This window comes from Eulemur rufifrons, chromosome 29, assembly GCF_041146395.1.
Source record: "Eulemur rufifrons isolate Redbay chromosome 29, OSU_ERuf_1, whole genome shotgun sequence".
Lineage (NCBI taxonomy): Eukaryota > Metazoa > Chordata > Mammalia > Primates > Lemuridae > Eulemur > Eulemur rufifrons.
This window is the reverse complement of record NC_091011.1, coordinates 28226605-28370783: the sequence shown is the minus strand read 5'-3', so window position 1 is coordinate 28370783 and position 144179 is coordinate 28226605. Positions and strand designations below refer to the sequence as shown.

Here is a 144179-nt window from a genome sequence, read left to right as displayed (position 1 = left end):
CCCCCTTCCCGAGTCAGCACCTTCAAGCGTTACCATTCCCCAAACGGTGCGCAATGCACTCACTGTGTAGGCATACCCCCATCCCCTCCCCCACCCCCCACCTCAGTCTGATATCCGATTGGTGTCGTTCCCAGATGTGTATTTAGGTGATAATCAGGGAAACCAATTTTCTGGTGAGTACATGTGATGCTTGTTTTTCCATTCTTGGGATACTTCACTTAGTATAATGGGTTCCAACTCTCTCCAGGAGAAGGAACAGACACGCCTGGAGCTCTGACTTGGGGGGAAAGGCGGTACATGGGCAACGTATGTAACCTGCAATTCTGTATCCCCCATAACAACAAGATGAAATAAAAAAAAATATGATAAATAAAAAGAAAAAAAGAAACCATTCAGAAAGGGACAGGCCACTGAAAAAGATCTTCAGAGCCTGCCTCTCTCAAAAAGGGAAGAAAAGCATAAAGAATCAGCCTACCTGGGCTCTGCAGGGAGGACATTGCACCTTCCTCAATGTCTTATATGATTACTTTTATTATATAGAGCATAAATTTACTACCCCCATAAGAAAACATGTTTGAAACCCATATTCATTAAAAAGGAATTATCATACTTTGCAAAGTCAATCTGTCCGATATTGTCAAATATTGCCCTTAGTATCTCTGAGGAAAATCACCAATGTAGATGTGTGCATGTAAACCACATTTTTCTCCCCTAAGCCTAGTCTGTAGACATCGCTCTGTGTGGCAAACAATAAGTAATCTATTTTATATATTTGTGCTGAAGAAAAGCTGCTGGATTCAATTATATTTCGAGTGGCAGAGCAATAACCCATAAACACAGAAAGTGGCAAGATGCTCACACTACATACTTAAACACTTTCTGGGCATATATTTGTAGTGGATGTCAAGGTGCTTTTGCCTAATACAAATGTTCTTTAGGTGCATCATGCTGATGACTTGGCACCAGTTTGCAAGTTTAAGCAAAGACTCATTCCTCACCCATTTCAGGCCCAACAAATGGGCTAATTTTTAAATGACGGGAAGCAGAGATAGGATGTGATAGCCTTGCTTATATAAATATAGCCCTGAAAGACTCAAGAATTTAGAGTTTGTCCAGAAACCACCAGAACTATACTTATCATTGCCTAAATCATTTAAAATACACTCTAGATTGATTCTAAACTGGCAGAACTGCTCTGATTGTTTCTATTTTCAAGTTATCTAGGCTGATCTAAAGTTTAAATACATTTTAAAGCTTAATTAAACGAAACACTTAAATTATACAAGCATTTAATACTTAGTTGGAAATTGAAAAACAGATACCATGAAATCCCTAGCTAAAAAGAAAAATCAGGCAACATCTGCTAGTCTCATTTCTCAATCACATGGGATGGATATGTTTCTGAAGACCAAATCTTTAAATAACCAAATGCTTCTGAAACAATTTTAAAAAAAAACAAAAACAACTTTTTGCACAGTATTGCTGGTTGATGGAAAGGCCTGGAGATCCTTACGAGCTGTTGCCAGGGAACTTTTCATCTCACGAAGACATCATGATGAGACAGCTACCCAGCACAGGTGTTCCGATCATCATTTCTTGGATCTTGGAAATTCCCAGGAAGGTAGGAGAAAATCTTACTGCTGGCTGGGGCTGTGCAGGAACCAGAGTGCTTACTATTTTGGTATGAGTTACATAGCGATCTGTTTATGGAGATTTTTCTACCTGACATTCAGCCGTTCTCTTTTACAGTGATGAAAAAGGGAAATGATTTTAGTAAGTTATGGGAAAATTGTAGCACAGTACCTTATACAGACTCAACAGATATTGCTGAATGAATTAATAAATGACAGCACTCTACCTCACAAAATAAAGCAGAAGAAACAGAATTTGAAAACTGTAGGAAGCCTTAAAGATCATCTATCTTGGTCTCTGGTGGCACCACACACACACAGTTTTAGAGATGAGTAAACCAAGACCCAGGGAGGTTAAATAATTTGCCCAAGGTTCTGTGGTTAATTTAGAAGTGAGAACTATAGAGGCAACACAAATGAGAAGCTTTTATTTATTTGCTGGCTTACTAGACAGTCTGTTGCCTTATTTATCTCTATATTGATATGTACTAGAGCCTCCCATTGGCATGTCATAGGTACTCAGTAAATATGGGTGAAATTAATTTATTCATTATATTATTTATTCGCCCATTCATTCACTCATCTATATCTAAATGCCTTCCCTGTGCCAGGCATCAAGTATAACATCATTTAGATAATTTTCCTCTTCCAAATAAAATATACTAGAATCAAATACAATGTGTTCATTTCTTGAGAAAAAAATAATAGTCCCATATCAAATCATATCATTAGCCTGTCTAGCACTACACTCTGCCTCCAATTCAATTCTCTAGCTGGGGTTTCTGTGGGAAAATCGAATCTCCCATCCCAAAGCCCATGTATCCCATTATGCAATGCTGCACATCACTACAGAGTCCTCAACTGACTGACTAGCTCAGACTGTCAGTTTCCTGAGCTTTGACTACCCTTGTTACAGCAGTTTACATAACCACAAATGTTCCCTGGTAACTGCCAAAGAATTCAGCTTATTCAAAATAGCTATAACTGTCAACTCCATTAGCAGCTCACTGAATTCCATGGTGAGCATAATGTAGAATGCTTCTGTTTACCTTTATGGTATTTATGGCATATTCCCTTTGACTTCATTATTTTTCTTTTATCCACCTTATCTTTTTAACTTGATCAATTCTCAGCCCAGTCCAGTTTCTGCCTCTCAAAAATCAGATTAGCCTAGTTTGGCATTTTACTTATTTTAAACAATACTAAATACTTTTTATTTGGCATTGCAGTGTTCCATACTGCATCCTTGTGAGGTTACCACAAGCAAAGAGATATTATACTTCGCCCTGGGTGATATGCATCACACAGATTAACTTGCTGTATCAAATATAGTTGAAAATATTCTAAAAAGAATTCTAGCTCTGTGAGAATGACATTCAGTACACTTTTATTTCCTATTAGCCAGGAGTTCTCACACTTAACTATGCAGGAGAATTTCCTGGAGGACTTGTTAAAACACAGATTGTCAAGTGGAAGCAACCCAATATTCCTTGATAGATGAATAGATAAACAAAATGTGGTGTATACATACAATGGAATATTATTCAGCCTTAGAAATGAAAGAAATTCTGATACATGCTACATGGGTAAACCTTGAGTACATTATGTTAAATGAAATAAGCCAGTCACAAAAAGGCAAATGTGTGATTCCACTTCTATGAGGGTGCCTAGAGTAGTCAAATTCATAGAAACAGAAAAGAGGGTGGAAGTTGCCAGGGGCTGGGAGGAGTAGAAAATGGGGATTTGTTGTTTAATGGATATAGAGTTTCAGTTTTGCAAGATGAGAAGAGTTCTGGAGATCGATTGTACAATAATGTGAATGTACTTAACACTACTGAACCATACACTTAGAAATGGTTAAGATTCTCACCAAAAAAAAAAAAAAAAAAAAAATGAGAAGTATGTGAGGCAATATGTATGTTAATTAGCTTGATTTAGCCATTTCACAATGCATACATATTTCAAAACAACATGTATACAATAAATATTCACTGTTTTATTTGCCAATATAAAATGAATCTTAAAAATGGTTAAGATGGTAAATGTTCTGATGTTCTGTGTATTTTACCCCAATTAAACACACACACACATACAGACACACACACAAACATTACCAGGTCCTACACCCAGAGTTACTGATATAGTAGGTCTGAGATGGGGCCTGAGAATTTGCATTTCCACCCGGTTCCCAGGTTGTTCTGATGCTGCGTATGCTGGGCCCGTAGTCTGAGAACCACTGCGATGAACAAATTTAGCGACAACTCCACAAATTCTATGTAAAAGGGGTTTATGGGTAACAAGGTAGTTTGAAGAAGGATGAGGGGATGCCATGCAGTTAGCATAGCAAGCACCCTGTCTTTGGATTGTAGATTTGTTTGGAGAAGCTTTAATGGGAGAGCTGAAGGAACACTGACCAGCTGCACACACCTCCAAACTGCCTCTTTGTGACACAGCTGTACCTAGCTCATTGCTCAGGGCATCTTATAAATCCTAAGCATAAAGGGGAAAATATAAGAACTTGACATTTCCCACGTAGGTACATTCTCCTTTCTTTTATTTCACAATTTTTCTTTTAAATTGGAAGAAGAGTGAATAGGCATTTGAAAAAATATAGGAAAATATGAAACATTAATCAAGTGAAGAGCTATGTATTGAATACCTACTATAAACAGAACAGATATTTATTATCTTGTGCAAATTAAGCATGAAGCAGTGTGATAACCCCTATCAAATTAAAATTCCTAATGCTCTCTGGGGTGTGGTAGAACAGCAATCTCATCAATTGCTTTTGAGAGTATACATTACTACATGCACCCTGGAAGGATGTGGCAATATATGTGAAATATCCATATCTTCTCACCCAGTAATCCCACTTAGAGAGATATATCCTAAAGGAATAAAAGTCTGGACTATAAGAATATTTATGATGATATGATATATACTAGCAAAACCTGGAAACAACCTAAACGTGAAGGTGAACACCAGTGAGAAGCAAGATTAATTACAGTGTATTTGGACTACAGAATTTACAGCTATAAAAGACATCTGTTATTTTCGAGCTGTCCCACAACTTTTTCTTTGGAAATCTCAGCTTCTTTTATTCTGTTTGTTTCTGACAGTACTGTCAATCAAGGGACCTCCATCTTCTCTGATATAGATGAGATATTCATGACTCATTTGAAGCCAGAGTCCTTTTGTGAGGTCAGATGTGGATGCTTGACAAGTGAGGGCCTCTTGCCTTGTGAAACTGCAAGCTATAAGGACGGTGAGAAACACTGAGGAAAGCAGAGGTGATGGAATGAGAGAGAGGATTCTCATCAATATTGGATCCTCCCATACTGAAGCTAGCCAGACTACCTTTGACCTCCCAGTCATATGAATCAATGAATGTCCCACTTTTTTCCCTTAAACTTACAACTAAAACATTCTTGACTAATATGCTATCGTTAAAAACCATATTTTACATGAAATGTAAGAATACAAGAAACATGTGCTCCTGGCTTGAGGCCAGAGTAGTGTCTCCCAGCCTGTCAGAATGACATTTAAAAATATGAATTAAAAAATACATATTATATTATTAACTCAATTTCAATATGTACACATCTAAGGAACATTAAAATGCTTTATGAGGTTGTAGTGTTATAGTTAATCAAATATTTTACTTTTGAAGATTCTTTACTTTTAAAAAATTTACCAGTATCTTAATTCCCTGGCTATTGAATATTCTAAGAGAAAAGATTTATTGCACAAAATATAGGTACATGTTTCACAGGTCACTTGTGGGAATATAAAATGGTATAATCTCTATGGAGAGAAATATGGCAATATCTAACAAAATTACATATGTATTTGTCTTTGAACCAGCAATACCAGTTCTAAGAATCTATCCCAAAGATAGCAAAAATATGAACAGATATATGTATAAGCCTATTAATTGCAGCATATTTTTAATAGGAAAGTTTAGAAACAACCTAAATGTCCATTAAGAGAGGACTGATGGAATAAACTAAGGTGTAACCATATAATTGAATACTATTTAATATATGCCTATAAAAAGAAATGAGTAAGATCTTGATACTGTGTAATACACAGAGATCTCCAGGATATATTAAGTGAAAAAAGCAATAGGCAAAACAGAAAACAGTACATATAGAGAGTGTTATCTTTGTGAAATAAAAGGGCATGTGTATTTTTTTCAAAAATAATTAATGGAAGAATAAATCAAAAACTAGTACAAATAGTCATCAGGGAAAAGCAAAAATAAAAGCACATTGAGATACCTACCAGAATGGATAAAATTAACAAGACATTATAAAGTATTGGCAAACATAAGGAACAAATGGAACTCTTATACATTGCTGGAAGTGTAAATTGGAACATCCACTTTTAGAAACTCTTTGGCAATATCTACTAAAGCCTGAACATACACAATACCACATGACCCAGCAATTCTACTCCTGGGAATATACCCACCAGAAATGTATATGTTTGTCAAAAGACATGGACAAGAATGTATTAAGAAGCACTCTTGGTTAAAGCCAAAAGTGAGAAACTCATATCCCCATCAACAGCAAAATGGGTAAATAAATTATGGTATACTGTATATGCTATATGATAGAATATATTAACAGTAACAAAAAAGAGTGAACACTTCTACTATACATAACTGGGATACATCTCATAAATATATTGGTGAGTGAAAGAAACCTAGCACTAAAGAACATACACTGAATTATTCCACTTATAGTTCAACATCTGTTTGATGTTGAGGGCAATTGTCTCAGGGGAGAAGTGAAGGGTAGTGACCAGGAAAGGCACAAGGCAGTTTCTGGGGTGCTGGTAATATTCTATTTCTGCACCTGAATGGTAGATACATGGGCATATTCAGTTTATGAGCATTCATCCAGCTGTTCATTCATGATGTGAATACTTCACTCTATGTATATTATACTTTTAAATGTTAAAGAACATGTAAATAATTAGATCTGAAGGAAGGGCGGGAGCAGGTAGGAGGGAGTGAGCTGGGGAGTAAGACTTCTCTGATTCTATCTTGTTATATAGTTTTGGCTTTGGAATCATGTACGTGTTTTACATATTCAAAGAAATATTAATAAATTCAGTAAAAAGAAGAAAAATATATAGATGCATGTATTAAATGGAGACGGTTAAAACTATGTTGGACCAGGTGTTAGATTCCAAGGGAGCTCTATGTGAGTATATTTTAAAGTTTAACATAAGTCGGAAAATGGATGAGGTCAAGTCCTCTGACATGCTAGAATGATAATTCTGAATTTGGTCTATCAGCTTGAAAAAAAATCATGAATGCTAAAAGCTCAAGCCCTAGGGAAACAAAGAAAGAAGGTAGAGACATGAACAGCTGGAAAAGCACTCATTATTATCCAAAACAAACAGATGTACTGCGGTTAGGCATGTACTAACCTAACGGCCTTTTGGAATTGACAAAAATGTGTTTGAGAAGCTGTAACATCAAGCCAGGCGGCTCTGTGAGCTGAGCAGTAAACTCAACGCCCAGACAGAGCCCACATCCATTTGGCTTTGGGCTGAGTCAGTTATTCAGTATGTCTAATACTGACCACTGTAGAATTGTGCAAAATGGTGAATCAAAAAGATAGTCAAATGGTTCACAAATGCTTTTTTATCATGAACTCTGGCTGCTTCTTCCAACTATTTTGTGCCCAAGAGTTTCCCCAATGGTCCTAACTAATGGAGGGTGGAGAATAATGGGAAGAAGCCTAGAACCTTCATCTTTGAGAAAGTCAAGAAATGTGATTATACACGTGTGTACAATGGGCAATCAGAATCTAATCTGTAGAGAATTCTGACCCACAGTGGATCCTGTATTACAAATGGGGTCAGAAGCTTGAACACTATTCTAGTGGGGGAGTTCAAATCTAGCTCTGCAATTTACTAATTTTGTCACTTTGGCTAAGTTCCTCAATCCCCTTAAGCCTGAGCTTTCATCATCTGTGAAATGATAAGACACTGTTGGGTTGTTCTAAGATTAGATCAGATAAGGCACATGAAGAACTTAGTACAGTTTAAGTGTTTAAGACATGCTAACATTATCCTGCTCCCATACTATATCTTATCTTTATGCAATACTAACTAGAAAAAAAAGCGAATGGAATGGATGAACATTTATTCGCCACCTATTATGTGTTAGGTACTTACACTAAGCATTTAAATGGTATAAAATTTTATTTATTTAATCTTTGCAAGACACTCATGAAGTTGCAAATGAGGGAATGATATTCAAAGTCATACAGCAAATAAGTGGCAGAGCAAGGATTTGAGCCCAGAGCTCACTGACTCCAAAAATTATTTTTCTGTGTCTACAAGAAAGCAATTATCAGAATGAAAAAAGAACTATATCAGGGTGATTGCCAAGAAAGCATTCATCAGCCTCATAAATGAGCTCCCACACACATATCAAGAACTAAGCAAAAGGGCTTACTGCCACTCAGAATGGACAGAGACAGTCCTATTTGGAAGATGGAGGCAGCTGGAATGGGCAAAGTGTGGGTAAGCTGGAGTTAGTGGCTTGGAGAACAGTGCCTGGCACAGTAAGTGTCTGTTGAGTGAATGAGGATATTTAACATAGGAGAAATGTTCCCCATCACTATAAGTCTCTAGATGAAGCTAAGGTAAGAATTTAGGGGACCAGGACAAACAAGAGGACTTAGGCCAAAGGAACATATATTCTAAACCAAAACCAAGGATCATAGAACAAAAAATTAAAATTGTCCTGAAAAATTCAGAAAAGACGAATAGTTGCTACAGATATAAACAAAGGTAGGATCATATTGATGTTCAGAGCTCAAGGGCAGCCAGGAATCGTAGGTAGAGAAGAATATATATATAAGGCATGGACCAGTGCAGTTCAGAATAAACAGAGAGGGAAGAAAATATAGACTAAGCAGGGAGGCAAAACCAGCTTTCATCTGTGGATCCCATGACAGTGGCATTTGCCCACTATTCTGGTTTTAGATAATGTAGTAATTAAGTATTGTTTCATGAAACTTTCAATGTGTGTTCTGGATCACATCGTAAAGTTTATTTTTCTTACTATGGGCATGGCCAAAATATTTTGAAATCTTCTGCTTAGGGACTATGGGACATACTAGAAAAGTATACCCTTCTCAATGGTAGTTAGGGAAATGAGCTATAACCATTGATTAGGAAAGAATCATGGTCTAGATATGCCTCAAGGGGCAGTATTACCTCGATGAAAACACCATGTTCTAAGGTCAATTTCACAGCTCCAAGGGTAAAGAAATTTGATTGAGTAACCCATGAAGAGATGGTCAGTATTTTAGGGCTGATTCATTTATTAATTTATAAAGAGAAATATGGATGCACAAAGCTATTTTGATCATCCACTGCCTGTGGGGAAAATCTGCCTGGGATGTTGTTACATGAGAATAACAGCAATAGGTTTGATAATGGAAGTGGTAGTGACATCTAGGTGGGAAACCTCTCCATGGTAATAATAATTAATGACAGCCAACATTTACTGAGGGCTTACTGCATGTCAGGCATTCTACTTAACACCTTATATCTCATTTAATCCTCACCCTATGTGATTTTTCTCTTTAGAGGTATACTTGTCAAGTAGGTGACATATTGATGTCAATTAGTCAAACTACCCTCTTTTGAAGAGAGGCTAACAAATTTTTTTTGACTCTGTTTTCTGAGACTCTGCTAATCCTGCTCACTAAGGCTGTGTTCCCATCCTGGCATAAGCCTACTGCTAAAGGTACACAAGGAATGCCAGTGGGCACACAAGCCACAGAATAACATGGAATCAATCTTACTTGATGGTAAACAATATCAAATATTTTTATATGAAATAAACTGGATATATTACTAAGCACATTGAAAAATTTAAATGAACTTTTAAGGATAAACCTCAAAGAAATTTCATACTTAAAATAAAAAATCTTGAAATCCCTCTTTTAGGGTACTCAGTGGAAAAGTTTAAAAAATCATAGTACTGGCCAGGTGTGGTGGCTCACGCCTGCAATCCTAGTACTTTGGGAGGCAGAGGTGGGAGGATCACTTGAAGCCAGGAGTTCGAGATCAGCCTGAGCAATACAGTGAGACCTCATCTCTACACAAAATAAAAATTAGCCAGATGTGGGGGTGCATGCCTGTATTCCCAGCTACTCAGGGCGCTGAGGCAGGAGGATCGATTGAACCCAGGAGTTTGAGGTTGCGGTGAGCTATGATGATGCCACTGTACTCCAGCCTTGGCAACAGAGAGGGACCCCATCTCAAAAAAAAAAAAAACCAAAAAAAAAAAATAAATAAATCATAGTATTATCACACAAGGGCAACACAAAACAACTGAATAGGCCCTAAGTTTCCTGAATTGCAATCATATGTTTGTCAACCTCCCTATAAACCTGCCCAGTTCATCTTGATTGAATTGGATGTTTTAAATTTCATGAGCCCCATATTGACAATTAGTTCTTAGGTTCTGTCTATAAATAGCAAATTTTATCCATTAACAGTTTTTAAAAATTAAAATTGATGCTCTTTCTCCAACGAAAAAAACTTACTGTAGAAAGTTTAGAAAATCTAAAGAAACATAAAGAAAAAAATTTAAATGCCTTAAACTCATCAATCAGAAATTAGATTATTAATCTGCTGTGTTCCCAAGAGCTATTCTCAACTCTGGGGTTACATTGTGAACTAGATAGTCAAAATCCTTGCCCTCAAGGACATTCTACTTCTTTATTCTTGCAGGTATGGATATAGACACAGACATAGGTAAACAAATACACAGGCATGCAATGTTATGTGATGAGGATACCACCACATGTTCTTTTATTAGGTGACTTTATTTAATAGTATATCATAAACATTATTTCATTTTATTACATTTTCATTTATACCAATAGCTATTAAACGCTGCATAGTAACTATTTTGGGACATGACATATATTATATAATAAACCTCTAACTTATTGTTGGAGGTTTAGGTTGTTTTCAATTTTTTATTCTTACAAACATACTAAGATGAATTTTTGTAGACAAATTTTTATATATATCTATGATTATTTTCTTTCAATAAATTCTTTTCAGATCAACATGATCCTCTTTCTGGGTCAAAGATTATGGATATTTTTAAGATTTTTTGACACATTGCTAAATTGTATCCCAGATTTATAACAGTTTATATTTTCAAAAGCAGTTTATGGATGGCTATTTTCCCATACCATCAACAACATTAGGTATTTATTATTAAAATTTTTAAAACAAATTTGTAGGTGAAAATTAGTTTCTTGTTTTAATATTCTTCTTTGATCTCTTGTGAGGTCAAACATTCATTAGCTTCTGTAGTTCATCTTTTGTGAATTGCCTTTTCTTGTCTATTCTTGGCCACTTTTCCATTGGGGTAATTATATTTTTCTCTCATGTTTGTAAGGGTTTCTAAAAATTAAAGTATGTACTTTTTGTCTGCCATATATGATACAGCTATTTTTCACAGTTTATAACTTGCTTTTTAAATTTATTTACTGAGTTTTTGACTTTGAGTTTTTAAATTTTATGTGGTCAAATTTATAGATAATTTTATTTTATAACTTCTGCTCTGGTTTGTAGCTTAGAATGTCCTCTATCACCTCAGCATCTATTACCTTTTGATTCTTCCTAACTCTAAAGAATAACATCACAAAATGTGTCAGACACATTCTGAGTGTGTCCCAGGTTTAAGAGAGGCAATATAATTTTTCAGTTTTCAGAAGAAGGAATAGAAGGGAATGGGAAGTGATGTACAAGGATAGAGAGGGACAGAGATAGAGACTAGGGGTAGACAGTGCTTGAGACATTCATATTACTGGCTTTTCTTCCCAGAAAAGCACAGGACTCTAATCCAGTGGTTTAAGGTAGGACCCAAGAATCTGCATTTCTAACAAGCTCCAAGTTGAGGCTTAAGGCTACTCTAGTCTACAACAATAGGTGAAAACACTGGAATCCCTTAATGTAACAGCCAATTTGAATTCATTTATTTCATCCTTTTCTAATCTAATGGTTTTCCCTAATCTGATACATTAAAATAAACTTACATAGTCTGAGCAAACATTCTCTGGCATACCTGACCCTACCCAACAGTGACCACTCAAGGCCTAGCCAAGTAAGGAAAATCTTGTTCAGATAGCAAATTTCCAGAAGTTCTCCAGGGTTCCATGAACACCTGAGATGCTCCTAAACTTGACGGCCAGGTCTGGTTCTGATTAGTACTGGTGGAGAGTTTACCATTTTGTAAATAACCTCTGTGGTTAATGTTGACTTATACTATCCTTTACGCTGAGAAGTGGTTCTTTCTTTGGTGAGGGACAGGGTCTTGCTCTGTTGCTGGGGTAGAATGCAGTGGTGTCATCATAGCTCAATGCAACCTTAAACTTCTGGGCTCCAGTGATCCTCCTGCTTCAGCCTCCTGAGTAGCTGAGACTACAGGCACACACCATTGCGCCCAGCTAATGTTTCTGTATTTTGTAGAGACAGTGTCTTGCTATGTTGCTCTAACTCCTGGCCTCAAGCAATCCTCCCTGCTTGGCCTCCCAAGGTGCTATGATTACAGGCATGAGCCATCACACCCCACCTAAAAAGTGGTTCTTTTTAAGTAGCAAACAAAATTCCCACTTCTGAGATATATATTTTTTGAGAAAATAAGGAATAATGGCAAGTCATACCTCAGATCCAGTTAACACTACTCTGCCTCTCATCCCCAGCTGCCTTGTCTAAAGGCAAGCCCCTCGGCCTTAATCTTCAGTCCACACTGTCTGTGTGTCCTCCTCAAAGACTGCTTTGCTTTTTGTCCACTATGCTTTCTGAAATCTCTTGTTCTACTCCAGATAAGCTCCTCTACATTTGCCCATGTTTTTACCCCATCTGGAAGTCATCTCGGACCTTTTCCTCATTCTCCACATCGAGACATTAAATCTGGAAGCCTAAGTCTCAATATCTCTCAAACATGTCCACGCTTTTGCTCATCATTGTCACTGCTTTTGTGGTCTGTCCCCTGGAAAGGCAACGTGGTGCAGAAATAAACACACACACGATTTCATATCAGAGAGACCTGTGCTTGGGCCTCACAGCCACTGTTCATTAACTGTCTGACACTGGGCATGATACCTTGACATTTCTGAGACTGCGTCCTCTTTAAAATGGGAGCCACATCTATCTCGTGGGCATGCTGTGAGGGTTAATGAGATCGCCTAAGGGAAAGCACGTCACACGCTGCTTCCACCAGGCAAGTGTTCAACAAACACGGGTTTCCTTCTCCCACTCATTTTTTGTTCTGCAGTTTTGATCAATGTTTTCTAACAGGTCCTCTGGTCTCCAAATGAATATTCACACCACTATCAGGGCCACCTTTCTAAATCAGAAATCTGATTATTTGGGGGCAAAGGCAATGTATATAACCTAAACATTTGTACCCCCATAATATGATGAAATAAAAAAAATAAAAATGAAGAAATATGATTTTTTGAAAAATCATTAGATCTTACCATTGCTCACAGGACAAAGCCCTCCACAAGCATTCCACTTACTGTCTTCCACTGTCTTTATAAACATCTGCCTTTCGTCTTCTATGCCTCCCCCTCTAGGTGCTTCCTGAACTGCACACTCTAAGCCGCTTCATGCCTGCCTGACTTCCCAGCTCTCACTCCTAGCTCAAATGTCCTTCCCTTTTCCCAACCTTGTTCAACTAACAACTCCTTGCTACTCATTCCTTAAGTCCCACTTTAAAAATCTCCAGCTCCAAGAAATTTTCCCTGAATTATTTATATTATATAATTCATCTTACATCGTTTTTGTCTCTATTATACTTCGTATACAACATAATTACATCCTTTATAACGCTGTAGTATGATAATTACTTGTGTGTCCATTTCCCTACCAGACTCTTGAGTTCATTGAGGATTAAACTTATAAGTTAATCCTCAAGTTAAATAGCCTTACATAGCCAATACCTAACAAATAGACTGCATCACAGTTTATACAGAATATATTAAAGTGAATTCACATTTCACCAGTAATGTAACTTTTTTGCTATATTTGAAAATATTTTATAATTTTGCTTTGAAAATTATTTAGCTACAAGTAACTGGCTTAATTCTCAAAGGGCTATGATTTCTAGGCAATCATTAAGCAGACACAAAATTCTTCCAAGGTAGGAAACCTGACCTAGAAATTATTTTTAAATATAATAAAATACTAAATTAACGGTAATATTTTGCAGATATTTAACAAAATACTTATTTTAAATTTGCCTTGTTTTTCCCCATTTTTTTAAACCAATAATAAAGTTTTTCAAGTCTTAAATATTTTCATACCCCTGAAAAGCTCCTAGGTCATAAGGATTGTTCTCATGGTATATAATTGACCATAACGATGTTTCTGGTGATACATACTAGGTACTAGGTAAATAATACGTGTTTTGAAGATTTAATAAATAGCTATATGGCTCTTTTATATTTTTAATTTTTTGCTACCAGTTATTTAGCCTTTGGCAGCTGCCTGGTACTGTGCTAATTTATTTTTTATATTAACTTAGTTAATGTTCACTATTATTTCCATTTTTACAGATGAAAAATCTGATGCTCAGGGATATTAAGGAACTTGCAAATGACTGTACCAGGAAAGGAATAGACATCAAGTCTTTGGCCAACAAGCAGCTTACACTCTGGTTGGAATTAAAAAATCATAGGTTGGTATTTTCAAAGCAATATGTTATTAAAGCAGTTATAGAGTAACATCTCACAAGACCTTACCACTTTTCCTATCTGTAGAATCTCATAAAGATATGAAAAAGTATGAAAAATTACCATAATTCTGCTAATATTCTTTGAGCGTACTAAGATATGATTAAGATGTAAGAAGGGAAAACATCAAGCCCATAATGACATGCAAATGATATTGATCTAATCAGTCATGTTTGCTGTCATAAAGAAGTCCACATGATTACAAAATATTTCACATATTGTGTGAACATTATCATAGTGTACATCATCATCATTAAACATCCATCTGCATAAAACACCCTGCTAGGTGCCATGAAAAAGACTTTAATTAAAACAAGTTCAATCCTTACATGTTGGGAATCAAGTTTACCCAAATAATCCTCTCTGCTCAAAAAAAAGTTCCATTGGATTTTATCATATTAACATTTCCATTTACCTTCATAAATCATCAAGTGTAAAAGGTACTAAAGAACATTAATTCAACCAAGCTTACATTTGTCATTTATTAATTTAAACTAAATCTAGTTATTCATATTGATACTGCTTTTTAGATATTCTTTACACAAGAGGACTCTTAACACTTTGCCACAGCTTTCAATTTTATTTCTAAATTTATCATTTGATTTTCAATTTGTTTATGGTGTCTTTTTTTCTCCAAAAAATTTCATATAGTCACTGTTTTTAGTCTTTTGATTATAGTTTCTGCTTTGGTGTAATGGTGTATTTTCTTTTAGCTCTTTTAGATTTAAATCTTAAGTTCATCTGGAATTTATTTTTGGATGGTAATTTTAAAATGTTTTGCCAGTTATCTTCACAACATTTATTGAGTGATCCAAACTTTCTCTACCAATTAAAAATAATAACTTTTGCATTAATAAATTTCCATATACATATATGTGGATGTATTTAATGACAATTTTGTTTCATTCATTTGTTTATTCTTTCTCCAGTACTGCATGTTTAAATTACTTTGGCCTTACCTTTCAATTTCTGATATGGCACATTTTTGTTGCAATTGTGAATGGGATATTTTCTTTTTCAGTCTAATTTTCTATCTGGTTATTATATAGTATATATGGAAAACTAATTGTGTTTTATAAATTTTGATTAGATATGACTTTTAAAACTTTCTTTTTAGTTCTATTCACTCTTTTAGTTGATTATCTTGGATGATCTAGAGACACAATTTCATCATCAGTAAATAGTGACAACTTTATCTCTCTCTTCCAATATTAATACCATTAATACTCTTATTTATCTCTCTTTTTTTTATTGCACTGGCTAGAACTTCCAGATCAATGTTTCACCATAGTAGATAAAATGGAAACTTTGTTTTCTTTTTTCTTTTTTTAGGTTTCTTTTTTTTTTTTTTTTTTTTTTTTGAGACAGAGTCTTGCTCTGTCACCTGGGCTAGAGTACCATGGCATCAGCCTAGCTCACAGCAACCTCAAACTCCTGGGCTTAAGCGATTCTCCTGCCTCAGCCTCCTGAGTAGTTGGGATCACCGACACATGCCACCACACCAGGCTAATTTTTCTATTTTCAGGAAAGACGGGGGTCTCACTCTTGCTCAGGCTGGTCTCGAACTTCTGACCTCAAGCAATCCTCCTGCCTCGGCCTCCCAGAGAGCTAGGATTACAGGCGTGAGCCACCACACCCAGCTGGAAACTTTGTTTTCTTTGGAAGGAAAGATAATTTAATTAAGAGCATTCTTAGGCTGGACACAGTGGCTCATGCCTGTAATCCCAGAACATTGGGAGCCCGAAGTGGGAGGATCTCTTGAGGCCAGAAGTTCAAGACCAGCCTGGGAAACATAGTGAGACCCCTGACTCTACAGAAAATAAAAATGTTAGCTAGGCATGGTGCCTATAGTCCCAGCTACTCGGGAGCCTGAGGTGGGAGGATCATTTGAGCCCAGGAGTTCGAGGCTGTAGTGAGTTGTGATCACACCATTGCACTCCAGCCTGAGCAACACAGCAAGACTCTGTCTTGGGGAAAATAAAAGCATTCTTAGCTTATGGTTATGCACTCTACAACTACAATATTGTGAAAATAATAATAGTCAATGACTGTACTCTTCTCTGAGAAAGCAACTCTATCAGGCATTTGACAGGTTTAACTAATAATCCTTAAAACATCCTGTAAGATAGGCCTATTATACCCATTTGTAGATGAGGGAAGGAAGGCTCTCATATATTGAAAAACATACCTAAGGTTACTCAGCTCATAAGTGGTGAATCCAGAAATAGAACCTAGAGCTCTTTAATTCTAAACTCTTCATTAGTACCATGTTACCCACATTATATAAATACCATAAGGACTTAATTCTGATATATGTAAATGGATATCTCTGATTGGGCAATTGGCATAGAATTACAATGATATACTTATAAGTATTCAACTTGTAGAACTTATATATTGACTTTGAAATGAATTATAATCATTACTTCTTAATTCAAAAAATTGGAATGAATCAAATAAACACTAAGTACTTACAATATGTCAGTCTTCATAATTATTTACCTAACTATACTATATAGTCATATACAGGTTGAATATCCCTAATCCAAAAATCCAAAATTTGAAATGCTCCAAAATCTGAAACCTTTTGCACACCAACATGATGCTACCAGTGAAAAATTCCACACAGAAATACTTAATGCAAACTTTGTTTTGTGCAAAAAATTATTAAAAATATTCTATAAAATTACCTTCAGGCTATGTGTATAAGGTGTATATGAAATATGAATGAATTTCATGTTTAGGCCTATCTAGGTCCCATCCCCAAGATATCTCATTATATATATGCAAATATTCCATAATCTGAAAAAAATCTTAAATCTGAAACACTTTTCTTTTTTTTTTTTTTCCCAGCTCATTATGGGGGTAATGAAACACTTTTCATCTCAAGCATTTCAGATAAGGAGTATTCAATCTCTATTGATTATATTGTGACTTATCATTTCATAGGTGCATAAATTCACCCCCAGATAGATTGTCTACAAGTCGGAACTCTGTTGGTGACAAGTGACAGAAATTCAACTCAGATTATCTTAAATTAAAAAGCGTCTCATGAATTTATGCAACCAGGAAAGTCCAGAAGTAAGGCTGGCCTCAGGCATGACTAAATCTTCCCTTTTTAAAGTTTCTTCAAATGTTGCTTTAAGAAATGAAAAAACAAATTATCTTTCTCCCTGTGGTAGTATTTAAAAAACCCAAGATTTTTTTGATTAGGTAACATGCCTACTTCTTAGACCAACCCCTGTGGCTGAGGGTGCTCTGATTAGCCACACCTGAGTCACATGTTCACTCCTGTGATTTAAGGGTACAGGAAGGGTATGAATCTAATGCAATGAGTAGTGAAAGAAACATTTTCCCAAGGGAAGGGAGAGCATTGCAATTATTAATATCAGAAGATAGGGGAAGGAGAGTTGGTTAAACATAATAGATGTCCATCATAAATTGTAAGCTCTTTTCTAGGTCTATGTGTCCCCATCCCCCCACCACCCTCATTCATATGTTGAAAGCTAACCCCCAAGGTGATGGCATTAGTAAGTGGGGTGTTTGGGAGGTGACTAGGTTATCAGGGTGGAGCCCTGGTGAATGAGATTAGTGCCCTTATGAAAGAGGCCTGAGGGAGCTCTATTGCACCATTCACCGTGCGAGAAGACAGCAATAAGGTGCCATTTAAGAAGCAGAGAGCCCTAATCAGACACCAAACATACTGGTGCCTTGATCTCGGACTTCCTAGGCTATAGAACAGTGAGAAAAATTTCTGTCATTTATAAATTACCCAGTCAAAGATATCTCGTTATAGTAGCCCAAATGGACTAAAACAATCTTCTAAGTCAACAGTTTCTCTCATGTAGTTGCATCCATCACAGTGACTAGCAAAGTGGGAATAGAAGATATCCAAACAATCTATAACTACATACAAATAGATTGAATCAGCCGTGAACTTCCTTTAAAACAATTGAATTAGCCTATATGACTCAATTATGTTTTCTTCCTAAGGCGAAAATATGTGTGATGTATGAATCAAAATGTGCCCCTTTTCTGTGTCACCTGGTGGGCTCTCTGAGAGGCAGACCCTGAGCCAGACTTTAGAGCGCAGCTTATTAGGTGCCCTTGGGTCAAGACCTGAAGAAGGAAGGGTATGGCAGCAGGACTGGGCAGGGGGAGAAGTCAGTGTGTAACACAGGCCTGAATACCAGCCTCAGCGGACCCCACAGGGAACTCTGGAGCTAAGCTGACCTCTCAGACCTGCTGCACTGGCTGAATGAAATGGCTGGGCCTTTATACCCCATTTCCACGAGTCATTTGATGTGGACCATCCTAGGAAAGGGTTGGGGCAGGTCTTTAAGCATGGTGGGCTCTCTGCAGCTCAGGTGATCCCAGAGGGCCTGACAGCTGAAGGCTTTCTTCTGATAGCTCTCCCACAGCACAGGGAAGGCAACAAGTCTTTCCTTGAAGGCAGGCCTTGGCAGTGCATCTCTGCATCCAACACATCCTCTAAGGAAGTTGAAGCAAATAGCGCTGAAAGATAAAAAGCTAGAGTAATAGTTTTTGCATGCAATGGATAATTTATATAAATTGTGCTTTTAAAGTATTTCATTCAATCCCAGTGCTATTGTTTCCTGGTGGAGAAGTGGATTTACACATGGTGAAGCTGAACTGATGCCCCTTCCTTTCTTACCTGGTAAGTTCCTATACTACAAAACCATTATACAATGACCACATCCTACTCAATGAGTAAAAGAAACCTTTTCTTACCCTTTTTTAAATGTATTATTTATTTATCATTTTACTTATTACTCTTTTAATTCTTGAAAGAAATAGTTCAGAAAAATTTGTACTTTTGGATCATATATGTAATTCTATTGCAACAAATAGTCTTTCACAAATTTTACATTTTTAAAATACACACATACAGTAAGTTTGCAGATCATGGTGGTGAATCTGAGTTAACTAACATGCTACAGAGAACCCTTAATTGTGGCGACTTGTACCATAATTCATTCTGGTTGAATTGACCTGAGCAATCCGTGTATGAAAAGTGGGAATGAGCAGGAGGTTTGAGAGCCAACTGCAACACTTCCTAGTTCTGGGGTCTGAGCAGGTGAACACAACCCCTCTTCACTTGATCCCCATGGGATGCTCTATATGAAGAAAATACAGGAGTGAAGGAAATATACGAGTGTCTGCCACCTTGGCGTGAGCTCAATAGATAGTTGCTACTCACTGTTATTACCAAAGCAGCATTTTTTTTTAAAGACCTGGTCTTTCAGATTAATAAACAGCTGATTATTTTATGGAAGAACTAAGTGCCCTGTACTTCCTAGCATGAAGATGTCATCACTTTAAAATGGGCCATTAACTTCCTGGATTTTTAATAAGCAAAACAGCTTGTCCTGATTGCCCCCTACAAACACACACCTACTTCCATGTTTGTTCCCTCATCCTAACCATCTTTTATTCATTTACTTAACAAAAATGTCTTAAGAGCCTACTATGCGTCTTCATGACTTGATTTTACTTTCATGGCCTCTCCTCAGTCCCCTGGGGGAGCATCGGCTTCACAGTTTGACCCTTTGCTTTTGTGCTTAATCACTATTGAAACTCTTTTCGGCTATCCTGCCATAAGACTTTTCAAAAAGACCCTCTTTGCCCTCCAGGACTTTATGCCTCTCTGCCTCTCCAATGAGGTCAGGGCATTATACTGACACCATATATGTTTACGGGTTTTTTTTTTTTAAATTCCCACTTTCATGTTTTATATCTTCATAGCTGAGTAGAAGGGTTATTAGTTTTTTTAGCTCATATATTAACGAAAGAGGTGGAACTTAGAAACCAATTTTAAATGAGAATCTCAAAGGGTTAATTAGACACAGATGCTGGCTGCTGGTGGGATAAAGTCAAGCAGTTCAATTAAGGTCCCTGCCTGAAATCTAAGTGTCCTTGTAAGAGCTTCTCATTTGTGTAACATGAATACTCAAGAATGAGTGTTCAATTATAATTAACAACATTTGTCACTTAATTTTCTTTAATTTTAGAAGTGCACCAACAGCGATAGCTGTCTCAATAAATGAGCACCTACTATGTGCAGTACTATGCCAAGTGCTGTAGGCATTCCTGTACACAGCACCCTGGGCTCTCACCTGCAAGCAAGAAGGGGATTGGGCCAGGTGGTGGTGAAGAAAATGTGAAGATAAATACTTAAAAACAGAAATGATGCTTTTATGAAGCAGCATAGGAAAGGGGTTCTAAGAAGTAATCAAAGTTTTATAGGCATTCAAAGGAGAGCAATTACCGTAGTCCCCCTTATTTGAGGGGCACCCACTCCAAGACCCCCAGAGGATGCCTGAAACCTTGGATAATAGGGAACCCTCTGTATACAGTACTATGTTTTTTCCTAGACATACATATCTTGATGAAGTTTTATTATAATAATTAGGCAAGTAAGAGATTAACATAATGAATAAAACAGAATTAAAATATACTGTAATAAAGGCTAAGTGAAGTGGTCTCTGGCTCAAAATATCTTATTGTACTGTACTGGGAGAAACTGAAACTGCAGAAAAGGAGGTTCTCCTGTACCTCTGGGGTGGGGCAGAAAAGGCTTCATGGAAAAGGAGGTTGTGAGATGAGCATATGAACTTAGATTTTAACCAACAGAGGTGGAGGGAAGGGATTTCTGCAAAAACAGGGGTAGAAACATGAAAGTGCAAGACACGTCTGACTTTAATCTCAAAACAGGGGAGGCTTCACTGTCATTGTGGATGACCTTGTGAATAGAGTCTTGTAGACAGTGAGGAGGCAGGGATAAAAATGACTGGCATCTGGCAGTCAGGTGCAGATGAGATTAGGGCAAGGAGGCCCTGAGGTGGGGAGTTGAATTAGGGACTCCATAGGGCCAAAGGAAATGAACAAGAGAATCTATTCCTATGACTTTGAAAAGGGGGGCTGCAAGGGACCTGAGTACATGTCTGTTTGGGAGAGAGTGAAAGGATGTGAAGGAAAGGAAGGTGCCAGGAAAACCAGCCGGAGGGGCTAGGTTAGGGTAGCTGGAAACAATGAATTTGATTTGAGACAGATTAATTGCACCTGTGAATGGCTTATCCAGATGGAGACATTCAACAGGGAACTGAAAACATGCCTCAAGGGAGAATAGATACCAATGTGGAAAGTTTGGTGCTACAGTCCTAAGGATCCGTGAGATTCTTCAGATAAACAGTGCTATCTTCTCTTTCTACAGTTTCCCTTCAAAAATCGCTCCCATTCTTAGTGGAACATTTTTACTTAGGAAGTAGGAGGAAATAAAGCTACAAAGTGAGGGATCAGAGATAGAACAGAGGAATAGGAGTTCCCAGGTTGTATAGTGTCAGGGAAGTCAAAGGAAGGGAGCAGTTTAAAAAGTAGGGATGTGAGAGGTGAACCTCCTCAAACACCGCAGAGAAGGTAAATTGCGTGAACACTAAGCAAAGACTCTCCCTCCACAATTCTGTTGTGTCCTATTAAGACACCTGACATTGCACTTAACACATGATATTTTAATTGCTTATTATTCACTATTAGATAAGGATTATTTGATATTGTTGATTATTTTATTCCCATCATTCATCATGAGTAAATGATTAAAGGACATGAATGAAAATGTCAATTGTGACATAGAGAATAGTTTCAGTAGAGAAGTGGGTGTGGAAGCCAAATTTCAATGCCTAAAATAAATGAATAATGGTAAGGAGAGTCAGGGAGATATACCATGATATAAAGTTTTCTTTTGTAAGAAAAAAACCCAAACATCCCCCAAAACTTAAGTTCTTAAAATTGTTGGCTTTAACTGTGATGATTAATTAAAAAAAATGAACTGCCACTGTGTCAGGGAATATTCTTTCAGATGACTAGTGTAGAGGAGAAAGTTCGCTAAGATATTTCTGTTTGAGATTGTCTGTTGACCCAGTGGGACTTCGGAGAGATTTAGATTACAAGAAAAGCCTCTGATAGATATCTATGAAAGCAAGATTAAAACAATAATATACAAAATCAATTGTGGTCCAAGGGTTTGTAAACCAGTGCCAGTCAGAATGCTCAGAGGTGGGAACAGCGATCTCCAGGCAGCCAGGTGAGACTAATCTGGAGAAGCTTTAGGAAGGAGATAAATTTAAGCTGTTTTGAAAGGAGACTATTCTAGTCAATTGGAAAAGAGTCTTAAAGCACAGGATTAGGTGTTTTAATTTGATTACTTGAGGTAATTTGGAGTTACCCCAGTGTTTTGAGAAGACTTGGTATAAATGTTTTTTGGAAGATGATTTATTTCCATAGTTCTTAACCCTGGCTGCTTTATTAGAATTAAATGGAGAGCTTTGAAAAATAGCTGTGCTCCAGAGCAATTAAATGTAGGAGTGGGACCCCAACATTAGTGTTTTTTAAAAAAATTATCTGGATAATTCCAATAAACAGCCAAAATTGAGAAGCACTGCTCTGAGTGTAGGATAAATTGCCAGCATGCAAGAGAGAGGCTAGAATTAGAAAGGTTAGCAAGGAGGTTGGAAATTGGAGTCTGACCTAGCTTTGTGAACAGAGATAAAAGGGGTGAAGCTAAATAAAGTATTCTGAAGAAAAATTTGGTTGGGCTTTGTGATGCATGTCAGTTGCAATTTTTTAATAAAGCTATTATCCAGGAGCATCACTGCTCTTATTATAACAGATTAGTTGGAAAACGAGCACATAGGACTCACTTTGACCAAAATTTGAAGCTTTTACTATTTGCAAAATTCTTACTTTCTGTAGTAGCAAAGCAGGTCAGAAGTGAAAAGCAAATGCAATCACTTTTAAAGTATGTAAACTTTTGTTTATATTTGAAGGAGGAAATATTATAGAATCCAGTGATGGATACTCCTGAATTAAGAATCAAAATCCAGATTTTAAATTGAATTACAGTTAGGGATATTGAGCTGTGATAAAATTATGATCTCTTTTGAGTAACCTTGAAGGAAATGAAAAGTCAGACCATTAAGGACACTGAAGAGAAAGTCTCACCATCATTTTCAATCATAACATTCCTCTTTGCTGGAATGAAGAATTTTTAACAGGTATGGGAAATGACTGGTGGTGTCTCAGAATGATGGCCTCTCAGAAAGGTGAGCTGGTGAGCAATGATGGGAGTTCCAATGTTCAAATTAGATCACTTTCAATCTGTTCTGGCATGTCCCACCTTTAAAGTTTAGAGGAAGGACAGAATGTCATAAAGTGGAACTATTATTTATAAAAAGAAAGTAGTATTTCATAATATAACCTGTATATGAGTATTTGATGAAATATAGACACAGAGAGAAATTTCACCAGCAAGAGCTTCCTGAAGAGAAGCAATTGAAGATAGTTATCTGGAACAAATCATTTTTCTGACTCTGAGGATGAAGCCGAGTCTTACAACAGTGATAAGCTTCCGTCTAATAGCTGCTGTCGTTACTTAAAGGACAGACTTAGAACTGTAAAAGAAAGATAATTGTTCCTGTGTTCCTGCTCCTAAATGCTGGGTCACTGGTACATGCAGAGATGGGGGAGTTGGCCAGGGATGGTCCCAGCTATAAGTCAGGTAGGTCTGCACGTGATTCGAGTGGCAGAGACTCCACCAGTCCTCCCTCCCCCAAACTTCTTCAGTTAACTTCATTCTACTTGCAGGGAGTGGGGTGAAGAGTAGGTTAGGATGTTGTTTCCAGAAGATCCTTGAGAAAATAAAAGTGTACTATTAGGGATCTGTAGCACACCCAGAAATGACACTCATCCTCCTCCCCCACCCCAACACCAAAGGGGCTCAGGGCAAGGAACTAGCTGGGTACAAGGGGATGTGGTGAGGTGTGGGTCAGAAGGAAGAAGAGAAGTTCACAGGTCTGGGTAGGGTGCACCAGGGAAGACCCACTTAATACCATGTGGGAAGCAAGTGGGTCTGGAGCAGCAAGAAAGTCCAGGAAGGTCTTGCTGATACCCTTAGAAGAGAAACCCATCGTTCCATCCTGCCTCTGCTTTGCCTTGGTGTTGGGCTCATGGCCCATTGCACTTCATTTCATCCAGCTGGCCTGACTGCTGGATGGGTCACCACATGTGTCCAAAGTTACTCTGTGCCCTTTGGCACATTCAGGTCTCCTTAAATGCTTCCCATTAGCCTTCCTTGGGTTTGCTGTTCCAGGAAAGAAGGTTCTAAATTAACACTTTACAAAGTCCCCCTGCAAGTTGGTTTACAAAATTAATGATCCTAATGGAAAAGCAAATTAATCTTTGATGCTTAGTTGAGGCTAAAGACAAAAATCACTGCTTTAGGTACTTGCCCTACAGCTCATCCACAATTTTTTTCCTCCCTTCCATGTTTGCCACATTCACAGAGAGGGACAACAGAACTCATAACTTGGTCTCTGAATCCACAGGGCCGTGATGCATGCACTCATTTTGCAAACATTTATCAATTGCCTGGTTTGTGCAGGAGCCGTGCAAGGTGCCCAAGAAAAGCCAGAAAAGGCTGCAGAGAGGCCGCCTGATACATTCACCGCATGCGAAGTTTTACTTGCGCTTTCCACATTCATGGTTTGAAAAGACTGCAGTAAACATTTTGTACAATTTAAACAACATTTAATAGTTTCTTCAATTTTAGGAAGAACACAATAGCTTTTCCGAAAGTCCCCATCACAGGTCTGAGGGTTCACAGAGACCTTTTAAGGGGACCAGGAGTTCTCCTGCCTTGCTGTGTTTTTCTAGCCAGAAGCCTCTGCTGCAGTGCATTGCTCGGTTCCTTTCAACTGAAAAATTAAATCTGCGCTCCCGTCAAAATGTGTCATCTGCACCCCCGGACACTCATCACAATTCACCATACCCTACCTTGAGTGGAGGCTGAAAGTACGGCTTACACCCCCTCCCCGCCCCGCTCCCGCCCCTTCCAAGGTCTGGGAAGGCCAGATGTTTGGGCGGAGCGGAACAACTGTCCAGGGGCTGTCTGGCAGAGCCGGCTCCGGGAGTTCACGGGAGCCTCGGTGCTATGAAAAGGGCTAGTGTCCGTCCATTTCCTTGGGCGTGAATCAAAGCCCCCGGTTGGGCCTTTGGGAGAAAATTCATGAAGGACACAGTCAGCGCGTAGAACCTGCCAAATACACATCAGAACCAGGGGTGTGTGTGTGAGAGAGAGAGAGAGAGAGAGGAAGGGGAGGAGGCATTTTTCCAGAGGCTTTTCTCGGAGGTCTGTTTCTCCTTTGTGCCCCACGCCTGGGTTCTTTGAATGCAAACTCTCAGAAAGGGCAGGGAGGAGCCTCTCTTATGCCCCGTGGAGTATGTTGCCCATCGGTAAATGCTGAGTGACAGCGCCGATTTCGCCCCGGAAGACCCGGCAGGGACGGGATCGCACAAGCCCTCCCGCGGGCGCGGCAGCGGCCGGGTGCCGGCCGAGGCCGGAGCCCGGCGGCGAGGCGGCCGGGAGCTCAGGCTGGGGCTCCACCTGGCCCGCGCGCCGCGGCGGCAGGGGCGGGGCCCGGCTTCCCTGAGGCGGCGGCGCCTCCTCGCGCCCGAGCGCGCGCTCCCCGGCGTCCGGCGCACGCGCGAGGCCGGGAGGGAGCGCGCCCCGGCGGCAGCGGCGGGAGGAGGAGGAGGGCGGCTGAGGGGAGGCTTGTCGCGCGCGCGGAGGCGGCGGCGGGGGCGACCGGAGCCCGGGCGGAGTAGGGAGCCAGGGAGCGGGCGGAGGGAAAAGGAAGCAGAGGGCAGTGAGAGACGCATTTCCAATTCTCAACTACGACCCCGAGTTTGTAGATGGGGCTGCTCGGCGGCGCCTGTGGCTGAGGGAGAGCAGTGGCGGCGGGCGCAGGGGAGCTGCGGCGGCGGCGCGGAGGCAGCCGAGGTGCGAGCCGGTGAGTTGTGGGGCCACCACGCCGCTCGGGTAACGGTCTCGCCGCGAGCCGGGCCGGACGGGGGGCGCCCTGTTGCTCGTCGCTGCGCGCCACGCGGGGACCCTGGCCCGCCCCGCCCCTCAGCACCTGGGTTTCGGCGGGCCGGGGGCCGCGCGGGCGGAGGCGGCGCGGGAGGGGAGGCTGCTCGCTACCCCCGCGCGGCCCATGCGAAGGGGCGCGCTCGGCTGGGCCCCTGACTCGCGGGCTGCGGGCGGGCCGGAGCGCGGCAACGTGTCTGGCCCATGCTGCCGGCCGCCCCGCCGCGCCCGGCGCTCCCCACGCGCTCCCCGGCGCGGCCCCGGCAGGGGCTGGGGCTGGGGCTGCGGACGCGCGGGGCGCCGGCGCCGGCACCTCTGCAGCGGGAGTAGCGTTAAAGCATGAATGGAGAGCCGCGCCGGGGGCGGTGTTGCTGTGACTGACACCTTCGGGGTCAGTCCCGAGAGGGGGCGATTCCGCCGGCGTCTGGCTCGCTCCTGAGCTCGGAGTTCCTGGGGGAGGAGGCTCTCTGCAACTACCGCTGCTACTTCCGAGGCACGAGACTCCAGTTTGGCCAAAGTGGTTGTGGGCCGAGCACACGCTGCTCCGGGGCGTTCGCTGCTGAGATCGTGCTCTCCGGTCTCGGGTACATTTATCTGGAACCAGAAAGGTGCTGGGGCTTTTTCTTTTTTTTGGCTGGGTGGAGGGCCAGGAGGGGAATCGATAGAGGGATCAGACCGTGTGATGACAGGATGTGGATTGGTTGGTGGATTTTTTTTTTCCCCAGAAGGACTTTTTAACACTTTGTTGGGAGTTTATTCTCAATCTTGCCAGTTCCTGGGATTACAGCTCGAGATTGCGTCCATTAAACTTCCATCGGTTGGGGCGTGCGGTTGTGTAGGGGGCGGGGGTGAGGCGAGGAAGAGAATTGAAGACTGATGGGGAGGTTCAGAAAATTCTCCGCATTACTTACAAGCAGCCGGTGAAGGCCAGGCTAGCCACGTTCTATCCTACGCCTTTGGAGGTGGTTGGAATTTTACTTTATGTTTCCTGACTTGGTGTTGTAATATAGCTGAGAACATTTGGGTTGCGTTAAAATGCTCCTCAATTGGAGTATGATTTAGCAGCCATTTCTTCCCGAGAAATCTTTCAAGTGATCATTTGGAAACTTATTAACAGTTATTAATGCGTAGTTTCTATACATAGGACCTCAAGCAATATTGCTTATTTTGGGCGTCTACTGGGCAATTATGGTAACGTTCCAGGCCCGATTATAGTTGTGTCTTCCGAGGCCTTATTACAGTAAACAAAGAACTTTTGTGGGCTGTGTCATTTTGAGGTCATTTGTATCTTAAATCTATTATATATGTGTTTAAATGCGTATTTGCACAATGTGTTACCCTTTAAAGTCCAAGTTTCTTTTATTCTAGACTAAGGTTACATAATACACAGATGGCAACACTTTTAATTGCTCTGTTTTGTCCTGTAGAAACTACTGCACACCGTTTTTATGAAAGGGGAGTATGTGTGTCCCTTTCTTACTGATGCCACTGAATCCTTTTTTCGTCTGGAATATCAAAATAAATTATTTTACATTCGAGGTTAAATCAATACTGGAAAAATTAAGGTGCTTAAGCAAATCTAATAACTGTATATAAGACAGAATCTTTTTTTGTTTTTCGTAGGCCAACTGTTGGATTTTTAAAATTGAATCATATTTTTAAACATTTGAGAGAGCAGTTTGCTTTATTCTGAGTCTCATTTTGGGCTGAAATTGTTCCAGAAGACTACACATCCTGCTTCTCTCCCTCCCTTCTGTCTCCCCCTCTTTTTGGCTTGGGATAACCAAGAACACATAATTTTGAGACTCTATATGTGTTACTTTTTTAAAAAGCTGTTTTAAAATTGAAGTTGTTTGTTTAAATATTTACCATCCCTTTCTGCCATTTAATAATGGAAGGTTAGCAGAAGACAACAGATGTTTTGATTAAATGCCTTTCACATTTTTGACATCTGAGCTTTGTTAAAAGTGAGTAGCATCAGCAAATTATTGCTGAGAGAGTTGCAAATAATACAGGGTTAGTGCTAGTCAAAGGCTATCTAATTGTAAATACACTAAGAAAATAAATATTAAAAGAGACAAGAAGACCTATTTGTACTTTTTACGTCACTTACTGTAATATAAATTACCTGGTTCTAGGTGACTTTTGAAAAAGAGTATTTTGTAACTTAGAGATTAGGTATATAACACCGATGCTAATTTTTCTTTCCAAAGTGATTCATTTGATAATTGACTACATTTGTGTCAGAACTCCAGGTAAGTGTAGTTAAGTTGCAAGGGATGTACTGATATTTATTTCAGGAAGAATAAATACCTGTCCATTTGATAAAACAAATACTGGGCTGTTTGGAGGATATTATCAGTTATTACTCAAAAATTATACTGAGAAAAATTATGCTAGTTTTAATTGTAGGTTCTTCCGAAAGTAGTCTTCACATTTATAAATATCACAAGAGCAGATAAGCACAAGAGATCTCTTTACTGATAAGGTGCAAGTATTGAATTAAAGATTTTATTTTTTTGTTGGAAGGACCAGTTTTGCCTGGAGTATTTTTGTTCAGTCTCCCAGAAACTGCAATGATTTTTCCCACTTTCCTGTTATTTGTATGTGACCACTGGGGGGAGACTTTACAATTTAGCTTGACCATACCCCTCCTTCACACACATTTGGCTGCTAATCATCCTGGGCATTCTGCCAGACTGCTGCTAAGTGTGCTGAGGAGGATGCACTCAGATGCAAGTCTTGATCAAGGTGTTTAATGACTTGCCTTTCTTTAACTCACACCATACTCACAAAGTACCTCTCTTTATAGACTGTGTTATTAACAGTCTACTTTTTGGTCTACTGTTAAGTGGGCTAACTAAACGTCTAACATAGTGAAAGATAAGATTCATGAATACATTATAGCTTTCAGAGATCTGACTTTACTGGCATTAATCATAGAAGGAATGTAGGTTTAATTACTTAATGTACGCAGATATTGGTTGTCTGGAAGGATCTGGAAAGATCATCACTCTTCCAAGAAGTATATCCAAACCCCTTTATACAGATTGGTCTCCTCTTTTAACAAGCATTCAGAGGAGGAGATGTTGAAGTGCCCCTTGTACCTAATTTTAGTATTCATTTCACCACAGAGGGGAAGTTCTTCCTTTATTGTTGTCATAGAGATAAGATGAAAGCCCACAGCTTTGTTGACCATTAAGCTGTGGCTATTTTTACCAGGTGCAATAACATCAGAAGTCTGGGTCTTGCTTTGTTGCCTAGGCTAGAGTGCAGTGCTGCAATCATATTTCATGGCAGCCTCCAACTCCAGGGCTCAAGTGATCCTCCAAAGTAGCTGGGACTACAGGCATGTGCCACCATACCTGGCTTCTACTTTTTCTTTTCTGACAGTATTTAACCTTATTAATGTCCAATTCAATAATAGTGAACTCAGTAAACAAAAGATGTTAACATTTACAGTAGTTTAGAAAGAACCTAAATTTTGACCTTCCTTAATTATGGTAGAATAATTCAAAGACCGTTCTGCCGTCTTTATCATAGTAAATTTATTCATGGAATAACAAACAGCACAAAATTTGGAGTAGTTTCTATCATTCCTTCATCCTAGATTATTCTCCATTTTTCCTTTAAGATGGCTTTGCTTTAGTCCTTTTTTTTTTTTTTTGTATAGTATACCAGAAGAGAGATTTTTCTATGTAGGAAAATAATATTCATTCCTGGCTGACTTCCAGATTGTGTTAAATACTTGGGCATGGTAGTTTCTAACGGCCTGTTAAAGTTGTCACTTTAACAGGTGTTTCAAGACCACCCTGAGCAACAGTGAGACCCTGGTCTCTACTAAAAATAGAAAAATTAGCCCGGTGCAGTGATGTGTGCCTGTAGTCCCAGCTACTCAGGAGGCTGAGGCAGGAGGATCCCTTGAGCCCAGGAGTTTGAGGTTGCAGTGAGCTACGATGATGGCACTGCACTGTAGCCTGGGCAACCAAGTGAGAGCCTATCTCAAAAAAAAAAAAGAAAGAAAGAAAGAAAAGAAAGAAATTGATGTGGTTGAAATTTCTGAAAAGCATTGAGGTAAACAGGAAAAACTGGAAATATGGGTAAATTGTGGGGAGGGTAAAGGGCTAATATATTAATACAACTTACATGAACACTAACTTGTATTGCTTTGCTGTTGGCTTTGGTCATGAAACAAACTCAGCCAACCCCTCCCAAAACAGATTCCTTTTAGGGTCATATTTAGTTACCCTTCAAGCCTTCCCTAATCCCCCTTTCTTCTACCCTAGTGTTGGTGATATTGTTTCTAAATCACTGAGATTTCCAGATACTTTGTATCCTTCACAGAGCCCAGCACTTTGTTACTTAGTAGTACTAAAGTAAAGATTGAATTGAAGGAGTTTAGCTTATTACTTTTTTATAGACCCCCAGTTCATAATTTTATGCTTTGGAAGCAGTCTTTTGTAAAAAGTGATTTAGAATTTCACTTGATAAATGTACTTAGAATATTTATTAGAATAAATGGGCAATAGAGCGGTTTTATAAATTTTGGTTTATCATATAATTACTAATGGAACTTTTTCACAATTATTTTTTTCTGTAGCATATTATTTGATCATAGTTGTTTAGGATAAGTGTTAAGGGGAGGGTAGGATAACTGGAGATGTGTGCTACCTTTTTAGGAAAATTTGTGGGAAAGCTTGAGGAAAATGATTTTCTGAGCAGACTAAGGACCGTATGCTTAGGAAAGGAAGAGTGAAGGGTGAGGGATTAGTTTAGGGAAATTCTATGGTGGAATTCATAGGGGCTACATCTTGGGAGGAGTTTTAACCTAGGAAAAGGCTAGGCTGAATTAGTTAAGTGCATACTTCAAGGATAAACATATACTTTATGATATTTTGTTCTGTATGTCGTTTTACCATGAAGTGACTCTGATAGGGATCTCTACCTAAGTGGGCATCAGAATGCTTTGAAGTTTTCCTGCACTAGAGGATTCTAATTTAATAGTTCTGGTATGGGGCAGGAGCATGTTTATATTGTTAAAGTCCTCAAGAGCCACTTTTTGGGTATAAAATAATACATCCTATGAAATATTCTGTTTAACGACCAAATCATTCAACATAGCTTCTAGGGTCCTCTATCATTTAGATAACTCTGACCTTAGAACTTGGTCTGTTTCACTATGGTCTCTACTTTAGCCAAATCAGCACATCTACAAACATCTCATTGATTGCCAGTGCCTCACTCACTTGCACACTCTTCCCTCCTTTGCCTTCTTGTTTCTTCTCTACTAATAAATGGTCAGGATTGCTTCTACCAAGAAGCCATCATTGGCTGACTGCATCCACAATTTTTCTTTTTAGTACGGGATACATTGTAACACAAGACTTATACAACTGGCAAGTACACTGATCATATGAGTGGATGATTGGTATGTTTTCATTCATATGAACCTTGAACATATATACCCAGTTTTACTATTTGAACATCCTTATTTTTTTCCTCTTGCTACCAACAGGCTGGAGCTTCGTCATGGTTTGCATAATGTTGATAGTGGTATCAGTAATATTATAAAATGCTTTCTGCATTTCAGGAACTCTGCTAAATGCTCCCCATACATTATCTCATTTGCTTATTGCAGATTTAAAATCAGATTTTTAAAGTCAAAGTAAAATCCTTTTATAATCGTGTGAGTTTCCTGTGACTGTTGTAACAAATTGCCACAGACCTAGTTGGCTTATAAATAAAAGCAGAAGTTTGTTTTCTCACAATTCTGGAGGACAGAGGTCTGAAATCAGTATCATTGGACTGAAATCAAGATGTCAGCAGGGCTGTGCTCCCTCTGAAGTATCTAAGGGAGAATCCATTTATTGCTTTTTCCACAGTTTATGGTGGCCTCTGGAATTCCTTGGCTTGTGGCTGCACCACTCCAATCTTCAAGGCCAGCATTTGAAATCTCTCTGAGCTCTCTTTTTCTCATTGTTTCTGCCCTCCCTATGTGAAATCCCCCTCTGCTAAGGACATTTTGTAATGGTATTTAGGACCCTCCAGCATAATCTCCCCATCACAAGATCCTTAATCACATCTGGAAAACCAATTTTTCCAAATGAGGTAACATTCACAGGTTCCAGAGATTAAGACATAGATATCTTTTGGGGGACCATTATTCAGCCTACTACAATGGTGATTCAAATGGGTCAGAAAAGGGGTGAGGGGCTAATAAAAGTTGATTCCAAGTTTCTCCTGAGTAGCTGGGACTACAGGCTCCCACCATGATGCCTGGCTTATTTTTAAAATTTTTTGTAGAGATGATGTCTCTCTATTACCCAGGCTGGTCTCAGACTCCTCCTCCCAGCCTCAAGTAATTCTCCCACCTTGGCCTCCCAAAGTGCTGGGACTACAGGTGTGAGCCACTGCATCCAGCCTAAGTCAGTGTTTCTCAATGAGGTGGGGAGGGGGGGTACTTTTGCTGGCCTCCTACCCCAGCAGCATTGGCTGTCAAAACTGGAACAGGAGTGCTGCTAGTATCCATGGGGTAGAGGTCAGGGATGCTGCCAGCAGTGCACAGGACAGTCCCCCACAAGAGGAATTATCCAGCCCAAAATGTCAGTATTGCTGAGGTTCAGAAAAATTGTTCTAAAGGTAACTATTGCCAGCAGCTTTTTTTGTAGTAATCTAGAAAAAAATTTTATGCCTCTATCACCATATATCATGAGTAAAACCCTCTAATCTGATTTGATCAGGACTAGTGGTAGTTTTTGGCTAACTAAAAATTGATTTAAGTGAAGAGCCATAAAAAATGATTCACGTATACTTTATTATTACTTAAAAAAATATACATTTGTGTGTCAGTCTTTATTTGTCTTTTTCGAGGAGCTCTGGGTCATCATTCTTACATAAACTAGTGCATTATCACTGATTACCAGATTTGCGTGAGATACCAGATTTGCGTGAGAACTTAAAAGTTTATGAAGCAATCTGAGTATAGGATCTAGACTTCTAGTGTTTTATGACTCAGTTGTTTATACTTATCTTGCTTACCCTTAATTATACAACAGTTTATCTTTTTGTTTTCTTTTTTTGTTTTGTCACTTTGGTTTCTTTGGGTCTTTCCAAAGCATTCAACTTGATTTTCATATAAAGAACAGTATAACTCCTGTGGTCTTGTATCCAAAAAGAAAATCTATTTTGTACAAAAAATAATGGTTCGCTAAGGAATTGGGAGTATTTCCAGTTGCAGCTCATTTATTTGAACAGCTTTTAATCAGGTGATATGGCGAGGGTTAATGTCAGTTTTTTACAAATTCTTTAATGTTTCAGAAAATTTTTTTTTGGTACTATAAAGACAGTTCACAAATTATAGAATATTACTATAAATACCTTATTGATATTACCAGCTTAATTCTTGAGTTGCTTTTCTACTAAAAAACATTGATTTTTTTCATTAACTGTAACAAATATTATTTGAAGTTTGAATGAATGTGGCTGTCTTCAAGTGGATTTGTCTGGTTTTTTATTTTACTAGAATATGTATATATACACATAATTAAATGCTCTATGGAAAATTTAACTTTAGTTGCATAAAATTATTTGCCTTTTTCATTCATCTTTTAGTATCCTTCTAGCTGGGACTTTGGTGTTAAAAAACTTAGGTAACTGAGTAAAGAAGTTTGATTCATTAAGGTTACTTATTTTAGAAATGAAATGATAGTCATGCATATTTTTAAACAAATTGATTCAAGTGTTTTTAATTTTTTGTTTAAGCTAGTAATTTTTGAAAGGGTATCAATGAAAAAAATTTTAAACCACATTTTTAAGAAGATTGGAATATCTTGTGAACAAAGTAGTAGTCACAGTGTGCCCTCACCAATCCTTAGCGCTTGAAAACTAGGGGTAGAGAAATTTTCCATGAAGGAATTTAAAATATTATGGGATAAATAATGTTAAGGAGACTAAGATTGTGAATGAACCCATAAAAATCCTTATAAAGTTTTAATGTTTGCCCAGTTGAAACATTAAATATTAATAGAATATATCAATCAGATCATCAACATTTTATGCAATTCAGTTTTGGAAATACCAGATACTATACAGTTAGTTTCTTGAAAAAAATGTCTCAGGGCTTTCAGTCTGGACTGGAAAAAAAAAAAAAAAAAAAACCACAACCACCTTATAAATCCTAGAAAGCATTTTTCAGGATGTTTTATTTAGAGCTTTTCTTATTTTCACTTAGAAGTTACTGATTCCAACTTCTGGTTCCAAATGCTGTCCTAGAGATAGCAGAACTTGAATGTTTGAGACAAAAAATAAGCTTTTGGTAACCTTTATTTCACTCAGCTTGCTATAGCCAAGTAGGTATTTATAGTTAGTTTCCACCCATGATAATTTTATGCCAATATTCATCAGAACGTAACAATGGAACACTGACTTGGCTCTGTCCTCGATATTCTCATCTCCATTCTCTCCTTCCCAACAGGCTCTGCAATCTTAGATTGAAGGCTGCAAATTTGTTTTATCTCTGCTGCTGTTCTCTTCTAAGAGCTTGCACTGCAAACATCTTCTACTCCTACTCTGCCTTCTTTTTATTTCTCTTCTCCTTTATCATCTAAACCTGGAGTTCCCTCTTTCCCAAAGTATCTCCAAAAATAACAACTTAAGAATTTGTTACTCCCAAGTAGAAATTTTCACTAAAAGACGATCTGTGTACATTTATATACTGGAATTTCATATAATAAAAGTTTACTTTATGTAAGTTTATTTGAGAGAAGAAACTATGTATTCCCCCAGCCAAAGTGTCCCATGCACATAGACTATGCTTAATATTTGTTTAAGTTATTGAACATGTTAGGAAACAACACAATTTAACATATAAATAGTGTTTTATCATGTGCAGCAGATTGTAAGCTCTGAAAGAATTCAGAAAATGAAATTCTCACCTGTGTGGAGAAACTGGCTACTCATTTGATTGAATTAATTTTAAGATAAGTTTGAAGACCCATTTTAGCTCTAAAACTTAGATTCCACAAAAGCAGGAGGTGGGCCATAAACTGGCTATTAAATAGCTAAGGGAAAAAAGATATTTCTTAAATAGGGTGAATAACATGAGTAATGGCATTTAGGTGGTAATGAGAAATGTGTTTGTTTGCAAAGAAGTGAAAAGATCAATGTGGTTAGAACAGAGAGTTTATATTAAGGAATAACAGTGAATTAGGTTGCATAGATGGAAAGCTAGATATTAAGATCAGAAATTTAAACGTTCCCAGATGAAAGAAGATTGTAAGTTTTTCTAATGCAGTCTGGGCATTAAAATGATATTTTAACATGATCTGTGTGATAGCCCTATGCTGAGTGGATTACCATGAAGAAGAGGATAGTAGGCAGAGGTTTGTTGTGATAATTTAAAGGTGAATTAATGAGACTGAAAGTCAGTCATGGCAGAGTGAAAGGACAGTAAAATATAAATACAAGGACACTGATTTCACCATGGCAAAACAAATGACAGATATTTTGAAGTTTTTCAAGGGATTCCTAGGCAAAGACCGTCCCTGAATTTTCGGAGTTTGAGGATTTCCCTACAATTCCAGTCTTTCCCCCAGATAAGCGCTAGTTGTGGTTTAAAGGTTCTATTAGGTTATTTTCTTTTTTAATATAAGTTGTTATATTTCCTAGATTTTATCTGGTTGTTCTCAACCATATTCTATCCGTTTATTGTTAAAGGATGGAGAAGTTCTTTTGAAACCACCTACCTGGGTACTAATTAGTAAGTCAAATTTCATTTATCCCTGCATGATATACGTTAACTTTCAATGGAAGGACATTAATAGTAATGATGATGGATGAGCTGTGTGGGTATTGTCATGTAGGGGAGAGGAAAGGGCAGAGGAACTGTAAAAATTAGGGAAAAAAAGGAAACTGAGAAAATCAAGGTACTGATAGCAGTAAGGAATATAAAAATATTAAAGTATGTTAGAACATTTTAAAAGCAATTCAAATTTCTGACATATATGCAGTACAGTGTTAAGTATTGTGGGGAAATGTGAGAAGTATGTGGCTTGATTTTTATTATCAGAAACTTGTTCATGGGCCTTCCTGATATCTTTTTTAAAATTTCATAAAAGAACAGTATAGCAAGTACATCTTGCAACTATGATCATACTGTCTCTAGAAAGCTAAATCATTATGAGACATTTACTAGGTGAGCCAGAAGAGTAGAGGGATCCTGATGTTAGAAATAATCAGACTACATTAGCTCAGTGCATCATGCCTTAGTCCATCCGTGTGGCTGTAAAGGAATACATGAGGCTGGGTAATTTATAAAGAAAAGAGGTTTGTATGGCTCACAGTTCTGCAGGCTGTATAGGAAGCATGGTGCCAGCATCTACTTCTGGTGAGGGCCTCCGGCTGCTTCCACTCATGTTGGAAGCAAGCAGCTGGCGTGTGAAGATCACATGAGAGGGGGAAAGGTGCCAGGCTCTCTTTAACAACCGGCTCTCTCGAGAACTAATAGAACAAGAAATTACTCATTACCGCCAGGACAGCACCAATCCATTTATGAGGGATCTGCCCCTGTGACCTAAACACCTCCCATTAAGCTTCACCTCCAACACTGGGGATCAAATTTCAACATGAGGTATGAGGGGGAAACATCCAAACTGTAGAATGTCTATTTGCATTATTCAGAATATACCTTTGATTCTCAATGGGGGCATTTTTGCCCCCTAAGGAACATTTGGTAATATCTGAAGACATGTTTGGTTGTCACCTCTAGGGGTAGCAGGTGCTACTGAGGGCCAGTGAGTAGAGGCCAGGGATGTTACTGAGCAATTCATAGGACAAACCCCCCACAACAAAAAAGTATCTGGCACCAAATGTCAGTAGCACCAAGGTTGAAAAACCCTGGAATATAGAGTAGGCAAGTTCTTTCCTAGACATTTTTGGAGACAGGTCAATTTCCTACTTCCTTTTTTTCTAGGCTTGATGAGATACTGCCTTCCAATAGCTTGTAATACAATAGATTCTTACTGTATTTTTTATTGTGTTCTTAAGGCATATCTTAGACACTTTGATTACACAAGTATTTCCAAATATTTTTACTCATCTGCACTTGGGTTGGCTGTTTTATGCTAAATTCACTTATCTCGTGTTCACTTTTACTAATTTAACTCTGCAGTGATCTCTCTATAGGATCACTCTGTTTTCAAATCCCAAGGGCCTCCTGATGTGATTTCTTTATATACTCTCTTTACAACAGTGCTTTTCATGTGCTTTATGTCCCATGTCTGAGTTGAACTAATTCTTGAGTCTAGGATTTTTTCTTAACGTATTTGAACCTGTTCTAATTTTTGTATATGCAAAAAGTTTAAATACCAAAACACTTAGAGGAAAAACTAGTGGTTATTTCCTTTAAAATAATTTTATTCCTGCTTACAATACAGAAAGGTTTTATAATGGTTTATAGTGGTAAATGAAAAACCATTGAAATTCTAGCATGAGAACATGATGTGCAAGGGTTTTTATTTGGCTTTATTGTTTTTGTTAAGCAGAACAAACTCGTTTTAATATAAAGATAAGAGTTGAATGAACGTACCTGTAACAGAGAAGGGGGGATAGTTTCAGAGAACCAGTCATTTTTTCTTTACCCCACCTCCATTTGATTGATCTAAACATATTGGCCATTTAATATAAAATATAAGTACAGTCTGCCTATGTATACTGGCTACTCTGTACAATAACGTAATGAAGTGGGAAAGCAAAAGTATCTCTGCACTGTAGTAGTCAGGATGTGGTGAATCCAGATGTGTGTGTGTGTGTGTGTGTGGCATTTTTCCTCTGGGAGGCAAAATTTTGGAGTAAGTGCCCCTTTTCTTTTAGTAGACAGTAGATAAAAGAAAAATGTTTTAACACATGTAGACTTCTCAAGGGAGGCCTAGAGAAAGTCCACTTGGGAAGAACTGTGCTTAACCACTGAAGTCTTAGATTATAAGATTATTCAATCTTATCTGCTTTCCTTTATGATAGTATTATTTTCTTGTGTTTTCAGCTGCCTCTCTTTTTTGAGTGTTTTGTGATTTTTGAATTGCATGCACTTGCTTGATTGGGTTTTATTCAAGGGAATTGTGTGCAGCTTAGTTAGAGGACATATTCCTCGAGAGATTTCCTAAGGCTTTGACACCTGTGGAAGCTACCAATCCAGGATCACTTTGTAATTTCTCTGCTTGGGGTTTTCTGGTGGGTAATTTTGAACCCTGAATCCTTGAGAGTAGGCTGTGATTACAAATTTTCAGGTGATATTTTTCCTCCAAACTGAAACAAGCCAATAGGTACATTTTTACTAGACTATTCTTTTACGAGGTGCGGGTTGGCCTTTCAGGTCTTAGCTTCACGTGGATGAGTCTAAGTTGCAGTTCTCCTTGAACAGACCAAGGCCCAGTTGTGGCCTCTGAGTGCCTGAGCGCTGAGATCAACACTCACCCAGGGCAGTCATGACTTCAGGGCCTGCTTTCCAGTTTGGTTTTTTCCCCTTCATGTTGGCCCATGGGGATTTTCTCAGGAACTTATTATTATTATTATTATTTTATTTAGGGGATGTTTTTGTATTTTATTTATCATTTTGAGATGTGAGAGAATTATTTTCAGATTATGAAGCCTACATTTTTGCCAGACACACAAGCTACCCGTCTGTTTTCTAACTTGTGACCATTTCCTAAAACTTCTGGTTTGCTAATCTTTCTCTCCTTTTGCTCTCACTTCACTTTCAGTATTGTTGCTGTTTTATTCTTTTTAAAAGTAAATAGCTGTTTTGTCATTTCACTGGGTCCTCAAAGGGAGGAAATGTGGGCACGTGTGTTCATCTTCCACTTTGACTGGAAGGGTGTCTAATAGTTTTTAGGTCTGTGCCCATTAGGGCTAACTGACCTGAGGAAAAGTAAATGTCTGTAAATGCCTTTCCATTTAACCGTGATTTTAAGTTTGAACTTAAAGAGCATGGTCTTTGGCTATAAAAGAGGCAAGGGGCAGGAATGGAAGATGACATTCAGACTATTATGCCATGGAGCAAGGCCTCAGTGAGCTGGAGGGGCAATGTGTAATTGTTGGCCTACACGGAGATCTTACCATGACTAAGAATAATTATACTTTAGAATAATTTTATCTGCTAATAGATTAGAGCAAATCACATTACAGTGGTGAGAAACCAGAATTTTAAAATTTCGTTCAATAAATACTTGTTAACCGCAGTGTGTCTGGCATAGTACTAAGAATTAGACTTCAAAAATAAATAAGATGCCACGTCTGTCCTCAGTGAGCCCAATAATTTTGTGTTGGAGACAGACATGTAAATTAAAATATGGTCAGTTCTCATTATTCATGGTAGTTATGGCCTATGAAGTCTCTGCAAACACTAAATTAATAAATATTGAACTATTGCTTCTAGGGGAAATACAAGATTATGTTCCTACAGGCCTTTGGTCACAATATTTTCATCAACTGATCAATACATAACCTTGTTTTATGAGAGCTTTTGTTTAAAGGCACCTTATATAATATATAATATTGATTCATTAGCATTGTACCCAACCCCACTATAACTCATGCCTGAACGAAGCTCATTTAACATATACATTTTCCTGTAAGGCAAATCATGGCCTTCTTGGTTAGAAACACTGGACAGCACTTCAGTACTATGATTGGGGCCATTTTAGACAGTGAAATAACACAAAAATGCAAAAAAAAAAAAAAAAGTGGCACTAAATAGACTATGAAAGGACACTTTTTTTTAGTATTAGAGCTGAAACAAGAAAGCAAAGTGTTGTCTTGTTAAACCTCAGCTGGGACTGTGCAATGTTGGGTGACTCAAATATTTTGCCACTCTGTACATGTCCACAAATGACCACAAAAGCTCTGCAAGTATTGATTATTGGATTACCAATAAATTTTAGCAAGTAGGTGAATTTGCAAATACAGAACTTATGAATAATGAGGGTTGGCTGGACTATGTGTACTATATGGCTGCAGTCTGGTATGGATCCGTGACCTGTTGTTAGGAACTGGGCCGCACAGCAGGAGGTGAGCAGTGGGCAAGCAAGTGAGCAAAGCTTCGTCTGTATTTACAGCTGCTCCCCATCACTTGCATCACCGCCTGAGCTCCGCCTCCTGTCACATAAGTCACTGTCTCCCATCACAAAGCCTTAGGCCATTGTGAAGAGTGTGAATATTTTTCTAACTATAGTGGGAAGCCTTTGGACAGTTTTAATAGGAGAGTAATAAAACCTGTTTTACATTTTAAAATGATAGCTCTAGCCATTCCGGGAGAATATTGTTGAGAACTAGAGTGAAAGTAAGGGAGCTAGTCAAGTGAGTGCTGTAGCAGATAGGCAGAGAGTGATAGTGGCTTAGAGTAGGGTGATGGCAGTGGATGGGTGAAGGAGTCAGATGGCTTCTCTTCCGTCACCTCCACCATGGCTGCATTTAAGAACCAGTTTATCACTGGATCTGTTATGAATTCTAGGTATTTTTGTAAGTGTATATATAAAATAAGTGTTATTTTGAAAACAGAAACTGTCAGTGAAATTCATCATTCTAAAATTACAGGCTGGGCACGCCTGTAATCCCAGCAATTTGGGAGGCCAAGGCAGGAGGATTGCTTGAGGCCAGGAGTTTGACACCAGCCCAGGCAACATAGTAAAACCCCATCTCTACAAAAAAAAAAAAACAAGTAGTCAGGCATGGTGGTATACACCTGTAGTCCTAGCTACTCAGGGCTGAGGCAGGAAAATTGCTTGAGTCCAGGAATTGGAGGTTACAGTGAGGTATTATCATGCCAGTGCACTCCAGCCTGGGTGACGGAGCCAGATCCTGTCTCTAAAAAATAAAATAGTTTTGAGATTCAACTCTGAATATTTAATAAAAGGTAGCAGTGATCCTATAGTCATGTTTCATGTTTATTGGTGTTTATTAGCTGTGTAAAAATACCTTCAGACAATTCTTGTTCAGTTACACTACTACATATTTTCTTGTAATAAAATAATGAAACTTTGACCTGCTTTGTTTATTGGTGGTTAAGTCAATAAAAATTTATTCAAAGCAGGGCTATTACATTGTGAGAGCAAATCAGGAACAGCATTGTTTATTTGAGCTCTGTTTGGGAAAAAAAAACAAACAAACCTGTAGATCTAGCTTTTTCCTGTCTGTGCAGTGTACTTTAACAAGGATACTGGAGTAGTATGGAGCATGGACTATGGTGGGGAAAGACTGGGGATCAGTAGAACATTTAAGAGGCCTTTTAAATAGTCTAGGCAAGAGAAGATAAAAACTCTAAACCAGAGAGTGAAATTTTCAGAGTTGAATTTTGAGAGTGAAATTGTGATGAGGATGACTTTGAGACTTTTATGAAGCAGAATGGAAAGATCTGAAAAAAAATTAGATATCTGGAGGTCAGGGAGAAGAAAAAAATTAGATGATTCTGAGATTATAAGCCTTGAAAAAGAGGTAGATGGTGATGTCATAATACAAATGAGAGGTAGAATCTACAGTAGGAAGAGTAGGCTTGGTTAGGGGGAGTGAGTAGTTTTGAAAATGGTAAATTAAAGGCACCATCTTTGGGACTCCCAGGAAAATTATGTTAAGAAGGCAGTTGGAAAAAAGTGAGTGAGTGCTGTAACTAATATTTAGAAATCATATAAAAACTAGTTGAAACCCCAGAAGTAAATGCAATCACTCAAGAAGAGTATTACAACTTGAGGGATACCAACAGCAGTGATAGTCTGTCCTCGAGCAGGCTGAAGATCAGATATGTGATTGATTTGTCAGTTAGCTCATTCCTAATTTTTTCCAAGGAGTTTGGGGAGAGTAGTGGCTGAGGTGGCAGGGATGGAGAACTGGTGAGATGATGCACAGTGTGGACTACTCTTTAGAGAAGCCTGGTGTGGTGGGGAAAAGGAAGGAGATGAGGCTGCTAAAAGGGAAGTGGGGTTCAAAATAGGGATTTTAAAAAATTGTTATGTAAGGATGGGGAAGATGTTAGCATATTTATAGATGTAAAAGTATCGAATGAAGAAAAATATTGAAGCTGTAGGAGAGGACCCATGGATTGTGATCCCACAGTGGGCAGGAGAAACTTGATTCGTTTTGTAGGTAGCAGCTCTGTAGGGAGGATTTTTTTCTGAGATTTAAGGAAAAGAGATAAGGAAAGATAATGTATTAGATTCTACAAGTGGAGGGGAATTTCGAGATATCATATATGATAGCCTCTTTTTTCCTTTTCATTCTGACAAAATCATCTGTTGACAGTTTAGTGTGGTAAGCGTTTGAAATAGAGAATATGAGTGAACCTAAGAAGGGACAAGTAATAGAATTGTGCAGCAGTATTTGGTTATTTTTGTAGGACCAGGGAAATTTGAGAATATTGAACAGCTAAGAGATAAGAATAGGAAGGAAGGCCCTGAAATGGAGGAAAGAGCTATGGAAATCAGAGGTGAGGAGAGATGATTACCTCATAATTTTGTGAGAGGCTACCTATGTTGAAATGTGTGCAGGGAAGCTAGAGCCAGGCCGCTGGGCAATCTTTTCACTGCGTCTAAATGTAAACTACATCATTAATGCTGTTGTATCAAACCAAAGTGTGTAAAAAAAGTTCTGTTAGAGCAGAAAACTATCATTATAGAAAAGGACTTGTGAAACATCCTGCAATATTTGAAACAATGTTTTTATGTAACCTTTTAAAAATTTCTGAAAGACACAAATTACCATATTTCTAGTTCATTTTATTACCATTTATTTTCAAAACATCGTACCCAGTTCAGTCTTTACTAGAAGTGAATTGCTGGAAAGGATATCTAGTTGTCTCTAGTGTTTACACTTGTCACAGGGAAATTTGCAATGAGTAAAAGGTTAAAATAGTACCATTGTTCAATTATAATTTCATCTATTTAGAGCATTCTTTCCACCACATTGAACAAATTACCATATTGCTTAAGTTTCTTGTAACCAGAAGGTCTTTCAGATAAGAAATATGTTAAAACCTAAAATGATATGTTCATTTCGGATTAGATATGATCTGTTCTCATCAAGGCAGGATCTCTTTGGACTTTCTAAATTTCAAAAACTTTGTTAAATAACTAAGGCCATTGTGTGCATGGTTTTCATCTAGACACGTAGAATCAAAGTTTTCTGATGTTGGACTGTGTTAGCACTTCATGCAAGGATTTTCTGTATAGTGTGCCCGTGTTCCACTATCTTGTTGACTTCAGCATTCATGCCCAGAAGGGATGACTGAGTGGCATTATAGCTTTGGAGCAAAGAATTTGTTTTCCACTTCTTTTTCATCCTCAAAAATACTTTTTGTACTTATTGTTAATGTGATACATTGTACTTTTATGTAATATTTTGCTCAGCAGTTTAAAGGGTGGCATAAACAAAAATGAACACCCTGTGTGTTAAATGAGGTAAGCATAAATTATCGTCATGCATCACTTAACGACAGGGATACATTCTGAGAAATGTGTCGTTAGGTGACTTTGTTGTGCAAACATCATGGAATGTACTTACGCAAGCCTACATGGTATACCCTACTACACACCTACGCCTATTGTACCTAGGCTACAAACCTGTAGAGCATGTTGCTGTCCTGAATACTGTAGGCAATTGTAACACAATGGTATTTGTGTATCTGAATATATCTAAACATAGATAAGGTACAGTAAAAATGTGGTTACTGTATAAAAGATAGAAAAATGGTGCACTTGTATGGGGCACTTAACCATGAATGGAGCTTGCAGGACTGGAAGTTGGTCTAGGTGAGTCAGTGAGTCAGTGTGAAGACATAGAGCATTATAAACTAACAGTGTATAGTTAAGCCATACTCAATTTATAATTTTTTTTTCTTTTTTCCATAATAAATTAGCTTACTATAACTTTTTTACTTTATAAACTTATAAATTTTTAAAAAACTTTTTGACTCTTTTAAAACTGTTTTAACACTTGGCTTAAAACACTGTACAGATGTACAAAAATATCTTTTTTTTATATTCTTAATCTCTAAGCTTTTTTGTATGAATTTTTTTTCTTTTTAAACTTTTTTGTGGAAAACTAAGACACAGACATTAGCCCAGGCCTACACAGGGTGAAGATCATCAATACCTTCTAAAATACCTCCTGGAGCTTGTTGAGTTCTGCAAAAGCTTCTGCTAAACCCTTCACTCTGAAATTTCTGTGGGGAATTTTTCAGCTCCATTATAATCTTATGAGACCATCATTGTATGTGTGGTCTATTGTTGACTGAAACATCATTATATGCCACATGACTGTATTCCAAAGTGATGAGTTACCTGTAGTAGCTTATAAAATATTTTATATAGCAAGATCTATGTCATTTTAGTATAGCATAATACGCTAATCTAAATTGTATTTGATTACAGGTCAATGATTTTTGAGCCCCAGTTCCATGTTAGAATGGAACTGGTCATTTGCCAGTTAAAGAAAATGATTTAGAGTGGCACTAGATAAACATTGCAATAAGTGGGAGCAGTTTTGTGGTAAATTAAATAAGGTTGACTGAAAAGTTTCATTTTGTGTAAGTTACATTTTTACATTTATGAATACAGAGAATAGCTATATCTTTTTTAAAAGTTGAAAATATTCTTTATAGGTTTTTAAATATTAATTTTTTTTTTATTTTTTGTTTGTTTTTCAGCTCATTAAGGGGGTACAAAAGATCAGGCTATATACATTGCCCATGCCTCCCCATCCCCCCGAGTCTGAGCTTTAGTTGTGTCCATTCCCTAGACAGTGCACATCACTCTCATCATATAGGTGTGCACTCCTCCCCTCCCCCCACCCCATCCCCCCCAGAGAGAACTTCAAACGTGTCCATTCCCCAGGCAGTGCGCATCGCACTCATCAAGTAGGTATACACCCATCCCTTCCACCCAGCCCCGACCTCTGTCCAATACCCAATTGGTGTGAATCCCAAATGTGCACTCAGGGAAACCAGTTTGCTGGTGAGTACATGTGGTGCTTGTTTTTCCATTCTTGGGATACTTCACTTAATAGAATGGGTTCCAGCAACAAACATATGAAAAAGTGTTCAACATCTCTAATCATCAGGGAAATGCAAATCAAAACCACAATGAGATATCACTTAACCCCAGTGAGAACGGCCTTTATCAAAAAGTCCCAAAACTATACATGTTGGCGTGGGTGTGGAGAGACAGGTACTCTCATACACTGCTGGTGGGACTGTAAACTAGTGCAGCCCCTGTGGAAAGCAATGTGGAGATACCTTAAACAGATTCAAGTAGACCTACCATTCGATCCAGCAATCCCATTACTGGGCATCTACCCAGAAGAACAAAAGTCATTCTATAAAAAAGACACCTGCACCCGAATGTTTATAGCAGCACAATTCACAATCGCAAAGATGTGGAAACAACCCAAATGCCCATCGATTCATGAATGGATTAGCAAAATGTGGTATATGTATACCATGGAATATTACTCAGCTATTAGAAATGATGGCGATATGGCATCTCTTTGGTTCTCCTGGAGTGAGCTGGAACCCATTCTATTAAATATTAATTTTTATATCTTACATTTCATTTTTTACTGGAAATCCTCTTATCTTCTAAACATCTTACATTTAGTTAAATGTTTTATTGAAATATATTTTGTATCATAGTATATATAAAAAGAATTTAATAAAGCGTATCATCTAAGGATAACTTTGTCTTCACCAGATTTCTGTCTTTAAAGAAAAAGTCCTTGTTTTTAACTCTAGAAGCATGGTTACAATTCTATGATTTTTCTACATGCAAGCTAGTTTCTGTTCCATATGATAGATGTATTTTTTTAGGTTTTTATCTTTTACTAAAATTGTTAAAACGCATATAGATGTAAGACCCAGCACTCCCCAATTCTCTTTATTTGCATTTCTTTTTCCAAGGAGGCTACTCCCTTTGAACTTTTTTAGTTGATTCTTTTGGCATTTAGCTCTGTGTCAGTAAATGGCATGTTTATGTTGCTGATTCTTGATTTTTTGGTTTTAACTATTTTGAAAAATGAGGATTTAGCTCTTTTTTCATTCTCCCCTACCATATATACATATACACATACACATCATATACTCTTCCCATTCTGCCAATCCTTTCAATATAATTATATTAGTAATATTGATCAGATCAATATTTGTTAGTTAGGTGATCCATTAGTAAACTGTGATTATTCTCCATTTCTATATTTTTATTTTCCTGGAGTTAATATTTATTTGCTTAGTTTTCCATATGTACTATTTATCTATAATTCAGCCCCCAAATTGCTGCTTGTTTTCTAAATCAACTTTCAGTGTGTTTATTCAAATTTATCAACTTCATTTTCTTGAGAACAGCTCTCCTGGAGCCTTCTGACCTGTCCAGTACGGACTCATTATTCTGTATACCTGGTACACACTTGTCACCATCTTCTTGGAACTTACCTTTGCCTTTCTCCTGAGTTGGGACTTCTAGTTCCTGTATCCCATCTCTTCCTCTTTTCTATTTTGCTTTTTTGTTTCATGCTCAGAGGGCAGCATGTCTTTTTTTTTTTTTCCTTTCTGTGAAAAAGTGTTGTGGTAGGTTAATTTTGTGAAACCTTATAAGCAAGTCTAAAAATTATTAGCTGTCCTCACACTTGATTGATGGTTTGACACAGTAAAGGATTTTCAGCTGGAAATATTCTTAAAGGCATCATTTCATCATCTATCTTTAAATGTCGTCATTGAGCAGTTCAAAACCACTCCGACTCCTGATTCTTGACATGAGATTTTTTCTCTTTGTCCCCAGTGTTGTGATATTTCACAGTAAAGTGTCTTAGTATGAGTCTGTTTTCATCTATTTTTCTGGGTGCCAGTGCCTCATTTAGTCCAGCAACTTATAGCTTTCAATTCTAGAAAATGTTAAATATTTCATTAATGTTTTCCTCCCCTCCATTTTATTTGTTCTTTCTTTCCAAATCCCATATTATTTAAATGCTGGGGAATCGGGCTCCCTAATTTTCTTTATTTTTCTACCTCTGTGCTTTTCTACTTTTTCCCCCCAAATTGATCTTCCATGATTTCTATTGAATTTATTTCTGCTTTTGCATTTTTATTTTCTACAAGCTCTTTTGTTTCGTATAGCAGTCTTATTCTAGTTTCATGAATACAGTATTCTCTTTTTTTCTTTGGGAATTTTAATGACTGTTTTCTTCATTCTGAATAGTTTTGACCTGTTTGTTTATTTTGGTCTCGTTCTTTCATGTTATAGGCTTTCCTCAGCTATCTCATATCCCCAGGGTATTAGCTCATTGTTAGGAGTGGGGAACTAAAAACCTGAAGCTCTGATTGCATGTTGCGCTTCACTGTAGCTGTCTTATAGCTGGATTGTTGGAGAGTGATACCTGATCTTCATGTCTGTGTCTTTCCTGTTGACTGGTCATATTCTCTAGAGAAGACTCTTCACATCTGCTTGGAAGGCTTCTGACAGTCAAGGGGGAGAATCAGGTGGAGGGGTTTGTCTCAGCACTTAATGATCCCATTTTGCAGGGAATTTCATTATCCGTGGTCGAGAGACACCTCTTCTCTTACTCTCTGCAGAAAACAAACCTAGTTTTCAGTCCTGTGTGCTGAAGGGTCAGAGACAGACAAGGAGGAGGGGAGTGGGAGCTAGAGATCTCAGTTCTTTTGAAGCAGTTTTTATTTGATTCTCCTTGTAGTTCCCCTCACCTCTAGTACCTCGTGCTGCTAATTCCTGAGCCTTTGGAAGACTTTGTTGTATAAATGAAATGGTTTTCTAGTTCCCCACAGCTGGTTTTAGTTTGGCCTCTTTGGGTATGCTAGGTCAGTTACTCCTTTGTATGTTTTATAGCTTCCAAAGTCACCTTTTCTCTCATTATTTCCATCTTAGTAAATATATGCTTTATAAAATAAAATGACACACGTCTTTATTACATTCTAGAGGGTTTTTAGGCAAGAACACAATTAGATGAGTTCAATTTATCATTACCTGGAAATATTGATATTTGTCCTCTTGAATAAAAAAATTATGCATTTTCCTTTTGTATTTCTATTTAATTTTCTTTCAAGCTTGGACTTGATTTTTGTCAAATCCAAGCACAACAAAATTTTGGAGACTGTCATGGGAAGGAGTTTCTGCTAGAAAACAGTTATTTTTTATTTTATTTTATTTTTTTATGATAGAGTCTCACTCTGTTGCCCCGAGTAGAGTGTGGTGGTATCAGCCTAGCTCACAGCAACCTCCTGGGCTCAAGTGATCCTCCTACCTCAGCCTCCTGAGCAGCTGAGACTACAGGCGCACACTATGATGCCCAGCTAATTTTTCTATTTTTAGTAGAGACGGGTCTCACTCTTGCTCAGGCTGGTCTAGAACTCCTGAGCTCAAGCGATCCTCCCGCCTCAGCCTCCCAGAGTCCTAGGATTATAGCCGTGAGCCACCGTGCCCAGCCCATGATTTATTAATTTTAATTTTTAATTGTACCTTTTGTGAAAGGATCTGTGATAAAGAGTACCCTTCAGCTCTCCCCATCCAAAAGAATATTGTTTGCTCCAGGAGCCACTACAACCATCTGTGCATTGCTTCATTTTGAGGTTTCTTTGGACCTCTCGAGTGTTAGCATCATGAAATGAATTGGTTCCTTTGGAATACTGGCGCTATTACAAATTCAAGCTAATCCCAAAGAGACTTTGTATTTTACTTTGCTATGTGTCAGTTGTTGGTTATACTTCTGTCTCCAATTAGAGTTGAAAGCTAGGTAATAAAAAGGAAAAGTAATTCAGAATATTAATAATCTTTCACCCAGTTTTGCATTTACTAAGCATTTGTTGAGTCATATGCAAGGTACTATATTGGGAGCCATAAGAGAGGAAGCTCTTGTTCTTTAAGGGGTTATAATAAAGAGAAACAGGATATACGTGAAACAAGTAGTATATCCTGGAAAATCAATCTTTCCCCTTGTTTTATCAGATATTTTTATTTTTAAACAATTGGGGAAATGGCAGAAGATAAGATCTTTAGATCTTGGCTTCATTTATTAACTATAGTTATGGACTGAATGTGTCCCCATCAAATTCATATATTCAGATCCTAACCCGAATGTGATGCTATTAGGAGGTTCGACCTTTGGAGGTGATTGCCATGAGGGTGGAGCTCTCATGAATATGATTAGTGCCTTACAAAAGGGACCCCAAAGAGCTCTCTAGTTCTCTTTCTGCCATGTGAGGGTACAATGAGATGCAACCTGGAAAGCGCCTCTCACTAAACTGACCATGCTGACACCTTGATTTTGGACTTCCATCCTCTAGAACTGTGAGAAATAAATTTCTGTTGTTTATAAGCCACACAGTCTGTGGTATTTCATTATAGCAGCTCAAACTGACTAAGACAACCACCATAATAGTCTTTTTTCAGAATTACATAATGTACAGTGATGTAATTAAAATCTCTATTTTTACTCTTCCTTTAACATTTCTCACCATTCTTGTTAAGTGCTTTTTACCCTAAAAGATTACTTTGAGCAAAGAATATGAGAGAGAAAGAAGATAGTTAATTTGAAAGAAAGGAAAAATTTTACATTAATGTTTCCTTTCAGATTTCAGTAAATACATTTAGTTCAATGGGGAAAAACAACAAAAACACCAGCTAGCTATAAATGTCTGTTTACCTTTTGCAGTTCAGGCTAACAGAGATAACGAAATAATAGCATGGTGAAAAGGTATATCTTAACCCACTGTTAATCTATGGCATCCAGCATCTATGACCTCCTGACTGCAAATAGTTTTTAATGGCCATTTCTTACTATTAACCTTGCTCATGTTTTAGTCATCTATTGTTCTTACAAGTGTTTATTTCAATCATCTGCTGCTCCTGAGCAAGTTACTACTGGCAACTCAGTTTCTTCCATCTTACTGAACTTTGCAATGACTTCCGAGTTCCTCCGGGATATTTCTGATTCCTCCATTACTGTGTTTAAATAGTTGGCATGGCAATAGAAATGATGAGAGATGGTGTTTACCTGCAGAAGTTTGTGTCTTGACTCACTAAAATTACAATAAAGTCATACTGTGTAGTGGCAAGTCTAGAAGTAGAAACTACATTTTCTCATGCCCAATGCTCTTAACAAAACTAGATTGTTTCATGACTTTTCTGCATATCTGCCATTTGTTGAAATGCAAGCCCTCGGTGACAGAACCTAGCTCATTATACCCCTCTGCCCTTGGCCAGTCCCTTGCAGAATGTCCTTATTTGTTATCCTTCCAGCCTCTTAGGCATTTTCCTTCTTTCTGTGTAGGGAAAATATCGAGGTTGCTTTGTGGAGCAATCATACATGGGAAATATAGTCTGTGATTTCAGCTGCAAAAGGTGAATGTAGTTTGGGGCCAATCAGTTAAACTGAATTTTTGATTTTTTTTTTTTTTCTCCTGCTAACCAACATCTGTCACGTCTCTTAACCTTTCTGGGCCTCATTTTTCTCATCTATAAAATGGAGATGATACCTATGCCATCCAACTTACAGAGAATTTTTGCAGACTAAAATGGGATAGAAAACTACGTATGAGGTGGTTATTACTAGAACTCAAGTAATGGCTTAGAGCAATATTTAGGACTCACTGCGTTAGGGAAAAGATCAAGATGAATATTGAAGTAACTAGTGTGGGAGACAATGGACAACCGACCTAAAAGTGAAATTAAAGTAAGATAGTTTGTGTATCTATAGTAGTATGCAGGCATGATTCAGTGATGGAGAAGTTGTAAAGAGTAAGGGACTGTGAAGACTTCTACGACTGATATCACTTGATGGCTTTGGTTAAATTGTCGTGTGTAGATGTGTGTTTATATTAGCATTAGCAGAGAGGTCTAAAAGAAAATACATAAGAGGGACTCCTTAAAGCAACAACAGTAAAAAATTCTTCCTCATTCACTTAGTGTAAATAGAAAAGATGATCTATTTTATCATTTTATAATTGTAAGAGAGTAATATAGTATTGTAGAAAAGTAAGAAAAGTCTTTGGCCTGATAAATATTTATCAAGAATCAATGTAGAGCTTAATTCGTAGTAATCTGGTCTTGTAGATCAGATACCCTGGTCTTGTAGAAACCAAGTAGCTCTTGTAGAGCTACTTGTAGAAACTACATTTTATGTGTGTGTTAGTGTGGCTAAAAGTGGAAGATAACTTGTTTTCATTTATTGGCACAACGTCTTGAAGTCTCTTCTTTTTGAGATCTATGAAGGTTGTCAAATGGGTAAAATATTTTTGGCAAAAAAAATCTGATTTGTAAAATAAAAATTTAAAGCATTAAGAGTAATTGTTAATATGTTTCATTCATGTAATTCTTAACTGTAGGCATTAAAGAAGTCTTGTAACTTTAAAGTACACCTGTGAAAGTTATTAAAAGATATTATTTAATGTAACATAGACTGAAATGGCTTCCTAGGAAAGAAATGATGAAATGTACACACTAATACATAAGACATGGGATATTTAAGAGATGAAATGTTCTATATAAGGAGATTATCTTTAGAGAGACAAATTCATGAGTTGAGAAATAACGCCAAGCATTTTTGCCTAGAAAAATCTTTTTTTCTTCTGTTAATAAAACTTTTTATATAAAAGTACTTAATTTTATTAGGTAAAGTGGTTTTCTTTAATACTTACGAATCTGCATAAACACCTCTAGAAACCCTCATGATTGCGCACTCTGCAAATACACAGTTCATAGCTTGGGCAATCCTTTTGTTAAATTATTGTTTTTTTATACAGGTATACATAAGCATATTTTGTAAAAATTTAAGGTATTACCAGATAGAGCCCAGAGCCTTTTTAACTATGTCTGCTTTCAATCTCTACTCCTTTTCCAGGGATAATACCTGTTATAACTTTGTTTTATATCTTTACAGACCTATTCCTATGTATTTATATATTTGTTCCTGTAGAAAATATAAAGCATTGTTTTGTATGCTTCATTTCTATGAATATTTATATAAATATATAAAATATAATATCTTACTATAATATATTAGTAATATTATATGGAACTTGCTTTTTTCCCCACAGAAAAATGTGTTTTGGAGAACTTTTAATGTTAGTACTTATAAAAACATGGTGTTCTTTTAACTGTTGCAGATTATTCATAGGATGAGTATAGTTTACTTAGCTCCTGCAGTGGAACATTGAGGTTGTCTCTATTTTTTCCCATGTTTTCAAGAAAGCCCACAATGAAATCCTAATAAATTGCATCATTAGAAGTAATATTGCCTATATCATGATGATCTCTTTCACTTGATTAAATAAAGTTGTGACTGTGAAAGTTTAGTAAAATTAAAACTTTGAAAATCTTTTATTAAAAACGTTACTCAAATTCTGGTAATGTTGACATGAAGAGGTTGGCAGTTCCCCTCTGCAAAAAGCAAATATAGAACTGGACAAAATTGTCAAAAACAGCCAATTACGGGTACTGAAAGTTGACCAAAGGCAGTTAAAAAATTGAGAAGCATTTATTCTTGCAAATCTACTAGAGCTTGAGCTAAGAACAGTGTAAGCCTGTGGCTGTCTTACCTGTAGTTGGTCCTGTATTCCTCCCAATCCCCTCAGCTCAGTTGTTGAGAACTGAAGCTTTATCAGTGCTATAGACTGAATGTTTGTTCCCCCTCCCAGAATTCATATGTTGAAACCCAGATCCCCAGTGGGATGGTATTTGGATGTGAGGCCTTTGGGAGGTGATTACGGTTAGATGGGGGCTCACTAGGAACTTTGGTTGGGCCAGCACCTTGATCTTAGACTTCCCAACCATCAGAACTGTGAGAAATATATTTATTGTTTAAGCCACGCAGTCTATGGTATTTTTGTTATAGCACTCTGACCAACAATCAGCTTGGGACTAGCTGAGAAACCAGCATCTGTGCTGCCCAGAGATTGGGGAGTGACTTGATTCAGGCTAGGACAGAGTGGGAGAAGACATAAAAACCTGTGACTTTGCTGTTGAAAAGTGGTGGATTTGGTTGGAAACGGACAACACATGCTGCCTTACTAACTCAAGGTTGTGGACCTGGTCTGGTGTGAATGGTGGACTAGCAGAAATTTAATAGGGAAATCCTAGAAATGAGAGTGCCATGGAAGAGCTGAGATAAGCTCTCCATACGGGGAGACACAAGAGAGCCTGGCAAAAAGTGAAAGCTGAGGGAGACTTTAGAAGTGCCTGCAACATGCATTTCCCAATCCATCTCAGATCAACCAGCTGAGGGTGGGAAGTCTTACAGGCTTGAGGTGTTTTGAGCACAGCCTTTGCTGATTTGAGCACAGCATTGGCTCAGATTGCTGTTTGAACACAATATTGGCTGTATCATTAGCTATACAGACATACACAATCCCAAGGGAGCCAGGCTGAAATATAAGAATTAAAAAACTGAACGAAGATGTCCTGACTTCATACCACGGAGGGAAACAGTTCTGCAGTTTAAGCCCATACCAATTGTTTAAAAACTTAATAACTCGAAAAATAAAATGAATTAAGAGTTACTGTAATCTGTTAAAGGTTTTACATTCAACCAAAAACTGCTAGACTTGCAAAAAAGGAAAGAAAAGAAATTCTAGGAAAATGTGAGTCATAATCAGAAAAAACAGTAGAAACCAGTTAACTGGGCTTGGTCTTGGGTTTAACAAAGACTTCAAATTGGCCATTTTAAGTATATCGGAGGAATTAAAGGAGAATATAGCTGGGCATGGTAGTGTGTCTCTGTAGTCCCAGCTACTCAGGAGGTGGAGGCAAGAGGATCACTTGAGCCCAGGAGTTCGAGATGCTATGATCCTGTGCTTGTGAATAGCCACTGTATCCCAGCCTGGTTAACGTAGTGAGACGTCGTCTCTTTAAAAAAAAAAAAAAAAAGGAAAATGTGCTAACAGGATGCTAACAAGACTCAACAAAGAAAGAATCTCAGAGAAGCAAACTGGAAAAGAAGAACCAACTACCAAGTAGAAAGTTTAAATTTGAAAAGCACAGTATTTGAAATGGAAAATTCATTGGATAGGCTCAACAGCAGATTTGAGATGGCAGAGAGAATATGAAGATCAATGAAGAGAAGAGAGAAAAAAGATTTGTAGGAATAGCAGAGACTTGGAAATCCATGGGACAATGTCAAATATTTCAATGTGCATGTAGTAAGAGTTTCAGACAGGAAGAAGAGAAAGTGACGGAAAAAATATTTGAAGAAATAGTGGAACCAAACCATCCCAGATTTTTACCAAATTCTGGTGAAATATGTAACTTAAAAGGAGTTCCAGGAATATGGAGTAAGCACATTATACCCTGTCTCTCCAACTTAACGCAGCTATAAAAACTGGCCAGGATACATGGGGTTGCTATTTGCAGACCATGAAAAGTAAATAGTAGCAGGCAGTTGGAGAAGACAACCAGAAATTTAAGTGCCACTGAATTAGTGGTGAGTTTATCTTTTTTTTTTCTTTTTCTGGCTTTGGTATCCCCTGTCCTGAAGCCAACATAGCTCAAAATCCAGAATGGACAAAGAGAACTCCAGAAATTCTCTAATTCTGGCTTGAAGAGCAGGAAAGGGGTTTTCTAATGCTTGGCAGGAATGCAGAAACACCCCCCACCCCCAGCCCGTACCCATGTTCTCTTGCACCTCAGACCCCAGGAAATCTTTTGTCTTTTTTTTTATTTCAGCATATTATGGGGGTACAAAAGTTTAGGTTACGTATATTGCCCTTGCCCCCCGCCCCCGAGTCAGAGCTTCAAGCGTGTCCATTCCCCAGACACTGTGCATTGCACTCATTATGTAGGTATACACCCATCCCCTCCCTGCCCCACATCTGCCCGACACCCGATTAGTGTTATTCCCAAATGTGCTCTTAGGTGATGATCATGGAAACCAGTTTGCTGGTGAGTACATGTGGTGCTTATTTTTCCATTCTTGGGATACTTCACTTAGTAGAATGGGTTCCAACTCTATCCAGGAGAACATAAGAGATTCTATATCACCATTATTTCTTATAGCTGAGTAATACTCCATGGTATACATATACCACAATTTATTAATCCAGTCATGTATTGATGGGCACTTGGGTTGTTTCCACATCTTTGCAATTGTGAATTGTGCTGCTATAAACATTCGGGTGCAGATGTCTTTTTTATAGAATGACTTTTGTTCTTTTGGGTAGATGCCCAATAATGGGATTGCTGGATCAAATGGTAGGTCTACTTGAATCTGTTTAAGGTATCTCCATATTGCTTCCCACAGAGGTTGCACTAGTTTGCAGTCCCACCATCAGTGTACGAGTGTTCCTGTCTCTCCGCATCCACGCCAACATTTATTGTTATGGGACTTTTTGATAAAGGCCATTCTCACTGGAGTTAAGTGATATCTCATTGTGGTTTTGATTTGTATTTCCCTGATGATTATAGATGCTGAGCATTTTTTCATATGTTTGTTGGCTATTCTTATGTCTTCTGAAAATTTTCTATTCATGTCCTTTGCCCACTTTTTGATAGGGTTGTTTGATTTTTTTCTTGCTGATTTTCCTGAGTTCTAAATAGTTTCTAGTTATCTGTCCTTTATCGGATGTGTAGCATGCAAAAATTTTTTTCCCCATTCTGTAGGTTGTCTGTTTGCTCTCATGACTGTTTCTTTGGCTGTGCAGAAGCTTTTTAATTTAATCAGGTGCCATTTATTTATTTTTGTTGTTGCTATGATTGCCTTTGGGGTCTTCTTCATAAATTCTTTGCCTAGGCCAATGTCTGTAAGAGTCTTTCCCACATTTTCTTCTAGAATTATAGTAGTTTCACACCTAAGGTTTAAGTCTGTTATCCACCATGATTTGATTTTTGTGAGAGGTGAAAGGTGTCGGTCCTGTTTAGTCTTCTACATGTGGCTATCCAGTTTTCCCAGCACCATTTATTGAATAAAGATTCTTTTCCCCCAGGAAATCCTTTGGAAGCAGTGTTGGCTTAGGTACAATAGCTGAGAAGAGCCTATAACTCCAAGGGATGGAAGTTTCCTGTTCAATTGAAGGAGCTGTGGTCCCAAGAGAGTGGGATGAATCACTGTTTTTTTCCCTGTGTTCTCCCACTGCTTGAACCTGGATATGGCAGAGTGACATAAATTAAGCTCCAGATTTCTGGCTAGAGGATTGGAAAAGGGCATCCCAGATAACCAGAAGTACCAGACAGATTACAGAGAGGGAGGTGGTCTGGAAAGAGAGCCCTTAATGTTTATGCACTCCAAGGCTTACCCCTTGGCTATGTATATGTGGATGACCCTAAAAAGCATACATAGATGTTCAATGTTGAAATATGGGTGGATCACCACCCAGATTCCAGACTGGCCAATGGGTGACACATATGTGGTACAGATCTGAATAGCATTATGAAAGCTTTAAAACATTGAATACTTTCTGAAAAAGTTAAGCGTACATTTACCAGGTGACCCAGTGTGCTCACTTCTAGGTATTTACCCAAGAAAAATGAAAATTTAAGTTCACAAACAAAGGTGCAAATGACCATGGAAGAATAAACTAAAAAGACATTGGTACCTCAACCCAGAATTCTTTATCCAGTGGAAATATTCTCCAGGAATAAAAGAAAAATGAAGATGTTCTCTGATGAAGAAACAGTAAAAGAATTTATTGCCAGCATATGTAGTATAAAAGAAATTGCTGAAGTGAGTTCTTCAGAAAGACAACGATAACAGAAGGAAACTGGGAAAATCAGAAATGAAGGAAGAGAACAGATTGAGCCAAATGTAATATAGACTATTCTTCACTTGTTCTTTAAAATATATGTACATAAAGTGGTTGGAAACAAAAACCATGATGTTTGGTGGGGTTTTCAATGAACAGAGATGTAATATTAAGACAATTACAACATAAAGTGGGGAAAGTAGAGAGACCTGTGTGGTGTGATAAGGTTTCTGCATTCCACTTGAGTGGTAAAATACTGATTCTAAATAGTCTGTGAAAAGCTAAGTACGTATATTTGTACAGCCACTCTGGAAAATGGTTTGGTAGTTTCTTATACATTTAATTATATCTATTTCTGTGACTCGGCAATCTCACTCCTGAGTATTTACCCACAAGAAATGAAAACTTAAGCACACAAAAGTGGGGATGAGCATGGAAAACTAATGTACGAATGGTTTACATTGTGATCTGTTACCAATAATGCAACTAAAAAATGAGAGAAGGGAGAAGGAAGGAAATAGGAAAAGCTTGTTGTATTAACTGTAGGTGGGGTGTTAAAGGGTTTTTCTTAAAAGACCCTGGTAAACCAGATGGTAAACAATTACATTAAAAAACAGGGGACTAAGGACTATTGGAAAAGGTATATGTTCAAAGGTATCACTACAACAAAAATACAAACTTTCCTAAGTACAAAGAAAAAGCTTTAATAAAAGAGCAAGGATACTGTTCTCATAGGAAAAAAAAGCATAATAAATATCACAAAATATGCAAAACTATAAAATCTTATAATGGTATTGAGACCAAACATATCAGTAATAATAATAAATGTGAGTGGGATTAATTCACTTTTTGAAAGAAAACTGCTTTCAGTTTGGCCAGTAAAACAAAATCCAACATCTGATTTCAGGTTAAAAATAAAAGGATGAACAAAAAGTATATCAGGCAAATGGAAACAGAGAGATAAGGATTTTGATATCAGAATAAAATTCAAGTCCCTGAGCATTAAAATTGAAAAAGAAGGACAATTATTTTCATACAAGATAACATTTATGAATATCTATTTACCAAATAGCACAGCAACCACCTTTTTGAAGCAAAAACTACAGGAGATGCAAAAAAACCAGAAACACTAATAGGAGTCTCTTTAACATACCATTCTCAATGCAGATCAACCAGACAAAAATAAGCAAGGAGAAAAAAGATCTAAATATTCAATAGGGTAGACCTTATTAGGTATACACTGAACTTTACATCCTTGTAATAAAGAATACACATTCTTCTTGAATACCGCAGTACATCATAATTCTAAAATAATGTAAGCTAGTCTGTAATGACAGATCAGTTGTTGCCTTGGTAAAGTGGGAGGAGAGAAGTAAGGTATTGGAGGCAGGGAAGGGTCCGAGGAAGGATTATAAGGGGGTACCAATAAATTCTGAGAGTGATGAATATGTTCACTATCTAGACTGTGCTTTTGGTTTTATAGGTGTATGTATCTGTAAAATTGTATACTTTAGATATTTATTGTATGTCAGTTATACTTAAGTTTTAAAGAACTTAAAAAAAGATTGTAGCAGTATAAGTTGCTATTATTTTTAAAATGTACTCAGTTTGCCTGCAAAGTTTTGTTTAGAGAAAACATGAACAACTTCATGCCAATAAATTTGACAAATTCCTTGATGAACACAAATTTGTAAAACTGACACCAAAGACAGAAAAAACTACTTCTGTCTTTAAGGGAAATTAAATCTGTAATTTAAAACTTTCCCACAATGAAAATTGTTTAGATGGCCTCATTGGTAAAGGAGGATAATTATGATATCCTTGTATATATAGGAAATTCAAAGAGATTTACAGATAAACTGTTAATATCAATAAATGAGTTAAGATATCTGGATACAAGGTCAATGAAAAATAACATATTAAGAAATATATTTTATAGTAGCACAAAATATTTGAATACCTAGGAGTAAAACTATGAAAAGATGTCAAGACCTTGACACAGAAAGCTACCAAGTGTATGTGAGAGAAATTAAAGACAACATAATTACTTGATGGTTGTCTTTGCAAAACAAGGAAATATATGTTGATAATTACGCTGAAAAGATTTTATATTGTGAGAAACTTTATATTTCTGTCTCATCTCCTTATCTATTGGTAGGGAAAATATGAATTTTTCTTTTAAGAACAGAATGATTTTATAGATGATAGGAGATGGCCTTAAGATATTATTTCTAAGTGAATTTAAGTTCCATCTTTATATTTTGGGCTCCTAACTTTTATATTTCAGTATTTTAAATTATTACTAATAATTTAGAGCATAGTAGTTTTAAGATTCCTTTTACCAGAATCTGCTTTTTTTTTTATTTTTGAGAAAACTTCTTTCTGAAAGCATTGCACATAATAGAAAATTGACTCTAAGAAGTAAGATTGCCAGAAAGTTATACTAGCCACTTTTGCAAGGCATTTGGTTTATAATAGGAAAATTGATAAGAACCTTAAAAAATGGCAGTTCACTTTCCTTTCTGAATTAAACTTGTCAGAAGATGACAAGATGCAAAGTGGTCAGTTAAGGTGAATAAAATAGGGGAAAAACCCAACTATTTTAATTTTTTAAAAATTTGTTTTTAAGTTGAGAAACCTGTAATCAAATTGCTGTTGAGATTAATTTTTCACTGATATTTTGAAGAATTAAGTGGTCAAAATGAGAGATGGTTGAAGAGATTGAGTTGCAGAATATAGGCAAAACAATATTTAACATTTACATTTTTGGTAAATTATTTAATTTTATTGTACAGGTTGAATATACCTTATCTGAAATGCTTGGGAGAAGTACTTTTGGATTTTGGATTCCTCTGTATTTTGGAATATTTGCCGAGACGTAATTAGGTATCTGGGGATGGGACCCCAATCTAAACATGCAATTAATTTCTGTTTCATTTATAACTTATACACATAGCCTGAAGGTAATTTTATATAATATTTTTAATTTGGGGCTGAAACAAAGTTTGACTGCAATCCGTCACATGGAGTCAGGTGCGGAATTTTCCACTTGTGGCCTCATATTGGTGCTAAGAAAGTTTTGGATTTTAGAACATTTTGCATTTGAGATTTTTGGATTAGGGATATTCAACCTACATAACCTTATGAGTCGTATCAATGTAATATTTTACAGGTAAGGAAATAAACGTGGTTAAATTTTTAAAAAATACAATGGGGAAAATTAGAGTTCAGAATTTAGTTTATTTCAATCACTTCTTGTGCTCCATGTATCCCCAAGGATTTATATTGTAGTGTTTTATGATACAGTTCATTATTATTATAACAAATAATGAAATGAGGTCCTCTTGATAGAAATGTCATTGTTACAATATGTTTAAAGGACAGTATGACAATATCTCACAATTGAAAGATCACTTATTCTTTGAAATAGAAATTCTCTTTTTACTTGGTAATGTATGCCCAGATACATACATGCAGGCGTGTGTGCGTGTATATATTGGAATATATATATGTATATATATATGTTGGGTACTGATTGTAACATGAATTATTTACGTAACTTCAAAAAATGTAAGCAACCTGTATATCTTTCAGTAGAGGGCAGTCTAAATAAATTTTGATGTATCAAAATGCTATGAAGTACTAGGTATCTTCAAAAGAATGAACTCCATTATGGGAAGATCACTAAGATATTTTATTAAATAAAATAATTGCATTTGTGTAAATAAAAATGAATATATTCAAATACAGGCATAAATTTTGTCTGACAGGCTAGAAAGAAATGTCTTTGGGGGAGAAATCAGTTTTTGTTTTTATTTTTAGATATTTCAGTATAGTTAAACTGTCTTTTACCATGTATGTGTGTATATAGACACATACATGTGTTTACATACATGTGTGAATGTGTAATGACTTTTTAAAAATGTTATTTGTAAAGTTTTTTTTTTTTTTAACTCATTTTCATCAGAACTTTGAAGTTTTTCCTCCACTATCTTCTGGTATTCAGTATTGCCAGTAATAAATGTCATGGATGTTTGATTAGCGTTCCTTTTATAATACATAACCCTTTTTCTTTTCTCTCTGGCAATCCCTGCTTTTTCCCTTCTAATCCTCAGCATGCTAAAGTTTCACTTAGATGTGTTTAGATTTGTGTCTATTTTCATTTAATCTACTCTCCACTTGGAAGGGCTTTCATTCTAAAGTTTTGTATGTCATTTAAACTCAGGGACATTTTCTTCTATTATTTCTTCAACTACTTCTTCCCCACCCTTGTCTCTGATCTTGTCTTATGAAACTCCTAATAGGCACTGTGGACCTGCTTCTGTGTTTTAACTTTACTCTCATATTTTTCATCTTTTTTTTTTCTTTGTTCTGCATTTCAAAGATTACCTTGACTTGATTTTCCAGATTAGCAGTTTCAGCCTTATCATTTTATCATTTAGTCTGCTGTTAGATTTTAATTTGACAATACCGTTTTGAATTGCCAGGAACTTTATAAAATTTTTTGGTTGCTCCATTGACTCCCTCTTAGTGGCCTGTTCTTTTATGAACGCAGTAGCCTCTCTCATATCTCTTGAGAATGCTAACAAAAATAAAATTTTAAAGTTCTCTTCTAATCTCAGTGCCATCTGTTTTTCCCCCTAGTTTAGTTTCTTAGCTTTGCTCACTATCACTGATATTTTCTTCAAATGTCTGGTGTCTATAATTGCTGGTTTATATTTATAAATGAAGGACTGGGTTGATGAATCTGGAATCTATATGTGGTGAGTGTGATAAGGGTTTCCTCTGCAGTTGTGTGGGCCCTTCTCCCCCTCCCACCCCCAGCCTATCTGGAATGGGAGGCCATGAGCAGGCAGTGAGTAAGTGGTGGGTTTGTCCTCAGGCAGGTTTCTCCTCCTCCAGATTTGTAGGCAGGGAGCAGGTGGGAACCCTTAAAATAACTAAATTAAGAAGGAAGAATTCCTGGATATAGGACATATTGTTGCAAGGCTTTAAGTTGGAAGAACAGAAGGGGAGAATGGGGCACCGCCCCTGGAAGTGTCAGGAAACTTTTGGTGGTTGTAACAACTGTGGAATAGGACAGGCATTTTGGTGGAGAACAATCCTGTGCAGAAAAGGAAATTGCGCTCCCCGAATGCTAATGGTTTCCTCTTTGAGAAACTGCTTTAATGTATTCACTCCTAGGCAGAGTCTCCTTCCCTCCATCCCTCCTCCTCCTTTAGTGTCTTACAAAGAACAGATTTACATCAGCCTCTGCTCTCTCTTTTTCAGGCTCCAACATCCTGGTTAGGAACCCCTCCTAAGCAGAATGAGCACCTGCTGTCTTTGGAAAGAAGTTGGTGGTATTTAGTCAGGCCAAAAAGTGGGCTCTTGTTTATAGGGTTCCTTAATTGACCAGACTGACTGCCCCTCCACTGGGCCTGCACTTTTTTGTTGTTGACTTCAAGTTTGGATTTTCTCTAGGATTGCTTTGGGGAATTCAGCTCTACATTTTGTTTTACGGCTTTAAATATTGATTATAAATTTAATATTTTTAGTAGGATAAACTCAGTTATTTCCACTAGGATGCTTGCAGTGGTGTCTCCCTCAGTTCCCCATCTTCTTACCACTCTGCCAACCCCATCAAATAAAGAGTTACCATTTAACTCCTTTCCTGTATTTCCACAATGTTAATAATGCACTAGGAGGTATTGTTCTAAGAGTTTTGCATGTATTATTTAGCAACAACAACCCTATGAGACAGGTACCATTGTCATTTCCCACCTAACAGGTAAAAGAAACTGACTTTTGGAGGTTGTCATTTACCCAGGCTTTCAGCACTATTTAAGCGATAGAGTCCAGATTCTTAATTAACCACTATGCTGTGTCACCTTTCTCTGTGATTATTTCATAGTGTTCTTATCATTATGTTTCATACATGTGTTTATTTTATGTATGTGTTTATATGTTTTGGTCTACTGTGTTGGGTTTCTGGAGAAAAGATAGTGTCTCTGTATTTTCTTCAGCATTGATCCTCATGCCCGGCATCAGGCTCTGAGTAAATATTGATTGAATTAACTGTGCACATTCAAAATTCTATTTTTCTTCTTTGGTTCAATATAATATTACTAAATTAGAATTTCAAGATATTTGAGAGCTAAGGTTTTGACAGCGTATTGTCATTTTACAGAAAATTGTTTTTATTGATTTAATCAATGTTTTAAATGAACTCAGGTGTCATGGTCAAATCAGTATGTGAAAATAGTTGTGTCAAAATTTAATCTTAAGGAAACTAAATTTCAATAGGTTCTTTTTTTCTATACCATTTCTTGGAAATATATTAAAAAATAATTTTGCTGCTCATTTGCAAACACATTAGAAATAGTGCAGATGACTTTTCAGTACGTCCTTTAAGATTCTGTCCAAATCTTTCCAAAATGCACATAGAATGAGATTTTGTTTTTCATTTCATGGTTTCTGTAAGTTATGCAACATGAATCTGGTGAAATAATTTTATCTATAAAATATAAGCAGAAATAATTTTTAACATTTTATGAACACTTAATTTAGCTGTCGTATTTTAAATGGGGAATTCAGTTTGTTGAGTTAAATGGGTATGAACATATCACCATTGTGGTTACAAAAGGATTTTTATTAATAATATTAAAATAGGCACTGTTCTAATTTATTAAGAATAGCTCAATTAATTATTTATAGTTCTAAAACTGGGTAGAAATGCTTCTGTAAAACAGTTTGTATAGAAAGCTTTTCAAATAGAATATAGGTGGGTAAATACCATTCATTTTATTAAATTTGCTTTATATAATGAACTATACTATAGAGGGCTAGAAACATATTTACAGGTAGGAAGTATTACTGTAAAAGCATTTTAGTAGACTGAGTACTTAGACATACCACTTCTGTCTTTATGCCTTATTATAGAATTCATGGGAAGTTGATAAGCTTTGAGATTACTACCCTATAAACTATGCCACAGTTTGCCATTTCTAAGTATTATACAATTTTATTTATAAATAGCAATGTATAATTTAAAACATTTCTTGATTTTGGTAACAGAAAAGTGTTAGACATTTTTGTGACTGAAACCATACTGTTAGTAACTAATGATAATATCAGACTATGGTCTAGTCGTTGGGGATACAGATATGAACAAGACAGATATGATTTCTGTGCTTGTCAGAGTTTAGAAAGGAAATTATGCATTAAACAAATACCAAAATATTCGATTATATAGGTTTATCAGTATTATGAAGTACTACGAAAATATATTAGATTTTATCCTAATTGAAGCAATCAGGGACATTGAAATTCTGCTCTTGAAGGATGAGTATGGATTAGGTATGCAAAGGTGTTTGTACATATGCGGTCATAAGTGGCAGGAAGAGTTTTGCCTCAGGACTGGAGAAGGACTGGTATGGCCTAAGCTACAGTGATGGTACAAATTCAATCTATCAATGTATTAAAAAGCTTATAAGCTACAAAATTTACATTTTAATTAATTCCTTATGAAATTAAATTAATTGTGGTAGTTAATTTGGGCAAGATAGGATGATGCCTAGGCCTCATTAGGGGGTGGTGGAAAGAAATTGATAGATTCCAGAAATATTTAGGAGTTAGAATTTACTGCTTCCTTTGCTCTAAATGTGTTTCTACTCCTACAACTTTCAAGCTTTGAAATATTTTTTATTTTTTGTCCAGTGTTTTCTCTTTAGCTATTCTCTTTATTGATGTGGGGTTTTTTTTTTTTTTACCTTTATTAATTTTTTGCTGCTGTTTTAATAGAGATTCTGAAGAGGAGGGATCTAAACCCAAGTATTCAATCTATTATACCATATTTTACTGAACCCCACCCATTGATTTGAAATGTCACCTTTATCATATATTAAGTTTCATTTAGCTACTCTGTTTCAAGATTTGTCTGTTGCTATGGCAATACTGCACTATTTTAAGTTATAGTGATTTTATAGTTGATAGCAGGTACCCCTCTTTACATTTATGCTTTTTGAGAAAACATACTGGCTAGTTTTACATATTTGCTCTTTCAGGTAAATTTTAGAATAACTTTATCCAAAAATCCTGTTGGGACTTCTATTAATATTAGGATTTGTTCCTTTTTAAAAAAAAAATAATTTGGAGAGAATTGGCATTTTTACAGTATTGACTCTTAGAACATGGTCTCTTCATTTAATCAATTTATTTCAAATGTTCTTTAGTATAAGTTTTGTGATTTTCCTCATATCTGTCTGAACATTTTAACTTTAGCCTTAATTGGTTATAACTATCATTTAGGAAAACTTTTGACTTTTCTGTATTGCTTTTATGTCTAGTCCAGGGGTCCCCAACCTATGGTGAGTTGTATAATTATTTCAGTATATATTACAATGTAATAACAATAGAAATAAAGTACACAATAAATGTAATGTGCTTGAATCATTCCAAAACCATTCCCCCCGCCATCCGTGGAAAAATTATCTTCCATGAAAACAGTCCCTAATGCCAAAAGGTTGAGGACTGCTGATCTAGCCATCCAAACTCTCATAACTAATAATTTTTCAACTGATTCCTTGAGACTTTTCTAAGTAGACAGTTATATCGTCTGCATTTTAAAAAATGTCATATCTTACTACATTAGTTAAAACTTAAAAGTACAGGTTGGAAGAGTTTTAGTCTTAGTGGGCATTTTTGTCTAGTTCCTGACTTTAATAGTGAAGCTTCTGACATTTCTCCATTAAGTGTGATGCTTCTTATAGAATCTGGTATAAAATGACTCAGGTTTCCTTCTATTTTTACTAAGGTAAAATTTTCCATCAGAATTGGGATTTTTATCTGATGTCTCTTAAGCACTGAGATGCATGTGGGTTTTTTTCTTATTCCATGATAATAAACTACATTGTATACTTAATGTTGAACCATCTTTTACATTACTAGGATAAACTCTACTTGGTTATTATCATTATTCCTTTAAGATGCTACATTCAATTTACAAATATGTTTAAGATATTTGTATATACATATGTGAGTTTAGTATACAGTTTCCTTTTTTTACTGAGTTTTGAAGTCCACATAGAAATTGGAAAGCTTTTGATCTTTTCTGTTTTGTTTTAGAAACAAAAATTATCTCTTTCTTGAAGGTTTTATAGAATTCATTCTGAACTCTATATAGGCGTCACGCCCCTGTAAAAGAGTGGATTTTTGGAATCCTTTCAATTTCTTCTTTTGTAATCTATTTTTATTTTTTACCTCTTTCTTCTAAACTTTGATAATTGACATTTTCCTAGAAAATCATGTAGTTGACTAGATACTAAAATAAAATTATTCATTATATTTTTAATTGCTATACGTGCATTTATTTTCTCATCTCATTCCTGATGTTACTTGTGTCTTTTGTTATTTATGTTTTAATTGACACATAATATAATTGTACATATTTATGGGGTACACAGTAATGTTTCAGTGCATACAGTGTATAGTGATAGATGAGGGTAATTAGCATTGCTATCTGTCATCTCAAACATTTATCATTTCTTTGCATTGGAAACATTCAATATCCTCTCTTATGTTTGAAAATATATAGTATTGTTAAGTATAGTCATCCTATGGTGCTATAAAACACTAGAACTTGCTTATTCCTCCTATCTAGCTGTAATTTTGTATCCATTAACAAATCTCTTCATCCACTCCTTCCCCTTACCCTTCCCAGCGTCTAGTATCCTCAGTTCTACTTTTTACTTCTTATGAGATCAACTTTTTTTCACTTCCACATATGAATGAGAACATGTGATGTTTAACTTTCCATTCCTGGTTCACTTAACATAATGTCCTTCAGTTCCGTCTATGCTGCTGGGAATGATAGGATTTCATTCTTTTTTATAGTTACTATTATAATATTACATTGTGTATATATACCACATTTTCTTTATACATTTATCTCTTGTTGGACACCTAGGTTGATTCCATACTTAGGCTCTTGGTGAATATTGCTGCAGTAAACATGAGGATGCAGATATCTCTTCCATATACTGATTTTTTTTAACTCTGAATAAATGCCCAGTGGTGGGACTTCTGGATCCTGTAGTAATTCTATTTAAAGTTTTTGGAGGCATCTCTATACTGTTCTCCATAGTGGCTGTTCCAGTTTACATTCCCAACAATAGTGTGTAAGAGTTCCCTTTTCTCTGCATCCTTGCCAGCACTTATTATCCTCTGTCTTTTTGGTAGTAGCCATCCTAACTGGGGTGAGAGGATGTCTGATTTGCATTTCCCTGATGATTAGTGACGTTGAACATTTTTTCATGTATTTGCTGGCTATTTATATGTTTTCTTTTGAGAAATGACTCTTCAGATCATTTACTCATTTTTAATTAGATTTTTTGGTTTTTTGCTGTTGAGATGTTTCAGTTTCTTGTATATTGTGGATATTAATCCTGTCAGATGAATAGTTTGCAAGTATTGTTTCCCATTCTGTAGGTTGTCCCCTTTGCTGTGCAGAAGCATTTTAGTTTGATATAATACCATTTGTTTATTTTTGCTTTTTTTTGGCCCATGCTTTTAATGCCTTACTCATTAAATCTTTTTTCAGACCGATGTCCTAAAGCATTTCTCCTATGTTTTCTTCTAGAGTTTTATAGTTTCTGGCCTTATGTTTAGGTCTTTAATCCATTTTGAGTTGATTGTTGTTTAGGGTGAGAAGTAGGGGTCTCATTTCATTCTTTTTCATATGGATATCTAGTTTTCCTAGCATCATTTATTGAAGAAATTGTCTTGCCCCCGGTGTTTGTTCTTGGTTCTTTTGTCAAATATCATTTGGCTGTATGTACGTGGATTAATTTCTGGGTTCTTTATTCTGTTCCATTAGTCTATGTGTCTCTTTTAATGCCAGTGCCCTGCTGTTTTGGTTACTATAGCTTTGTAACATATTTTGAAGTCTAGTAGTATGATGCTTCCAGCTTTGTTCTTTTTGCTCAGAATTGCTTTGGCTATTCAGGGTCTTTTGTGATACCATATGAATTTTAGGATTGTCTTTTCTTTTTCTGTGAAGAATGCCATTGATACTTTGATAGGGATTGCATGAAATCTGTAGATTGCTTTGTGTAATTTAGTCACTTTAACCATATTAATTTTCCCAGTCCATGAACGTGGGATGTCTTTCTATTTTTGTGTGTCTTTTTCAGTGTTTTTCATCCATGTTTTATAGTTTTTCTTGTAGAGATCTTTCATTTCCTTGGTAAGCTTATTGCTAGGTATTTTACCTTTTTGTAGTTATTGTAAATGGAATGGCTTTTTACATTTCTTTTTCAGCTAGTTTGTTGTTTGAATATAGAAATGCTACTGATTTTTGTATGTTGATTTTGTGGCCTGAAACTTTACTGAATTTGCTTATCAGTTATAAGAGTTTTTTGATAGAGTCTTTAGATCTTACTATGTATAAGATCATGACATCTGCAAGCAGGAATGATATGACTTCCTCCTTTCCAATTTGGATGCCCTTTATTTCTTTCTCTTGCCTAATTACTCTGGCTAGGACTTCTAGTACTATCTTAAATAAGAATGGTGAGAGTGAGCATTTTTGTATTTGCAGTTCTTACAGGAAAAGCTTTCAGCTTTTCCCCATTCAATATATTAGCTGTGGGATTGTCATATATAGCCTTTATTGTGTTGAGGTACTTTCCTTCTGTAAGTCATTTTTGAGAGTTCTTACCATGAAGGCATGTTGAACTTTATCAAATGATTTTTCTGTGTCATGATGATAGTATGGTTTTTGTCCTTCATTCTGTTAATGTGCTATATCATGTTTATTGATTTGCGTATGTTGAGCCATCTCTGCATTTCTGGGATAAATCCCACTTGGTCATGGTGTATGATCTTTCTGGTGTGCTGTTGGATTCAGTTTGCTAGTATTTTGTGGAGGATTTTTGCATCTGTGTTTATTAGGGATATTGGCCTTTAGTGTTGTTTTTGTTTTTGTTTTTGTTTTTGTTTTTATGGTATCCTTGTCTGGTTTTGGTATCAGGGTTGTGTTGGCCTTGTAGAGTGAGTTTGAAAGGTTTCCCTCCAGTTCAGTTTTTTTGAATAGTTTGAGAATAGAACTCACTGGTCAGCAGTGAAGCCATCTCGTCCTGGACTTACTTTGTTGAGAGGCTTTTTATTACTGATTTAATCTCATTGTGTATTACTGGTCTGTACAGGTTTTCTATTTCTTCTTGGTTCAATCTTGTTGATAGGTTGTATGTGTTCAGGAATTTATCTGTTTGCTCTAGGTTTTCAACTTTATTGGTGTATATTTGCTCATGATAGTCTTCAATGATCCTTTGTATTTCTGTGGTAACTTTTATGCCATCTTTTTTATTTCTGATTTTATTTATTTGGATCATCTTTTTTTCCAATCAGTCTTGCTATTGGTTTGTTGATTTTATCTTTTCAAAATACCAACTTTGTGTTTCATTGATCTTTTGTGTTATATTTTTTAATCTCAATTTTGTTTATTTTTGCTCTGATCTTTATCATTTCTTTCCTTCTACTACTTTTGGGTTTGATTTGTATTTGCTTTTCTAGTTCCTTCAGATGCATTATTGTTTATTTGAAATTTTTTACTTTTCTGATGTAGGTATGTACTGCTATAAACTTGTCTCTTATACTGATTTTGCTGTGTCCCATAAGTTTTGATATATTATGTTTCTATTTTCATTTGTTTCAAGATATTTTTAATTTTTCTTATTTCTTCTTTCACCCATTGGTCATTGGGAGCATGTTGTTGTATTTCCATGTATTTATATAGTTTTGGATGTTCTTGTTATTGATTTCTAGTTTTATTCCATTGTGGTTAGAGGAGATACTTGATATGATTCTGATTTTTTAAAAATTTTCAAGACTTTTTTTTTTTTCATTTTGCTCTGAAGTATTTTTTTTTTAAATGTTTTTTTTTTTTTATTTCAGCTTGTCATCATGGGGGGGTACAGAAGTTCAGGCCACATACACTGCCCATGTCCTGCCCATCCCCCCAAGTCAGAACTTCAAGCGTGTCCATTCCCCAGATAGTACGCATTGCACTCATCATGTAGTTACACCCTCATCCCCTCCCCCCACCCCCCATCCCCCCGAGTCAGAACATTCAAGCGTGACCATTCCCCAGACAGTGCGCAATGCACTCATCATGTAGTTATGCACCCATCTCCTCTCCCCACCCCCCACCTCAGTCCGATACCCAGTTGGTGTTATTCCCAAATGTGCACTTAGGTGATGATCATGGAAACCAATTTGCTGGTGAGTACATGTGGTGCTTGTTTCTCCATTCTTGGGATACTTCACTTAATAGAATGGGTTCCAACTCCATCCAGGAGAACAAAAGGGACTCCACATCACCATTATTTCTTATAGCTGAGTAATACTCCATGGTATACATATACCACAATTTACCAATCCACTCATGAATTGATGGGCATTTGGGTTGTTTCCACATCTTTGCAATTGTGAATTGTGCTGGTATAAACATTCGGGTACAGGTGTCTTTTTTATAGAATGACTTTTGTTCCTCTGGGTAGATTCCCAATAATGGGATTGCTGGATCAAATGGTAGGTCTACTTGAATCTGTTTAAGGTGTCTCCATAATGCTTTCCATAGGAGTTGCACTAGTTTGCAGTCCCACCATCAGTGTATGAGTGTTCCTGTCTCTCCTCATCCACGCCAACATGTATAGTTTTGGGACTTTTTGATAAAGGCCATTCTCACTGGAGTTAAGTGATATCTCATTGTGGTTTGATTTTCATTTCCCTGATGATTATAGATGCTGAGCATTTTTTCATATGTTTTTTGGCCATTCTTCTGTCTTCTTTTGAAAAATTTCTATTCATGTCCTTTGCCCACTTTTTGATTAGGGTTGTTTGATTTTTTTCTTGCTGATTTTCCTGAGTTCTAAGTAGTTTCTAGTTATCAGTCCTTTATCGGACGTGTAGCATGCGAAAATTTTTTCCCATTCTGTAGGTTGTCTGTTTGCTCTCGTGACTGTTTCTTTGGTTGTGTAGAAGCTTTTTAATTTAATCAGGTCCCATTCGTTTATTTTTGTTGTTGTTGTGATTGCCTTTGGGGTCTTCTTCATAAATTCTTTGCCTAGGCCAATGTCTATAAGAGTCTTTCCCACATTCTCTTCTAGAATTATAGTAGTTTCACACCTAAGGTTTAAGTCTGTTATCCACCGTGATTTGATTTTTGTGAGAGGTGAAAGCTGTGGGTCCTGTTTCAGTCTTCTACATGTGGCTAACCAATTTTCCCAGCACCATTTATTGAATAAGGATTCTTGTCCCCAGAGTATGTTTTTGTTTGCTTTGTCAAAGATTAGATGGCTATATGAGGATGGTTTTATATTTGGATTTCTGTTCTGTTCCACTGGTCTGTGTCCATGCACTTGTGCCAATACCAAGCAGTTTTAAGAATCACAGCCTTGTAGCATAGTTTGAAGTCTGGCAAATTAATACCTCCCAGTTTGTTTTTATTGCTTAAAATTGCTTTTGCTATACGGGGTCTTCTCTGATTTGTCCTGACATAGTGCTAATTCTGGAGGACGTTCCATGTGCTGATGAAAAAAATATGTATTCTACAGCTATTGGTTGAAGTGTTCTGTAAATTATTCTTAGGTCTATTTGGTCTCTGGTGCCATTTAAATCTGATATTTCTTTGTTGAATTCCCAGCTATTAGTATATTGGGGTCTATCTCTCCTTTTAGATCTAATAATATTTGCTTTATATATCTGGGGCTCCAATTTTGGGTGCATATATATTTACAGCTGTTATATCCTCTTGCTGAATTGATCCTTTTTATTATATCATGTCCTTTGTCTCTTTGTATAGCTTTTGACTTAGTCTGTTTTATTTGATATAAGTATAGCTACTCCTGCTAGCTTTTTGTTTTTATTTGCACAGAATATCTTTTTCCATCCCTTCACTTTTGGCTTATGTGTGCCTTTACAGTTGAGGTGAGTTTCTTGTAGGTAGCATATAGTTGGAACTTTTTTTGTTTAATCCATTCAGCTAGTCTATACCTTTTACATTGGGAATTTAAGTGAGGACATACTCCTGTCATTTTATTCATTGTCTTCTGGTTGTTTTATATATCCCTTGTTCCTTTTCTTGTCACTTTTGCAATTTTGTGGGTTTCTGTAGTGGCAAGGTTTGTATCCTTTCTCTTCTTTGTATATTATGATTTAACATGTTTTCATGATGGTGGTGATTATCTTTTAACTTCAAGATTTAAGACTCTCTCTAGCATTTCTTGTAAGGTTGGTCTAGTGGTAATGTATTCCTTAGTTTTTAGTTGTCTGATGAAGACTTTATTTCTCCTTTATTTCTGAGTGATAGGTTAGCTGGGTATAATATTCTTGACTGCCAGTTTTTTTTTTTCTTATTTCCTTCCAGTACTTTGAATATATCGTCTCACTCTCTCCTCACCTATAAAGTTTCTGCTGAGAAATCTCCTGATATTCTAACAGAAATTCCCTTAAATGTGACCAGACAGTTTTCTCTTGACATTTTTAGTATTTTTTCTTTGTTTTTGACATTTGACAATTAGAGTATAAGGTGCCCAGAGAGGACCTGTTTGGATTGTATCTGTTTAGGGTCTTGTGAGCTTCCTGGATCTTCGTCTCTTCATCTCTCTCTCATGACTTGAAAAGTTTTCAGCTATTACTTCATGTCTGTAGTCTTTCCTCATTCTTATCTTTTCTTTCTTTCTTTTTTTTTTTTTTTTTTTTTTGGTCTGTCTGAGTTATTTCAAAAGACCTGTCTTCAAATTCAGAAATTCTTTCTTCTTCTTTGCCTAATCCGTTGTTGAAGCACTTGATTGTATTTTTTTAATTTCATTCATTGAATTCTTCACCTCTAAGATTTCTGTTTGAGTTTTTAAAAAATATTCATCTGTTTATTAAATTACTCATTCAAATCACAAATTATTTTCCTCATTTTGTTGAATTGTCTATCTGTATTCTTCTGTATCTGAGTTTCCTTAAGATTATTATTTTGAATTATTTTTTATGACATTTTGTATATTTCCTTATGTTTGGGGTCTCTTACTGGAAAATTATCATACTCCTTTGAAAGTGTCATGTTTTCTTGCTTTTTCGTGTTTGATATATCCCTATATTGATTTCTATTCATCTGGTAGACTAGTCACTTCTTCCAATTTTGTGGGGTAAGTTTCATAGGGAAAGACTTATTTGTATAAATGGATCTTAGGGTGTTTGTTGCCACTACAGGATCTTAGGGTGTTTGTTGGGTCGGGTGCCTTGGCTTTTGGTTCTAAGTTGATGCATTAGTGTAATCTCCATGAAGATTCTTCAGCTAATAATCCATGTTAGTGATGTCTGTGAGTATCTCAGTGGCCCAGGCTACAAGAGTGCAGCTTTCTTAGGGGTAGGTTCACCAGTCTAACCAGGCTGTTTCTGAGGTCGGAGGTACATATTGTCCACATGGTGAGTTGGCTAACTTGGTGTCTGGCTTGCTGGGGTTGGGACCATAGGGCTTTTATTCTGGCTGGCGTTATAGGCACATGGCTACTCGGCCAGCTTGGAGGCATGATGCCTGGTGTGGGACTGCCGAGGTGTTTTTCTGGCCAAGGGAGTAGACCCACTGGGCTGATTTTTAGGTCCTGGGCCTGGCACACAACTGCTTAGCTGGTCTGGGGGCATGTCTGTTGGAAACAGGCCCACTGGGGTATTTCTCAGGCCCAGGTGCAGATGTGCAGCCAGTCTAGGGGTGTGTTTCTTGGAGATGAGCCCACTAGGATGTTTCTCAGGTTCAGAACAGAGGCATGTAGCCACTCAGCCTGTGTAAGGATGTGTCAGTTGCTTGGGGACCTCTCTCTCTAAGGGGAGGGCATGCAGCAATTTGGCTGACTCAAGAATGGGTTTGCCCTGGGTGTGTCCACCAGACTTTCTCCAGCTAGAAGTGCAAGTAGCAGGTGTTGCTTTCCCAGCTGTGCAGGACCAGAATCAGAGCTGATCCTGGGCTGCACAGGCTCCGTGCAGCTGGGGTTGTGGTGTTTAGCTGCCCATCTGGGCTTGGTGGAATGAAGACAGAGGCCCTGTGCTGTACAGATACAGGATATACTCCAGAAGTGTCTCTGGTCTCAAGATGGTGCCATGCTGCAGCAGCTTGGCTCACAGTGGATGGGTAGGGGATGAGGAGTGCACACCTTGTTCTCTAATCTGGGGAAGTGCAGCTGCATGAATTCCTGGCAGTTCCCCAAACTGGGCTCAGGATTTGTGAGGACTGTGGGATTTTCCTGTAGTAAGGACTGTGGGTGTTTATGGTAGCAGTGTGGGCTGGTGAGGTTCTTCTGCCTACCTTGTTCCTGCAAGGGGAAGTTCCTCCTGACTTTTGGCCAATCCAGGTTAGGGGATGGGGGGCAGCAGGGGCAGGGTACCTCCACACTGCCCTCCTTGGCTTCCAGTCACCACGGGTACCTCTCCAATTGCCTGATGCACACCAGCACTCTATCTTAGACACTCCAGTCAAATCTAAATGTTTATTCATTGCCTTGGTTCTTTCTTGTAGGGGTGGGGCATGAGTGTCAGGTAACTCTAGTCATTCTGGTGTCATTTACTGATGTCATTCTTCGTATCTTATATTTCTTAAACTAGCCAAGTATTTTTCTATTTTTATTGGTCATTTGAAAGACCTTGCTATTGTTTAATGGCTTATTGATCATATTTATCTTTTTATTAATTGATTTTTGTTTGTCCTTTTATTCCTTCTTTGTATTTTTGGATTTCTCATTACCATATAAAGTTTAGTCTTAGTCTTTCATGATTCATAGCAGTTTTCTCATATTTCCCCTCTATTTGCCCTTTTTTAGTAGGAGAATTATTCAGCTTGATCTTCCTGCTCATTATAATTTAATCTTTGTTTTCTTTCTCTCTTCTGCTTCTTCCTGTTGCTTTGGAGGTTAGTGCTTCTCTTTGTTGAGTTTGATGAGTCTAGTGCATGCTGCTAGTTTTCATAAGTGTTTGGTGATTCTTGGTTTGTTTATATTTGTAATTGAAGGATTTAGATTAAATATTAATTTTCCTCTAGCTTAAATAAGAATCCCATTTATATGTCATTGAATCTAAGGTCTAATTAAAGGGACTGTCCTCTGGTGATTTTAGAGGAGTGGAACTTGTAGGTAACTTACTTTCTGAGTTTTGAGACTTTTCTTTCTTCCTGGAATCTCTGAGTAAAATGGAAGAAACTTCTTTGATTCTCTCGCTCCTGTCTTAACTTTATAAGGTTCCCACTCCACAGAGCTTCATATTTTATATATGAAGCTTTTACATATACTAGAGTTAATCTTGTGGTTATCCATGTCTGTGTAATTACTATAGATTTATTTTGTGTTTTAATATTTATAGGGTTAATTCTTTCCTATTACTCTTTTTTTTAATCATGAAAATATTAAATACTTTATTTGAAGTGTGGGGAAGAAACAACTGTGATGGTAACAAAAAGGACAGTTATTTCCATTTTAAACAGCAGGAAAGATTTCCGTAAAATAGTAATAGCTCAGACTCCATTGTTCATAACATTTGTGGAGGACTCTGCAGAATCACTCTTTTGGTAAATTGGGATGGGGCCCATCTCTCATTATTCTTTGTTATAACTTTATCACATTTTCTTTTGTTTATCTTTTCATACGGTTTTAGGATAATATAGTTGAAAGAACTATGTATTGTGTTTTGATTAGAAATCCACCAAATGTACAAATTCGTTGAGGAATGGTTGACAACATTATAATATTTAAGATTCCTTTTTTAGTTGGCAATTTATTAGTGTTTCACTTAAATTCCATATAATCAAGAATCAGTAACAACTTATAAGATCTTCAAAATAACTAAGGATATATTTTACAATCTCTATCGCTTTTCTACCCACTTATTTAATTAAGCACCAATAAAACATCAAGCACCTCAAGAATCAGTGTAGAATTGTGGTCCCCAACCCTGGGCTGACCTGTCTGTGGCCTCTTAGGAACTGAGCCACACAGCAGGAGGTGAGCAGCGGGGGAGCAAGCAAAGCTTCATCTGTATTTACAACTGCTCCCCTTCACTTGCATCACCCCCTGAGTTCCACTTCCTGTCAGATGAGCAGTGGCTTTAGATTCTCATAGGAGCATGAACCCTACTGTAAATTGCGCATATGAGGGATCTAGGTTGTGAGCTCCTTATGAGAATCTAATGCCTGATGATCTGAGGTGGAGCTGAGGTGGTGATGCTAATGCTAGGGAGTGGCTGCAAATACAGATTATCATTAGCAAAGAGGTTTGACAACACAGAGACCATAATAAATCAATTGCTTGCAGACTCATATCAAAATCATATCAGTGAGTGGCAAGTGACAATTAAGCTGGATCTGGTGGCAGGCTTAAAGTCAGAATCTGACACTTATTTTAGTTTGCGTGTGGCCCAGCCTTTGTTTTATTTACCACATCCATCCGTGCCTTTTTCCCCACACTGTGAACTTGTCTCAGTCACAGTTTTGGCAAGCCCACAAGCTAATCCTAGCAAAAAACGAGTAAAAAACAAACGTCGTTGGAGAGCTTCTTGGAAAAGGGGGAAAGACCCAATGATGAGCCAGCAGAAGACTCTAAGACTGCCAACAAAATGGAAGTGGCATTTAAAAGAAAATACCAAGAGTCCTACTTAAATTACAGGTTCATTGCAAAAGGTGATTCACATTTTGCAAGCCTGCTTTGTATGACATGTTGACCGGCTAGCCAAAAAAGCCATGAAATCTTTAAAACTGCTTCTCCACATGGAGCCCAAGCACTCTGTAGTAAAAGACAAGCCTTTGGAGTTTTTTCAAAAGAAAAAAACATGAACATGAAGAGCAGAAACAATTATTGACGGCCACGACTTCATCAAATGTGTCTGCACTGAGAGCATCATTCTTAGTGGCTAACCGCGTTGCTAAAGCTAAAAGGCCCTTACTGTTCGTGAAAAGTTGATCCTGCCAGCTGCTAAGGACATTTACCTTGAACTTTTAAGAGAGGCTGCGGTTCAAACGGTGGCACATGTTCCTCTTTTGGCTAGCACCATAACTAGATGAATTGATGAAACAGCAGAGGATATTGAAGCACAATTGTTAGGATTAGTGAGTCACCATGGTACACAATCCAGGTTGATGAGTCTGCTGATGTTGACAACAAGGCAACAGTGTTTGTTTTTGTGGGATATATTTTTCAGGAGGATGTGCTTGAGGATATGTTATGTGCACTTTTGTTGCCAACCAACATCATAGCTGCAGAACTGTTCAAGTCTTTGAATGATTACATAGCAGGAAAACTGAATTGGTCATTGTTTGTTGGTATATACACAGAGTGGCTTTCTGGTTTCACTACTCGGGTCAAGGAGGTCGCTTCTGAATGTGAATCTATGCACTGTATCATCCATAGAGAAATGCTGGCTAGCCAAAAAATGTCAACTGAACTAAACGTTTTGCAGGATGTAATTAAAATGATCAGCCACATTAATGTACATGCCCTTAACTCCATGTCTGTTCACATAGTTCTGTGGGGAAGTGGATGCAGAGCACACACGTCTTCTTTTATACACAGAAGTGAGATGACTTTCTAAAAGTAGATCACTGGCCAGAGTTTTTGAGTTATGAGAGCCACTCCACAGATTTCTTTTAGAAGAACAGTCACTGCTGTGACAGAATGGGTCACAAAATTTGCTTACTTATATGACATATTCAACCTGCTCAACGAACTCAATCTGTCACTTCAGGGGAGATCCACAACTATGTTCACTGCAGATATGGTGGCTGCATTCAAAGGCAAACTGGAATTATGGGGGTGATGAATGAACATTGAGATTTTTGACATGCTTCAAACATTAGCAGAGATTTTGAAAGAGGCTGAGCCAACGCCGCCTTTCTCCCAGCTAGTGCATAATCACCTGTCTCAGCTTTCAAAAGAGTTTGAACATTACTTCCCAACCACTAAAGACCCCCAAACTGGGAAGGAATGGATCCGTGACCCATTTATGGATAAGCCAGGTGAATTGACTTGGGCTATGCTAGAAGAGGATCAACTGTTTGAGATTGCAAATGACATTGGACTTAAAAGTATTTTTGAGACAACTTCAAATCTCCATACCTTCTGGATTAAAGTCAAGGCAGAATATCCTGAGATTGCCACAAAAGCACTGAAAAGCCTGCTTCCATTTCCAACACCCTATCTTTGTGAAGCAGGGTTTTCTGCAGTGACAGCAACTAAAACAAGATTACGGAGTAGACTGGATATCAGCAACACACTTCAGATGTCACTGTCTCCCATCACCCGCGGATGGGACCATATAGTTGCAGAAAATCTAGTTGCAGAAAAACCAGCTCAGGGCTCCACTGATTCTGCATTATGGTGAGTCGTATAATTGTTTCATTATATATTACAGTGCAGTGAAAATAGAAATAAAGTTTACAATGGATGTAATACACTTGAATCATCCCCAAACCATCCCCTCACCCAGGTCCGTGAAAAAATTGTCACCCATGAAACCGGCCCCTGGTGCCAAAAAGGTTGGGACCACTGATAAAAGATACATTTTCTTTTAAATGTTCAGTACAACTGGAGATTTGAATACTGACTAGATACATGATAACATTAAGGAATTATTGTTAATTTTGTAAGTATGCCTACAGCATTTTGGTTATATTGTTTAAAAAGAATCTGATCTTTTAGAAATGTACGCTGAAATACTGTATCTGGGATTTGCTTCAAAGTCATGCAGGTAGAAATATATAGGGATATGAAACAAGATTGGCCTTGAGTTGCTAATCAGAGCTGATAATTGTTGGGTTCATTGTATTATCCTGTTTTCCTTTGTATGTGTTTGAAATTTTTCATAATAAAAGTTAAAAATAAAGACAAATGTAAAATGTCAAAGGAAAGAGAAATAAGTCATCATGAGAAGTAGAACTAAGTACATTCATAGCTACAGGGCAAAAGTACTTTTAGAAATTGATTTTATTGTTCTCTGCCCACATAAAGGTACTTTGGACATTGTTAAACAACTTTATGAAGTAAGGGTTGATTTTATTCTTTATTTCCTAGTGTCTTTTTTCTTCATCTTAGTCCAGTACTCGGTTTCCTCCTCGTTTCCAGTGTACATTATGCTCCTGTTCATCTCTTCCAGAATTGTCAGTCATTTACACAGACTGGGTAGGAGACCTATAGATGAACCTGTCCCAATTAAAGCACAAGAAAGGAATGCTTTGGGATGGAGATCAGGAATAGGAGTTAGGAAATAGATATGATAGAGTACTAGAAAAATATTTTAGCATTTGGAAAAATATAGAAATGCAAGAAACTTTGTTGGAACATTTGGAAAAATGTTCCATATGAAAATCATTATTGATTTTATAACTAATTGAGAGTCTGAAGAGAAGATAAAAGCTTAAACTTCTAGTATTCTAACAGAAAATACATAATGTCCAAAATGGGTCAGTCAAAAAGTAGCACTATTAGCATATTATCCAGGAGTAAAAGAAACCATTAATAGGTCTGATTAAGAGAAATGGCTAATAAATGCATAGTAATTACTTTTGGGGAGTAAGATAAGTTGGGAGAAGGGTGGGCAGCATGGAACAAAGAACTGGTGTATTTCGTTATAAGCCATTTAGTAGTACCATCTGACTTCAAGCAGTGTGTTTTATTTTAATAAAAAAGTTAGTATTAAAAACAATTGCTGTATTAGTAAATTTATTATAAAGAAACATCAAAAGGCCTTTAATAAAATTAGTCCTAATAAAATTAAGGCTATGATATTGAATGAGGAAGAGTTCTAGCTTCACTCTCTTAGATGTGCATATCCAATTCTACCACCAATTGTTGAAAAAACTCTTCTTTATTGAATTTTCTTGCCACTCTGTCAAAAATCAATTGACCATAAATTTATGGATTTATTTCTAGACGTTATCTGTCTGTATGGTACATCCACAGAGTTTTGCTTACTGTAACTTTTTTAATGAGTTTTGAAATTGAGAAGTATGAATTCTCCAGCTTTGTTCTTCTTTTTGAAGATTTTTTTGGCTATTCTGGGTGTCTTGTGTTTTTATGTGAATTGTGGATGAGCTTGTCAATTCCTGCAAAAAAAAAAAAAAAAAGGCAGCTGAGATTTTAATAGAGATTGCATCAAACCTGTAGATCAGTTTGGGGACTATCGCCATCTTAATAACATTGTCTTCCAGTCCATGAATATGGGATGTCTTTCCATTTATTTAGGTCTTCTTTTATTTTTTCCATGATATTTTATAGTTATGGGGTACAAATTTTATACTACTTTTGTTATATTAATTTCTCATTATTGTTTTTGATACTACTATAAAAAGACTGGTTTTCTTAATTTCATTTTTGGATTGTTTGTTGCTAGTATATAGAAATACAGTTGCTGTATTTTGATCTTGTATCCTGAAGCCTTGGTGAACTTATTAATTCTAATAAATTTTTTGTGTGTAAGGATTTTCCATATACAAGATGATAAAATCTGCAAATAAAGATAGTTTTACTTTTTCCTTTCCAATCTGGATGCCTTTTATTTCTTTTTGTGGATAAACTGCCCTGGCTGGAACCTCCAATACAAAGTTGAATAGAAATGTCAAAAGTAGACAACCTTGTCTTATTCCTGACCTTAGAGGGAAAGCTTAGTGGTCTTTCACCATTAAGTGTGATGTTAGGTGCAGGTTTTTCATAGATGCCTTTTATCAAGGGTGAGGAATTTCCCTTCTATTTCTAGTTCGATGAATGTTTTTATCATGCAGGTTTTGAACTTTGTCAGATACTTTTTTGTCTGTCTATTGAGATGTCATTTGGTTTTTATTCTTTGTTCTGTTTATATAGTATACATGATTTTCATATGTTGAGCCATTCTTTTATTCTTGGGATAAACTGAACTTGGTCCTTGTGTACAATCCTGTTTAAATGTTGCTGGGTTCAGTTTGCTAGGATTTTATTAAAGATTTTTGTATTTGTATTTATAAGATATATTGGCTATAATTTCTTGTTCTGGATTTAGTGTCAGGATAATTGGCCTCATAGAATGAGTTGGGAAGTGTTCCCTTGTCTAATTTTTGGAAGAGTTAGTAAAGTGTTGGTTTTATTCCTCTTTAAATGTTTGATGGAATTCACCACTGAATGCTTGTTCTGGGCTTGTGGGAAGTTTTTTGACTAGTAAATCTAGCTTTTTTACTTTTTATAAGTCTATTCAGATTTTATATTTCTTCTTGAGTAATGTTTTTAAATTTGAAAAATATAAAGCAAGTGTAAGGTTGTAAGAATGTATAGGTAGTCTCATAAAGTCCAAATTGCATATAAAAATCAATCCTGCTTATAATTCATGGGAAGTCAGCTCAAAATTCACACTGTTTAACAGTTCAGTTTTTAAAAATGTGATTTTTTTAAAAAGACCCTTCTTAATGTCTATTTATTTGCATTTTTAAAAATAATGTTACCCCATAATGGCTTGGAATTTAAGTTTTTGTTTTTTTTATGTTACTTTTATTTCAGCAGCAATGCAGCAAGTCTTGGAAAACCTTACGGAGCTCCCCTCATCTACAGGAGCAGAAGAAATAGACCTAATTTTCCTCAAGGGAATTATGGAGAATCCTATTGTAAAATCACTTGCTAAGGTATATTGGTTTATTCATAAGATTACTGAATTATTTTGAAAATTGTCTTTACAGAGATTTTTTTCAGATATTACTGTTTTAGAAGTTGTTTGATAAACCTTTGGTTTAGTTAGCAAATAATAACACTTACCATATAATGAAATCTTAATGTATATAAAAATGAGGCCACTGTTGCCTTTTCTATTCTGTCTTTAAATACAGGATGAAATGACTCTCAGTTTTGGCCTATCACTTTTAAGGTTCAGAGAAATCATGTCTGCACAGTTTGTGTTACAGCAGAATTTGTGAAAAAGATCCTGGCCCTATTTCTGTTTTTAATAACAGGGAGGTACCTGTTTTTCTTTTATAATAAATATTTCCTTTATTTAGTACTTTTTGAAATCTTGTGTTTTCTTGCATACCGCTGATATTTTAAGTCTGTTTCCATGGTCAACTCTAGAGTAATTGCCTTAACTTATTCATAAATATACTTACAACCATTTTTGGTACAGTTTTATTTCACTTCTGTGTACTATTTCCCATAAAAATTTTTAACATAGAAATTTTAACATCATTAAAGCTTAGTGTATTACCTACTTCACAACCCTGTTATCCCATCTTTAGAGTTCCCCAAGTGATTCTTGCTTTCAAGAACTGTGCCACATGCCTTCCCTGACCTTTCCTTCATGTAGCCATCCCATCATTCCTTTTACTTTTTGCTCTCTGAGAATGTTGATTTTACCTTCTTTTGTGATCTTTTTTTAGCCATAGTCTGTTATTTGTTTTCTTCCAAGTCTTCTGAAAAATATCTCTTACAAAGTTTTCCGTTAGTAGGAGTGAATTAATGGTGCAGATACTTTATTTTATTCACAAACTTATTTGTATGGTCACTTGGTAAAGACTCCTAAGTAGAAACAAATCCACTTGCAAATCATCCAACCAGAATTTTTATTTAATTATTTTTGATTGTAGTCTTTCCAAAGTTTATTAGATGTTTTTATATTTTAATTATATACAAGGTATTACTTTCAGATTCAGACTTCTTGTCATAAACATTAATCACTACTATGTTAAGGTAAAGTAATAGCTCTAGGGTCTGTTGAAATAAGTAGTAGCCGTTTATGCCTATATTAAGTGGCTTACCCAAGGTTTTATGGTACTTTTAAAATAGCTTTTCACTCTTCCCTTGATGTCATATGGTTGATTGTCAGTTTTTATTGTCCATGTGTCTGTTGCACCCCTGTCTCCGTGTTTATTTAATATCTGGCTTTTGATCGGTAGATTTGTAAACCATGTAATAATATTATGTAAGACATAGTTTACAAAGGTCTTTAAAATATATATTGTACTATTTTGTCTTTGCCATAGCTTTATGAATGAAAAGTAAAACTCAAAGTAGGTTAAGTGTTCTACCTAAGATCACTTTGCTAGTAAATGATAGAGATTAAGTTTAGGCCAGTTGTTCTGTCTTCAAATTCTGTGCTTTGTCTGCTACAGCACAGCATATCAAGGTGTCTGTACGTGTGTGTGTATTTATTCTTAAGAAATTCTGTGAATAAAAATTTATTGGTTTTGTGTCACTAATGTTGGCCTATCAGGATTATCTTATTCATTATTCTTAACAGATGAAATGGTTAGATGGCTTTTGAGCAGGTAAGGTGCTATAGTACTCTTGGTGATAAAGATAAAATAAAGACTAGACTTAGTAATATCCAGTATTCAAGCAGATTTTCAATAAGTAAAAGCAGTGGTAGTTGAGTACTCCAGCAATGTAGGTAGAGAAATTCCAGGAATAAAGGAGGACATCAGCTTCCAAGACAGAGATAGTAAGTCACAGCTGGTCAACATGCTCAGTATAATAAGTAGAGGAAAAAAGAGAGGCATGCACTGCTAGACATGCAGAAAGACAGGAACATGTAACCAATAATTAGAAAACAAGAGAGGCATTCCCATAGATGGTCCTTCTGTTAGAGTTTGTAAGTAAGGATTTAAAAATAATTTATTAATACATTTTTAACAGAAGAAAAGAGAAAAATAACAGGTACTATTCTATTTTACTAGAAAATCAAAATAAAATATAGTCAAATGGACATTAGAATCAAAAATACAATATCTGAAATGAGCTCATTTGATGGGTGATATGGTTTAGATGTTTGGCCCCTCCAAATCTCCTGTTGAAATTTGATCCCAACTGTTGAATGTGGGGCCTGGAGGAGGTGTTCAGGTTATAGAGGCAGATCCCACATGAATGGCTCGGTGCCCTCCCTGAGATAATTAATGAGTTCTCGCTTTATTAGTTCACACTTGAGAGCTGGTTGTCTAAGAGCTCGGTACCTCTTCCTCCCCCTCTTTGCTCCTTCTCTCACCATGTGACACCTCTGCTCCCCCTTCACCTTCTGCCTTGATTGGAAGCTTGGTGAAGCCCTCACCAGAAACAGACACCGGTGCAATGCTTCTTGTCCAGTCTGTAGAACCAGGAGCCAAATAAACCTCTTTTCTTTATAAATTACCCAGCCTTAGGTATTTTCTTTATAACAGTGCTAAATGGACTAATACAATGGGTTTAATAGAACACTAGACACAGCAGAAGAGGGAATTAGTGAATTTGAAGACAGGTCAATAGAAAATATTCAAACTGAAACTCAGAAAAGGGAAAATGAATAAAAGAACAGAGACTATGTGAGATATACTCAAAAGATCTAACATATGTATGTAATTAGTATCTCAGAAAGAAAGGGGAGGGGGAAGAGGAAATATAGGCATACCTCATTTTATTGTACTTTATTGTGCTTTGCAGATGCTACATTTTTTATAAGTCAAAAATTTGTGGCAACTTGCATTGAGCAAGTATATCAGCATCATTTTTCCAACAGCATGTACTCATTGTGTCTGTGTCACATTTATGTAATTCTTGCAATATTTCAAACTTTTTATTGTATCTGTTATATTGATCTATGATCAGTGATCTTTCATGTTACTACTATAATTGTTTTGGGGTGCCACAAGCCATCCCCTATAAAACACTGAACTTAATTGATAAATGTTATGTGTATATTCTGACTGCTCCCTCCACCAGCCATTCTCGCTTCTCTCTTTCTCTTCTCAAAATTCCCTATTCCCCAAGACACAATATTGAAATTAGGCCAATTAATAACCCTACATTGGCCTCTAAGTGTTCAAGTGAACAGAAGAGTCGCACGTCTCTCACTTTTAATCAAAAGCTAGAAATGATTAAGCTTAGTGAGGAAGGCATGTCAGAACCAAGGTAAGCCAAAAGCTAGACCTCTTGTGCCAAACAGTTACCAAGTTGTGAAGGCAAACGAAAAGTTCTTGAAGGAAATTAAAAGTGCTACTCCAGTGAACACACAAATGATAAGAAGGCGAAGGAGCTGTATTGCTGATATGCACAAAGGTTTAGTGGTATGGATAGAAGATCAAAGCAATCACAACATTCCCTTAAGCCAAAGCCCAATCAGAGTAAGGCCCTAACTCTGCAGCTCTGTGAAGGCTGAGAGAGGTGGGGAAGCTGCAAAAGACAAGTTTGAAGCTAGCAGAGATTAGTTCTCTGCTAATGGTTTATGGAAAGAAGCCATCACCATAACATAAAAGTGTAGGGTGAAGCAGCAAGTGCTCATGGAGATCTAGCTAAGTTCATTGATGATCTAGCAAGTTATCTAGAAGTTATCCAGAAGATCTAGCTAAGATCATTGATGATCCAGAAGTTATCCAGAAGATCTAGCTAAGATCATTGATGAAAGTGGACACAGTAAACAACAGATTTTCCATGTAGATGAAACAGCCTTATGTTGGAAGAACATGCCATCTGAGACTTTCTTAGCTGCAGAGAAGTTGATGCCTGGCTTCAGAGCTTCAAAGGGCAGGCTGACTCTTTTGTTAGGGGCTAATGTAGCTGGTGACTTTAGGTTGAAGCCAATGTTCATTTGCCGTTCTGAAAATCCTAGAGCCCTTTAGAATTATGCTAAATCTGCTCTGCCTGTGTTCTTTAAATGGAAGAACAAAGCCTGTATGGCAGCACATCTGTTTACATCATGGTTTACTGAATATATTAAGCCCACTGTGGAGACCTATTACTCAGTAAAAAAGAACCTGGTCACCCAACAGCTCTGATGGAGATATACAAGGAAATTAGTGTTGTTTTCATGCCTGCTAACACAGTATCCATTCAGCAGCCCATGGTTCAAGGAGTAATTTTGACTTTCAAGTCTTATTATTTAAAAAATACATTTTATAAGGCTGTAGCTACTATAGATAGTGATTCCTCTGATGGATCTGAGCAAAGGAAATTGAAAACCTTCTGGAAGGATTCAGCATTCTAGATGCCATTAAGAACATCTGTGATTCATGAGAAGCGTTCAAAACATCAACATTCACAGGAGTTTGGAAGAAGTTAATTCCAACCGTCATGGATGACTTTGAGGGGTTCAAGACTTTTTTTTTTTTTTTCTTGAGACAGAGTCTCGCTCTGTCACCCGGGCTAGAGTGAGTGCCGTGGCATCAGCCTAGCTCACAGCAACCTCAAAACTCCTGGGCTTAAGTGATCCTATTGCCTCAGCCTCCTGGGTAGCCGGAACTACAGGCATGCGCCACCATGCCCCGCTAATTTTTTTTTATATATATGTTTTAGTTGGCCAGATAATTTCTTTCTATTTTTAGTGGAGATGGGGTCTCGCTCTTGCTCAGACTGGTCTCGAACTCCTGACCTTGAGCTATCCACCCGCCTCGGCCTCCCAGAGGGGTTGAAGACTTAAGTGGAGGAAGTCTCTGCAGATGTGGTGGAAGTAGCAAGAGAAGTAGAGCTTGAAGATGTGACTGAATTCCTGCAATCTCATAATAAAACTTTAATGGATGAGGAGTTGCTTCTTATGGATGACCAAAGAAAGTGATTCCTTGAGATGAAATCTGGTGAAGATTCTGTGAACATTGTTAAAATGACAACAGAGGATTTAACATATTACATAAACTTGATAAAGCAGTGGCAGGATTTGAGAGGATTGATGCCAATTTTGAAAGACGTTCTACTGTGGGTAAAATGCTGTCAAACACCATTACATGCTACAGAGAAGTCTTTCATAAAAGGAAGAGTCAAACAGTGCAGTGAACTTTACTGTTGTCTCATTTAAAAAAATTGCCACAGCCACTCCAACATTTAGCAACTGCCACCCTGATCAATCAGTAGTCATCAACATTGACATTAGACCCTCCACTGTCAAAAAGATTACAAGTTACTGAAGGCTTAGATGATCATTAGCACTTTTTAGGTTTAAAGCATTTTTTAATTAAGATATGTGCATTGTTTTTTAGACATAATGCTATTGCACACTTAATAGTCTACAGTACAGTATAAACATAACCTTTATATGCACAGGGAAACCAAAAAATTTGTGTGACTCACTTTAATGTTATATGGCTTTACTGTGGTAATATGGAACCAATCCTACAATATCTCTGAGCTATGCCTCAGAGGGATGTTGAAACCTCCAAGTATATTAGTGGATTAATCCCTTTTTTTCTGCAATTCTGTCAGATTTTGCCTCATATTTTAATGCTCTGTTGTTAAACACATATATACATCGGATTGTTATATCTTCTTGGAGAATTATCCATTTTATTATTACATAATGCCCCTCTTTGTTCCTGATAATTTTTCTTGATCTGAAGTCTCTTCTGTCTGAAATTAAAAATAGGAACTCCAGCTTTCTTTTGATTGATGTTAGATAGTGTATCTTTCTCTATACGTTTACTTTTAATCTACCTGTATCTTTACATTTAAAACAAGATTTTGTAGACAACATATACTTGAATCTTATTTTTTTTAATCTACTCTGTCTCTTTTATTTGGTGGGCATTGATTTTTAAAGTGATTATTGATAGAATTTGATTAATATCTTCCATATTGTTATTGTTTTCTATTTGCTGCCCTCGTTTTTTCTTTCCTTCTTTCATTCCTTTTTTCCTGCCTGTTTGCCTTCCTGCCTGCCTTCTTTCTTTTTTTGTCTCCCACTCATGTTCTGCCTTCTCTGCTTTAACTGAGCATTTTATATGATTTCATTTTTTTCTCCTCTCAGCATATTATAATTCTTTTTAAAAACTTTTTAGTGGTTTTCCTTGATTTTGCAGTATGCATTTGCAATCTAAACTACATTTAGATAACACTACACCACTTCATGTGTAGTGTGACTACCTTATGTTGGAATATTTCCCATTTCTCCCTCCTGTCCCTTATAACATTGCTGCCGTTCATCTTATTCATCTCATTTGTCCATAAGCTATACTGACCAAATTCATTGTTGCTATTATGATTGTCAACAAACTATTATATAATAAGCCAATTAAGAATAAGAAAAATAAAAGATTTTATTTTACCTTTATTTTTTCTCTAGTGCTATTCCTTTTTTTTTTTTTTTTTTTGAGACAAAGTCTCTCTCCGTTGCCCAAGCTAGAGTGCAGAGGTGTCATCACAGCTGACTGCAACCTCAAACTCCTGGGTTCAAGTGATCCTCCTGCCTCAGCGTCCGGAGTAACTGGGACTATAGATGCACACCACCACACCTGGCTAATTTTTCTGGTTTTTTTTTTTAGAGACAGGGTTTTGCTTTTGCTCAGGTTGGTCTTGAACTCATGACCTCAAGCAATTCACCTGCCTTGGCCTCCCAGAGGGTTAGGATTGCACGTGTGAGCCACCACACCTGGCCTAGTGCTCTTCTTTATGTAGATCTGTCTGAGTTTTGGACTTATATAATTTTCTTTCCTTCTCAAAAACTTCTTTTTAACATTTCTTGCAAGGCAGTTGTACTAGCATCAAATTCCTTTAATTTTTGTTTGTTTGGAAAGGACTCTCTTCTTCATTTTTGAATGACAATTTCACCGGGTAGATAATTCTAGATTGATGGGGCTTTGTCTTTTAGCATTTTAAGTATTTTACTCTACTCTTTTGTCTGCATGGTTTCTGAAGAGAAGTCCAGTATAATTCTTAAGATTGTTCCTACATAAGTAAGTTGTTTTTCTCCCCTTTGGATGCTTTCAAGAGTTTCTCTTTGTTTTTGATTTTCTGCAGTTGGAATATGGCATGCCTAGCTCTTTTTGGTGTTTATCTTGCTCAGTGCTCTTTGAGCTTCCTGAGTCTGTGGTTTGGTGTCTTTCACTAATTTTGGAAAATTCTCGGTCATTATTGCTGCAAATATTTTTTCTGTGTCTTTCACTCTTCTTCTGGTAAACCATTTGTAATTGTCCCACAATTCTGGGATATTCTGTTCTGTCATTTTCATTCTTTTTTTTTTATTTGTATTTCACTTTTAGTAGTTTCTATTGACATGTCTTCAAGCTCACTGATTTTTTTCTTCAGCTATTTCTAATATGAGCCTGTTGAAGGCATTTTTTTATTTGTTACAGTGTTTATTTCTAGCTTCCTTTTGATTCTTAGAGTTTCCATTTCTCTGCTTATATTACCTATCTGTTCTTACATATTACCCACTTTTTCCATTAGGGCCCTTAGCATATTAGTCATAGTGTTTTTAAATTACCAGTCTGATAGAATTATCATGTAACATCTCTGCCATATGTGAGTCTGGTTCTAATGCTTGCTCTTACTCTTCAAACTGTGTTTTTGTAATTTTTATTGAAAGATGGACATAAAGTACTGGGTAAAATAAAGTGAGGTAAATAAGCTTTTAGTGTGAGGTTTATGTTTATCTAGGTAGGAGTTAGGCTGTGTTTACTGTTGCTGTAGGTGTCTGTCAGAAGCTAAAATTTCCTCTGATACCTTGTTTTTGTCTCTTCCTTTGTCTTAAGAGACTTCTTGTTAAATAAGGTCTAAGATGTGCAGTTCTTTCAGTTGTATTCCCTGTTTTTATATCAGAACCCTATTGATGTATTGTGAGGTATGAAGAGGAGGGGAAGTGTTCTGTATTTCTATGATTAGGTCTTAATCTTTTAGTGAGCCTGTGCCCTAGGCTGTGACCACCCTAAGTGCTTCTCAGTTTGTTTCCACCCCTCCCCGCTTAGGTGAAACAAGAAGGCTAGATGAGGGTGGAGTTGTTTTAATAATTGTTGCTTTGTAGGAAGTTTTGAAATCAGGAAGTTTGAGTACTCCTGGTTTATTTTTCAGGATTTTTTTGTCTGTTCCAGGTTCCTTGCGTTTTCATAAGCATTTTAGAATGAGTTTGTCAGTTTCCACAGAGAAGTCAGCTGGGACTCAGATAGTCATTGCATTGAATCTGTAAATCATTCTGGGAAGTACTGCCATCCTAACAATGTTAAATCTTCTAATCCATGAACATGGTATGATTCTTCGTTTATTTAAATCTTGAATTTCTTTCAACAATGTTTTGTAGTTTTCAGAGTATAAGTGTTGCACTTTTGTTAAATTTACTCCTAAGTATTTTATTCTTTTTGATGCTATTGTGAATGGAATTGTTTTCTTAATTTCATTTTCAGATTTTTCATTATAGTGTGTAGAAATACAATTGATTTTTCTACATTGATGTTATATCTTGCAACCTTGCTGAGCTTGTTTATTGGTTGTAGTAAGTAGTCTTTTAGTGGACTCCTTAGCATTTTCTAAATACAAGGTTATGTCATCTGAATAAAGATAGTTTTACTTCTTTCTTTCCAATCTGGATTGGATGGCTTTTTTTTTTCTGCCTAATTTACCTGACTGTAACCTTCAGTACAAATATTGAATAGAAGTGGTAAGAGTACACATCTTTGTCTTGTTTCTGATCTCAGAGAGAAGCATCTAATCTTTTACTTGTAAGCATATTGGAGGTTGCGGGTTTAATACTGCCTGTTCTAAACCTTGATTTTTGCAGAAGATTCCATATCAGTACCTATAGAGCAACTTTATTCTTTGTAAAGGTGCCATAGTATTCCATTATACAAATATAGTACAGTTTTTTTTTTTTAGTACACCACCTGATAGATACTTAGATGATCTTTTTTCTTACAAGTCATGCTATAATCTTAATTTTGCTATGTTATTTTATACGTGTATGTATATATGTTTAGGCTAAATCTTAGAAGAATCACTATAATTTTGGTAGATGTGGTCAGATTGCTCACCAGTATGTTTCCACTGGGGAAAAAAATAGTGAGAGTGCCTGTCTTCTCCCACATTATCACCAACATGGTATGTTGTCAGGATTTTTATTCTTGCCAATTTGATAAGAAGAAAAAGGGTGTTTCATTATAGTTTTAGTTTGCATTTCTCTCATGAGTGAGGTTGTGTATCTTTTTGTTTAAGATATATTTGATACACAAGGTGACTCACAAATAACAATGTAGTATATATTTCAAGGTAGCTAGAAGAGAAGATTTTGAATGTTGTCAACACAAAGAAATGATAAATGTTTAAAGTGATGAACATGGTAATTACCCCGATTTGATCATTAAGCTGTGTGCACATTCATTTAAACATCACATTGTACCTCATAAATCTGTACAATAATTATCTGTGAATTATAAAAACTAAATTTAAAAGATATTTGAATTTCCCTTTCTGTGCATTTCTTATTCTTTATCCATTTCTGTTAATGAGTTCTTGGTCTTTTTCTTACTGATTTGTGGAAGTCCTTTATGTATCAGGAAATTAGCCTTTGTCTTTAATATGATTTGTAAGTGTTTTGACATTAATTTGTCATTTGTGTTTTGACTTTGCTGATTTTTGATGAGAGATTTTAAATGTTCACTAGTGAATTTTATTGGACCTTTTTTTGGTATAATTTATAGCTTGCAAATTTTGTATTATAGTTAGAAAGGTCATTCCCACTCAAAGATTATAAAAAGATTCTTTTATATTTTCTCTGAATACTATTAACACCAAGCTTTTAAAATGTTCTTTTTTCTTTCCAAAAAGTATAACACACTCCCTTTTTTAGTTTTTTGACATCTGTGTGATTCTCCTAATTCTACCAATATCTCTGAGTAGCTCAGCATTGTTATTTAGAAGCTCTCTGAGTACCTTGATATATAACTTATCTAATGTAGGAATTTGAACTTCTTTTGGTTAACTAGATGATTTCTGACAAGTTCTTTACTCATTAGACAATTCCATTCTAATTTACTTATACTTATTTCATCCATTTTTTTCCAGAGCAAAGTTCCTTTTTAATATAATGTATGTAGAAGCAAAGTAGAAATTGAATTCTCTATTCTCTCTATCTTATTTCTATTTTCTTCTCAAATTCGTATTTATTTTTGAGTATTTGTGGATTCATCTTGATCTTTTGTGTTTTAGATTTCTAGAATAAGAGGATGACTCTTGACCACAGTCAAACTTGTTTCCCATTTACTTAGCTTTTTCAAGAAATACTTTATAAGTAACTAGTATATACTTAGCCCTGTTCTAAGAACAAAATTTATGATATAGTCCTAGCTTTTTAAAGGGAAAGATCAAATTACTGCATAAAATAATAATACTGTATTTATTAGAAAATAGTATTTGTCATTGTAGATACAGCCCACAGCTTTTGTTTAAAAAGCTTTTTATTTGCAAGCATGGTTGAACTGTGCTTGGGAGAAAGAAGTTCTGAAAGACCTGTTTCTTCTCCATAGTTTATTTTTCTAGGGTGCAATGGTGAATAGGATTCTCAGAACTGGATGTAAGAGAGCTAGGCGGTATTTGTATCAGCTCCAAGTGTTATGTAATGCCAATTGGGGAATGTTCTTCCAACCACTTGTGGCAGGTTAAATATATTTTTATTGAGTTACACTAGCTTTCTAGTACTGCTTTTTCTTAAAGGAAACAAGACCCATTTATTCAAAGAGCATATGGCTTATCTGCCCCTCTGGTCATTTTTTAATATTTCCTTTATCTTTTTTAATTTGATTAGTTAAATTCAAGGTGGTATTTGCCTTTTGAAAGCTACTAAATAAATTCTGACTTTAAAGTGAATTTAAAGAGATATTGTTCTTTGACAATATCTCAGAGCTTAAAACACATATTAACAAATGCAGACCCACATTTACTTTGTTGGAAAAAGTAAAATTGATCTTGATTGAACCTAAATATATTTCAGAAATTGGCTTTGCATGTTAATATAATTACAACTGCAATTTCAGTAAAAAGCTTTTTTTCCCCCTGAGAATTTCTGTATTTTCTGGTGAGATTCTTTTCTTCTATAGAACCAGTCTGTGAGGTTGATGTGCAAAACTTTCAGGTATATATAGGTTTTTTTTATAAAATGGTTCTGCCCTCCCACTTGACTTCCTCTTTCTCTCTTGCCATTAGTATTTCCTCATTCCCACTTTCAAGTCAGTGTTGATTTCTGTTCCTTTACTTGTCCTGAAGTCCTGAATTAAACCAAAGTCTGCCAATGTCCGAAGTATTGTTACTGTTCGTTGATTATATAGGATAATACAGAAAATATGTTGACATAGTACCTGAAAGTAGTAAGCCAGTCATTATCTGTTTCCTGGAGGAAAAGATGGTCTTTATAGTTCTTGCTTAGAGCAAAGGAGCGAAAGTCGGAGGAGGGATAAAGTGGTATTCCAAACCATAGGAGTATAAAATAATCATGGGGCTAGGTTTGGCGGAACGGAATTAACGCATCTAGACTGGAAGAGCCATGCTAACAATAACAAGCAACAACTAAACTAGCAGTCAGTGAGATCATATGTCACATATTTAAGTGACTGAGAATAATGCATCATATATCGGATTAAATAATTAACTGCAAGATGATGATAGAGTGGTTCTCTGGTGATCAAGTCAAATAAGCTTTGGTAGATAAGAGCTCAAGGCTTGGTATTAGACTACTTGACTCTGCCATTTATCGGTAGTGTGGACTCAGGCAAATCATTTCACCTGTTTTTGTATCAATATCTTTGTAGAGTGAGGATGATAACATACCTACCTTTGCTGAAAACACACACACACACACACACACACACACTACTAAGAATATAGTACCCAACACACAAAAGCCCTCAATAAATATTAAGGTTCTTTCCTTTCTGTATGAGCTTTCCTCTTACGCAGCCATTAGAGTATTAGAATATCTCAAGGTTAAAGATGCTAAATTAGGTGTTTGTTTTGTTGTTTTTTTTTTGTTTGTTTGTTTACCAGCAAATATCTGTACTTAAACAATTGGCAATTCTCATTTATTTTTTAAAAGTTAACTAATTATGTAGATTATTTTAGTTTTTTCAAATGGTGATAATCATTTCATGGTAAATGTTGAGTGTCCTCTTCATCCCATCCTTATCTGGCTCTTATTATACTTTCAGAAAATTATAGATTTACCTAATCTCATTCTTTGTGGCATTTTCTAGTCCTTCTAATTTTTTCTTATCTAAATATAATAGAAATTTCTTCTTCTGTTTAAATTACATTTGGTCTTTTGATATTTTTCTTTTTATTTAATAATAATTTTTTCTCCTTTAACAGTCTATTTCATGTGACTTTTAAAATTTCTCCTTTTGAAGTCTTTCTTACAAATGTTCCTTAATATATAATGGCCCTCTCTTAAGAACTTCTTTCACTCTTGTGTATCCCTTAGAAAAAATACATTTAAACAAAAAAGAATGTCTTTTTAAAATTAGAATATTTTATTTGGATTCTGAAAGATGCAGTCTGTATGGTAGAAATAATATGTATGACAGTATAGGTATTTGATAAAGTTTAGTTGATACTGTTACCACTTGAAATTTAAATTTTTCTTCAGCACAGAATTGAATATTAAAATATAAGTGTAAGATTTGTCATCTTATGTGGGTTTTATTAATAACCAACAATGTCAGACTTACATGGTTTTATTGATCAGTTAAATCTTGATAATTATGCTTTTCCTGTCTTCAAAATCAGATAGCAACCATTTATCAGGAAAGCAAAGAGCACTTAAAAGATGAAGCCAGCTTAGTGTTCGTTCTCAGTTTAAATTGAAAACTCTACTCCTACTCTTAAAGGATAATTAGAATTACTTATTTTCTATGACAGTGATTCATGGTTCATTTTCTATGGAAAAAATTATAAGATTTGAAAAACACAGACAGCTTAAGATATAAAGACAGGAGAGGATCATTCTCCTAATTAAATCATATGGTCTTTCAAAATTCAGTTCAAGGACCACATGCTCTAACTTGACTTTTTTGCTGATTTTCAAAATTGGAAGATAGTAGCTTCAGGAATCTGGGGTTTCCAAAATGATTTTGTCCTTTTTTTAAAATGTTAACATATGTAATTATTATATTCCTAATCTTTGTTTTTATTATGCTTATTTATTTCAATAAAACATACATAATAGCATCTAGAGTTTGATCCTTAACTAGAAAGTCATTAGGAAATTCTCTTGGTGTATAGGGACTATAATACATTTTTAAAATAGTTATCTGGTTTCTTCAGTTTTTTTCATGGTTTAGTTACAAAAATGAGTTTCTCATGCCTTTTAGAATAGAAATAGAGGCCAAGATTTATAATTACGTGGTACACTTTCTGTAAAATCTATATATTGCTTCTTATTGAAACATTAAATTTGGTTTCCTTGACTCAAACTTCCAACTAATATCTTTTATAACTTTATGAAAAAGAAAGAAATCAAGAAATAAACCATGGTCTGGAGCAAAACAAAGAAGTGTTATTACTTAAATGCACTGTTGTCTTTTCAGGCTCATGAGAAGCTAGAAGATTCAAAACTAGAAGCTGTCAGTGACAATAACTTGGAATTAGTCAATGAAATTCTTGAAGATATCACTCCTTTAATAAATGTGGATGAAAATGTGGCAGAACTGGTTGGTATACTCAAAGAGCCTCACTTCCAGGTAACCTTTCCCTATCACTCCCCTGAATTCCCAAAGTATCCTCTTTTGTAGTTAAATTCCAGTTTAAGGTGATTTTTTTTTCCCCAAAGATTATTTAGGACCATATTTGGTATGTAAATTCCAACTTAGGTATTTTAATATCCTGTTATAGACCAGGAGTGGGGAATCTTTTAATGTTGGAAGGCCACATTAATTTAGCTGTAATCAAATAAGGACGCACTCAGGAAACTTCAATTAGATATATTTAAAAATGTACATTATTTTGTAAAAGTCTAACCACTATGTACTTAATAGTTTCAAAAAGTGTAAGCTGTTTGTTAATTTTAAAGTTAACTAACCTTTTAAATGACTTTGTTGTGTCTTCTTTTTTGTTGGAAAGCATTTATGAATATTTGGTTGCGGCATGGAGGTCTGCAGTTTCCGTTGATCCTCTAGATGGGTATCAGTCATTTGTGACCTAAGGGAGTCTTGATTTGGGTTAGGGAGGAGAATGTAGATCCGCAGCAATAAGCAGTTGAAAAGCAAGAAAGCATTTTTCAGGCATGTTGCTGAAGGCATGGGTATTCTACTGCATTTTTCCATATTTCAATTATATCTTTCTTAGCATCATCAACCAATGACTTTAGAATGTCATCCACTGAAAACTCAGTCAATTCTATCTGTAGTTCTTTAGGTGCCTTGGTGATATCAACTAGGTGAGACTGAAATGCTAATTTGAGTGTGATGTCATGATTCTCAAAGTCAGTAAAACTGTCATTGTATTATCCAATTAATAGGTCTATAACAGCTGCATATTCTTCAAATGATTCACATATGTCATCCTGGTCATCAGTGACCTTTGCTAACTGGGGAAAATGGTCATCTGAAATTTCCTTCTGAAGAAATATTTTGAAAAAAGATAGCTTTTTCCAAAATCCTTGGATTTTTTGCCACATATCACAGATAGACTTAGTTTTACCTTGTAAAGAAATATTCAAGTCATTTTGATTTGACATGATATCACACAGAAATGCCTCCTTCCTATAGAAATATTCTTTCAATAATTCCCATTGCTGATTCTGTTCTTCATAAAATTTATCTGTTCTTGCAGAGATAAAATTTTGGCTACACCTGTCCCTGCAATAGCCAACACACTTTAGAATGATATGGCAAATCCACACTGAATACCTCATTGATCAACTTTAGCATGTTATGAAACTGATGATGATGCCATGTTGCATTTACATGAATATAATTAACAATACTTACAACTTGTTGCAAAGTGTCACTTAAAATAGTAACTTTAGCACAGAGAATTTGCTGATGCAAGATACAATGAAAAGAAATGAGAGCATCTGTATCTGTTAATACTTTTATTATCTGTGCAATAAACCCTTCATGTTTTCCTGTCATGGAAAGTGCACCACGTATACATATACTCCACTCACTGAATTTACTAAATTCAGTCCAACTTCACAACATTTATCTTGAAAGTTGTTGAAGATATCTATTCCTCGTGTTCTGTTCCCAAAAGTGCCCAAAGCAAGTAACTCTTCAGAGGAAAAAAAACCTTCTATTATGATCTGAATGAAATATAAAACCTGCACTGAGTCGCTAGTATCAGGTTGATTCATCCCAAGTGATTGAATAATATATTTTCCTTTTGAAGTATTGCATGAAGTTGTTCTATTAAGTTGAAGGCTAATTCATGCTGCCGATCAGCTATGGTTCTCCTTGAAAGAGGCAGTTGTTTGTACTTTGAAATGTTATCCGAGTCTAAGTATCCTACAACTTTGATGATGATTCCTTTCACAATTTCTACATCACCAAATGGCATCCCTTTTTTCACGTGTATATGAGCTAATTGATAAGTTGCTTCAGTGCCATTATTTCCAGATCTTATTGCTGCTTGAAAGAATTGCTTTTGCTTTTCAAAAATCTTTTAATTTCTGAGATACAACCTTTCATGCCTCTCCCTCTAATTTAAAATATTTGTGATCCTTATGAGTGTTATAATGCTGATATGAGCTTTGAATTTCTTTAATGTTGATATTGCAGTATCACAAAACAAGCAAATCATCTTATCTTTAGCAGAAACAAGATAATATTGCAATTCCCAATCCTCATTAAGAAATCTGCTTTCTTCCTTCAGTGTTCTCTTGGTCTTCTTTGACACGATAGGCTGTTAAGCAGACAGAATTTAAAAATACTGTCAAGCTGTGCATCTATTCACAAATTCCACTTCAAACAGAAACATAGTCCACCATTGTCAAAAGCTGATAACAGACTGGTGTACTCAACCCCCATAAACTCTCACTAACCAGCTTCATGCAGTAGTGGTGCCAATCAGGCAGGGGAAGTTAGAACTAAATCATGAGTATAGCAGCCATCAATTTAGCCCTCGTGGCTTACTAATGCTCTCATTGTGCTGGTCGATCTGGGAGGATTATTCATTGAAACTTATTTTATTCTTTGGCATTTTAAATACGTTCATTTAAAAAATATAAAAGATGAGCAAAAATGTATTAATACAAATAAAAGAATTTGTTCTGTAAAATCTGGATTCAGTCAAAAGACTGCACTTAAGGACCTAGAGGGTCCTAGAAGGCCACATGTACCCTTAAGGCTGCAGCATCCCCACCCCTGGTATAGACAGTACATAAATGTACACTGTCACAGAAATGCAATTTTCCTTTGTGCAATTAAATAAAACATCAACCCTGTTTTACCATCAGACCACATACTAGAGACTACATTTTCCCCCACTGTGGTAATAGATTTTTTTCTTCCTTGTTACCATTCTGTTTACCCTCCTTGGGCCCAGTAATACACACTTTTTAGTATTGCTGCTCAAGATTGGGGTGCATTCAATGACTGTGGAACAAAAGAGAGCTGTGTTAGGATAGAAACTACTGCATAACGTACTCTCCATTGGTAAAGAAGTAAGTGCAATTTCAGCATCGGCCTATACCAGTGAATCAGTTTAACAAAGAATAATCCGTTTCAGTAGAAAAAGGGCAGGAAAAATTTCTTGTAAGTCTGTAATAATTAAAACAGCACAGTATTGGGGCAGTGTTAGAAAAATAGACTAATTGAAGAGAATAGAAACCCCAGAAATAGATCCAGCCGTATATGGCAACTTGATTTATGACAGGGACATTGCATTTTAGTGGAGAAGGAATGGTGCTGGGATAGAAGAATAAAGTGTTAGCTACTTTCTACTACAAATCTCAGCCCAGAAAATCAAATGGTAACATCCCTTGCTTGCTCTTAGCCAGAGACTTTTTGTGACTCTGCAACAATGTTACTATAAAATGTGAATATTTGTAGTGATATGGTTCCTCCATAAATTGGTGCCTTAAGTACAAAAAGATGGACACATGTCAGAGATACCTATATGTAAAGGCCAGTTGGCATACTAAGGTCTTTGTACTTTATCCTGAGAACAGTAGGAAACCTGGTGGGGTGGAACGGGCTGTGTATCAACCAGCAAAAAGTCAGATTGTGGAGCAAGATGTTTAAGTACGAAGGCAAGAAATTGTGATGGCAAAATAGTGAGAAATGTGAGGATTTTTAAGTCTTAAGCAGTAAAATCAAGAGGACTTGGTGATTGGCTACACGTGACGGTTGCAAAACAGAGATGTGGGAAATTGATAAGAACACAATTTTTCACAAACAGTTGATGGCCATTCACTGAGATAAGGAATATAATGGGGGAGACTGTTTTGAACATATTTATTTTAAGGTAACTGCCCATGTTAAGTTTATGATACCTCAGAAACATCTGGGTAGAGCTTTCAGGCATGCTATATATTTTTAATAAATATTTAAAATTTAACAAATATATAAGTTATATAAAGTTAAATGAATGTATAAAATTTTAAGATACCAGCACATGAAAATGCAAAAATTAAGGCATCACCTTCTAACTACCCAGATCACTACTGTACTATCTTAGTCCATATTCCTCCATATTTTTCTACACACAAATGTACATATATAATTTTTTTTTTCTTTTTTTTTACTAATTTGAGATCATTTTGCAGAAGCTATTTTTAACTTACCTTTTTCTTCAGTTGTTGATTTCTATTTCTTCATTTCAGTGAACTTCCGTCTCACGTAATACACATTCTGAATTCAGACTTCTCCATTTGACACCAAAATATTATTTACAGATGGTTTGGACGTTATGAGTTTCCAACTTAGGCCAATGTGTGGCATCTGGTTGAACCATCCCTTTCCCCCTGGATTATGTATGGTGTTGCTTTATTGAAGAGATTAGGCTGTTGTCTTGCAGAACGTCCCAGTCCCTGGATTTGTCTGGTTGCTTCCCTGCTGTGTTGTTTAGTTATTCCTTCTATTTCCTATAAACAGAATTTCTGTCTAAAAGGTTGATGATTCAGGTTAATTATTTGGAGTTAGAATACATCTTACGTGATGCAGCATGAATTAAACCACTTCAGAAAATATATAATACATGATTGGCCCACCAGCATTGATCCTGAGATTGGGTCCCTTGATTAAAGGTGATGACAGCCTAATTTTTATTTTGAAATCCTCTCCACTAGGAAGTAATCTAGTGTATTATCATTCTGACATTATATAAATTCTGTTTCCTATCAACCATTTACCTACTGATGAACACAAATTAATAATCCTTGCCTAAATCAATATTGTCATTAGAGGTTGCAAAAACGACATTTTTCAGTTCTCTTGTTCTACATTTATTAGCTGGTGTTCTTCTATAATGTAAAGCTTCATATCAATTGGGCTATTATTATTTAGTTATCCTGTAATGCATTTTCTACTGAAAAGGCAGGAATATGCTTCATGCTTCCTTTTACCAAATTTCAAAGTAAAGAGTTGTTTTTAAAATAGCAGTTCCAAATGGGTAACAAATGAGTTTTTCAGTCCTTTTGTTTGTTATTTAACATTGTGGATCTATGAATTTTTCATTAATTCAATGTTTCAATCCTCTACAATCCTTACTAATTTTAATTTTCAAATTGCCATGACTTTGGCAGATTTTTAGTATATTAACCTGAAGCACATGAGAATTCTAGACCGGAGATATAAAATTGGGAGTTATCATTGTGTAAGCAAGCAGTGGTTCAAGTCACGGGAGTAAATAATATTGCCTAAGGAGAGGAGAGGATGGAAAACTAAGCAGCCCACGTTAGAGTTTTTGTGTAACGTTCAGCATTTATAGAAAGAATTCTTACATATGGATTTGGATTTGTGAGTTGGTTTTTTTTTTTTAAAACTCCAATCTTAAAATGGTTTCCTTTTTCTCTAGTCTTACAAATGGTTTCATGAAATGACCAGAAATTACCAATTAAGCCAATATCCTGATTACTTCCATTCTGAACCTGTTGACATTTTCTCCCTTCTTTCTGTGTTGTTTTACTATTTTTGAACTTGTATTCAGTACACCCAAAATTATTTTTTAAACCTAGCTTTATTCACAATTATAGTAAAAATTATTCCTTTAAGATAAAGAATGAAAATTTCTTTAAATATACAAAAAAAAAAAAAAAAAAATGCAGGAAATTCCTGGCAAGCTAGATCAAAATCATCTGTGATTTTGATCACATACGTAGTAAATATAGGAGATAAAATATACATTATATTCAGGACCATTACTAACTTTTTTTTTTTTCCCCCTGAAAAAGTGTTTCTTTTGTAGACTAAAAACCTTTATTGGTAATATAAATTTTCTGTCACTGGTGCAAGATGCTGATATTTATCCATTTCCTATTGGACATCTCTTTAATGGACATTTTGTACATGTAAAAAGTATATCATATTACCAACATAGCAACGTTAGGGTGAAAATTAGGGTTCCTGTCATTTGGGTTTTTATAATACCTTAATAAATAGAGATTAATGCTAAACATTGAATGAGGATAATTACAATGGTGGCAGTGAAATCCACTGCCTTCATTGCACCAGACTTAGAAACCTAGGTTTAGTTTCCAGGGAACATGCCACTTAAAGTGTCACTGAACACTGTCTCTTCACATATCAAACAAGGAATATGATATTGTTTGATGATAAGTAAAAGTATATGTTTTGTATTGAGATTCTATATATATTTGATTCAACTTATATTTGGGAATTTAATAATGTGTGCCTTGGAAATTTTTAGTACTCTACTGGGATAATGAGCGAACAAATTATTTTTAGTAACATATTTCATCAGTAGTTAATAACCACAGGCTGTTCTGACTCCTTGTAGTCGCTCTTGGAGGCCCATGATATTGTGGCATCGAAGTGTTATGAGTCACCTCCATCAAGCCCAGAAATGAATAATTCTTCTATCAATAATCAGTTATTACCAGTAGATGCCATTCGTATTCTTGGTATTCACAAAAGAGCTGGGGAGCCATTGGTGAGTAAATAAATTAGTGCCTTCTTAAATCTGAAATATGACATAATTTGTGGTTCAGTCACTACTCTATCATCTTTTTTCCATAACGTATTGTTATGAAAACTGTATTCATGTTTGTTTTATCAGTCTTTTTTTGGCCTGTGTATAAATACACAGCTGATACTCTCTCAACTTGATTTAGCCTGCAAAATTAAACCAAAATTGAGATGTTAAACTAAAGTAAAAGCTAGAAGTATGCCAATGGGCAGCAAAAATTTCTCTTCCTGCCGTTTGAAGAAATGAACTACTCTTTGAAGAAATACTAATGACAGTATCAAAACATGGAAGAAGGTTGTTATTAAAAAGTGAAGCTATGGTGGAGCTCTATAAATAGTGAAGTTTACTATTTCTTGCTAAAATTGTTATTTCTAGATCCTGACCATAAGAACAGTGAAGTAGAAACAAGAAAAAGCCAGAAATAAGTCCATTAGGCTGTACAAATACCTTTTCTTGCTCCCTTGAGCTTCCATTATCCCGTGGAATACAGCCTAGATACTAATATATGTTTCATATTTAGGGTTAACCTTACCATTGAAGTCCTTTTTCAGGGAGTAGCATATATTGCCACAGTTGCACGTAGTTTAATGGGGTTGAAATATTGAGGCAGGAGAGAACATGGGAAAAATAAGAACAATTCATTTACCTAGTTTTAGAATTATTTTCTTATATATGTTCATGAATATTTAAGTATTTATCCCCAGTATTAATAAAATGAATGATAATTCTGTTTCCTATAGGGTGTAACATTTAGAGTTGAAAATAATGACCTGGTAATTGCCAGAATTCTTCACGGAGGAATGATAGATCGACAAGGTCTACTTCACGTGGGAGATATCATTAAAGAAGTTAATGGCCATGAGGTTGGAAACAATCCAAAGGAATTACAAGAATTACTGAAAAATATTAGTGGAAGTGTCACCCTAAAAATTTTACCAAGTTATAGAGACACCATTACTCCTCAACAGGTTAGTAATAAAATTTTTGGTAATATTAAGAATACTTTGACTTCTTTAATCACACTGTTGGGTATAACTACTGGTTGCTATTATTTTGCTAAAGAAAAGAGAAAAACAATTGTCTGATTTAATTTTTCTGAATTGTCTTATTTTGTCATGAGTGAGTTTTTGAATTTTTAAACAATTAACACTATCTTACTATTATAAAGGAAATAATAAGGAAATTTCTTTGTGAACACCATGAACTCTGGCATTACGGTAACCTATAGCTAGGTATCAGTAGAGCCAATCTAGCAAACATTTTTGGCAGCTATTATATTCTAGGCATTGCTTTAGGCCCTGTGAGAGGATAAGGAAGTAGTCCAGATCACTTCCAGCTTAGTGTTCACGTGATGGGCTAAATGAAGAATGAGGCCAGAAAGGGGGATGGGTACAGTTTGAAGAAAATCTTGGCCACCTGGTTTGTACACATTTGATCTGCATTTTATAATTAATTTTAGGTAAAATAGATAATTGAACAGGGGAATGTTTTAATGATAGAGATCATCTAACCTCATTATGTTGAGTGGATTTCAAAAAAAAGGAGGTGAGATCATGTAACCAGGTAGCAGATTTGTGAAGGTGTGAGGTGATTTGTGAAGGACAGCTCTAATGAATGGTTAAGATGACTATGCAAATACCAGCACTGCCACTTATCAGCTTACCTTCTCAATGCTGCATTTTTCTCATCTATATAGTTAGGGATAATATTTCTTTTCTCAAAAGATCATTGTGAGGATTAAATAAGCTAATTATGTAAAGTCCCCATAGCCACACCTGGCACACAGTGGGTGCTCAACAGGCAGCTGCTATTGCTAATGTGATGCTGGTTGGTGAGGCAGCGATGGAATGATGGAACTATGAAGAAAGAAAGTAAGAAAGTAATTGCAAAGGAAGAATTGAAAATATGGAAGGAGTGTTGAAACTGAAGAGAGAGTGTTCAAGCCTACATAATATAGAAATAGATACTTATAATATTCAGCTTTATTCCAAAAATTTATTGATGTATGAGTGAAATTACAAGCTTTCTTACATAAGACACTGCCACTGTATGTTATTTTCATATTGTTAATATGAGAGTTTAAAGGCCTAGTTTTTACATTTCCATGCAGGTCTTTGAAATAACATATATTGAATACCTGTTTTAAACTGTTCCTTGGAAGATAGGATAGATTCTTTAGTCATGAATATTAGTATGGAAATTGGACTTCTCAAAATAAATAGACTTGTAATGAACTTTGGTTGAAATGAAAGTAGAGAGCTGGTCCTCAAGGGAAAGAATTGTGAAAAAATAAAAAAGTTTTAGAACTTAGACATTTCATGTCACTAGAACCTCTCAGACCACTTTTATTCCTCATTTGGCACATTGCCGTTGGTGACAACCTGAGACCTGTCTTGGGCCTGAGTAGATTGAAAGAGTAAAATCTAAGATTTGTTTATTATTTTTATTATTAATGTGTTGTGATATGAAGATTTTTTTTTTTTCCCCCTCTGTGGTCCAAACTGCAGAATTCTTACAGCTCGCCATGGCTATGTGGACTTTTACAGGCAAGACACATTTTTGTAGTATCAGTAGCTAGGGCTTTGGCCCAAATCCTTTGTAGATTTTGTACCTGGTAAACTGAATACCATGAAATGTAAGGATATTTAGCCTTTGTTTATGCATAAATTTTCCTTAATCCATACCTTCTCAACCTCTGGCTTTGACTTGGCGTTGAGAGCTGGGAGAGGGGATTGAAATAGGGAGAGGAAGTCAGACAAACCTGAGTCAATCTCAGGCCCGTCCTCCCATGAGCAAGAAAAGAGACTGTAACATGAAGGCTTATAAAAGAGGGCCAAGACATATCCAAATTGAGACTTTTTTAAAATGAAAAGAGGAACTATTACTCATTATGTTGAAATAATAGGCATAAGCCAGGACTGTCCACAAACCATGGGCAAGAAATGCTATGAGGAGGCAAAGGCATTTAGCCTTTTCAGCTCTTTCACTAGAAGCCCCACCATGCAGCACTGCGGAGCCTGTCTCAGCTCTGGATTGCTGTGAGAGCAGATGGGAAGCCAGAGACTTTCCCTACCAGGACAGTGTTTTTCAGAGTACGGACAGTAGATCATCTTTTTCAGAATCATTTGAGGTGCTTGCTAAAAGTCCAAAATCTTTTATGGGACATAAAGATCTATATTTTTAAACTTGAAGACTAAGGTGAGTTAAAGGATTTAGCCAATTGTGAAGTTCTTCAACGTACATACAAGTTAGGTTCCCAGAGGCTATTCATAATTCCATTTGTTAAGGTAAAACTGATGAGAATTCTCTCTTGCTCATTCTTTGAAGCCAGCATGAATGAAGACACCAAAATGTTAAAAAAAAAAAAATTACAGGTCTATTTCACTTACAGATATACATGTAAAAATTCTCAACAAAATAGTAGTAAATCAAATTTAATTGTGTATATAAAAAAGGTATTACAATGTGTCCAATGGTTTTATCCCAGGAATGCTAGGAGAGTTTCACATTAGAAAAATCCATGTATGTAACTAAACACATTAACAGTTTAAGAGAGAATAACTTCAATAGAGAATTTGGTAAAAATGCAATAGATAATCATTTTTTTAAAAGATTAGTAAATTAGGAACAGAAGGGAACCTCCTTTATCTTAAAAAAAAACAAAAAAATAGAACAAACAGTATTCTGAATAGTTGGATGTCAGAAGCTTTCCCTTTAAGATCAGAGACTGGACTCTTAGCTGGTCTGCTTGAGATCTCTTGAGTGCCACAAAATGAAAGAACCCGTCATAAACCAAGAGAAACTTCCCAAACTTTAGGCACAATTGTGCATTGCTAAAAAGGAACTGCCCTCAGATAATATTACAAACATTACCTGTTACAACAAATAATAAAAATCAAACAGTATCTCTGATATTAAAGAGGTAGGTATGTTCGCAAACCAGGGAATGGTGATCCACTTTTATAGTCCCAACATTCAGACATCCCTGGCAGCAAACACTTTTGCCGTTACCAGCCAAGCTGAGACAAAGCAGCTGACAGAAATGCCACCCAGCATCTTAAACCAGCTTGGTGTCAAAACAACTTAAGGACACTGGCAGAAGCCGGATGGAAAAGTACCACTTGCTATTGGGGAGAAGGGCAATCTTGTTCAGAATTTTGATGAGGCTTCCAACAATGGGGCAAACTGAATTGATTAAACTTCTAAAAAATAATAATAAAATTTCCAGAATTTTGACTGCTGTTGAAATTTTTGTTTAGGATATATATGATGAAATGTAGATCTGTAATATTTTAAATTCCAAGGGCCCTAGGACACTGCTACTTTTAAATTATTGCTTGTACACAATTATTTGTTTGTAATCAATTAAGCCAAAGAAGCCAGAAAGTAATTTAAAACAAAGATAAATAAAGTCTTTGTGTAGTTAAAAAGATTAGGAACTAGAGGAGGATGTTCACTTAGCACCACTTCTATTCAATATTTTCTTGAAGGTTCCATAGGCACAATACGACAAAAACAAATCATAGAAGCAAAAGGTTTGGAAAGGAGGAAATAAAACTTCTTATTTACAAATAAGAGTTTTTGCATAGAAAACTCCCCCAAAACTTCAAATTATTAGAAATAATAGAGTTTATCAAGGTACTTGAAAGTAAGATTAGTATACAAAAGTTAACTTTATTTCTATATGTTATCAGCAAACATTTAGAAACATAACTAAGACATCATTTATAATAAAGTCAGAAAATGTCAACATTTATGTCTAAGACTAAATCTAATAAAAAAAATTCAGGACCTCTACACAAAAGAGTTATAAAGAAGATCTAAGCAGATGTCAGTTTTCCTCAAATTGACTTGTAGATTCAATGGCATTTCAATCAAAATTCCAACAGGATTTTTCATAGAATTTGATTTGTGGGGAATGTGTAGCCTCGGGGTACATGTCACCTTCTGGATCCTTAGCCTTTTTACTGAATCCAAATTTTACAGAACAAATACTTTTAATAAAGGGATTTGTATTATTAATGTGTTGTGATATGAAGATTCTTTTTTTCCCCCTCTGTGGTCCAAACTGCAGAATTCTTACAGCTCGCCATGGCTATGTGGACTTTTACAGGCAAAATAAATTTTTGTGGTATCAGTAGCTAGGGCTTTGGCCCAAAGTCCTTTGTAGATTTTGTACCTGTTAAACTGAATACCATGAAATGTAAGGATATTTAGCTACTTTTAATGAAGGGATTTGTTCTGTGAAGTTTGGATTCAGTCGAAGGGCCACACTCGGGGACCTGGAGGGCCACATGTGGCCTTGAGGCCGCAGGTTCCAGGCTGCAAATTGGGTGCTTATTATTAATGTGTAGGAATTAAGATATTGTGGTGTTGGCATGGGAACAGACAGCATGATCAATGGACTAGAGATCTCAGAAAGAGACCTACACCTATATGTTACTTTGATATATGATGAGATATGTCTTTCAGTGAGAAAAGAAGTGATTCAATGAATGGGGGAAATTGGTTATTCATGGGGATAGTATTTGAAATTGTGTTCCTGTTTCACTCTGCATAGAAAAATCAAGAAAAAGGAGACATGTGGTCAGTAAACATGAAGATAATGTTAAAAATCACTATGTGAGATACCATTGTATACCATTCAGTTGGCAAAAATTATAGCAGTGAATCTATAGCATCTCTTCTGCATTACTGGTGGCAGTGTAAGTTGGTGTAAGTACATTGGGAAAAAAAGTTTAGTAATATCTTTTAGAGTTGAATGTTCACATATATCAAGATGAAGTAATTTCCTAGGACAATTTCTTACCTATGTATTGCTGGAGACATGTAAACAAGCATGTAAACCCCAAAGATTACGTGCAGATAGTGTGATACTATTAAGTTTAAAATAATTAAATACATGATTTTAAAGAATAAATGTAGATGCAGTAAAACTATATGCAAAATGAAAAGCCAGGAATTTGTAAACACAAGATTCAGGGTGAAAGGTGCATTGGTTCGGGAAGCCAGGATGATGGGATAGGATGGAATGGACATGGGGGGACCAAGCAGGGTTCTAGCTTTAGTTTTGGGTGGCAAGTCTGTGGCTGTTTATTATAGTATTAAAACTAATTAAATAAAAGCAGTCCTTGCATGAGCCAATGGCTCAAGTGTGATATAAATTTAAAAATTAAGATTAGTATTATTCTGAACAGCCTAGGTTAATAGATTTTTTAATAAAATTTTTTATTTGAGTAACTGAGGCTTAAATTTATGGCCCCCAGATGGATATTTACCAAATAGGAATATGATCTTTGAGATATTTTTAAAGCTCATATAAATAGCATAGTTAAAATGTATAATTTGATAAATGTGGATATACACACTCATGAAATCACCAATACAGTTGAGATAATGAGCATATCTGTCACTCCCAGAAGTGCTCTTGTGTCCTGTTCTAATCCTTCCCTCCTGCTCCCTTTGCCTGTCTCCCCAGGCAGCTACTGCTCTGCTTTCTGCCACTCTAGATTAGTTTGCATTTTTCATATTTTTACATAAATGGAATCATAAATGTATGCTTTTGGAGTTTTTTTTTTTAAATCTGCCTTCTTTCATTCCGCATAATTATTTGGAATTCATCTGTGTTGTTTTGTGTATATTGATAGTTAATTCCTTTTTATTGACAAGTAGTATTCCATTGCATGGCTGTACCACAGTTCGTTTATCCATTAACTGGCAGATGAATATTTTTTTGTTGTTACCAGTTTGGGTCTATTATAAACAAAGCTGCTATGTAAGTCTCTTGGGTAAATACCTAGGAGTTGAGGGATTGGATCATTCGGTAGGTATATGCTGAACTTTTGAAGAAATGACCAAACTGTCTTCCAAAGTGGTTGTACTGACTTACGTTCCTGCCAGCATTGTATGAGAATTTCAGTTACTCCACATCTTTGCCAACATGGTCAGTCTTTTTCATTGTAGTCATTCTAATAGGTGTATAGTGGTATCTCATGATTTTAATTTGCATTTTCCTAAAAAAGACTAATTATATCGAACATCATTTCACGTACTTATTTGCCATACTTATGTCCACTTTGATGAAGTGTCTTCAAATCTTTTGTGTATTTTCTATTGAGTTGTTTTCTTATTTAGTTTTGAGCATTTCTTATATATTCTGTATACAAGTGCTTCATCCGAATTGGGATTTGCCCAAACTCTTCAGTCTCTATCTTGTCTTTTCATTCTCTTAACAGTGTCATTCAGAGTGGAAATTCTTAATTTTGATGAAATACAATTTATCAATTGTGTTCTTTTGTTGTTTGGTGCAAGATATTTTTGTAGAGCCCAGGGTCATAAAGATTTTCCCCTGTATTTTCTTTTACAAGTTTTAATAGTTCTGTGCTTTATATCTGGGTCTATGATCCATTTACTATGTATTAATTTTTATATAGGATGTGAGAAAAGTATTGAAGTTTATTTTTTGCATATATAAATTTTTTCATCTTAGTTTATTGAAAAAAACAATTTTTTTCATCAAATTTGGATGGTAGTTTCTTTGAATGTATTTTTCTATCCCTCTGTTTATTTTATCCTTTGGTAACTTCAATTACATGTATATTAGGCTCCTGGAAGTTGTCCCGTAGCTCAAGGATGAGTTCATTTATTTTGGTCTTTTTCCTCCATGTTTTTCATTTTCAGTAGTTTCTATTGCTGTTTCTTCAAGTTTACTAATCATCTGCAAAGTCTAATCTGTTAATCACATCTTACATATTTTTTATCTCAGACATTTTGGTTTTCATTTTTAGAAGTTCAAATCGCTTCTATTTTTTTATCTGCTATGTGTCTACTTAACATGCACAGTCCTTCTAGTTTCTTGAACATAGAAATACAATATGTAAAGTTAAAATAATTATTATAATGTCTTATCTTCTCATTCTATCATATTTGTCATTTCTTGGTCACTCTTATTTGATTTTTCTCCTCGTTATAGGTTATATTTTCTTCTTTGCATGCCTGGCCATTTTTGATTGGCTGCCAGGCATTATGAATTTTACTTTGTTGAGTGCTGGATATTTTTGTATTAGAAATATTTTTAAGCTCTGTTCTAGAATACAGTTAAATTATTTGGGAGTAGTTTGGTTCTTTTAGATCTTGCTTTTTAAGTTTTGTTAGGTGCAATCAGAGCAGACTAGTCTAGGGTGTAACCCTTCTAAGTACTCTACCCAGAGTCTCATGAATTATGAGGGTTTTTCCACTCAGCCTGGTGAGAACAGAAACTATTCTTGACCCATACAACCTCCTGATTTTCTTCCCTGTAATGCTTTCAAATGATTCTTTACCATCGGTGAAGAAAGAGCCGCAAAAAGAGAGGGCTCAGGTAGCTTCCTCATACAAATGCACTGATTAGTACTCAGCTGAAGACCAGAGCGAATCCCCCCAGTTCTTGGGCTCTGTCTCTGTGCAGTCTTTCCTCACTGACACTCTGTTCCATGCACTGTAGCCACCCTGATCTCCCTGGTGTCCCAGCTCATCTGCTCAACTTGGGAACCACTAAGCTCCACCTAGATTCTCCCTTCCTGGGTTGCAACTTGGAATTTTTCTCAGTGCAGTTAGCTGGGGCAGTTGTGCAGCTCCTCCTGTTTGTTTCCATCTTTTAGGGATCACTGTCTTCATGCCTGATTGCTGACATCTTGAAAGGCTTTGTTTCATATATTTTGTCCAGTTTTTTAGTTGTTTTCATGTTGAAAGGTCCTTGTTACTTCATCTAAGTCAAAATGGGAGTCATTTTATCTTTTATTACCTTAAAATTTTAATTTTTAAATACGTGAATCATTCCCATGGTTCAAAAATCAAAGAAATATGAATATGTAGTCAGTTGAAGTCTCTCTCTGAATTCTTTCCACTATCAACTTAGTCCTCACTCTCTGTCCCATAAGAAACCATGCTATTTATTTATCTTTCCAGGGTTTCTTCATTCATATGAAAGTAAATAAAAATTACATATTCTTATTTCCCCTTCCACCTTTTTTTCATGAAAAGATTCCATAGTGTATGTACTAATTTGACCCCTATTTTTTTTACTTAACCTTGTATCTTGAGGATGCTTACTTATGGGTAAGGCTTACTCTTCATACACACACACACACACACACACACACACCCTTTTTTAACACTAGATTGGTAAGGCTTACTCTTTACACACACCCTTTTTTTTAACGCTAGATAGTGCTACATTACATAGATTTACCATCAGTTGTTTAACCAGTTTCCCTACTGTTAAACAATTAGGTGGCTTCCAATCTTTTACTGTTAGGAATAATTCAGTAGTTAATAGTCTGTGCATAAGTCATTTTGAATGTATTTGAGTAATATAGCTATTGAATACATTCCCAGAAAGCTATTGCCAAATTGCCCTCCCAAGGGGTTAAATCATTCTTCCACAGGCCTGTTAGGGAGATGCCTATTAACCCATAGTCTTATTTAGAGAATCTTATCAAATGTTGGGATTTCTGTTAACCTGATAGGAAGAAAATGTTATCATAACGTAGTTTTAATTTGTATTTCTACTCTGAGTGAGGTTGAATATCTCCTATGTTTAGAAGCCATTTGTATTTCCTTTGTTCTGTCTACTGTAAATTGTTAGTCATTCAGTTCTTTCTTTTAGAAAGAATATTAAATGGAAATATTTTGAGTAGTGGTGTTTAGTAACTTAATAGTGAATGAACAGTTAATATTCATAGCCTATTAGTGAAACACTTTAAAATGTATCTAATAAAATATAATTATCCTAAATCTAGTCAAATCTTTAATGGTTTTAAGATCATTACAAAATGCTTAGATCAAAGGTTGTGTTAATTGATTTTTCAGACAAATTTTCAAAGTTCAAAGTGAAATCAGATTAATCTGAGTTTTTGAGCATAAGAGTAATGTTCCAAAATTAGTTTGGTAAATGAAAATACAAGAATTATTTCTTCTAGAAATCTTTTACCTTTGAAGGAGGTGGTTTGTATTCTACAAATAATGGCATTTGCAGAATAATTTGATGGGTGTGGGGAACAAATATTTGAAATTTAGACTATCTTATAAAGTCTGAGCTTTATGGTTACAAAATATATTCTGTCCCACACGTTAAGAATGATAAACACATTCATGGTTGGATGACAGGATGGTCTTACTAGTCTTCATTCAATGCACCTTTCTTTTTTTTTTTTTGAGACACTCTGTTGCCTGGGCTAGAGTGCCTTGGTGTCAGCCTAGCTCACAGCAACCTCAAACTCCTGGGCTCAAGTGATCCTCCTGCCTCAGCCTCCCGAGTAGCTGGGACTACAGGCATGCGCCACCATGCCCGGCTAATTTTTTCTATATATATTTTTAGTTATGCATATAATTTCTTTCTATTTTTAGTAGAGATGGGGTCTTGCTCTTGCTCAGGCTGGTCTTGAACTCCTGACCTCGAGTGATCCTCCCGCCTCGGCCTCCCAGAGTGCTAGGATTACAGGCATGAGTCACCTTGCCCGGCCCACCTTTCTTGAGAAGTAAAGAGTATATAGTTATTTTTATAACTGGGCCTACCAATCCTTTTCCTCAGCCTCCTCTCAAATACCTCTTAACTTTTTATTTCTATCATTTGTCATTTATAGGTATTATACTCTGTGTTAGGGAGGTAGTTGCTTTGCCAAATGAGTGAAGTAAGAAAATGGGCCAGTAGGTTGTTTATATTTTGTTAATTTATTATAACTTAAAGGCCTGGCTTTATTTACGCAATTAAAAATATATTTTTAGAGTTGCATCAATATGGAGAAGCATCCAGCACACGTCCATCAGGTATGATGTCATTCCAGAACATTCTCTGGTACTCCGTTTTTCTGCCTCATCAGTCAACTAAATTTACCTTGATTGAACTTAATTATTTTGAGTTTTTTCCATCACCAAAACATTGAGCTGCATGTCATTGTGAAGATAGCCAGTTATCACATTTTAGCAACCTTAATATTGTTTGTGTGCTTGCTTTTTAGATAGTTCTAAAATTGTTTATCAGGAAAAAAATTATTGGCTTAGTGATTTTTTAAGCATTAATATTTAGCTTTTCCAAAGTTATTGAAATGTTCTGAATGCTTTCTAATCTAATCATAAATAACTAAGATTTTATCATATGTTCCCAAATTTAGTTTTTTTAAAGTCATTCTAGTATGCATCAGTTGCATTACTTTTTACCACACTAATAACAGTGTATCTACTTTGTGTTATTTGAATATCTTGTTTGGTTATAGTAGTATGATAAATAGAGAAATGACATTGTTATTTTGACTAATTATGTGCTTTCTTATTAAAGTTTGCATGCTGATTCATGCTAAGGCAATTTTTTAGAAGATAAAATTTGAATTTCTATAAATATGTATTAAAACAAGTCTGTTTTAAGGAAGCAATTGGTCTGAACTTGCCAGCAAATACTAAAAATGCTTAACAATTAAGTTCAAATTAAAGCAAATAAGCAAAATATTCCAAATATTGGAGATGATAACTAACATTGGTAACTGACATACTTTTATTAATAAAGCAAATTTAAAAGAAATGTGTATGTGTAAGTGAATTTAAATTAGGAAATAATTTCAAGGCTTTTTCAGTATTTGTCTTATTAATGCTGATCATTTAAATTTAAGGTGAGCATATAAATCAGAGCAAGATAATTCTGAAAAAGTATTGTCCACATTAATTCTGGCCAGTGTAAATCTGTATAATTAAAAACATTTTTACCAGAGATGGAAGTTGGCTTTAATTTTTTCTAAGGCTACCAAGTATATTTCATTCAGGTCTGACTTCAACATGAACTTTTATTGTTTAATTTTGGTCTTAGGGCACTTTCACAAAGTCATTCCTAATATATCTGAAATATATGCCTTAAATCAGCTGCATATGATCAGGATGTTAATTGGAGTTACAGCATTTACTTACATTAAGAATTGTGTTGGCTGGAAAATCGAGTGAAAAGATTGGAGGAAAGTGGAAGAATGGTGGAAGAGAATGATTATCAAACTCTTTAGTGGGTTTAAGATCAGATGTTAAAATAGAAATGAAATTTTAATATAATGTTTATTATTTTTCTGATTATTAGTATTTGAATAACTTGATTTTTATTTGAGAGACAAGTTCCTTATCTGAAGTACTAAATACATTGTCAGTTACAGTTATATCACAGTGGTTTGAAAAGGATTATAAAAATCCAGTGACAAATGATACATCTATAGTATATTTAATTGTGCTGTGTGTTTTAGGTATTTGTGAAGTGTCACTTCGATTATAATCCATATAATGATAACCTGATACCCTGTAAAGAAGCAGGATTGAAGTTTTCCAAAGGAGAAATTCTTCAGATTGTAAACAGAGAAGATCCAAATTGGTGGCAGGTTAGTAAGCCTCTCAGAATTTTCTCAACTTCTTTTCTACTTTTAATCTTAGATCTGGCCAATATCTGAGTACTCAGGAAGAATGTTAGCATTTGTGTTAGTATTAGCATTTGCTCCAGTGATTTTCCCCGTATCAACAGCTCCTGCTTTATGCCTACTAATTTGTGGACATAAGACAAAATTGAGAGGGAATTCATAAGTAACTTTTAGTGCGGAATTACCAGCCTATGGTACAGTCCCATTGGTTTAAGGATTAGACCAATTGATTCTTTCACATGGGTGATTATATTAAAAAATCCCATTGGCAAGAAGAAGTCACTTGGTGTCATCCCTTTTCAATGTTTGTTTTTTGTTTCTTTTAGCTAGAGGTCTTTTTGTGTGGTTATAGTAGTTGTTCTCTTGTCCCCCTCTCCCTCTTGTGTATGATCATGGCTAGTAAAGCATGATTTCGTAAGGTCTTAAATCTATTTGCTCACTACTTCTCAGTTGTTGAGAAATGAAGGTTTGCTCTATCAGTTTTGTTTGGTTTTGTATTAAAATCTGTGTATATGGAAAGAGATTTGTGTTATTACTGTATTTTTCTCTCCCTCCGTTTTCCAGAAGATCTATGTGGTGGTATTATTTTTCCTTCCTCCTAATACAGCTTTCAGAAATGTCTAGCAGCAGTAATAAGTCTGTTTTTGTAATTATTTATATCAGCTAACAACCACAGTATTCAGAACTGAAAAATGGACAAGTCGGAAAGTCTGAAACCCCTAAACTATCAGAGCAAATGAGAGTCTCATTAAAAAACAAGAAATAAGAGGAAAGGACCCAGGGCTTAGCACCAAACTCTAAAATTAACGGAGATATTGGTAACCTATATTAGCTCTAATAAATTATATTGACTTCTAAGGGAAAATGAATCACAGAATGAGAATAATCTTACTATAATGTGTCCTTAAATTTAAGACATTATTACGTTTACATGCACTATGTGGTAAGACAACTAAGAAATGGGTAAATTAAACAGAATCTATGAGTTCAAGAGGTTTCCACTGAATATTTTTAGAATCCTTTTCTTTAAAATCTTCTTTCTGTGGCTGCTTCCTTTGTTGAATTTTTCTGATTTTCACTCTTTTTTCTCTTTTTCATCTCTTATTTTTTTCTTCTAATCCTATTACCATTATCTCAGCCTCTTCCTGCATTTTGATAGTCCCTTACTTTAATTCCATTTTCAGGATTTTAATTCTAAAAATGATACCAGATTTTCTATGCTAGTTGTAAGGATAAAGTCACTAACTTTGTGAGACAAGCCACTAGCAGCCAGTTTTCCAACCACTGTTTGAAAATATTTCTCTTTGGATTTTATTTTAAAAGTTAGTTTTTTAAACTGTTTTTTGTTTTTGCTTTTTTTTTTTTTTTTTTTACATTTGTTGAAGTTTTACCCATTTTAAATTTACAATCTCTCAGGATATTTAGATTCCTGGTAGAATGAATTAAAATCTACACTTTATATTCCCAATATTATTTCCGTTTCATTGATTTGGCCTTAGGAAGTACCAACATGGTAGGATTAAGGTTGATAGTAAATGTCTTACTAAAAGGTGCTAAATTAAATGGCCTGTAACCACATCTCACTATAGAATAGTATTTATTTGTTTCCCGTTTTTGACTAAATTAGTATTATAAATAAAAAATTTTAGTAATTTAAAGTACCTGTACACCTTTGTAAATTGGTTCCACAATTTCCCTGCCAGATGACGGATATGAAGTGCTGTAGGTTCCAATTGATTACTCAGTGCTGAAGTGTTTATCTTAACTGACAATGCCATGGATTTAAATCTCACGGTTGTTTTTAAGAGCAAATGTGACTTTTGTTTTTACTGACCACTGCTTGTCCTACTTATTACAATATGGTCTCAAATTTTGGTCACTGAGATATACAATTCATTAATTTCATTCTAGGCTAGCCATGTAAAAGAGGGAGGAAGCGCTGGTCTCATTCCAAGCCAATTCCTGGAAGAGAAGAGAAAGGCATTTGTTAGAAGAGACTGGGACAATTCAGGTGATGAGCTCGACACAATAAGTAACAAGCAGTCCTTTGTGGCCACCTGTCTTTGCCTCTTTTATCTGAATAAACAAATGAATTTATTTAAAGTACATATCTGGAGTTAATCCCTCCCATCTACTTTATTTTCTCTCTCAAAAATAATCTTTTTGATCCCTTTCTGCCACCTGCTGGTAGAGTTTCAAAATTCCGTGGCTTAACTCCCCCACCCCCCCCACCCCCTTCTGCTTCCTAGGATGCAACATTGGGAATATAATTCTCCCACCCCTGTAGAATACCACAGGGCAATTCTTTCATATTCTGCATATTGTTTAAATTATATTTGTCTTGTCATATCTTCAGGACCTTTTTGTGGAACTATAAGTAGCAAAAAAAAGAAAAAGATGATGTATCTGACAACCAGAAATGCAGGTAGGTTTTAAATACTTTTTGAGAAGTCCAGGTGAAGTAGTTTCATATTATTAGTGTGATATAAACTCTAAATGTATCATTTAAAATGAACATAATTCAGATCAGTAACCAATTGCAAGGGGCTTGCATGTGAACATGTGGTACAATATAATATAAAGAAATTATTTAAATCCTCACAATATATACTACCAGTGTGCTTTATTTTGTGAATATAGTACACAACACAATAAATTTATTAGAATTTATTTTTGTATTAAGGAGCGATGTTATCATTGAAACTATTTGTTCAGGGAATTTTGAAATAGTAATTTATGTGCCATTTCTAAAAGGGTGAATGCCTTTCTAAGATATTAAAAGAGTTATGATTAAGGCAACTGTATTCTGCCATAACATTGTCCGTGCTGCTGGAAAAATAGCACTGGACCAAACACATCTTAGTCTGATCTATTTAATAGTAGGATTCTTTCTTAAATCTTTTAATATTAAAGAAAGACAATTTTTTTTTTTTTGGCTGAGTGCAGTGGCTCATGCCTATAATCCTAGCACTCTGGGAGACTGAGGCAGGAAGATTGCTTCAGCTCAGGAGTTTGAGACCAGCCTGAGCAACAGCGAGACCCCATCTCTACCAAAAATAGAAAAACTTAGGCAGGCGTGGTGGCACGTGCACCTCCTAGCTACTCTGGAGGCTGAGGCAAGAGGATCGCTTGAGCCCGGAAGTTTGAGGTTGAAAGTGAGCAACTGCACTCTAGCCTGGGTGACAGAGCAAGACTCTTTCTCAAAAAAAAAAAAGAAAAAAAAAATTTTTTAAGTATTTCTAAAAAGAAAGAAGTGATAATTATGTGAGGTGATGGATATGTTAATTAGCTTGATTGTGATCATTCACACTGTCTGCATATATCAAAACATCAAGCTGAACACCTTAAATTACATAATTCCTATTTGTCAATTATACCTCAATAAAGCTGAAAAAGTTTTTTAAAAAATTTTAAAATAAAACCTCGGGCCTGGATTGGGTATCCCTTCCCTATAAAAGTAAATAAATAAAAAGGAGGGAGGGGAGGAAAGGAATGGAAACTACTGTATTTTTCCCACTCTATAGAGAGTTATAGGAGTGAAATATAGCTCTTTGAATCAGAAGGTTCTAGAGGCTTAATCAAACGAATTGGAAGTTTTTAAAATACTTTCTTGACTTCAGAGCTACCTCTATACTGCTAATAAACTAAATAGCACACTATAAAGGAAATAATACAGAAAGGAGAAATAGGCTTTTTCTCTTTTAATATTGGTTTAATCTACCATGAGGAAATTGTGCAAAGAAAGAGTTGCTGTTAAGATAATAACCTAAGAAAGAAATGTTATTACTACAGATTGAGTTACAGCAATTGTAATAAGTAATATAATATTTTAAATCTACTTTGACCTTATTATTCATTACACATATACCCTCAAGGCTTTTTTACAAAATAGAAAATTTGTAGTTTTCCCATTGACTAAGATTATAATTTTGGGATTTATCTGTACTGAAAACAGTTTGGATCCAAAATTTTATTTTATACATAAATTTCAGAATCTTAATATTTAAATGTGCGTATGTTGTCAGATGCATTTTATTAATCAAACTGACAATTGCAGATTTGTCACACAATATTTTTTCGTTTATATCATTAGACAGGCATATTCATTCTATGGAACTTAAACAGCCACAGAAGTTGTACTCCTGTCCTCCATATTTGATACATACTTTTTATTAAGATATAAAATGATCTGTAGTTTTATTATTTATATTAAAGGAATTATCTCTACTGAAAAATTCATAATAAAGAGGTTTCAATGAAACCTCTCTGATAAGGATAAAACAAAGGAATTATTTTAGCTTGGTTAGACAAAATTTTTTAAGGACAAATGAATGGAAGAAGATGTTTAAATCAAGACACAAAATAATTTATTGTACTTTACCAAATTTATAACAACAAATCTGTGCTAAGTGGGTACAACTGAAGTGATATTTAACTATCAAGACAACTAAGCCATTACTAGACAGAATAGCAGAGTTTTTTTCATGTATGTAAAAGATAACTGAATATGTGTTTTCCCATTTCCTTTTGCATTTAGAATTTGATCGTCATGAGATCCAGATATATGAGGAGGTAGCCAAAATGCCTCCATTCCAAAGAAAAACATTAGTACTAATAGGAGCTCAAGGCGTGGGCCGAAGAAGCTTGAAAAACAGGTTCATAGTATTGAATCCCACTAGATTTGGAACTACAGTGCCATGTAAGTTTTCTGTGTTTTCTTTGCTATTTAATTGGCAGGGAAAAGTATTGGCATATGGAGGAGGAGGAGAGTTATTGTTACTAATTATTGTTATTCCCAAATAAGTTTTGATTATGCCAGTGAAAATGAACAAGTAGAAAATACTGAAAAACTCAGCAGTTCTATAGTTGTCTTGAAATAATACTTTAGCGCTGTTGGCTTGCTGTCTGGTGGCAATTGCTTCTCCCAACTATTCAGTCCAGAAATGTTAGAGTTAAACCTTGTGACAAAATTGGAACTAATTTAATATTTTCTTGCACAATTGGTGTCTATCTGAAAAGTTGGATATTTAACCCATTTCAGTGTAAAGGGGAAAGCTCACACACATGCTGTGTGGTGATATCTTTGTGAGTTTATGTGATCTGGCTTGTAGCTCTCAGTCTTGCAAGGTCATAAGCCAGATTTTTTTGTTTTTGTTTTTGAGACTGAGTCTTGCTCTGTTGCCCAGGCTAAGGTGCAGTGGCATCATCATAACTCATCGCAACTTCAAACTCCTGGGCTCAAAGTGATCATCCTCCTGCCTCAGCCTCCTGAGTAACTGAGACTATACGCATGTGCCACCACACCAGGCTAATTTTTCTACTTTTGTAAAGATGGAGGTCTCCCTATTTGTTCAGGCTGGTCACCAACTCCTGGCCTCAAGTGATCCTTCCACCTCAGCCTCCCAAAGTGCTGGGATTATAGGCTTGAGCCACCGTGCCCCTCCGAGCCTGATTTTTGATAGCATATCAAGAATTAATCTTCCACCACAAGCAGTGTTAATTAAGGTCACAAAGACTGATGTATAAAATAAAATAATACTGATGAGAAGTATAACCATTAAGTGATCCAAACACACATTTTATGATCTTTGCATTCTTTCTCTATTTGCATATTTACATGGAAAGTTAAATGTCAGAAGTATGCTTGATGAGAATGGAATTAGATCAAGGAATTGGATATCACTGACATATTGTAATGAGTAATATGTATTTGTCTTTGTTTTAGAGATGCATGAGCCTTTAATTGTGGGAATTCACATGCTGTCTCCCCGAACAAAGCACGAGACAAGCTAATGTTGCCTTTATAACTCTCCTTTCTGTGCTTCTATTTCTAACCAAGCCCCCTTATGACACAGTATTCCTGGAAGTATATTAATGCCTTTAAATTGTTTTGAGTCAAATCTTAGTCTCAGGCCACCCCATCTCTTAAATGAATTTTAGAATTCCTCTAGTTTTATACACTATGTTTTGAGATTTAATTCTCAGCGAGTACTCTTATTGCTGAAATTCTTAGGGGTTCCCCAACCTAGCGTAACTTAGGTAACTAGCGTAACCTAGTCATTGCTACTTGTAATCCCTACAGGGTAAGGTTTGGATTCCATTGTTAGGCACTGTAAATCACTAAATTCAGACAAATCCTAGTCAAGTGGTTAACAGAATAAAACCTTCACTGTAATCGAAGTATTTTAAAGCTGCAATTGTGAAATAAAGAAAAGTTTATTTTTCATTTTTATCAAATTAATATGTGCACAGTATTTTAAGCAAGTAGTTCTTAAAGACATTATAATGGAAAAAATAACCCCTTCTCTTCTACTCCACCTCTGGCTCACTTACGAGAAACAGTTGCTTTTCATTCTTTCAGCTATTTCTTTTGGTAGTGTTCCATATTTCTTAATAATGTCTTTATTCTGCTATATTTCCTGCTTGATCCAATTTAGTCCTTATCTGTTGACTTTCTTACTGTCTTCCCAACATAAAGACAGTTCTATTTTCAGTTAACTCAATTTTACTTTCTCGAACACCCTCCATCCTCCCCTCAACCAGCAATAGCTGGAGTTCTTTTTTTCCTTCCACTCTTTACCTGATCTTATGTGTTATGTATATGTAGTTTTTTTGTTGTTGTTTTTTAACCCAAAGACTCACTCATCTAGTAAGTTGTGTTTTTTTCTTGGAGCCCTCTGTCCCAGAACCCTCAGTCTTCCTGTTTCAGTGAAGTCTCCATGTTCTCTATTCTGGCTGCCTAACTGTTAACACTGGGGTAGTTCCCTTTGTTGTTATCCTGGGTTGAAGCTATTGTTCCCAGATCCCATTCTTTTTCTTTGTTGGTTTATTGCCTAGTTTTGCTGGGGCACATCCTCTTGTAACTTCACAAGAAATGGTGTATGGAGTGTAATTTCCACATCTTTATATTTAAGATGTATATTTTCTGCTCTATATTTGATCGATTGTTTAACAGATTAGAAATTCTGGATTGTAAAATTCTTACCACAACCACCCTGTTGCCCTCCAAAATGACCCAAATCTCAGATGAAAACAGTTACTGTGGGGGAACCAGAGCCTATCTTTGTGGCCAAAAGTAAAAACCAAAGGAAAAATAGCAATCCAGTGGTTAGTTGGTGAAAGCAAGAAATTCAGTGCCCTTCACTGTGCTGTTTATTCTTGTTTTTCTTGTCCTCCTCCTTCAGCCCATCCATTGTTAGCTCTTAATAGGTTTGAATAAGCCATCTGACATTTATTCACTTATTTGGAGCTCACCATAGTGCCAATCTTTTTCCCGTTGGTAGTTCTTAAGACAAATGTCTGAGAGCTTAAAGCTCGCCACAGAATCTTTCCTTGGAAGGGGTTTAGTTTAACAATCATACTTCTTCGAGGTGATAAACATGCTACCCAATAACTAGCACTCTGGAAGTGCTCCATCAGTAACTTGTTCACTCTCCAACTGCACCATCTCCATCTCAAAGCGTTTTCTAATTTAATTTCACTTGTGATTTCTTATTTGACCCATTGGTTATTTGGGAGTATATTGTTTAATTTCCACAAATTCTTAAATTTCTAAAATTTCTTCTGTTATTAATTAATCATTTCATTCTATTGTAGTCAAAACATTGTATGATTTCACTCATTTTAATTCACTGAGAGTTGTTTTATGGTTTCAGAAAGAATGTATACTTTGTTGTTGTTGAGCAAAGTGTGCTGTAGATGTCTGTGAGGTCTAGTTGGTTTGCAGTGTTGTACAAATCTTCTGTTTTCTTATTGTCATGTCTGTTTGTTCTATCCATCATTGAAAATGGGGTAGTGAAGTCTTCAGCTATCATTTTTGCCTTGTCTATTTCTCCGTTCACTTCTGTCAGGTTTTACTTCGTGTATTTTGGGCCTTTATTGTTAGGGATGTGTGTGTGTGTATGTGTGTGTGTATATATATATAGATATAAATAATTGTTTTATCTTCTTGATGGGTTAACCCTTTCGTCATTATAAAATATTCTTTGTCTCTAGTGTCATGTTTTTGTCTTACAGTCTATTTTGTCTGATATAAGTATAGTCAGACTTTGGTCTCTTTGGGTTACTGTTTGCATGTTGTGTCTTTTCCATCCTTCTACTTTCAACCTATTCGTGTTGTTGAATCGAAAGTGTCTTTTGTAAGCAGCATATAGTTGGATCTTTTTTTTTTTTTTCCAGTTCATTCTGCCAATCTCTGCCTTTTAATTAGAGTCTTCTGTTCATTTAATGTAATTACTAATAAGGTAAATAAATGTCCCTCGGTATGGATTTGCCTGATTGTTTCCTCATGATTAGGTTCAGGTAATACATTATTGGAAAGACATAAATCATGTTTTATCCTTTAACTTTGTTGATTTAGATTTAGAAATTTGCTAGATTTCTCCACTATATATAAAAGGTAATTTCCATTTGTAATTAAGTAATCTATTTAAAGACACTTTGTGTAAATATTCTCACCAACCTCCTCAACAAACTTTCACACAATTTTAACATTTAACAATAATTTATTAATATAATATCTTTTCCTAAATTTGAAGAAACAGCTATTAGTCCTCCAAAATCTCTTCTCACCTTGTTAGAACACACAGATAAACTTCATTTCTCAGTGTCCCTTGACTAAGTTATTTCTGCCAGTTAGTAACTAACTGGCTTGTTGAATGGTTGAGCTCTTTGGTGTACATAATAGAAAGAGCTCTATTTTTATCTAGCTGCTGACTTTACACATGCTCTGTCAGATCTTCTTTCCTCCCTTTTTTTTTATTTTTCATCAGCCCCCTGGAAGATTCTATAACTTTCTAATCACTTTCAGTTATAAGAACGGTCATTTTGTCAAATAAGACTCATTTTCAGGTATAGTCATCCCTCCTATCTGTGGGAGATTTGTTCCAGGATCTCTCATGGGTACCAAAATCCGTGGATGCTCAAGTCTCTGATATAAAATGGTGTAGTATAGCAGCAGTTGCCAACTTTTCTGGCACCAGGTACCGTTTTCATGGAAGACAATTTTTCCGCAGACTGGGGCAAGGGATGGTTTTGGGATGATTCATGCACATTGCATTTATTGTGCATGTTATTTCTGTTACTATTACATTGTAATATATAATGAAATAATCATATTTCATTATATATTACATATGTAGAATTAGTGGGAGCCCTGAGCTTGTTTTCCTGCAACTAGATGGTCCCATCTGGGGATGATGCTCAGGCAGTGATGCAAGTGATGAGGAGTCCCATCGCTCACATCACTGCCTACTGTCAGATCAGCGGCAGCATTAGATTCTGCATTATGGCGAGTTGTATAATTATTTCATTATATATTACTATGTAATAGTAATAAAAATAAAGTACACAATAAATGTAATGCACTTGAATCATCCCAAAGCCACCCCCTGCCCCCAGTCCATGGAAAAATTGTCTTCCATGAAAACGGTCCCTAGTGCCAGAAAGGTTGGGGACCGCTGCTCCCATATATTTTAAATCATCCCTAGATTACTTGTAATTCCTAGTACAATGTAAATGCTATATAAATTGTTATACTGTATTGTTCAGGGAGTAAGGATGGTAAGAAAAATCTCTGCATGTTCAGTAAAGACATAGTCTTTTTTTCCGAATGTTTTTGACCCATAGCTAGTTGAATCCACAGGTATGGAAACCATAGATAAAAGAGGGCTGACTGTATTTTTTTTTTTTTTAAACTACTCCCCTTAAAACTTCAGTCTTGCATTCAATTCACAGTTTTTCCCTTCCTCACAGCTGATTCCTGATCCCATAGTTCAGGACCTGCATTGTGAAGAGTAGGGTATAGTTTATTACCTTCCCTTTACATCCTCCTCTGCTATTTCTGGTTTCTCAAGAGAGGGCAGGAAGACTTAGGGATTAAAGGGAAAGAGACAAAGTGGTGTCATGTGAAATCTTGCCTGTTAAAGTCCTTTATGTCATGAATGTCCAAATACTGTCTCTTCAATGAGGTCTATTTGCACGTTCTTTGGAGACTCCATGGAGACTTCTATACTCTGCAGTTCCTTGGCCAAGGGTATGACAATCTCTAACTGTCCCCTTGGGATCTCACCTCCAGCTCCTATTCCATACTTTATATGCTCTTTTTGCTTCATTCTCTACCTCTCATACCATCTTTCTGTGCAGAGTACCTTCAGAACAGTTCAAGCAGGCTATACACACACACACACACACACACACGCACGCACGCACACACACATACATACATTAGCCCACAGAAAACTCATTCTTTCTCTGCCAAACAATGTGATACACACTACCCCACTGTTATGACATGTTATGAGCCTTCAGAATCCTCCAGGGAGAATCATTTTACCATGGGGTAAGGAGAAGAAGAAAACGAAGCATTCCCCCCAAACTTCTGTGACTCCTTTTTGAATATATATAAGATAGGAAGATAGATGATCCCAAGACCAGGTTGGCCACTTTTTGTTAAACTCTGAAAAAGGCTATAAATCCTTGGCACTCTAGCACCCACTTGGGACTTGAGTGAAATTTTATGACTACAGTTAAAGTTCCTGTTCACATTCTGTTTATAAGCATAAAGAAAAACAATTTAAATAACTTCTAATTACAGAATTTGTAATTACAGAATTACAGTTGTATTGTTCATATAAAATTTGTATACTTTTTTCCCCAGCTTAACACACTGGTCTTTCTTTTCTTCAAACTCCTCAAGCTTGTTATTCATGCCTTTTTGTTCTTGTTAGTCCATCTGCCTGGAACACTCTGCCTCCCATATTTTCACATGCTTGAATTTTACTTTTTATTCAAGTCTGATTTTCTCAGAGGCCATCACAGGCCATTCAACTTAAACGAGCTTCACCATTGCTTAGCGGTTGTGTTTTAGCTCTTAAATTCTTATTTATTATTTGATTACTCACTTATCTCCATGTTAAGGCATGTGTCCCATGAGAACAGAGAACTTGTCTGTCTTTTGCACTTCTGTAGACCCAGCACCTAGAACAGAGTTTGGCACATAGTATATATCCAAAAAATATTTGATGAACAAATGAACATCATGAGCTTTTTTCTCACTAGTCATTGAAGTGTCCTTGTAAACATTAATCTTACAACTCAATAAAAAAAATTTTTTTAATTGGGAAAATAGACATTTCTCCAAAAAGATATAAAAATAGCCAATAAGCACATGAAAATATGCTCAACATCATTAATCTTTAGGGGGAGGCAAATCAAAACCACAAGGATATACCATTTCATACCCGGTAGCATGGCTATTATATTTTAGAAAAACAAAAACAAAAGCAAAAGGTAGTAAGTGTTGGTGAAGATGTGGAAATGTGTGAGAACCCTTATGCATTACTGGTGGGAATATAAAATGATGTACCCACTGTGGAAAACAATATAATGTATCCTTAAAAAATTAAGCATAGAATTACCATATGATCCAGCAATTCCTAGGTATGTACTCCAAAGAATTGAAATCTGAGATTCAAACAGATATTTATACACTAGCATTCATAGCAGAATTATTTATAATAGTCAAAAGGTAGAAACAACCCAATGTCCATAGATGGATGAATAGATAAACAAAATGTGATGTGTACTGGAATATTACTCAACCTTAAAAAGAATGAAAGTCTGATACATGGTACAACATGAATGAACCTGGAAGACATGCTGAGTGAAATTAGATACAAAAGGAGAAATATTGTGTGATTCCACTTATATGAGGTACTTAGAATATGTCAAATTTGTAGAGACAAAAGTAGAGTAGTGGTTACTAGGAGATGGGGGAGAGCTTAATGGGGAGTTGTTTAATGAGTATGGAGTTTCAGTTGGGATGATGAAAAGGTTCTGGAGATGGAGTGCTGATGGCTATACAAAAATATGAATGTACTTAATGCCACTGAATTATCCCTTAAAAATGGTTAAAATTATAAGTTTTATGTTATGTATATTTTAGCACAGTAAAAACACTAAAAAATCTTAATCTAATAGTTTCTTAATATTTCAGCATATAAGTATGCTACACTTAATTTAACCATTACTGCTGTTGTGGGAGGGGTATTTTGTTACAAATAAAGTGATGGTAAAGTGTAAATAACGTGAATCTCAGATGTAAAATTATTAGATCAAAATACAGATATAAAAGTTTCAACTTCCTGATTTCCTAGTGCCAAATTACTTTCCAGAAAGATGTACTATTTTACCTTTGAACTGACCTTTATTTTTAGTAAAGATTCAAGTCTGAATTTTTATATGGAAAGATTTATGTATATCCATACATCAAGTCAACTCTCACTTCTTTATATAATGTGGGTGTGTTTTAATTTTCTTTAAGTCATTCACATTTATATAGCATCTAGCTTTTCTTAAAGTCTCAGAATCAGCACAGAAAAGAAACACTGATTAAATGTGACAAGTTTGCCTAATTTCTCATACACAATATTGTGCTACACGTTGTCAGGTGGTATGGATGGAAAAGTGGTATAGGAAAGGAAGTGAATGTTGGCATTGTATTAAGTTGATTTAGTTTTCTTTGTATATTATAAAATGATTCTAAAATAAAATAGAAAAACTTTGTTATTCCAGGAGGATAAGCTACCTTATGAATCCTGTTTTCTCTTTAACATTAACTCTTTAAAAAAAATTTTTTTTCTTATTTTTAGCCATCAGAAGAGAATAACATTGACTCTTGAGCTTAGATAACAAATGAAGTGTTACTTTGTTGACTGTTTCCTCATTACTTGAAGAACTGCTAATATTTAGAATTCTTCCTATCAGTCACAAAAATTCAATTCTAAGAAAATCACATTATTTAGTTGCTCACTATATAAATCTAAGGAATCAGTTGTAGTCAAGCCATTCTGTTCTGACTTCTCTATTCTAGGAATGGAAAGAAGTTTAAATACATTTTAAATATGGATTTTTATTTTTTAATTTTTTTGGAGTGTTCAATAGAGAATTAGATTGTAGTTAAAATTTACTTGTAAAGAACATTTCACCAAGAATTAAGATTCCCTCAACATATTGGGAGGTAGAGATAGGGGTAATATGTGTGCATATGCATATTTATTTTAAGCAGCACATTTCTGTATATGGTTTCAGTGTAAGGCTTCACTAGAAAACAGTACTCTTTAAAATTATGTCCATAGATATTGAGCCAACTTTTATTATGCATTCATGTGGGGAGTTTAAAGTTGTCTTAGAAGTTTCATCATACACCTTTGGGGAATAATTCAGAAACCTTAGAGATCACACAGTTTTGCATAGGAAAAGCCATTATAGCATCTTGAAGACTCTTGAGCTTACTTTATAAGTGCTCTTCACAGGGTTTGGGATGACCCCGTTCAAAGTTGAGCCAGAAAACAACAGGAGAGAAGAGAGTCCTGTTGTTCATAATGACTTTATTTATGAATTAGATAGACCCTTATTTTTGAGCTTGAGTTGATTTGTTCTTATAAAAGTTTTCTTGATATCTAATGCTTATTCTAAGAACAGTCAAAACACTGTCAACTTTATATTTAGATTACTTTCTCATTTTAATTTTATGTACTTAATGATTTGGTCACGTATTCTATATTTGTAAGTATTTAGTGGAATAGGTACTTTTTCATATCTGATCCAGCCAAGTTCAGATGAAGGCTAAGCTTGGAATAACCCACACAAAAATTACTTTTCTTGTGCTTGTTTCAGTAGCACATGTGCTAAAATTGTAATGACACAGAGAAGATTAGCATGGCCCCCACCCAAGGATGATACACAAATTCATGAAGCCTTCCATATTTTTTAAAAAAGTATTTCTCTTTTTCAAAGTTGTTAACAAAGTTGTCAGAAAGTATACTTTTGCAACAGTTTGAAAGATGATAATAATCCGTCTTAGCACAGAACAGCTTGCAAAAGAGTTGTATGGCTCTGAAAGTATTCAAAACTCTAAAATATCAGACAAAAAGGTCCCCTACTTCTAAATTTTGACTTGGGCTATTCACTCTCATTTTCCCAGAAAGAATATGTCAGGTCAGAGTAGAGGAGGTTAATAGATCATAATGAGGTGTCTAGCCCCACCACTAAGGTGTAAAATAGGACAGTTAACGTTTGGAAATATCAATAAACAGGAAGCTAAAAGAAAAGTTTGGGGTTGAGACAAGATAGATAATTTGTGGATAAAACTATACTTCAGAAAATTGATATTACCAAATAAGAATAGGCGAACTTTGCTCACCTTTTGAGCCCTCAATTAGGAAATGTTCAAGTGGAAAGAAAGGATATAATAGATGCCTTAAGGAAAGAGTGCTGGTCAGTTGGAAAAGATATTCCCTGGTAACATGCCTAACACTTAAGACTCACCATAATTAAGAACTTAATTGAAGGCTCTGCTTCTAGGCAAATATATTTTGAATTACAAAATGACTTTTAAAAGCACATTTTTGGATACAAATTTTATGTTGGGTCTATCCCATAAACATTCCTCTAAATCAGGGGTCAGCAAAACCTTTCAAAGGCTACATAAATACTTTAGCCTTTGGAGGCCATACAGTCTCTGTCACAACTACTAATCCATCTTAATGGGAAAATAAACATGGATGATACATAAGTGAATGAATATGACTGTGGTCCAGTAAAACTTTATTTACAAAAATAGGAAGCAGGCCGGGCACGGTGGCTCACGCCTGTAATCCTAGCACTCTGGGAGGCCGAGGCGGGTGGATTGCTTGAGGTCAGGAGTTCGAGACCAGCCTGAGCAAGAACGAGACCCCATCTCTACTAAAAAAAATGTGAAGAAATTAGTTGGACAACTAAAAATATACAGGAAAAAAAAAAAAAGCTGGGCATGCCTGTAGTCCCAGCTACTTGGGAGGCTGAGGCAGAAGGATTGCTTGAGCCCAGGAGTTTGAGGTTGCTGTGAGCTAGGCTGATGCCACAGCACTCTAGCCTGGGCAACAGAGTAAGACTCTGTCAGATTTGGCCATAGAGTATGATTTACTGACCCCTGCATTAAGTGTAAAAATGTTAAGCTACCTGTGTATTTTAGTCTAATTTTTATACCCTACAATCTCTTTGTACAAATTCTCAACATTATTTTATTTAGTTACTTCACGGAAACCGAGGGAAGATGAAAAAGATGGCCAGGCATATAAATTTGTGTCACGATCTGAGATGGAAGCAGATATCAAAGCTGGAAAGTATTTGGAACATGGGGAATATGAAGGAAATCTCTATGGAACCAAGATTGATTCTATTCTTGAAGTTGTCCAAACTGGACGAACTTGCATTTTGGACGTCAACCCACAAGTAAGCTGCATAGATACGAAAGCCATTTTTTTACATTTTATTTCCCGTGGAGTTTTTTTTTTTTTTTGGGGGGGGGGGGTATGTTTGTTTTATCAGGGTAGGAAGGTGGCTCTTTCTCTCTATTCTTCTATTCTTCTCTATTCTTCTCTAGTCAATCTTCTTATGTGTCCATAGCTAGTTAAATAATTATCTCTGATCAGTTAACCAATAGAGGCTAGAAACTGTGATTAGATCTGCAGTAGAAGTTTAGTATGTATTACCTGCTCAAGTAATACATAAATGCATATGTTTAGAAATGTCAAATTTATTAATAAAACTCAAACAAGGCTGTAACATAAAGAATAAAAAATTGCCCAGGAGCAGTGGTTCATGCCCGTAATCCTAACATTTTGAGAGGGTGAGGTGGGAGGATCTTGTAGAGCCCAGCCATTCATGACCAGGCTGGGCAACATAGCAAGACTCTGTCTCTACAAAAAATAGAAATAGTGGTGTGGGCCTGTAGTCCCAGCTACTCAGGAAGCTGAAGTAAGAGGATCACTTGAGCCCAAGAGTTTGAGGTTGCAGTGAGCTATGATGATGCCACTGCATCCCAGCCTGGGCAACAGAGCAAGACCCTGTCCCAAAAAATAAAAAAATAAAAAATTAAAGTCATTCCTCCTCTCACCTTAAACAAACACACACACACACACACACACACACACACACACAATTCATTTTATTCTCATTCCACATCTCTCTTAACCCATCTCTTCCCACCCCTCTATACTCAGCCCAACCTTACTTCCCTACTCAGAGATAAATTGTTGATTGATAAGTGTTTTTCTAGTCATTTTATATGCCTTAAATACAAATATATAATTAGTGGGTTTTTTGAACAGTATTTCTTGAAGATCTTTTCATGTCAGTTACTGTAGAGATTTTTTTTTGTTCTGTGTAGTTCCTGCATAGTACTTCAAAATATGGAAGTACATTTATTCACCACTCTCCAATTATTTAACACTGAGGTTATTTCTACATTTTTCGATATTAACAGAATTCTACAATTAACATAGAAAGAGTTTACATCACTCTTAATGATTTTTAGGTCATTAAGTTTTATACTTTCATTTGTTCAAGAGGAACAGAGGAGTGAGACTGAGTTCAGAATAAAATAAATGGATCACTGCTTTAGGAAAGTATTACATGGAATCAGAAGGACAGAAAGGAGACAGATACTAAATTATGTCCTTAATCTTTAGGAAGGGGGAAGATATACTTTGATTTATACTGAAGCATAGCATAATTCAAGTTCTTATACTACATGAATTGGTTTATAATTATCCTTCTATGCAGGCACTGAAAGTGTTGAGGACATCTGAGTTTATGCCCTATGTGGTATTTATCGCTGCTCCAGAGCTAGAGACGTTACGTGCCATGCACAAGGCTGTGGTAGATGCAGGAATCACTACCAAGCTTTTGACGGTGAGCTAACAATATTCTTTTCCTTTTAAAATCTTTCCTTTTCTTTTGAACATGTTTAACTCTATCTAATTATGCTTATGAAATAAAGATATATAAGGTGTCATAGAATAAAAATTCATTTACTAGATGTAGTTAGGATTTGGAACAGTATTACTTTTACTTGAAAATCATTGTTCACTTTGCTTAAAAAAAAAAAGTAGTTTCCTTTTGTAAAATGAAATAGACCAGTATTAAAATACACATATTAATCCAACTCCCTCTTTTCACTAATGAAGTAACTGGGCTCCGAGACCATTAACAAGCATGTTCATCATCTGGTTTATTATTGGTAGAGTTAGGTATTCTGGTGTTTAATTTCTGTTCCATGTTTTCTCTTTTTCTCCCTCTCTCCTTTTTCATATTATGAAAATTTTAAAATATATACAAAAGAGGGAAAAATGAGCACCCATGTACCATTACCTAGCTTCAATAATACATGGCAATTCTTGTTTTGGTCAGACCCCTCCCCACTTCCTCCTTCACCTTGAATTATTTTGAAGCAAACTTTTGATGTTATATCACCCATACTTTAATATTTATCTATAAAAGATAGAATTTTAAAACATGATCATAATATTAATACACCAAAATTAGTAATAGCTTAATATCATCTATATTTGAATTTCTCCAAGATTTATAATTTTTTTACAGTTGATTTGTTTGAATCAGGACTCACTCAAATTCAGGATTACAGGATTAACTGCATTTATATGTCTAATTCCTTTCTCTTAAGCTGAATATCCCAATTCTTGAAACACTTGGAATGTTAAAATTAGAATATCAGATAATTGTTCATTTGCTTTATTCCACTGTACAAACACCACAGTGTGTATGTCAACAATATGAGTATATCAACACAATAAGTATATCAGCACAGCCACCAATGGTATGATTACTGTGAACACCCAGCCCCCGCCCAGTTGTTTCTATCCTTAGAGTATATCCCACTAAGTATATGTAGTCAAATCCCTCTGCTTTAAAGTCACTCGCAATATTTCCTCTCTGTGTACTTAGGTCAGTTATTATTCTTTTTGATGTTTAAATTGTCCTGTCTTCAGCTAGTAAGTAGGAGCCTATTCAACTTGACTTCTGAGTCTTTTTAACACAATTCCAGTAGTCTTTGATGATTCTTTGCTTTCTGATATGACAAGCTATTCCAGGTTATTCTACATTTCCTGGTCCAGACCCCAAACCAGCTATCCAAAAGTCCTGGTTTCTTTTAGAGGGAAATGGTACTTAAAGAGAATATAGTCTCTAAGGGTGTATCTTCAACTCAGTTGGACATTGTTTCTAGACCTTTTCAGTAACTACAGGTAGGAAATGTATTTTTCTTTTTAGAAAACATACATCATTAGGTCAATTTGATAATTCCAGTTCAAACTTTACATTATTTTTACTTCTTTGACTTTGTATTTGCCTTTTTTCCTCTTATCCTGAAAATCTTGGTTCCTGTTATTAAGATAAAAGTTTCGGGCTTTTATTTAATTGTTCTTAGGATATATCCCACTAGATACTAGTTATTTTATTTTAAAGTCACTGAAATAATTCCTTTCTGTGTGGTTAAACCACCAACTTGTTTCATTTTGCTTTTGATTTTAGGTATTGCTCTTTTTTCCATTTGAATTTAATTTTGTTATATAATTCTCTACATTTTCATAGCTCTAACATAGATCTTAAAAACAAATCTAGGTTTTCTCTGTCCTCTCTATTCTCTCCCACTCATAGGTGGCTGTTATTGGTAGCCATTTCTACTATTTTATTTTTTAATATAAGCAAGTTTGTATGTGTGTCCTCCTTCCTCCATTTCTTACATAAATGGTAGCTTATTGTATACAATAGTCTGCCTGCATTTTTCTATTACCAGTATATCCTGGAGTCCACTATATAGCCATAGAGAGAGAATCTTTATCCCTTTTCCATCTGTATGACATATTCCATTATTGTTACAGGATTTGGGTTTTTATATATATATATATGTGTATATATGTATATATATATATATTATTTATTTCAGCTTATTATGGGGGTACAAAAGTTCAGGTTATATATATTGCCCATGTCCCGCCCATCCCCCCGAGTCAGAGCTTCAAGCGTGTCCATTCCCCAGACAGTGCACATCGCACTCATCATGTAGGTAGGTATACACCCATCCCCTCCCCCCACCCCCCACCTCAGTCTGATACCCAATTGGTGTTATTCCCAAATGTGCACTTAGGTGATGATCAGGGAAACCAATTTGCTGGTGAGTACATGTGGTGCTTGTTTTTCCATTCTTGGGATACTTCACTTAATAGAATGAGTTCCAACTGTCTCCAGGAAAACAAAAGGGATTCTATATGACCGTTATTTCTTATGGCTGAGTAATACTCCATGGTATACATATACTACATTTTACTAATCCATTCATGAATTGATGGGCATTTGGGTTGTTTCCACATCTTTGCAATTGTGAATTGTGCTGCTGTAAACATTCGGGTACAGGTGTCTTTTTTTTATAGAATGACTTTTGTTCTTTTGGGTAGATGCCCAATAATGGGATTGCTGGATCGAATGGTAGGTCTGCTTGAATCTGTTTAAGGTATCTCCATAATGCTTTCCACAGGGGTTGCACTAGTTTGCAGTCCCACCAGCAGTGTATGAGTGTTCCTGTCTCTCCGCATCCATGCTAACATGTATTGTTTTGGGACTTTTTGATAAAGGCCATTGTCACTGGAGTTAAGTGATATCTCACTGTGGTTTTGAATTGCATTTCCCTGATGATTAGAGATGTTGAGCATTTTTTCATGTTTGTTAGCCATTTTTATATCTTTTGAAAAATTTCTATTGATTTCGTTTGCCCACTTTTTGATAGGGTTGTTCGATCTTTTCTTACTGATTTTCCTGAGTTCTAAATAGATTCTTGTTATCAGTCCTTTATCTGATGTGTAGTATGCGAAAATTTTTTCCCATTCTGTAGGTTATCTGTTTGCTCTTGTGACTGTTTCTTTGGCTGTGCAGAAGCTTTTTAATTTAATCAGGTCCCATTTATTTATTTTTGTTGTTACTGTGATTGCCTTAGGGGTCTTCCTCATAAATTCTTTGCCTAGGCCAATGTCTGTAAGAGTCTTTCCTACATTTTCTGGGTTTTTTTTTTTTTTTAAGAAATCAGATTGCTAATGACTATAATAGGTAAGAATTGCTTCAAGTTGAATTGTGGCCTGTTTACACATCTATGATCAAAGATATTTTGGTTGTTTCAAACTTATTTAGCAATCTAAGTGAAAGTATTAACTGAAGTATTAATATAAGTATTAGGGTTCCTCAGGCCTAGTGGTGGATCCCCTTCTCTCTCTACACTATCCCGTGTTTTCATCAAAATCATTTACATGCATACCATTGTTAATTTAATGATTTATATACAGTGGGCCTAGACCTCAGAGCTCCAATTCCTATAACCAGTCACCTGCTTGACGTCTCCACTTAGATGCCTCACAGACATCTGAAACTTACCATATACAAAGTAGAACACTTTGTTTTCCTCCAAAAATTATGCTCTCCCTAACCCTCAACTCTGTATCTTCTACAGCCTCCCACTTACTCAATCCAGAAACCCAGAGGCTACCCTTGATTTGTTCATTTTCCTTTCTTCTCATATCCTGATGATGTGAAAAACTAATCCTGATGATTTTGTCACCAAAATAAATTTCTAGTCTGGTGTTATTTTCATCTCCTCTGCCCCCATCATAATCCAAGCTGCCCTTTTCTCTGACCTGGATGATGCCATTGGTCATCCTGCTTCCACTCGTGCTGTGTCACATTCCCACTCAGGACACACAGATGTCTTTCCATCGCATATGTGTCCTCCGTGACCTACCCACCTCCAAGCCCTCCATACATTCTGGTCTTTTTTCAGTCTCTTAGATGCACCAGGGTCATTTCTCTTATTCCCTGCATTGCTATTTTCTCTGCTTGGAATGTTCTTTCACCCACTATACACATGCCCACCTTCGTATTTTCCTTTAGTACTCAGCTTAAATGTCATTTACTCAGTGTCTTTCTAATTACCTTATTTAAAGAAGATCTCTTGCAATTCTTTGTACCTGGTTTGTTTCTTTCATAGTACTTATTACAACTTGCAATATTTTATGTTTATTTATAACATAAATAAATTAAAACATAAAATAAATAAGAGATAAACTGTCTTTTCCACTAAAGGGTAGGAGCGCTCTCTGTCCTACTCATTGATATATGCACTGATTCTGAAACATAATAGACATTTTAGTGTAGGAACTCAGTATTTGTAGAATATGTAGAAATACAGTGAAATTTCAAAACACTTGTGATTTTATGCAAAGCTTTACTTGCTCACACAGAGCCCATTACTTACTTAGGTACTCCCCACGTCATTTCAAAATGATTAGAACTGCTTTATGAAATATAAACAATATTAGGACAAAAACAAAAGTATGTGAGTGTGTTTTGGTGGGGGCTGGGCAGTAGGTAAAGTTACTCTTCAAAATACACTTCTCTAAGATTCTCTGACTTTCTTAGAAATAGGCAGCACATTTGGTTTTGAGCCTAACAGTCACTGCAAATTGGGTTCCACGATTTACATAAGCCGTAAGATAAAAATCTTTCAAAAAGGATGATATCATTAAGCTCAAAACCAGTAACCTGCAATAATTCTTTCATTACCTTAGATTCACCCTAAGATTATTGTCAGCATTTTCTTAATTAGGAATCTTATCCTAATATCAGTGAAGCAGAAGATACAGAATACTCATAAATGTAAACATGAGTATAGCTGGAAAGACTAGGATATGAACAGTGATGTCTTCTTTAACACTCTATAGATTGAATTTTGAAGATTAATATCAGAATTACAATAAACATATCTAACCTACTTATTACTTACGTTCACTTTTAGTTGGAGTTTAAACAAGTAAATATGCATTATAACACAAGCATTTCCTTTTAAAACTGTTCAACAGGACTCTGACTTGAAGAAAACAGTGGATGAAAGTGCACGGATTCAGAGAGCATACAACCATTATTTTGATTTGATCATCATAAATGACAATCTAGACAAAGCCTTTGAAAAACTACAAACTGCCATAGAGAAACTGAGAATGGAACCACAGTGGGTCCCCATCACCTGGGTTTACTGATGACTCAGTAAGGTTAACAATTAAAATTAAACTTTTAAAAAGTGACTGCAACAAATAAACCTTCTGCTGAGAAAATACATGCACAGATAGAAGAAATCTGCCAAGTCCAGGCATTTTTGTTATGTAGATTGAAATAACAGTACACTATTCTGAATTTTTATATAAAATGTGGTTGGGAAGGTGTACTAATATATAATTTATCTTAATTTTTCTAACTTTTTATGGATAATCTTTCTATTCATATCACATAAAGAAATGCGTTGAAGCATTTTGTATATGTTTTGATTTAGTACCCCTGCCTTTTTCATCAAAGGAATTTTCAAATCATTCACTCTAACATTGGTCTCACATTTTCACTGTGATAATGAATACTACTTGAAATAGTTTTGTAATGCTGTTATTTAGTTCAGTATTTAACTAGTGAAGGGTCAGTTACTCTTAATAGAAGAAAACAGTAATTATTGATCTTCTTAAGAATTTCTTACAGAAGTAGAATTTTAATGTCAGTGCTACAGCTAACCTACTACCATTTAAATCTGACATCAGAAGTCTGTTCAATTCACATGGTTTCATTATTTCAAAGATGTATGGCTATCCATTCTAATTTATACAGATATATTAGTTTTGTCTCTTCATTTCTATCTTTAGTGAAAAATTGAAGAGCAATACCTTGCACTCTCTTATGAGGTTATTCTTTTTATTTGTTGCAGTGACATGCTGATGCTAATTAATTTAACATGTACACAGTACGTTCTGGGGCTGGAAGCAAGGTCATGCAGACTGAGAGAGTGCCTTATCCTGTAAAACCTTAAAGCAAAATGACACTTGGAGAAAGTTTATTTATTTTCACATGTAAAAATTTAACTGACAAAATGAACCTACTGCTTTAAATGGTTTTTTAAATTAGGATATGGTCAGCAAATGTATCATGCCTCTGCAAATTTCTGTGATGTTTAAAGATGCCTCTAAGTTTGCATTTGGGGGTTTTTGTGAACGATCAATGTGCTTTTTGAAATGTGATGTGGTCCTTAGGATACCTGTTCTATTTGTTATGTTGAGAACCAAATCCATTCAACAATTTGCAAAATTGGGAAATAATTGTCAGCTGTTTTATATATATATATATACACAAAAATATATATACATTATATAATATGTATATTATATAGTATATTAAATAATGTTTTGTATATTTTTTACATTTCTCTTAAGAAATGCACTTTTTTGTTTCATGATTAGGGAAAAAAGTTTTTCTTTAGATGCATCAACATACAAATTTCTGCATTCACCTTAGTTAATATCTTCCTTTAGGATTCTTGGATGGTAGAAATTCTTCTTAAAATATATTGGGAGATGCAGCTCATCATTAACATAAATTTACCATACTTTATATGGCTGCTATCTTTTCACATAAACAGTATTCATATACATCAAAGGGTTAGGTGCTTAAATATTGGTAGTCATCTTTGTCTGGTGATAAGGACCAGACACCTGGCTGCTGAATTTGTTTTTTTCTTCATCAAAGCTGTCACATTCCAATGCCAGCTGGGAGGACTTTGAGGAAAGAGAAAATATATGACAATAAGTAGTATTCACGCATTGTTTTAAATCTTTTTCACAATGAAACAAAACACCCAAGTTGCTATATTATTAAAATTGGAAATCTATAGGTGTTTTTCTTTTAATTCTAGAATTTTATAGCCAGAACATAAATTCATGTTCCTTGTTCTAGGATAGGAAATTGGTGACAAAGCTGATCATACTCTTTTAATAACTTTGGAAACTTTTAAACCATGTATATTTACACCAAATTCTTGGTTTCTCAAAGGAACGTGAATCAAAGCACAGTATTAAGGTGATGTCCTATGACTTAATGTTTCAACACTGTAAATTTTAACAGAAATTTCAGTTCTGCATTCTCAGGAAACGTGTAGTATTCTCCAACATACCTTCGTGCTGCTGCATGGAGCCTCTCTAAACAGCTTTGGTATAATTATAGCAGCACAAGAAGTTTATCTGAAAAATATTTCAACCATTTTGATATAATAGAGATAACCTTAGCCTTATCGTGTGACATAAAATACATATTATTAGAAAATAGTGTGTACTTAAAGGAATTATTTCTATTATAAATGGTATTCATGACGGATTACTTAATGCATATTAGATTCTTCCCAATATAAAATGAAATTATGCAGTTTAGTTCATTTCAGTCTACATACCAATGCTGAAGAGAATAAATTTAGAAAATTTCACTGTATCTCAATGAAGAATTATCTAGTTTGAAATCCATGTCCCATCTTAGTCTGCAGGAACCAGCAGTGCTGTGCTAGGGCAAGAAGCCCCAGAGGCCCCAGCATTCTTCTTAGGTAATGAGAGTATAGTTCACATTCACATTCAAGTAAATGTGAATGAACTTCTCTTTTGGGAAGGTCTAAGATAATGAGCTATACTGAAGAGAAAATGGCTTAAAGTGATGTTGAACAATTGGTAATAGTTAAAATACACAAACATGCATATGCTTTTGGGAAGCATGATGTGCCAATACATCAATGTGCCTGAGGGTTCCTTGTGGACATGGGAGTGTCCACATTCAGCATTCAGGGCATGACTATATACAACTAAAGATTTTACATACATATATATATATATATATATATATTTTTTTTTTTTTTTTTTTCGTTTTCAAATGTACAAATAGTCATAGAGATGATGTCCTGGATAAGTCATTTAACCATAACTAGTGGAATACATGTGATTTCCTACACATAGAATTTTCGCCTTCATTACAGCCATGCAGTCTCCATTTCTTTGTGATATTTGGATAATATCAAATGTCAAATACATCAGGACTTTGTTTATTTTGGCCAGCTCTATTCAATTGCCGCACATAGCTTTCTAAAATAGAAATTATTTCAGAAACTCAGTATGACTACAGCAATAGCAGCCTAAAGCCTAGATTCTAAAATCTAATAAATTTATAATCTTTATAGTAGCTTATAAGGAGATGTTTCCTTTAGAACAGCAAATCGATTATTAAGACAAGTTTATAAAATAATCCAAATTAGCAATAAAATATAATAGTGTGACATTATAGATTATGGCAGATACTGTTTTGACCATAATATGCCAATGACAAAAAAAGATGATTCTTGCTTTAAAAATTTTAAATGATACTTACTTTTATGTATAACAAGTGTCATGATCCCAGTGATTGGAGTTGACTTCAAGATGGATAGTCATAGGGTTAGGTAAAATTATTTTAAATTGGCAAATACTGAAGATAAAAGTTTTAAAAATTGGTCAAAATAATAATCTACTTACATTTTACTTTTATGACTTCTGAAATAGCACTCCAGTATCTAGAAATGACAGGCTAGAGAGCCAGTGATTTTATAATAATGAATCTTTATACTAAATATGAAAAAGGCAATCCTGAAGTTTTATGTACATATTAATGGATAGCAGTTCATTTTTTAAATGTTTGAGTCATCATATAATATATAGAGAGCTATATGTATAATATGTAAAATTCTCCCCAAATACATAAATAATAAAAATATGTTCACCCATGTAATTATAACTAGTGTTCTAAAATTTTTAATTACTCCCAATTCTTAGACATCCTGAAACTTTTTATAGATTGTTTTAAAAGGCTCTGGTTCTACTTTGAAGCTGATGCTAATCTCCTTTCTGAAAAATATATGAGGGATTAAGCTCAGAAAATAATCATTCATTATTATGATTTCATTTTCTTAAGGAAAAAGGATAGAGTTCTGGATGGAAGCCTCTTGGGAAATACTTATTTAAGCCTTTGAATGAATTTATGATATGATTCAGGCTTAGAGATTTTGATACCTGCTCTCATTCCAAGAGATTTGCTATGAGAATTTATGTAATAATGTTTGTAATGTATTTGGAGTTCTTGGGAGAAATTGAATGTTTTAAATAATGGGATTATTGTATATAGTACAAGTGAATATTATTCACAAACTTTTGACTAATAATTCAGCATCATATCAGTTTTTATGTAAGTATATGTTCTATACTTGAGGAAGATGACAATTCTATGATTTTGTAAGGTAAGGTTATTTTTAAATTGCATTTTTGTTCTAGAATTTTTCAAGTTATATATTTTTTTTTAATATTTCCCATAATTCATCATGTTACCTTCTGTGTTCTTGGAATGGTTTTTGAAAAAATGGACAGAATCAAACATGAGTCCTTGTTATACAAAAAAGTGAAAGAATGATATCTCATTTTCAGGTAAGGAGCATGGTTTGCACCACTTTGGCAGTACTTTCTTAAAATATTCTCCAGTGATAAAAGTGTAGTTTTATGTACACTTGTATGTAGATAGTGTACATCTACTGGCAAAGATACTAATTCTGACTTTTGACCATGTGATGTTTGATAAAATTTATGTCTCCCTTCACTTTTAATATTTTACTTATTAAATAGGGCTAAGTTAATATTTGTCTTCACCTTAAATTATAGGAAGTAATTTATAACTGTAGTGTGGTAAATGCTTAACTGGAATATCCTTATTGGGCTCCTTTTTATCGTTTAGTTCTTTTAACGTGTACCTCTTTCTTGAAGTAATGTAATGAATGGGAATGAACCATTCAGAAATCCTACCTCCAGTTTTAAAACAGCCCCAAGGATGTAGTTCCAGCCTGGAAGAGAGTCTGTTCTGCTCGCTTAGTGGTTCTAGTTAGAAGGTTCCTTTTAGTTTAGAATCCCATTCTAATTCCAAACCCTTAGCAAGTTCTTGCTGCCTGACAGACCGCTCACAAATCAAATAAAATTTAAGCAATCCAGTACTCTTTTACCTCAGAACAGACTCTGGTCTTTGCTCCCTAAAGCTGTCCTATTTTATCCTTATGCCTGAAACTTATCACTGCAGCCCTATTGTTTAACCCATAGCATTAAGTTTCAAAGGCATCTGTGTCTTTATAGGAAAAAACATTCACAGTTAGGTCCAGCTAGTGAGCCTCAAAATCCAGACATTAATCCATTTTAGTTATTGCTTTCTCTTCTGTTTCCCCTTCATTGGCTGATAATGCACTGCTGTGATAAATCTGACTTATCTCCATGAAAGTCGGTCAGAAGCAACAATTCTTTTTTTTTCCTTCCCCTACTCTGTTTTCTAATCTCCAGCACAAACTAAATGAATACGTCTGTAGTTAAAGTAAATGCTGCTTATAACTTGGAAGATTAAATGATTTATTGCTTGTAGAACAACTGTCTTTGAGTCCCATGCAATAGGTATTGTTACTACCAATAGAAGCCAAAAGATTTTATTTTAAATGTTGGAAATAGATCTGTTTATTGTACTTTAGCCAACAGCAAGTCAGGAGTAGCAACATATATAAATATGACAGGCCGTATCTGAAATTTGGCTTTCCTCGCATTACTCTGGATGGCCTGGGAGCTTGGAGAAAGCCTAATGAACTAACTTACAGAGGAAAAAAATGTAGCATTAAAAACTCATCAGCTGTAAATTACCAACATTAAACCAGAAGTCATTACAGTTAAAATGGGTGGTTTTCATCTCATTTTCTTAAATAGGAGAGGTGGACAGTATTATAAGTAACATTGCTTTGAAAACTTGTTTAAAGCTTATTCTGGTAAACATGGTCCAAATAAGAAATGCCTTCGTCTTTTCAGGTAGAACCGGATTTCAGGCATAGCTCAGATACATCTGTTCTTGAAATATAAGACAAATATTTCTTTTGGCTATATATCCTCTTTTAGAAAACACTGCTGACTGGTTCCTGTTTCTTTAGTAACATTGATTTTTTTAAAAGAAGTGATACCTTGGATTCTCTTGTAGAAGAATAAACAGTAGAGTTCAGCAAAAAGTGCAATTTTCTACATGCTATGCTGAGCTCTGAGAGCCCATGATGAGTATTTGATGTGAAAACTTTGCTGTGTGGGGGAATTTTTTATTCTTCCCTTTTTTTCCCCAGTTTGTTTTGATATAGCTTTCCTTTGAACACAGATGCATGCTTTTTTTTTTAACCTCTAGTCTTTGAAGTGATTGTAGAAGAGAATCTTTTTTTTTTAATGGAGGGCAAAATGCTTGTTAGCAATCTGAAAATCAAAGCTGAACAAGCTGCTTAAGTAAGTTTCTGATGAAGTTTAAAAATAAACATTAATTGCTAATGCTTTCCAGGTAATTGTATTACTAGTTCCTGTATAAAAGAAACATTACTGTTGTTCTTGTATAAATAAAATCAATTAAGTATTGATTTTTCAGAAACTGTCCCTATAAATCTTTTCTTTTCACATATCTCCATATGCTGCCCAAAATGAAAATTACTGAAACGTTCAATCTGTGAGATTACATACTCCTGGTAAAATATTTTTGTATATATAAAGAAATAAATATTTACTATTGGAAAATGTGTTTCATTTATAGGTAGAGCTAAGGTTTAGAGATAAAATAACAGGACTCAGATTAGCTTTGGTAACTTCTTTTAAGTGCTAATAGTCTTTGTAAAAAGCCCCTAATGTCATTTAGTTTTTCCCACCTAAATAAATTTTTCACCTGCCTTTATTCTTCAACAAAGAAGCCCTAACCATGCCTCTATCCCAGCCCAGGTAAGAATTTCAGAATTAGGGAAGGTTAAATTATGAGATCAAGAAAACAAGGCCTCTATGCTTAGACAGCGGGGTATGCTCTGACCCTTCCCAGGTAGCTGGAAAAGAGAGAAACCCTGGTGGGAAAGACAGTGAACCAAACCCTCTGTGGGGCATGGCTCACACCTCTGTCCAGAAAGGGCCTCTGCAATCCGTTCTAAGCAGTTTCCAGGATTCTATATCTCACACTTAAGAAATTGCTAGCACAGTGTATTTCTGATGTCTCCAGAAGAATTAGGAATTGTTCATTCTTCCATTTTATACAACCTTAGTTTTCTATCACTGCAATAACAAATAACCACAAATTTAGCAGCTAGGAACACAAATTAATTATCTCAGTTCTGTACGTCTAAAGTCTAATGCAGATGATGTCAAGCCAAAATCAAGGTGTCAGCCAGGGCCTGCTGGGGCTGTTATCTGGAGGTCTGGGGGAGAATCTGTGTCCAGGCTGATGCATATTGTTAACTGACTTCAGTTCTATGCAGTTACAGGACTGAGGTCATCGTTTTCTTACTGGCTGTCAGAGGGACTGCTCTCTAATCTTACACTGGCCCCTTCAATCTTCAGAGCCAGCAACACCACATGGATTCTTTCTCCTGGCCTTGTTGTTCCTGCATTTTCTTGGGCCAAGTCTCTCTTTGATTTACTCTTCTGTCTTCTTTCCCTTAAGGGCCTTGCCAGATAATCCAGGATAATCTGCCCATCTCAAGGTCCATAACCTTAAAAACATCTGCAAATTCCTCTTTTTCCTTGCAAGGTAACATATTCACAGGTTCCAGGGACCAGGTCTTGGATATCTTTGGTGAGCCATTAATGGACAAACAACACTAATGTCAGTGGTACTTCCTGCATCCATTTATGGGAGAAGTGGTTCCTCTTTCATGAGTGGAAACATCAGAGGTAAGGTGGCTGTCCTGTGCTGTTCTAGGACATAATACATTTGTTTACTATTTTCCAAGTGACCTGAGCTACTAGAAATTGTTTCCAAATCTAATTATGGATAAAAGTATGGTTCTTGATCTCAACCAGTAAATAAGGATACATTTTTTTTTTTTTAATGAGGAAACTGGATATACTGTCTAGTTAAAGAAATTTTTGGAGGCCCAGTTCCACCTCGTGGCAACCACACCTAGCACTGCCTCACCCGCCACATCTTTGCAGGTGTCTGCTTGGAAGCCCAATAACAACTGGAGGCTGGGAAAACCTGTAGCAGCATAAAACTACCTCCTTTTCTATAGCCAATTCTTTTTTTTTTTTTTTAGTTTCAGAATATTAGGGGAGTACAAATGTTTTGGTTATATAAATTACCT

At 35.8% G+C, this 144179-nt stretch overlaps 1 protein-coding gene and 1 non-coding gene across 2 annotated transcripts; both read left to right on the top strand.

The window, feature by feature from the left end:
• The first annotated feature begins 26054 nt into the window (after nucleotides 1-26054).
• PALS2 (protein associated with LIN7 2, MAGUK p55 family member) lies at nucleotides 26055-136430 on the top strand. Its single transcript, XM_069461748.1, has 12 exons — nucleotides 26055-26289; nucleotides 81603-81724; nucleotides 95324-95476; nucleotides 101694-101846; nucleotides 102623-102850; nucleotides 114137-114268; nucleotides 116216-116315; nucleotides 116661-116729; nucleotides 118842-119003; nucleotides 129375-129577; nucleotides 130910-131038; nucleotides 136048-136430. Exons 2-12 carry the CDS (start codon nucleotides 81608-81610, stop codon nucleotides 136222-136224), a joined length of 1623 nt encoding a protein of 540 aa, XP_069317849.1. The 5' UTR covers nucleotides 26055-26289; nucleotides 81603-81607; the 3' UTR covers nucleotides 136225-136430.
• LOC138377664 (U6 spliceosomal RNA) lies at nucleotides 127969-128075 on the top strand. Its single transcript, XR_011231830.1, has one exon. It is a non-coding gene; the product is annotated as a U6 spliceosomal RNA (small nuclear RNA).
• Nucleotides 136431-144179: the final 7749 nt, after the last annotated feature.

Bases quoted from the DNA above. Each gene is read 5' to 3' on its own strand.
- PALS2 (XM_069461748.1), top strand. From the start codon at position 81,608: ATGCAGCAAGTCTTGGAAAACCTTACGGAGCTCCCCTCATCTACAGGA. The intron at 81,725-95,323 runs GTATATTGGTTT...TTGTCTTTTCAG, and splicing joins TTGTAAAATCACTTGCTAAG to GCTCATGAGAAGCTAGAAGA. The intron at 116,730-118,841 runs GTAGGTTTTAAA...TTTTGCATTTAG, and splicing joins TCTGACAACCAGAAATGCAG to AATTTGATCGTCATGAGATC.